We start from the raw sequence: 102,189 nt of genomic DNA, 5'->3' as shown, positions 1-102,189 counted from the left end.
TCACTGACTGATGGATCATGTTTCATTTTCTCATTTCAGGGCTGCTTTTTTTAACATTGTGTTCATTTGTGACTGTGTTAATCAAGAAGCAAAGCATCAATGATTATCACCACAAAAGGTGTTTCATCGCAGATTACAGAGATTATTATTAGGAGAAGATTGATATCAGATTAATCTCTGTGTGTCCAATACAGACAAGCCTATCTCTATCAGAACTTGCCTGAGAATTAAAGGTCCAGCGTGTAGAATTTAGTGGCATCTAGTGGTGAGGTTGCAGATTGCAACCAACTGAATGCCCCTTGACTCTCTCCTACCTTACAGTGCCCTCTAGAGCCAGTGTTTGGTTTGTCCAATACACGCATTTGAAAACCCCCTGTGGTGGGCTAACTGTCTGCACCTGTAGTTTTTAGCTAAGCTAGGCTAAACCCATACCCACGTACATTTATGGCTTGTGTTGTTTTCTCAGATTTGATTGCTGGACTGCTTTTGTTTATTTGCCCCAAACAGCCTATGTACTGTCTGTAAAGATTACGTTAGCTGTACGTGATACCTTTTTCTTGCTGTTATTTACCTCTACTTCTTCTTTCTTCTTATCTCTGTACAAAAATTGTGCAAAATCAAAAAATAGGTTGAACTAGCAAACTCGTCTGAACATGTCTTCATCTCAGTTTGTGTTGCCTTAAGGGGATGCTGGTTGCAATAATTGTTGTCTTTATATGGACTGTACTGTAGTGGTGTCTCTAAATTTATAATATGTATAATATACTCCACTTCCTTGAGGGAAACAATGTCCCTTTTGCCACGCACGTTCGTCGTGGATGGCATCTATTCTACTAAGTCTGTGTGCCTGACCAATATCTGTACTAGGCACACAGGGACTGAATTGATCTTCTCATCTGACCACTTTTCACTGTGCTAGGTGTTTTTGATGACTCGGTAAAGACAAATCTATTTCACAAGGTGCTAATTGAGCTCTTAAGTGCTTAAGTTTTATACTGAACAGCCATTGCCTTTGTACTTTGTACTAATGGCAGTGAACCATTAGTACAAAGGGCAGCTAGATGGAGCTAATGGGCTGAGAACAACATTGACAGATTTCTGGATGAGTACATGAAACAACATTGTGATGTACTGTAGGATCTTCCAGTCATCACAGTGAATTATGTACTGTTGAAAAATGATGACTATAATAGTAGATACTATTACATTCTGCACATCTCCACAGTCAAGCTCTAAAACTTCGGCCTGATCGTTTTAACAATATAAGCTTTTGGTATGTTTTTAATCGTAGTGTTTTTAGTGCTGTAGTGCTTGTAGTGCTTCAGCAAGCATGCTTCTTTGTCGTGATGACTGCATTACAGGTCTGGTTACTGATTACGATTGCACTGTTATGTACTGTTTATCTTTATATGATACTTCAGTTCTCAAAGAGACAAAGGAAAGACACGCAATAAAAGAAGTTAAAGATGCCATTATTAAAGGTAATATTTTTGAAACTGTATGCATCCTCTTCACTTTTACTCTCAAAATCTCTTTTAAATTTCATATTGTCCTCATTAAATGCATTGATTTGGTATAGATTAATTCAGTGAAAACAAGAATGTACTCACTGCACACGAGAACCTTATAGTGTTGCTTATGAAGATATATTGTTGTTTACAGACCTCAAAGCTGTAGAAACTGTAAAGGAGGAGAAAAAAGAGAAAGAAGCCAAACTTGAGGAAACCAGAGAGATAAAACTAAAAGAAAAGCCAAGGAAGGAGCCCAAACCCCTTGAGAAGAAACCAAAGCCCAAAGGTAATTACACTTCATGATAAAAGTACAAAATATTTACATGTATATGTGTCAAAAATAAAAATACAGCTGTTACTTTTTGTAGAGTTGATGTGCAAAAGATGAAATATGTCCACAATGGGATGCTGCTGGATCCTTTGTTTGTTTAACTGTACAGTATATGTATATTTTATCACTATTAGTGCGTATCCTTAGCAGTATTTAACATGAAAAACAGATGTATATCACATGTTTCTCTAAACAAATTGTGGTACATATGAGTGATGTTCTGATATCTACACAAAGAACACGGGATACTTTGTTCACTGCTCCACCTTTAAGTCATCTTATGGCACACAAAAACTGATACTTTGATGATTTGATGAACTTTTAGAAGAAGAAGCAAAACCTTCTAAAGACAAAAAAGAAGCAAAGAAACCACCTAAAGAAGAGAAAGTGACGAAACCTCCTAAAGAAGAAAAAGAAGTGAAGAAACCTCTCAAAGAAAAGAAAGAGGTCAAGAAACTTCCCAAGGATAAGAAAGCAAAGAAAATTCTCAAAGAAGAGACAGAGGTGAAGAAACTTCACAAGGAAAAGATAGAAATAAAGAAACCTCTCAAAGAAGAGAAAGAAGTCAAGAGACCACCTAAAGAAGAAAGGGGAGTCAAGAAACCTGTCAAGGAAGAGAAAGAAGTCAAGAAACCACCTAAAAAAGAGAGAGAAGTCGAGAAACTTCTCAAAGTAGAAAAAGAAGTCAAGAAACCACAAAAAGAAGAGAAAGAAGTCAAGAAACCACCCAAAGAAGAGAAAGAAGTAAAGAAACTTCTCAAAGTAGAAAAAGAAGTCAAGAAACCACAAAAAGAAGAGAAAGAAGTCAAAAAACCACCCAAAGAAGAGAAAGAAGTAAAGAAACCACCTAAAGATGAGAAAGAAATCAAGAAACTTCTCAAAGTAGAAAAAGAAGTCAAGAAACCACAAAAAGAAGAGAAAGAAGTCAAGAAACCACGTAAAGAAGAGAAAGAAGTCAAGAAACTTCTCAAAGTAGACAAAGAAGTCAAGAAACCACAAAAAGAAGAGAAAGAAGTCAAGAAACCACCCAAAGAAAAAGAAGTAAAGAAACATCTCAAAGAAGAGAAAGAAGTCAAAAAACCACCCAAAGAAGAAAAAGAAGTAAAGAAACCCCCCAAAGAAGAGAAAGAAATCAAGAGACCACCTAAAGAAGAGAAAGAAGTCAAGAAACCATCCAAAGAAGAGGCAGAAATAAAGAAACCACCCAAAGAAGAGAAGGAAGTCAAGAAACCCCCCAAAGATGAGAGAGAAGTCAAGAGACCACCTAAAGAAGAGAAGGAAGTCAAGAAACTTGTCAAATTAGAAAAAGAAATCAAGAAACCCCCCAAAGAAGAGAAAGAAGTCAAAAAACCACCTAAAGAAGAGAAAGAAGTCAAGAAACCATCGAAAGGAGAGGCAGAAGTAAAGAAACCACCTAAAGAAGAGAAAGAAGTCAAGAAACCATCGAAAGAAGAGGCAGAAGTAAAGAAACCACCTAAAGAAAAGAGGGAAGTCAAGAAACCTGTCAAATTAGAAAAAGAGGTCAAGAAACCTCTCAAAGTAGAAAAAGAAGTCAAGAAACCACCCAAAGAAGAGAAAGAAGCCAAGAAACCACCTAAAGATGAGAGGGAAGTCAAGAGACCACCTAAAGATGAGAAAGAAGTAAAGAAACCACTCAAAGAAGAAAAAGAAGTCACAAAACCACCTAAAGAAAAGACAGAAGTCAAGAAAACACATAAAGAAGAAAAAGAAGTCAAGAAACCATCCAAAGAAGAGGCAGAAGTTAAGAAACCTCATAAAGAAGAAAAAGAAGCCAAGAAACCATCTAAAGAGGAGACAGAACTGAAGAAACCTCCTAAAGAAGACAAAGAAGTCAAGAAACCACATAAAGAAGAGAAAGAAATCAAGAAGCCATCCAAAGAAGAGGTAGAAATCAAGAAACCTCCTAAAGAAGACAAAGAAGTAAAGAAACCACCCAAAGAAGAGAAAGAAATCAGGAAACCTCCTAAAGAAGAAAAAGAAGTCAAGAAACCACCTACAGAAGAGAAAGACCACAGACAAGAGAAGAAATCTCCCAAAGAGGACAAAGATGTAAAGACACCTGCTAAAGAAGAGAGAGAAGTCAAGAAACCACCCAAAGAAGAAAAGGAGAAGAAACCTATCAAAGGTGAAACAGAAGTCAAGAAACCACCAAAAGAAGAGAAAGTCAAGAAAGCATCCAAAGAACAAAAAGTCAAGAAATCCCCTACAGAAGACATAGACTTGAAACCATCTAAGGAGAAGAAACCTAAAGAACTGAAAGAAGTAAAGAAGCCTTCGGAGGAAAGGAAAGAAGTGAGGAGACCCATTAAAGAGGAGAGGGATGAAAGGGAGACACCTACGGGGGAGAAACAAATTAAGAAACCTACCAAAGAAAAAGACGAAAAAGAGGTTAAGAGGCCCTCTAAAGATAAGAAAGAAGTGAAGCCTTCCACTGAAGAGAAAGACGAGAGGGTGGAGAAGCCTACCAAGGTAGAGAAAGAAGTCAAGAAGCCCTCTAAAGAAAAGAAGGAAGTCATGAAAGACAAGAAGCCTTCGAAGGAAGAGAAAGAAGAGAAAACGCCTTCCGTAAAAGAAGTAAGGAAGCCTTCTAAAGAAGAGACAGAAATGAAGAAGCCTGTGGAGGAAAAACCTCCCAAAAAAGAGAAAGAAGTTACAAAAGAAGAGAAAGAACCAACAAAGCCTACGAAGGCAAAAAGGCACCTAAAAGAAGAAAAGGTAGAAGTACTGCCTCCAAAAGAAGAACGAGAACCAAGGAAGCCCTCAAAAGAAGAGAAGGAGCCAGAAAAAACACCTAAAGAGGCCAAAGAAGTCAAAAAGCCTCCCAAAGAGGAGAAAGCAGTAACAAAACCAGCAAAAGAAGAACCAGAAAAGATCTCAAAAGAGAAGAAACAACCAGAGGTGAAAGAGGACGAAAAGCAAAAGAGGCCTTCCAAAGAAATGGCAGTACCAAAGAAGCCCTCCAAAGAAGAAGAGAAACCTTCCAAGGTGAAGGTCGAGGTCAAGAAGATTCCCAAAGAAGAAAGGGAACCAAAGAAGATCTCAAAGGAAGAAAAGGAGCCAACAAAGTCTTCCAAAGAAGAGAAAGAAATCAAGACGACTCTCAAAGACAAGGAATCTGTCAGGAAGAAGGACACTAAGACAGGTAATGCATGGCCCAGCCATGTAAAAAAGCATTGGCATCCACTGAGCCATACCTTGACCACCTTCATAACAATACAGTATTTGTAAGCATTAGTTGTACTTTCTGATGTGCTTACACATAGAGAGTCCCAAAGAAATACCCAACTGGCATCTAAAGTAGGCTAAATAAATTGATATGTTTTCTTTGTTCACTGACGGGTATATTTCTTCTCTACTTTTTATGTGGAACTGTTCAATGACATTTGACTTTTTATTTCAGACACTAAACCCAAAAAGGCCGTAAGGAAGATTAAAGTAGTCAAGAAGGAGGTTGTGTCTGTCCTGAAGAAGGAACATCTTAATGTTACAAAAGCAGGTCAGACAATACAGTAAAAGAGCAGGTCACAGTGATGTTTTATCTTTATGGTTAGTATTTGAACAATGAAATGAAAAAAATCATGATACTGAAATTGTAGAATAAACTTTCTGCTTTTAATTTCAGCTGAGGAACCAAAGAAGGCAGTAAAGGTGCTAAAAACTGTGAAAAAGCAAATAGTTCCTGTCCTGAAAAAGGAACATCTTAATGTCACAAAAACAGGTAAGTAGAAATCACACTTTAAGACACCAGTGTGTCAAGAGGAATCTGCCTGTATTCAAAACTACTGTTCTAGTAACACATTTGCATAAATTAGGTGAATTAAGGCGGATGCTATCCCCTTCGTTAGCAAAATGACCTTGTTAACCTTCCATCCCCTCTCTCCATGCCCCAGTAACAGAGAGAGTGAATATGTTATTCTAGTCTGCCTGACTTATTGATTCGTTATCTGACTGAGGTTTGTGCAAGTTAGAATCTATGGAAATATCAGTAGTCTAACTGCGCTGTGTATTGATCAATCCTGTCTGTGGGGCTGAACAAGCAAATGGGTTTGTAATTGGACCTTTTTTCTCGGTCCCACCTTTGTGTCAGTTTTGTCTTGAATTTATAATTTTCTCTAAAATACATATTACATGTTCTCAATCCTGTATTGTAGTTTATGTGCAGTATATACACTGTTGTTTGCAGAGTAGTGTCACTTTTATGAGCAAAGTAACAAGTAGCAACATATAGTCACAGAAGAGCAAGAGGATCATAGAGACACACTGTTGCCTGTAGTATTCCTATAATATTCCTAGTTTGCACAGAGTGCTGCTGTTACATGCTACCTAATGCCTGCAGTGATGCAGTTTTGTAAGTAGATAGATTTAATGTGAAGCTCAGATGAGCTAATGAATTCTATTTTTAATATCTTCCAATGATAGCGGTTCCTGAAGTTCCTAAAGTGAAAGCCAAACCAGAACCTGCAAAGAAAGGTATGATGTTATTCAGCTGTTTAGATGCTCCAAAACCTTAAAGCTTATTAATCTTTAATCAGCCCTTTCAATAATCACAAATGATTAAATAATTAATTACATTTAACTATATTTTAGGCAGATTTGCATATTTTTTGTTTGCTGACACTGACCTTTTATGTGTAGCACACATAAAAAGATATATATCCAGTGTCACATAATAAACATTTTATTTTTACGACTAAGGCTTTTTGATGTCATAATTTTCCACCAGTGGCAGCTCCCAAAGAGCCCAAGAAGGAACCAAAGCAAAAAATCAAACGTAAACCTGTAAAACCAGGTAATGCAAAGACTCACTGATGCTGCAGTCTGACCCATTTGGGGAATATCTCACTCAGAGAGAAATATTTTTCAGTATCTTCCAGGGACAATAGCTTAAATCAGCAATGTTGCAGTGTGCCAACATAAGAACATCATGTTAAAAGTAACTCGTCAAAAGGCAAAGCTACGCTAACTTTGTGCCTTATTTTGTGACACAGAAGTTCCAAAGGAAAAGGCCAAAGCAGCTCCTGCTAAGAAAAGTAACACACACACACACACACACACACACACACACACATACACACATTATCATATTGTTACTGTATAAGTCACATCTTTGTGAAAATGTTTTCATCACCAAAATGATTCATCGTCTCAATGAAATAAAACTATCCTGCTGTAAGAAACATTTTGCTCTGACACACAGAAGCTGTTCCTAAAGAAAAGGTCAAACCAGCCATCTTGAAAAAAGGTAAGAGTGTTGCATGTTAAAATACAAATATAAAGATCAAACTAACCACATACTGTTCACTTACTGACTGTATGTGTTTGTTATTTTCTAATGTCTGCTGACAGAACCAGAGGCCCCTCCCAGAAATGCCTCTCTGGTGAAAGAGAGAGTCAAAATAGTGCCTATGAAAAAAGGTAATTCTCTTTGGTTTGTAGTTTCATTGGTTTCAGTTTGTTCCATGTTTTAGCGAGTTGGGTCAATGATCTTAAATATACATCTGTTTTTTGTTCTTTTTCAGAAGTCAAGGCGCCAAAGGAGAAAGTCAAAGCAGTCTCTGCAAAGACAGGTACGACACACTTTAGATACTGTGTTTCAAAGATTTTACAGAAATGTTTCTGATGTAAATAATAACACTAACTTTGTGCTCTGTTTTGTGACACAGAAGTTCCAAAGGAAAAGGCCAAAGCAGCTCCTGCTAAGAAAGGTAACAAATACATTATTGTTGTATAAGTCACATCTTCGTGATAATGTTTTCATCACTAAAATGATTCATCATCATCAAGTATTTCAAAGATTTTGGTTTTGCTCATTAAACATCATGTTATTCTTTCTTCAACAGCCAAGGTTTCAAAACAGAAGCCAAAGCCAGTTCTTACAAAGAGAGGTAAGACCTAACCCTTTATTTAGCCTTATTGTTCCAGTGTGTCACCTCATGTCCTGGAATGACAAACCTAAAATCTCTTTACATAGAAGCTGCTCCACTCAAGACAAAACCAGCCCCGCTGGTCAAAGGTAAGAGGACACTAATCAACATGTGTGCTGGTGTTTGAAAATGGAGCCTCCTGCTCATTCACTCTGTCTTACAGAGGCACAAGCACCACACAAGAATGTCTCGCTAACAAGGGAGAAGGTCAAGGTTGTGCCGCTGAAGAAAGGTTTGTCTGTTTGTTTACAGCTAGCTTTCATATTTTGGATTTACTCACCTCTTTTAATCAACTCAAATCATTTCGCTGTAATATTTTGTCTTTCATAGCACCTGTCACTCCAAAAGAGAAAGTCAAACCAGCACCAACGAAGAAAGGTACTTAAACTAGTTTCACCAGTCAGATGTCATCCATGTTCATATCATTGCTTTAGGCTGGATGCTTGAATTATGTGTCGTCAGAATTTATTGTAGACTTACGTATTATACTGCAGTAGTTTCTGCTGACTGAAATCAGCGATGTGGCTGTACCAAATGTTTCTGAGGTAAACACTAACTTTGTGCCTTATTTTGTGACACAGACGTTCCAAAGGAAAAGGCCAAAGCAGCTCCTGCTAAGAAAGGTAACAAACACATTATTACTGTATAAGTCACATTTTTGTGATAATGTTTTCATCACCAACATGATTCATCGTCTCAATGAAATAAAACTATCCTGCTGTAAGAAACGTTTTGCTTTGACACACAGAAGCTGTTCCTAAAGAAAAGGTCAAACCAGCCATCTTGAAAAAAGGTAAGAGTGTTGCATGTTATAATACAAATATAAATATCAAACTAACCACATACTGTACACTTACTGACTGTATGTGTTTGTTATTTTCTAATGTCTGCTGACAGAACCAGAGGCCCCTCCCAGAAATGCCTCTCTGGTGAAAGAGAGAGTCAAAATAGTGCCTATGAAAAAAGGTAATTCTCTTTGGTTTGTAGTTTCATTGGTTTCAGATTGTTCCATGTTTTAGTGAGTTGGGTCAATGATCTTAAACATACATCTGTTTTTTGTTCTTTTTCAGAAGTCAAGACGCCAAAGGAGAAAGTCAAAGCAGTCTCTGTAAAGACAGGTACGACACACTTTAGATATTTCAAACAACACGTTCATCACATCAGGGGGTTTTGGTTTTACACACTGAACATCATTTAATGTGTTTTCTGTAGCAGCTCAGGTTCATCACGTCAACAACCTGCTAAAATACACAGTATATTGTCAACTCCATTTATATCATTGAGGATGGCCTAAATAATAGAAACACCTCTCTGTGTAATGCAACACAGTTCAACAGCAGCACAAACTACGATCTTACAGCTCAATCAAAACCTCTTAAAACAGTTTAAGCAAACACTTATGACCTTCATGAAGTCAGGATTTATTGCAGGACTTCTGTATTATACTGCATTAGTTTTAGTGAGGTGTACCTAATAAACTGGCAACTGAGAGTATATAAACACTGTTTATAGTTGACACAAATAATGTTCTTCAACACTGTACTAAAACTCCTAAAAACTACTCACATGAAGAAAACTTTTGATTTCTCTAGAATGTGATTGTTGTGTTTTCGTGCAGGGATACGAACTGACATCAGCGCTGTGGTGCTGTTCCAAATGTTTCTGATGTAAACAATAACACACATTTTGTGCTTTGTTTTGTGACACAGAAGTACCAAAGGAAAAGGCCAAAGCAGCTCCTGCTAAGAAAAGTAACACACACACACACACACACACATTATCATATTGTTACTGTATAAGTCACATTTTTGTGATAATGTTTTAATCACCAAAATGATTCATCGTCTCAATGAAATAAAACTATCCTGCTGTAAGAAACGTTTTGCTTTGACACACAGAAGCTGTTCCTAAAGAAAAGGTCAAACCAGCCATCTTGAAAAAAGGTAAGAGTGTTGCATGTTGTAATATACATAGAAATATCAAACTAACCACATACTGTACACTTACTGACTGTATGTGTTTGTTATTTTCTAATGTCTGCTGACAGAACCAGAGGCCCCTCCCAGAAATGCCTCTCTGGTGAAAGAGAGAGTCAAAATAGTGCCTATGAAAAAAGGTAATTCTCTTTGGTTTGTAGTTTCATTGGTTTCAGTTTGTTCCATGTTTTAGTGAGTTGGGTCAATGATGTTAAACATACATCTGTTTTTTGTTCTTTTTCAGAAGTCAAGGCGCCAAAGGAGAAAGTCAAAGCAGTCTCTGCAAAGACAGGTACGACACACTTTAGATTCTGTGTTTCAAAGATTTTACAGAAATGTTTCTGATGTAAATAATAACACTAACTTTGTGCTCTGTTTTGTGACACAGAAGTTCCAAAGGAAAAGGCCAAAGCAGCTCCTGCTAAGAAAGGTAACAAACACATTATTGTTGTATAAGTGACATCTTTGTGATAATGTTTTAATCACCAAAATGATTCATCATCACAATGAAATAAAACTATCCTGCTGTAAGAAACGTTTTGCTCTGACACACAGAAGCTGTTCCTAAAGAAAAGGTCAAACCAGCCATCTTGAAAAAAGGTAAGAGTGTTGCATGTTAAAATGTACATAGAAATATCAAACTAACCACATATTCTCTGGTAAAAGAGAGGGTCAAAATAGCGTCTATGAAAAATGGTAAAATAAAATAAAAACCTGCTAAAATATACAATATATTGTCCACTCTATAATAGAAACACCTCTCTGTATAATGCACACAGTTCAACAGCAGCACAAACTACGATCTTACAGCTCAATCAACACCTCTTAAAACAGCTTAAGCAAAAACTTATGACCCTCATGAAGTCAGGATTTATTGCACTTTCGTTTTATACTGCAGTAGTTTCTGCTGACTGAAATCAGCGATGTGGCGCTGTACCAAATGTTTCTGATGTAAACACTAACTTTGTGCCTTATTTTGTGACACAGACGTTCCAAAGGAAAAGGCCAAAGCAGCTCCTGCTAAGAAAGGTAACAAACACATTATTACTGTATAGTGACATCTTTGTGATAATGTTTTCATCACCAAAATAAGGACTTTTGTACTGCGTTAGATTTAAACACTGTTTACAGTTTAGACAAATAATGTTCTTCAGTTCCTTCCAGGAACAATAACTTAAATCAGTAATGTGGCACTCTGCTAACATCACTACATTATCAGTGTACAGTGCAAATATTTTTTCTGTAAACCTTAATAGTAACTCGCCAAAAGGCAAAGCTACGCTAACTTTGTGCCTTATTTTGTGACACAGACGTTCCAAAGGAAAAGGCCAAAGCAGCTCCTGCTAAGAAAAGTAACACACACATTATTATTGTATAAGTCACTTCTTTGTGATAATGTTTTCATCACCAACATGATTCATCGTCTCAATGAAATAAAACTGTCCTGCTGTAAGAAACGTTTTGCTTTGACACACAGAAGCTGTTCCTAAAGAAAAGGTCAAACCAGCCATCTTGAAAAAAGGTAAGAGTGTTGCATGTTATAATACAAATATAAATATCAAACTAACCACATACTGTTCACTTACTGACTGTATGTGTTTGTTATTTTCTAATGTCTGCTGACAGAACCAGAGGCCCCTCCCAGAAATGCCTCTCTGGTAAAAGAGAGAGTCAAAATAGTGCCTATGAAAAAAGGTAATTCTCTTTGGTTTGTAGTTTCATTGGTTTCAGTTTGTTCCTTGTTTTAGTGAGTTGAGTCAATGATCTTAAACATACATCTGTTTTTTGTTCTTTTTCAGAAGTCAAGGCGCCAAAGGAGAAAGTCAAAGCAGTCTCTGCAAAGACAGGTACGACACACTTTAGATACTGTATTTCAAAGATTTTACAGAAATGTTTCTGATGTAAATAATAACACTAACTTTGTGCTCTGTTTTGTGACACAGAAGTTCCAAAGGAAAAGGCCAAAGCAGCTCCTGCTAAGAAAGGTAACAAAGACATTATTGTTGTATAAGTGACATCTTCGTGATAATGTTTTAATCACCAAAATGATTCATCATCATCAAGTATTTCAAAGATTTTGGTTTTGCTCATTGAACATCATGTTATTCTTTCTTCAACAGCCGAGGTTTCAAAACAGAAGCCAAAGCCAGTTCTTACAAAGAGAGGTAAGACCTAACCCTTTATTTAGCCTTATTGTCCCAATGTGTCACCTCATGTCCTGGAATGACAAACCTAAAATCTCTTTACATAGAAGCTGCTCCACTCAAGACAAAACCAGCCCCGCTGGTCAAAGGTAAGAGGACACTAATCAACATGTGTGCTGGTGTTTGAAAATGGAGCCTCCTGCTCATTCACTCTGTCTTACAGAGGCACAAGCACCACACAAGAATGTCTCGCTAACAAAGGAGAAGGTCAAGGTTGTGCCGCTGAAGAAAGGTTCGTCTGTTTGTTTACAGCTAGCTTTCATATTTTGGATTTGCTCACCTCTTTTAATCAACTCAAATCATTTCGCTGTAATATTTTGTCTTTCATAGCACCTGTCACTCCAAAAGAGAAAGTCAAACCAGCACCAACGAAGAAAGGTACTTAAACTAGTTTCACCAGTCAGATGTCATCCATGTTCATATCATGCTTTAGGCTGGATGCTTGAATTATGTGTCATCGGGAATATTAGTGTGCACGCAAGCTGCATCAGTTGTGAATGAGCTTCAGTAACATGCACACAAAGTGCTGAAATTGGCCAACAGACGGATATTTTTGTTGTTATTTGTTTCAGACGCTGAGGCTCTCAAGGAGAAGAAGGCCGAGCCAGTGACTCCAACGAAAGGTTTATTTGTCATTTATCTCACACTCTTTCATCTTTAAATGAGGTTGTAGTTTTGCAACAGTGGCTTCTTTCTCATTTCTCACTTTACTGTGTACATCAGAATTAATAGAGCCGTGTGTTTTTCTAGCCCCTGTTATCAAAGCAAAACCTAGATCTGCTGAGAAGAGGAAAGGTACGCGGCAGACGTGTGCTTCTGTAGAGCTGAAGTCGCTAATATTAGCATGTGGCCGCTGATACAGACAATGTGCTTTACTGCCACATGAACATGATGCAAAATGTGTCATTTTCAGTTTGGTCTTTTTCATCTTTAAACGTGACTTGAACATTTGCATTCTTTGCTATAAGCAGGCAAATTTGTTTTAATGAATTCTGAAAAGACGAAGAGACCAAGAGCTTGATATTCATAGAGACTAGATGCTTTATTTAAGCTAAAGCTGCTTCATGTAGGTGTGAAAAGTTTCATTGGATAAGTCATCTGTCACTCATCAAAAAGCAAGAATCATCACTTCTTTTCTCCTCTCCCCCTTCAGAACCAGAGGCCAAGCCAGCTCTTGCCAAAAAAGGTAATGAAGCCATGATCCATCATTACGTAGCACAAAGCTAACTATGCTTCATAACTGAACTCATTTTCATCCTGCACTGCTCAGCACCTGAGGTTAAAAAGGAGAAGCCAAAGCCAGCTCCTGAAAAGAAAGGTATATATTTCATTAATTGGACATCATCTTTGAGATCTATTTTTAAGATGTGACAGTTCACAAGTTAAAAAAATGTTGAAAAGTGTTTTTCATTTGAATCAGCTCCGTCTAAAACAGAGGCTGAGAAAAAGAAGGAAAAGGTCAAATCCCCCCTGAAAAAGAAAGGTAGCCTGTCAAAATCATCTGCCTGCAGATGATTTTCTGACGTTGTAGCTTCGAAGAAATATTGTTATCACCTACACTCAGCTGCCGGTTTATTCGGTACACCTGGCTAAAGCGAATGCACTTTAATACAACACAATGAATTCTGCCTGTATGAAGGTTACAACGTTCAGGTATTCAGGTATCATGCTGTTGAACTGTATTGAGTTATGCAGTTACTGCATTAGTTTTAGCCTGCTGTACCTATCATAATACTGTAGTATTACAAAGCTATTAACTGAGAATCAGTAAATGCTCGTATTCTTATTCACTCAGAGCCCAAAGTACCAGGAGACAAAGTCAAACCAGCCGTTAAAAAAGGTACAAAAACAATAACAGACATCTCATAAAGTCATGTTTGCAAATGCAACTAAACCTAAACATGATAATCCAATCTTTGGGTCACTGAGGCTTTTTCCTTTAATGTGCTGTAAATTTATGGGAAGCACAATTAAATATTTATTGCATTTTCTCCCTGATGGCCCTACACCGATGAGAAAAAGGCCAGTGGACATTAACAATATGTTGTAAATGTTGACATGTGTGAAGCATAACCAGACGCTTTGCAGCCTCTGATTAGGCCAAATAAAAGCTCCTATGGTCGACATAACATGTAGAGAATATGAAATATGGATTATATAGAGCCAAAGGCTTCAACAGGGAATAAACTAAATAATCTAGCTGAGTGGTTTTCTCAGATAACTGTTAATTTTCTTCATATATTATGAGGAAATAGCATCAGACTGTATGTCAGATTTATATTTGAGGAGATGATGTAAAGCCTGAAAGAGAGATAAAACAGCACCAAGAAATAAAGATGCATGAAGACTTTTTCCTCACAGTCATCTGATGAAAAGCACAAAGCTTTCTAACGCTTATTGCAGCTTTCTAGGCGCAGACTCTTCATGTTGTGCAAGCTGCTTTAAGCTCTTAGACGTTCACTTTTGTTGTGCTGATGCTTTGGCTCAAGCTGCAATATGCATTTTTGGACAATGAGCTTCTGCTGTCGAGTTCCTGCGTGTCCCACGTGTGACCTCAATTTTCCTTTTGCAGAGCCAGAGACTCCTAAAGAGAAGGAGAAACCTGCTGCAGTGAAGAAAGGTACCATTACTTTACATATCACCATTATTTAGATTATTGTGCAACAGGCTTCACACTCAGTTTGATGATGCATTTCTTACTCATATACTTACTTTTATACATCCAGAAAATAAAGAAATGTATGTTTTATCGGTTGCGTTTTCTTCCTGATGATGCAGCCATGATTAGGGAAAAGACCAAACCAGTCCATGTGAAGAAAGGTACATTTGTGGTGGTTCAGTAGAGGCAGCCCTTCATGTAACCCGCAGTGGTACTCTGAGTGTAACATGTAATCTGATTACAACATGAAGGCCTGTAGATGCAGTTATTGGGTTATTCAGAGGGAAAACCTGCTGCTGCTGAAGCCTGAGAACATTTTCCTGCTGAATGTGAAAGTGTATTTGAATCCTTTATATAGAAAACATCTGAAATTAAGATCTATAAACCTGTTTTTATTCAGCAAGAAAATATTCTGTTAGAAATGTCAGATTTATAGACAATAACAATATTGATTTTTTTTTGTCTATAAATCTTAAGGCTCGTAGACCATAAGTGCAGAGAGAGTTGAACCATGTTTTCCAGTATCTTACTGAACATGCATGCTGGTAGTGTTAACAGAAGAAGTCTCTTGGTGGTGATGTTTTCAGTCTTTGGCATGTCTGCTCATAACCACTTGTATATCATTTTGAAGAGATGCTGCAGTAAATCAGCCACAGCCAACATCAATGTCATTGTGAAACTACTGTAGTAAAACATGCACATGCTACTCTGGCTTACACAAGGCAAACAGAAACCCCCTTTTGCTTTCCCTGCGGGAGTAAACAACTTTGTAATTGCTCTTGCTTACTTGGGTTTCTTCTGTATTTGTGAAACAGAACCAGAGATTTTAAAAGAAAAGGTCAAACCCAGTGCAGCAAAGAAAGGTACTGCATGCAATCAGCTCTGAGTACATCAGTGAATCTACGAAAGGGAGCAAATTTATGTAAAACACTAAGACTGCAGCTGCTGATCATGGGGACTAATCATGGCTTGTAACCATTTGTAATTTATTGCAGAGGACAGAGTTCTTAAAGAAAAACCAGAGCGTGTAAAGAAAGGTATCTTGATCGTTAAGACATATTACGACCAGAGAAACAGTTTGCTGTGTTACTTCACACTGGAGATCTGAATTATGTATGAACCTTTATTTATCCCAGAAAAACCAATTGAGAAGAAGACAGCCAAAGAGGAGAAAGCTAAAGGTAGGGTGTGAAATCACCAGCAGTTGTAGGCTGCCCTGCAGGAAGCTAACAGTCACTGATGTTGTGTTGCTGTTTACAGAGGACAGAGTTCTTAAAGAGATACAGGAGCCTGCAAAGAAAGGTAGAACTGTTTGTTAAGCAACTCAATTTTGTATGTGTGAAATAATCCACTGGAGCTTCACTTTACTTATGCACAAAAATTCCTTTTTGTTGCAGAAAAATCTGCTGAGAAGAAAGTTGCCAAGGAGGAGAAAGTAAAAGGTATTACACCGTGGAGCTGTAATTTGGCTGATGTAACACTGCACTGTTTCATGGTTAACATCATGTTCTCTCTCCGGCAGCAGAGCCTTCTGTGTCAGACAGCTTTCTTATGGAAGGTAAGTCCAAATTCCCTCCTCATAAGCAAAATGCAACACAAGTGTGCAAACCGTGCCCTCAGTTTCCTCCCGGGATGCCAGAGAGAGGCGAGGAACGTGATGTACTGCCTGTTCCTCCCTCCTCAGATGAGCTGCCCTACTTCCAGTGTTTCTTTGTGGACGAGGACGAGGCCCAGTTCCCGTTCTACGCCTTCTCACCACTGCAGATTTGAGGCTTCAGTCTGATCCGGTCTGAGGTTTACAATTTAATCAATTTACTGATAATGACAAGGTCACGTCACGCCCTGCGCTGCGCTGCTGAGACCGTCTCCAGGAGAAAACCCCGGGTAGCAGAGGATGATGGGTGATTTCATGCGATGGACCGGTTTTATTTTTATTTCCAGATTTGGTTGAGCTCTCGTACCAAATACGTGCAGCCAGGGTCATTCCTTTCCATTTTTTTTATTTATTTATTTAGTGTGAGTGTGAGCGGTGGATATCATGAGGGTATTTAAATGGAACAATATTAACCTTATGTGGGGCATTCATTGAGATCCTCACAGCAACACACGCAAATATGAATATGATGGTGCATTTTTTATGGAATATGTTCAACTATGCTGTAAACAGGGTACAAAAAATGCCCACTGTTGCTGATTCAAGCCGGGCAGGTGTTCAGTTCCTCAAAGGCCACATTTACTTGAGAAGTGGTTTGTACAGTAATCTGCATTTTTACGCTGAGTCATCTGTGTAACTTGAGCTTTTTCATTCATTGCATTGTAGATGGCAACGTTTTTAATGCTCAGCTCATCCTGCTCTTGAATCAACAATTGGGCATTTGTAGTGTTTCTGCTTAATTCCATAATTTCAGTCAATTTAAGGAAACGTCTCACACATATTCCTCTATTTCTTCCCTCATGGGTACAAACAAGGAATGAAAGCATTAACGAAAGGAAAGGATTATTTTGTCTGTTTCTGTCTACTTGTTATGTGTCAGAAGGAATGACCATGCACTGTATATGAGAGCTCCCAACACTACCTGAAACACCACCTTTAAAGTCTTATTAAACTGTAGACATGCGCACCAGCGTTGGTGCTAAAAGCAAGCATTGCATTGTCTGCACTGTCAGAATGAGGTTTGAGTTCATGTGAACTTTTTCTACCATCAAGGATCAGATTCATTCTCTGGTTGGACGACACTTTGTTTTCCAGCTGCTCGCTCATTTGAATTTGATGCCGCGTGTTTGAGTCGATGACGAGAGGGCGAGTTGAAGTCTATTCCTGCACTGTTGTCAAAGATGTTCCACAAGCTGGAACATTAAAAGTAAAGTAGGGCACATGTGATTACTTTTTTGTCAGTCAAAAGGGATGACCGCTGCGGTTAACAGCAGTTCCTTGATAGACCAAAAACACACTGTCACTGACCTGAGTGAGTGGCTGTTTGTCTGTGTGCACAACGTAGAAACACGATACACTTTAGCAACCTTTTGAACATGTTCTTTGAAACCAGAACGGGTCAGAAAATGTTTAAAAGTCTTTGAAAGTATCATCTATTGTATGTTTTTAACACATATAACATGATATTAATGCATACATCATTGTATTATATCATATATTATTAACACAAAGGGTCACAGGAGTCACATCACAGTTCCTGAGTATCCTGTGTGTGTGATGTACAGAGTGGCTTACATGATTTCAGATTTTAAATACTGTAATTGGTGAAAAGAGGAAATCCAATCAGGTGTTTGAAATCTCTGAAGTGATGAAGAGAGCTGCAAGAATCAGCTCCTCAGCAGGTTTATTTATGAACCTTAATGTTGCTAACGCGGTGATGTTGAGTGTAGCATTTCCATCTTTGATTGAACCCGCACACGGTGTGATTGCACAGGGCGTCACGTGTTCGGCCAGATGACCTCAGATGTGAAATGGTGCATTATTTCTCAGCGTGTACCAGCTGCTGTTTACATATGGCTCTTTACATTTTTGCTCCATATGCTGCATAGAAGAAATAGATTACAGCTTGTGGCACTAATCCCAAATCTACTCAGAAGCAAATCCACTTATCTTTTTTATTGAAATAACAGAAGCACACTCTTTGTCAGTCTATAGATGGCGCATAAGGTCCTCTCCAGTAACTGTACTGTAACAGATGGAGTTTTATGGAGATGCTTCACCATCACTGATGAAGCTGTGTTGTCCCCAAACTGACAGCGTCTTGAATATTTATATGAGCTATTGGATTTCAGTAAGGATGTTGTTGCTCAAATCATTTTATTGCATTATATTTTAGACTCACTTTAACAAGATAAGAATGTGCAATACATACATTTTTAAATATCTGAGTGATCAAAGCACTGTATGTTTGTCTACTAGCCCTTAAATGAAATGTGCATGGTGTGTGTGTTTTATGCTCTCGAATTAATTTGTGGCACTTTTAGAACAGCAACACTAAATACTTGAACTTATTCGACAGCAATAACTGACATTTGTTGCTCAGTTGTGTTGCTGACATGATTTAAGTGCCCTAGCCGTTCATATTTAAAATGATCTCATTGTAAATAGTCAAATAAATGTAAAAACAGACAGTTTAACTGCCCTGTAACTGCAGTTCGAGTCACATGATGTATCATTTGTCCGTTACATCGTCCTTATGCTTGTGAATAGAGGCAATTTGGCATTAAAACAGCAGTGCAAGTGTTTCTTTTGTAAGCTTTGTCTTTCCCTGAACGTGTCAAAAACAACATTTCTAACAGTCCAGCTTCTTTCCCAGGTCATGGCCATATTTCTCACTACTGATACGTTGATTATCTACATCATCATCTTCATCATTTATGATGAGGTTATGGTCATTTCTCCAAAATGTGAGTGTTGTTCGCCTGATAATCACAGATTTGTAGAAAAAAGGGAACTTAAAAATCTGCCAATCTGCCATTTTCTTGTTGTTTTTGATTACACATTTTAACATACGGTTGTGTCAGGGCTTTACACAGGATAAAGAAATACTGAGGTCATGAGTCCAAATGACCCCAACAGAACCCCAATCATCTAAGAAATTTATGTATTAGACACCAATCATACGAACTATTTTTCTAATGATTTTATGTATTAATTTAACTTGTTTCAAAGCCATCTCTACACTTCCCGGTAAATCCCCTTTATTTTATTACACGTCTAAAAACAGCCAGATTTTAAGGATAAGCCTAAAAAAGACCAGAATCAGCCTTAAGAAACCTAACATGTCATATGAGTGTTATCAGAATGTAAACTCCCCTTCATCTCCTCATGACATGAGTCTACTCAGTTCCCTCAATGGCAGCTACAGCTTTGATGAGTGTTTGAAATAAAAAGAGTGGGACAAACTGAAGGGGATCTACTGTAGATGGTCTTCAGGTCTTCACTGTATTTCACTAATGAGGCCAGAGGGGTTACTACAGGCCGGTTTACACCACTGACACACATTCACACAAAGAGGAAACTCCTCCTGCTCTCCTGGGAAGTGTACTGAGGACAGAAGAAGCTAAACTATTATCTCTCACTGTTTCTGCGACACGGAAAGTGATAGCTCCTTTTTCAGTGTGATCGCGCTGCTGAGAATATTGTGACATAAACTTGCCCAAACTTATCTTTTCACTGTTTTCACCCCCAAATACTTATGCAAATATCTTGGGCAGGGTATTGTGAGAGCAGAGGCGATTTTGGCCATACTATAACTGGAGCATAAAGATAGATTTTAATTGAAATTAATTCAGTGGGCAATGGCCAAATGAGTTCCACTCCAGTTACCATGGTTTCTTTGTGTTGCGTGCTATTCAGAGGTGGCCAAAATCTTGGCAGCCTGTGTGTTGGGATGAGAAGAATGGCCGCTTGTAGTCCCAGTGCTCAGTAGGCTAGACACAGCTCACAGGGGAGGACAGGGAGGCTTCAGCTTGGCTGCTTAAAATGTGGGAAAGACGGAGGATAGAAGAGGGAACTCGAAAATGAATGCAAGCTTTCCTCGTTTCGAACAGTTGGAGCTCACAAAGGCTTTATTTTTAGACTCTGAACTACAAACTGTAGGATACTGGATTGATGCAAACTGTCCACACCCTGCACGCAGTGTCCCTGTTATCTGTCATGCCAGCGGCAGCATTCAATCACAGTTGGTCCACACACCATCGAATGATGCCTCTACGTAATGACACCACGACTAACACCGGATTATCCCGAGGCCGGTGACATCACCGCCCCCTCCACCCCCCTCCTGCTCTTCTCTGACCATCTGCGGGTTACTACAGGACACTCATTCCCATGAGTTCAATGGTCACACTGGCTGCTGCTGCTGCACGGCCGGCTCTGGCCTGCACCGTCACCCTGCAGCTGTCACCTGGAACCGACCCATCACAGGGAGAGCACTGTTCCCACGACTTAGGTTGATGTATTTGAAAAGAAATGCGGGGCTTCATTCAAAATTGCATGAAAAAAAAGCTGAGATGAAGTGGTATTGACGGAGCTCTTGAGACTTTCAAATACCGACTGAAAAGTCTGAGACGTTGAGAAAGTTTAGTCCAGCACTTTATTTTTCCCTTTTTGAACAGTTTTGGCCCTTCACAGTCTGAATTTCTTACAAAAGATCTTACAAAAAGATTTCCCAAAATATTTATCTCATGTTACAACAACAAATCAAGTGCAAATCACTGGATATTGTAAAAACATTTTGTTAAAAAAAAAAAAAAAATAGGAGAACACCTTGTTGCAGTGCAAGGGTGATTTGCTCATTCAAGTGGATGGTAAAGCAGGTTAGGCTTTCTCATATGTGCGGACTGCCTGGACTCCCTCAAAAGTCAAAGTCTGTGAGAAGAGAGGAAGCAAAAGACAGGCTGTGTTACATGAGGGCAGTCAACACTGAGCTGGGATTTTAATGCAGCGTCTAGAAATCATGCACACTGGATGTAAAGCAAGTTTTCTTCAATCCATTTGGATGATATGATATCAGTTATTGCATCATTGCAAAAGCATGAGGCAAGTTAATTTGTATGCCACAACAAAGCAGTTCAAAGAGCATTACATAACAGGTAACTTTGTTTATGGATGAAATGGCTCCATAAACCCATAAATGTAACCACAATGATGGCACAGAAAGATTTCACTTGTCACTGAAGGGGTTCACGTCAAGCTATGTGTTACTTAATCTTACCATCACCATCTTCCCATCCTTGATTTCTCTGACTAATTTGGTCTCCTTCCCGTCCCACTTCTGCACATGCACCAGTTTGTCTCCCTCCATGGATAAGGTGGACTGCAAGTACAAGCACAGTATGATATCAACCAGGTCAGGTCATCCTCCACCCAGAGCACATGTCAACATGTCAGATTATACGCTGACTTTTACTCAGCTTACTTTGACATGCCGGTCATCAGCTGTGGTCTCATCAAACTCCTCTCCCAGCTTGGAGGAGATCTCAGTGTTCTTGAAGGTGCTCAGGGTTTTCACCACCACTTTGTCCCCATCCCGGCTGATCACTATTGTTGGTTTGGTCACGTTGCCCACTTGTCTTGTGGCAAAACCAACACCTGTCCAAAAGATGGTGCATTTAGTCATGCATTATGATATCCACAAGCTATTTATTTTACTTCTTCTCTGCACAGAAGTGAAAACACAACTGCAGAGTAAGTGCAGCCCACAGCACACAACCATGCTCACACTACAATTAACAAGCAGAAAAACTACACAAAAACTAATTAAACTTGCTCACCAAGTGCCTTCATGTAGTCATCAAAGTTCTGGCTGTCCACCAGTTTCCATGTAGCACAGAAAGCATCAACCATTTTTGCAAGTGTTACTGGTCCAGGTCAGTATGAGACTGTCAGAGTACCGCCGCTCTCCCTGCAGTAAATCTTCAGCTTGTCTGCCAGCCAAATTAATACTGTAACAGAGGGCGGGGGCTCAAGCTGCAGCATGAAAGCTGATTGGAGGTGCCTGAACCTTCGTAGGCTGTGATTGGTCGCTGCAAAATGGGCTGTTAATTGTGTATAAAGGTGAACATCAACCTTCCTGCATTACACCCGTGATTACCATAAAAATAAGAAAATTATACTAATTACTTACGACAAATCTGCATACTATAAATATTTTCCCTATTTATGTATCAAATTATTGCAAAAAATATATATTTTTTTTTACAGCCATGCTGGCAGCTTTGTAAGGCTAGCATGCTAGCATGTTAGCAGGCGTAATATTCCTCATACTAGCATGTTAGCTTGCAAACATATGCTAGTTAGTGCTTTAACACCAAGAAGTAAATAAGGCTGAGGCTGGTAAGAACGTCGTTATTCATGTGTGTACTGATTTTCAGCCGTTAGCCAAAACCACAAATATCAACTTCTTGGTGGTGCTAAAGCTGAAAGATGGACCAATCAACCAACACTGCCATCCAGGATGCTAGCATGGCTAACACACTCTTACAACCAGCATCAAAGCAGTTATTCAGCCTGAGCCTAATAAACATGAAATGACTGACAGTGACTACTGTATACCTTTATTGTTGATAAAATACTTCCCGCAGATACAATCTGACACAGTTACAAACAGATGTCCACTGTCTGAATAAAGTAAATCAATCTTAATCAATAACACCAAAGAAGTAATCAGTAATACTAGTAAATTATACAAAATTAAATTTCACTATTGCTGGATATATTGTCAGCTTTTCTGCATGTTTAAAAAAAAAAGGGAAAAAATTCTACTTGGCACTGATCAAGGCCAGATTAATACATGAAACAAAACCTGCAAGCAGCATAGAAAACATACCACATTTCATACAGTAAAAACATTTCTTTGTCTTCTTTAACCAAATGAATTATCTACAAGAATAATTTCTTACTTCCCTGAAGTTCACATATAGTGCATGCAAATGAAACATTACATGTTCCACAATGATAATTCGTATAGCAAATCAGGGATCTTTGCTTTCACATAATGAAGGAGAAAAGTAACGAAGAATTTGAGTGTGTTGTTTTACAGCATATTTCTGGAGCAGCAAATCCATCTGGCGTCATGGATGGTTACATAACATGTAATGATGTCTGCCTCCATGCAATTTGAATGTGAAATAATAGGTGAAAGGGCCTTGTCCAATAAAAGACAATAAGCCATTTAATTATTTATAGAATATGACTCGAAGCAAGCAAAGGCAGATGTGTGCCAAATTAGCAAACTGTGTGTCACTGAAATACTTTTTAAACCATAATTGACTCTAATAAAGCAGGGGCTTGAACAGTTTGAGGTTTGAGGAAAATAAAACGATTAATTACAGCAAAAAGTTGGGGAGTAACAGAGGGCAGCAGAGGTAGAACGAGAGAGGTAGAGAGCGAGGTAGGGAGGGCAGAGCAGCACTGAGGCCGCTCTATATTAAGGCCTATCTCTCCTCTCTCTTATCAACCTAAAACAAGCCCATGATAAGGATAAACATCTCAGCTCTTGGCACACAGTGACAAGTTTATCATAAAAATGAGCCACACGAGAGAGAAGTTACCTCACGAGCAACAGCGAGACCTAATGGTGGTTGATTTCCTATGATAGCGGCTTGTTGTGCTGCACATGTCAGAAGCTAAAAGCCACTAGTTGATGGCTACCAGTATGCTTTTTTTTTTACCCTGACTGCTACAGTTTATACAAAACCGTATAAGAGATAGAAACTCCTGTTAGCACAAGTGTCAGTATATAACTACCAGCCTGTAATAGCGTAAAAAAAACACTCCACAGAGAAACTGTTTCCTCAGGGCTGATACTTTCAGTATAAGGTACAAATTATGTTTCCTGAATGTCACACGGTCTACAAATATGCCCAAGAAAATTAAAAAACAGCAATTCAATTAAATAAAGGGCATATGTGGTGGTTTATAGAGTACCTGTAGTGAGAGGAAGCAAGATAATAAATCCCATAATTTTGCATAGACATCATGCAAATTATAGTCAATTGTTACTTAACAGCAAAACAAAAAGTAAAAATAAAATTCCTTCGACTCCAAAGCAGGAATTTGTTCGCAGTTTTACTTAATCTTAGCCTGGTTTCAAAGATTTGTGGAGAAATGCACTTAAAAAAAAGAAAAAAAAATGGCACAACACTGACGTCAAAGATTGTCCTGCAACGTGGCATCTGTATGTGTGTGAGTGGTTTTACAGGTAGTTCTGATTTGTCCTTTCACCAATGGGAGCTATCTGAATACCCCAACATTGATTGACAGCGCCACCTCTGGTTTCCTGGATTTGGTCGGTCCAGTCTTCTGTGGGCCAGCACCACCAGAGTCTGCAGCCTGCCCTCTGAAAAGATGCAAGGGTAGATCATTTTACCAAAGGACCCGTGATTAAAAGTCACAGTGCAGTGTTACAGCTACAGTACCAAACACTGCGGCCATAAAGACGGTCGGCAAATAATGGAAAGCCATAAAAGGTTTGAAGTCCCACCCTTTCCTGCGTTGCTCTGCCTGCTCTCGGAGCCTCTGCTGGCCCTGCTCGTCCTCCAGGGTAACAAAGTCCCTGTTGTTATCAATCAGAAGATTCTGGGAAAAATATTAACAATCGATTCAGTGTTTCTCGAATGAATCAAAACCAAAATGGATTCATTTTTAAACAGTGGTCATCCCTCAAGCTGGCTCTTTAGCCTTCTGGCTCAGTAGCTAGTCCTGATTTATAATACTTGGTCACCATAACAGAAGAAATAGCTGCTATTAAAATATCTAGATAAATTACTGTATTTACCCAGATATAAAGTGGGAGATTACTGAGCTACAGAACCTGATTTAGCGAGGTCAAATTGCTGAAAAAAGGACACAAATACTCCCCAATTTAACTGTGTAATTTGTGACTTGCTTAGCACTCCTGACCGGATGTCATCAGTACCTTGATGCCGATTGTGTCGCCATCTTTGAGGTGAAATGGTGCTCCCAGTAGTGATTCAGTCTTCTTCTTCTTCTTCTTTTTGGAAACCTGCTGGCTCTGGAGGTGAAAGGCATGTGACACATAATTCACTCACAGTGTGACAATCAAGTAGCAAAATTTCCATGAATATTGAAATTTTGGAAAAAGTTATGAACTGAATGATCACGACTGACTCTCCTGTTGTTAGTCACCATCAACACTTCTTTACCACTTCTTCTACCAACCTTTCTATTGAGCAAGAGAGTGCAAGTATACATATGGATCTCCTCCAAACACACAAACAGGAAAAGCTCAGGGAATCTTACCCAGTTTGAGATTTCTTCCCAGGTGTGTTTGTCTGGCTGGTGTTTGGCCAATAGTATAGAGTCGGGGGAGAGGCCGTACATTGCAGCCACACATGTGCGTAGAGAGCGAGGAGACGAGTCACGGGATGCATCCCAAACCAGCTCCTCTGGAGGGTAGTAACACTTCTCCCCTGGTACTCCCATTTTAACATTCAACAGCACCTCCTTGGGACTTAGAAACAGAAGGACATACAGCATTTCAGTGAGAAATAAAAGGAGGACCCTCTCACTCACACCATGGACAGATGCTGCATAACATTATGTATGAATCAGAAAATTTGTGACATCCCAAAACTCACCCAAGATCTTCCTCGTTAAGCAGCTGTTGCACACAAAGGTTTGTACCACTGGTCAGCTTCAATTTCCTAATCAGGAGGAAACAAGCAATGACTCAAACCTTCTGCATCTTCTGGTGGCTGTCAAATACACCCTGAAACAGGAGAAGAGCTCGTACCTGAGTGTCAGTTGTTGTCCTCTGAGGATTCGTGTCAGCCTCCGTCCCTCGAGCTGCCACACACGCATGAACGCAGTGGTTGGCACACACACATCCTGAAGGGCAGGCAGTGTCAGCACCTGATACAGAAAGACACAATAGAGCAAGAGGAGCATCTTTAAACATTTGGTGAGAAAACAAAAATGACATATACCTACATAAAACGTAAGTGTATCTCATTTCATTCTCACTTCATTGTTCAACCAATGCAAAAGAAATTATGAATATAAATGAGAACCATTCTTAGACTGCAATACCTACTGGAAAAAAACTGTGAAAGAAGCCACAATCAGATTGAATCCTATCCCACATGCAGGGCTGTGTGACGATACACAAACGTCTCATTTCACATTATACGTGTTTATCTTATTTTGTCGTGGGTCTTGGGGTCTTTGATGATGACCTAACTAGTGCGAATGACTTTCGATTCCTGCTTTCGACAGACTCATAAATTAACCTTCACATTCTACCTGAGTCTTGAGATCCTCCAGCGTGGCCTCGTCAGATATCTCCACCTGTCCGACACTTCTCGGCTCCGCCGCGTTGCCGGCGCACAGAGGCGGTGACTGACTGTGCGTTTCACCTGCAGCCTCCTGCATGTGCTCCTCAGTGTGGCCGTTGTCAGTGTGATTAAAACAAGCTTCCATGGAGCTGCTTCTGGGATCCAGGTAGAGCCACACAGACAGCTTGAGGAAACCCTGACAGAAACAAAAGACAACAAAGGCTAAAGAGAGATGTGAAGCTATCACATGTAATGAGTCTCCAGCCAAAACAAACACGCAAGTACCTTCGGGGGAAGCTGTCCTTCAGTGACGATTAATGTTTCCCCATTGTTTATCTTCAGCTCTGACAGAGAGGCATCCTGAGAATCAAAGAAAAACTATTTCAAACACTTCAAACACATATTTGCTCTATGAATTTTGCCTGGTGTTGAATATCGTTAGAAAGTGAGAAAGTACCGATACCCAATAAGCAGGGTACACGAAGCAAAATGAAAAAAGATACCTGCAAACATCCTTTGATATAGGAATGACATTTTGCTACAGTCAGTCACTCACCTCATCCATAAGTGGCTCTCCAACCTCCTCACACCAATCAAGCCTCCTCAAGTGCCAACAGGTGCCTGCAAACACACATTTGAATGACACTAACAGCCAGATATTTTCCATCAATATACTGCATTTTTAGATTTATTTTTCTATGAACAGCAACACTCAATGCACAAAAGTTGAGTTTACAGAACATGCCAGTTACACACAGGACATTCGGAAAAGAGAAAAAACTAGTTTTACCATCAAGTCCAACAGCATCCAGCATTGCCTTTAGACACTGCAAATAACAATCAGAGAGTAGGAATTTTAAAAACTATGCATACATGCGTCATAACCAATGTTTCACAAAGTGCATGAACACTTCTCCCCCTCACCTCTTTGACACTGCAAGTATTCTCCACAATGATGTCCATCTCCATGCCAGCAGAGGGCGCTGTTCCCACAGAGAAGTGCAAAAAAAGCTGCACGGTGGAGAGAAAATCTCACATCAATCAAGCAGTTTAAAAGCTCATAACTCCTTGTCTCGATTTGTAGGTTGTGGAAGGTTTACTGGTACTTAAAGGTAACATTCACCTGTGCAGCTGCAACAACAAAGGATTTATTGAAGATTCCAAATAAAAGACACACCTGTGATGCCTTGGGGGCATTTCCCGGACAGAGAGTCAGTGTGGTCATGAGTCGCACCCCGGCGTCCCGAACACTCAACTCCTCACACACTGTCAGGCAAACCAGGGTAAGACAACACGAGTGCACTGAGTAAATACACCGTAAAACTTCAAAGACAGATGATGAGACGAAACATTGCAAGCAGGGGGAGTACCTTTTAAACATTTTATGAGGGGCAGTGTACAGGAACGCGTATCTAAATATTTTTGTAAAAATGAGGGGGATTTCCAGCTCTTAACTTATCGGCACCATTAAAATCACCCTCAGGTAACAAATGATACGGTACCTGGAGGAAGGAGTTTCCCTGAGCAGTCCACCTGTCTCAGACAGTACTGTGCACCTGGTCAGCGGGAAGAAAAACAAGTGCTGATTTCAGAATGCATACAAACACACAATTTAAGCTTGACCAAACAGTAAAGATAAAGATTACATTACGAGGGAGGTCCTGAGACAATCTTCATGGTCTGTCATTAGCATTTAAGAATTAATCAAGATCTTCTACAGTAGCCCTGCTAAATTCTGATCCTTTGATCCAGGATTAAGAAAATATGTGCATCATAAATAGACAATATCCAAAATTTAAAGCTGTGTGGCTTCAACTTTACATTGTTTCAATTTGACTGACTCCGATTTAATATTTTGGAAGAGACATTTACGATGTGGGACTCTGCTTCTGCACATATAACTGACTCTTACTAATAATGGTGGTGCTGACCAGGATACCCTTTGCAGACAGCTATATTTAAGACCAAGCAGCTTGCCTGGGGGTTGCTCCTGTAGCTGCAGCTCCTCTATGGCCCTCTGTTTCACCTCACACAACAGCTGGAAGAGAGACACATTTAACATTAGACATGATTTTCTTTGGAAACAATGATGTGATGCTTAAATAGAGAGATGAAGAGGAGGAAGAGACAACCAGACAGTAAAAACAACGGCAGGGAAATTACTGACCATATTTCCTGTAGCTGGAACCTTGATCTTCCTCCTCTCCCCATCTCCTCCTCCTCCTCCTCCATGTGGTTGAAACTCCACCTGGAGCCAGCGGCAGTCAGACGGTGTAGTCACAGTGACGATGTCTCCGTTCAGAGTGAACATGCTGCACAAAGTGAAGAAGACTACGGTAAAACACACACCTGGAGAAAACCACACGCACCCACAGCGCAGATGATCTTACCTGCTGTCGAACGATTGCGGCTCCAGCACCAACAGCGCGTCTCCGTCTTTCAGCGACAGCTGCCTTAGCGTCCGGTGCATGTCATCGGGGGGGAACAGCTTCCACCCACTGGCCCCTCCTCCCTCCCCTGCCCCCGCCTCTCCCCTCTTTCCTCCTTTATGCTCCTGGCACAGCAGGCTCTCCTTAGGCTCCCCAAGTGCATCCCTCACCTCCCCAAGAGTCACAGCACCTGCAAAACCTCTCGCCTCCCTTTTAAGCCCCTGCCCTCCATTTTCAAAGCCTCCTCTACCATCCTCACACTCCACCCCATCCTTCACCTCTGGATCCTCATCCTCCCCGAAAAGGGGACGGACTACGGTCAGCAGCACCGGCTCCCACTCGGCTCCGCTTGGGACAGTCACGCCACACACCTGAAGAGATAAAAACCAGCACACAAGATTTAGGATATGAAAAATGTTCTTGCGTGGGGCTGAATGTGTGGGACTATGGCCTTGCTCACCTCTCTGCCGTTCCACACAAACAGGTCAGAGTTTGTATGAATGCCTGCACTGTACAGGGAGGCACTGTCATCTGCAAAGAGCATCACAGCCAGAGCATAGTTACAACATTTGTAGAACTTCTTCTGTCCTCTTCAGGTATTTTGCATGCACGGGTCTCACCTGTCACAGTATTGTAGAGGTGCAAACCTGCAGGAAAACTCTTGGCCACAGTCAGAGCCATATCTCCTTCCCACAGCTCCTGCATCTATAGAAACAAATAACAGCTCATTTCTAACACTCTTTTCAGCATTATAAAAAGGAACAGCTAGTGTTTGTGGGAATGACGTTACTTGATAAATAGCCAATCGAAGCTCTCCCACGGTCTTTCTACAGTCGAAACTCAGAGGGGTGCTCTCGTTCTGCTCCTTGCTGATTGGTTGCAGGGCTCCATTTTCTAGCCTGTAATTGGGTGCCAGGTGGAGGTGCAGCTCTACGGTGTTATTCGTGGCTTCAAACTTCTCACTGTAACAGAAACAATGTGGACTCATGTTAATATAACTTTCCAAAAAATGAATGCAAGTTTCTTCTTTTTTCTGGGTATTTATGTGTTGATCTTCACTGATTTTGAAATGTAAAATATCACACTCATATGTCAGTCAGAAGCTACTAAACAGCTAAAAGTGTCATGTGACAAAAGTGTAATCTGTGAATGTGTTTCCGTACCGCATTTGCTGCAGTTTGATGTTCTCCTCCTGAGCCATCTGGATGAGGTGAAGAGGAACTTTATATTGTGGATTGTTCAGAGCTGCAAATGTCAAACACAGAACACATTTTTAAGATATATTAGTCATCTAACTCCTTCACCTTCTGTGTGCTTGATTGAATTCAATTTAAAATGACCCCGCTGAACTTCCTCCTCTGTTATTCACCTCTTCCCCATTTCTTTCTCTGATCCGACACATTTTTTCAAATACAAATGCAACACATGGTGTCCATTACCTTCACTGGGCCTGTGCAGCTGTGTTTTTCTGTAAAACAGCATGTATGCGCTCTCTTTGCCCTGGAACTGCTTCTCTATGTCAGACTCCCTGATGGAGGTCACCGTGGAGTCGTTCAGGTCAAACCAGTGGCTACCCTGCTGACAGACAGAGGAAACGCCGTGAGAAACCGGCATCAAAGTAATCACAACATGTCCGACGGGGACTCAGATGGATTCTTCTAAATTCCAATACCTCTTTTTCAGGCTCTGGCGGTTGTTCAGCAGCTCCGGGGTCTGAAGGTGTTGGAGGATCAGAGTTAGTGGTCTGCTCTGCTGGGCCGGGGGCCTCAGTCACAGGGCTTGGCGGGTTTGCTTTCAATGCCACTCGAGTACCATTGGACACCAACATGAAAACATCACTGTGGGACTGCAGGAACTACATCAGAGGAAGAACAGTGAAGAAAGGACAATTATTTGTTTAAGCAATAAAGTGGAATAAGCACCAAAGGAGGTCAGCTTTAAAAAAAAAAAATACATAACATGAACACAAAGAAACCAACCAGACCTTTCCTATAGGACCGTAGTGTTTTCTGAACTTTTTGCTCCAGGATGAACCAATCTTATCCATGAGTTTCTGTCCCAGCTGGTCCAACAGGACACTCTTTGATGGCTCCTAGTGGACAGGAAATCACCTAATTAATCAACTATGACTGTACAACTGCCTCAACAAATAAAAATACATGTACGACCGAGACAAAATTCAGACTAAGGACGCCTTCAGATTCGCTGTACCTGAGCAATAATAGCAGTGAGGACAGACAAAGGGTCGTCTTCTTGCAGGTTTGGCTCAGACACTTCCTTCTTGACCACCTCCTCCTTGACTTTCTTCTGGGTCTTGGGTTTGCATTCCTCCTCCTGACAATGAAACAAAGAGGTCTTTCCTGCTTCACATGTTCAAACGTTTGCAGGTTTAGCTGATAGTAATACAAGTGATTATATCTGCCAATCTGAGTGTTAGCTGTTTATAGGGAATGAGCAATCAGTCACTACTCATCTCATGACATGTCTTCCATCTTGTTTTCTTTTTCTTACCGGCGGCTCCCATTGGCCCAGCTGGTCAATGTCCCTGATGTAAACATGGTAATGGCCACCATAGCAGCCGCCCTTATGGATGATAACAGAGAACAGCTCGTAGGAGTAATCAGAGTCCTCTCCATCAATCTGTAACGGAGGAACACATGTCAAGACATCTTAGCATAAGTGTAAGTCTGGAAAAAACAACAGTGAAGAAAAGTCATGTTAGATGTGCCTGATTGTAAAAAGAAGTAAGGTGTAGTACCTGTTCACAAAATGGCTGTAGGTTGATGCTGAAGGGGAAACTGTAACGTCCCGTCTCCTTGTATCGCTCACATTTGGCAAAGTCAAAGCTGAATCTCAGCAAAGACATGGTCATGAATGGAGGAAGCTTCCTAAGCTTGGCTGACTGAATGAGAGCAAAATAAATAATGGAAGGTGAGAAAAAACTGTATTTTTTTTGTTTATGTAAAAATGTTGATACACAGTTGCCGTTTTTTTTTTCTCTTCTCTAGTTTTAATCTTCTTTTCTATTCAATTGTTCAATGTAAGGCTTGTTCAAAAAGGGAAAAAGGAGACTTTTAACATGTCTTAGCGGTCACTGTAAAATTACTGTGCTGATTCAGTCTGAAAGCTGGCACTGACCTTGGCAGCAGTGACCAGCCTGTCACACTGTGCACAGCGGTAAAGGTTATTGCCCTCAAACAACTCTTCCTCCACAAACATGCTCCACAAAGCATCCTCCAGGCTAGACATGCCACAAACGCACACAGTCAGGTCCAGGAAGTCCTCCTATGGGAGAAAACAAAGAAGACAGAAGTGGGTTAATGAGTAATCTTTGTCTTTGCATTTAGTAGTGAAATTTATTCCACGTGGATAACTCCTTTAGTGTCCATCTTAGTATATCTTACTGAGGCAAAGAAAAATATATTTCCAACTGTATTTAAAGGCCAGAATATAAAGGAGCCAAGACAGAAACCCTGCAAACATTTACACACCTGTCTCTGACTGACGTTGCCACACTCCTTGCAGACAATGCTGTTGACAATGGTCCCGTGGTACAGCCGCTGGATAAACGTACTACCAGTGGTGTCCACAAGAGAGTGCTCCAACGCACTGAACAGAATCCTGTTCAGCTCCTGTACATCATGCTGGTTTGTTCCCTTCAGAGGACAAGAGAAAAAGGATCAAATTATAGAACGAAAGATGCCGTTTCCCAGTCACATACTATGTTCTAGTAGTGTACAGTTTATGGTTTCTTAGACTTTTTGTAGCATACTGTTTTTGTAGTTGATATAGAAGAAATCAATGTAGGCTGCTTCACCGTTTTTACAGACAGGACATTATACAGGACTGAGTATCAATCAAACTTTACTCATACACACTTTACTTAATTTTGTCACTTTATCAATATTAAAACACCAAATATTTGTTTAAAGCCTAAAGGGATTGGGACATATGACCTCATTCTTTACTTTAAACCCATCACTTACACACAGCAACTTTGCAATATTTTTGTCTCTTATGTGCATAGTCATTCTCGCCTCCCCCAGCTGGAGCTCAAGTTACACTTTCCATTCCGATGGATTTAAAGCTCTGCTTCGAGTTTAACCACATCACTGTATGTACATTCTTGACCTGCAAAGGGTGCTTATGCATGTCCTGAGGCAAATTCTGTTAATGTTTCTGTCTGTTCTCCCTCTTGGTGTATTTATTTTGTGTGACTGCAGCTGGGATGCCTCCAGACAGACAAAATGCAGTTTGAAATCAAGTTTTGTGAATTTCTGCATGCATCTCCTGAAGGTAAATCAATTTCTGAAACATGAAGTGCAACCTGAGCCTCTCTTTCTCCTTCTCACCGACCAAGATAATGGGCACAGACCTCGCTGCTGTTCCAGCCGAAACTGTCAGTGAGGTTGGCGGTGGAGGCGCTCTGTTGGTCCACCAGCAACAGAGAGGCAAACAGCCTCTGCAGCTCCAGTGGGATCACTCTGACCTGCAGAGAAGAAGGAAAAAAATCTCAGTACATGTCACACACACACTTCCATCTATGGTCACACCTACAGTGCAGGCACTTACTTTGGCCCCTGGTTTCTCTTTGTCTTCTAGACATCCTAATTCCTCTGACCCCAAACTGAACAGCTCCTCTGCAAAGACAAACAATGAATAAGGAAACAGAATCAGTACATAGCTGCCTTCTACTTGTCCATTGCAATGGTGAGCCTGAATCTCACCCCACAATGAGGATCTGAACCTTGGCCTTACCTCTGAACTCTGGGGTGAACAGCAGGGTCTGGAGCAAAGAGTTGAGGTAGCAGGTACCCCCCTGGTTCTTGATGCCGCACAGATTGCTTCTTCCTCGGGGTGGAGGAGGCTCGTCTCCCCCCTTTATAACTCTCCCTCTGGAGGGAGTCGAAACGAAATCTTCCTCCTCGTCTTGCTCGAAAAGATTCCCAAACATGCTGTGTGAGTTATTTACTCCGTTTTCTCTCTGTTATGCCGGGACTCGCGGTAAATCGTGTGTTAGCACGCCGATGTGCCCTCTTGCTATCTCATCTTGGTCTTGCCGAGCTCTCTGTTGACAATGGCCGGACTGACTCTGAAATAAGACGACTTCACGGGGCTAAACATAGTGACTATTACCGGATATATATGCGTTTGACGCGCAGTTACGCTGTTTAGCTAGCTTACCAGGCTAACAAAGGCAATTCAGCCGCAGTCCGACACTGACGAGAAGCTTGACAGCTCAGCGAAAACGGAAAAAAAAAAATCAGGCTGTCGGTATCGTTGGCGGTCAGAATCACTACGGCTGGAAAATGGCGTCTTCTAAACGAAACTCTAACGAATGATTTAGTCTTTCCACAGTGTCACTACAGTTTCTGACACTGGCTCTTTCTTCCTCTCTCTGTCTTAAACCAGATAACAAACGTAAATAAAAATACCGTTGGTGAACAGTAGGCAGCCATGTTTGTTCCTAGCGGGGGATTGAATGGTGCATTGTGGTACTTGTAGGCACATCCGTACCGCTTACATTAAAAATCAAAATAACTGAAGATACTTTCATTACCGGGCCGATGCATAAAAACATCTTAAATCTGGTTTATCATAATTCCAGTACTTTACTGTCAACTCATGATACAGCCATAAAAAATGTGTTTTACAGCTATAATTATTCTCTCAGCAACAATTATTGTATCGATGAAAACTACATTTCCGCATAGTCTAGTCTTGTCTTGAGGTCATGGGGTTTGTAGTCCACTGGAACAAACACGTTTTACAGCTGTTGGAATTTAATGAGACTGGCAGCTCTGTGCCCAGGGCCATGCGAGGAGGTTTGCATACCAAAGATAGACCTCACCAGGTATTTCATTAGCCACAAAATTACTTGAAAACCGTGTGTACTGTCATTGGACCCTGCAGGGTATGTTTACAACCCTGATTGCCACCCTGCATGCTCTAAATGAACCAAGCTGAAGGTTACCCAATCAATGCACAAACAACTCTTGTTTTGCATGTAAACTTATTAAGTCTGGTTTATTGTAATGTCAATAATTTACTGTCACTTTTTATATATATTTCATGCAGTCAGAGGCAAACAAACAACAATCAGTCGAATTTTCCGCAAGAACACACTTTCTGGTTAACAGACAAAATGTTAAATATCATTAACATGAAATGAATATGAGTATGGAAATCCTACAGACTGTCTTTAGCTGTATTCAGACAATCCAGACAAACAGATAAATATATTCTCATAAAAATCTCGCACATGATATTTGTGTTAAGTTGAGGTATCAGTTGTTAACCAAGCCCAAGTCATCTATGTTGTAAGGTAACTGTGTTCAGAGCTGGTCATTATACCAAATTTCCCCAGCCCAAACCTTTCTCTCACATTTTATTCAATTGTTTCATTATTAAATTATATTTTCAGTAAGTTTTTATGTCCCTATATGATGAGTTAAACCTTAGATAACCTAGGATTTTTATCATATGTCAATTTAATTTAATATTTCTTGCCCCAAACTGTCAAATTTAAGATATTTACTCAAAGAAATATCAAAATCATTCTTCAAAACCCACCATATCCAGTTTCTGTGAAATTGGACAACATAAAATCCTCCGTCCCAAAATTCTTGAAACAATACTAAGGTCATGACCTTATTATGACCTTAATGGTTGCTGTGGTCCTGACTATACGTAAACTGTGAACAGACACAGTATTTCAAACATTATTACAAACATTTTCAATTTACAAAGAAAAACAGAATGTGCAACACAAATAAATATAGTACACAAAACCACATGTACACTCTTTTTTTTTTTTTTTTTTTCTAATAGGTTTTCAGCTTGAACACTTTGGAGAGAGGTGCTTTGGCACTGGAGTAGATGAGATATGATTCCCCTTTAGAGCTGAAAAACTCCCAGTCACTGCACCCGATCGTTGGGAGCCAATGAACCGGAACAAAGCCTTCATATCCCTGCCACCTAAAAACAAACAGAAAGGAGGAATCAAATCAAAGGTGTATTTGCATCTGCTTAACAAAGGCGCTGGACCCAAAATTAGCCATCAGCCAGTTCCTATTTCCTAGTGATTCCTCACATGTCAAAAGTGCTGGTATGCTTTCACTCGACCAGCTCAGAGGAGGAAAATACATCTGCATTACAACAGTTCAGCTGTATGTCTCAGCACTAAGTTAGAAAACCATCAGAATGTATGAATTATTTCACACTGGGAGGGGTGATGTTGACAAGTTGAGTACCTGTACAGAATGCTGTTGAGAGAGTAGGATTCTCCGTTAAAGGAGTTCGCGACAACCAGAAAATATTCCTCCCCGAGGCTGAAGAACTCCCAGTCCACTGCACTGGTGAGACAGAAAAGGAATGCGGTGATGACGAGAGGCTGACATGGCAGCAAACGGGTTATTATACAGGAAGCACTCTCATAATCTGTCTGTGTGTACATGCACCTGGCATACTATAGAGTTTGCATATCTATACCTGTAGGTGACAATATCCTGGAAGCGGACAAACAGCTGTCCGTTCATGTCCAGTTCGTAGATAGTGGAGTTGATGGTATACCGACTTGGTCCGTTAGCATGGAGCCTGTGCCCATTGGCAACGACTAAGAAGACTCTGCTGCCAATCTGAAACATCTCCCAGTCTGTGGCACAGAAGGTCTAGATTGACAGTGAGAGAGAGAGAATTGTGCTTAACGTGTTTGCAGTGGTAGGACGTCACTCAGTATACTTAATCAAGCACAGTGCCTAAGTACAATGTTGAGGTACTCTTACTTTAGTATATTCAAGGAAAGAATATACATTTTACACCACTGCATATATTTGACATCTGGAGTTACTTGTCAGACTAAGATTTGACCAAAAAAAAAAAACATTGTTTCAGCATGTTTGGCTCGGGGGCCTCTTACAAAAAAGCAGTGTCTAGTCGGGGCCCCTTGTCATGGTTCAGATTTCTATGAGCTGTTCGCAGTTTCACCAAGGAGATATTTACCCTCCAAACTTCTCAGATGGTTTTATTTAAATATCTATGTGAGGCACAAAGATTCAATATTTCACAAAAGAGTAAAGATTAACCTTTGGGCAGGGGGGTTAAGGCAGCGAACATGTCCCCTTTTCACATCCAAAGATTAGAGAAAAGTCCAAAAAATGAATATATATTTGTGCAGTAGGACTCATTAATCATCTTATGACCCTTTCGAGGGGCCTTCACTTCTAGCCTGGGAACCACTAGTCAGATTTCCTAATTGTATTTAAAGTAGTTAATACGTCATCTACACATTGTTGCATCAGTACCAACGATCTGATCACTCAAAGGGTCATTTTTCAGTGTAGTAGATATTTTTACTTTTGATACTTGAGTATTTTTTACTGATAATACTCAAGTAGGATTTTAGATGCAGGATTTTCACTTATAATGCAGAATTTTTACATTATTGTCACTTTTACTTTAATAAAGTATCTGAGTACTTCTTTGACTATTATACTACTTGGAAAACCTGAAAGAGAAACAGCTAAGAGAGTAATACATATTTTAAAAAAAAAAAAATCACTTATTTCTGGATGATTTTACATGATTAATTTCCACCTGCCCCAAGGTGTTCTTCAGACTCCTCACATCCAGCTGTGGAGTTCCCCTAAATCATCTCCTTATGGTTTCTTATGTGACTATCAACATGTCAACACGCTTTTCAAATGTGGCTGGATTCAAATATATGATTCACTATCAGTTACATGTCAAAGCGCTGCTATTGCTCAAGCAAATCATGGCAAACCACACGTTCTATTTTTGGCCCTGTCTTAAATGTTCCTTGCTTTCCATCTCTCTTTCATTACCCTGTTATCTCTCCCCATTTGTGTTCCCTTCCCTCTGTGTGTACAGACGAGATGGTTTTTCATACTCACAGATACAGATCTCATCAGAGGAAATCAAAGCCCAGCCGGTGACAAGATGAATGGTATGGAAATCAAGGAGAAAAATGCTACATTTAAGTGCTATTAAGCCTAATTTCCACCCGTGCTCAAAACACCATCCTGTATTGTGGCCGGGCACCAAACCAATGCTTTTGATAATCAAGAAAGTGAGAGTTTTTCAAAGTCAGTTACGCACTTCCTTTGCTCTTTTATGTTTACCACATACTTTAATTGTCTGGAACACCTGGAAGCTTCCATTGACCCAAATGTAGATGACTGAGTCCACAGAGGTGGTCACTCCATCAAAGGCGTTTGCCACCACCAGGAAATGGTACGGTCCGACTGTGAAGAACTCCCAGTCGTAGGCTCCTGAGGTGGGCAGCATCTGCTGGACCTCAAAAGCCTTTGTCAGCCTGTTCCACTTGTATATCACACTGTCTATAGTGTGATTATTATTACCTGGAAGACAAAAGCAAAGAGAGAGAATGCAAAAGAGTAATTTAACATTTTGCAGATGTCATGCGGGAATTCTGGACGTTAGCAGGCGGATGTTTAGTTTTTACCTTGCCTATGATTGGCCACAGCGAGATATGTTTGTCGATTGATGGTAAAGGCTTCCCAGTCCCGGGCACAGTGTGTCTGCAGAGTCTGGAACCGGACAAACCGTTTTCTTTTTTTGCTCCACTTGTAAATCACAGAGAAGTCCGTCTCTGATTCTTTGTTAAAATGCTTGTCTGGCCCTCTGCCACAGTTAGACACCACCAGAAATATCTAAATCAAAGGAAGAAAGCACAGGGAATATCAGCTCCCCAAACTGTTTTTACCAGGTGGATTTATGAATGTGCTCAATTCATATTCCGAAACGCATCTCTTGCTTTTTGTCACCTTCTCGCCCATACTGAAGTGTCTCCAAGCCAGAGCTCCATATGTGCTGATGTTCTGGTAGAGCTGGAAACCTGTTTGGCTCCACAGATACACAGCAGAGCCAGAGGCTGTAGACTGATGAGCCATAGCAGCCATCACACCCATGCCAGGTACCTGGAACACCTAAAGATTGGATGAAAAAAGATCTATAAAAAACATAGACTTTTTGGACAGAAGAAGGAAATCAAAGGATGGTGAAAATTTATGCTGCATAAGATTTTGGTTTCCAAGTACAGTGAGGATCTTTTCAACAGTAGAAACACCACAAATGTACATAAATATTCTTTTTTTACAAGGTGTAAGATACCTCTACATCGTGTGTCTCTGAGCTGGTGGTGAGGACCTGGTGTTCCAACACGTAGTCCAGTCGTTTATGATCTGAGCAGATGGAGAGGTGAGATTTCTGTCAGGTTTTCAACCTAAACTGAGTAAAAACTTGCTCATCAGTGGCTGGTTGAAGCTGGACTCTCACCCTCTAACACAGCAATCCACACTGTACCATCGCAGAGGTAGAGGCCTTTCTTCAGCGGGTTGAACCACAGCTGGCCTTCCAGCAGCTCTGAGCACGACCGCTCCAACCCCACAGACACTCGCTGCTCTGTTTTTTGACGGTTCGTGATCGAAACACAAAGACAAGCAGGTGATCAAAGAGGCACGGAGACAGGAAAGCACATATGTCATGCCTTGCTTCATACTGTATCAAATGTCCTGGAAAATCTTGCATGTGCAGGTTACCGGAGGAGGGTACGTGACTGTCATCCTCCCTCCCCGTGACAGGCAGGTCTGAGAGAAGCGGCGGTACTGACAGAACCGCTAGCTGGGGCTCGGACGAGGGGCAGATGTGATGGGTGGCATCCGAACCTGGCACCAAAACCAGCTGTCGCAACAGACCCTGCACGCAGATAAGAAGGAGAAGATTTAAGCAGTGGTTTAGCAGCTTACGTTTAAGGAAAGTTAATGATAAAGAAATGTAAGTCTTACTGAATACAAGCCTTTCCATCTCCCCCGACTGCCAATGTGGAATCTTGATCCCTGAATGTTGAGGTCTGAGGGGAAAGGCCTGGAGAGAACGCTGTTTGCCATAAAAAGACATAATTATTTCTAATAGCTGAGGCTGAGGTGTTTTTCTTCTGTAAATGAACTAAAAGTCTGTAATTAAAGTAGTCTCTGTTCTGCTCCTATTTTTAGGCCCGAGACAGGAATTGTATTATATTGCTGCTGATATTCTTCCCTTCTGTGCGCCAGAGGGAGTTTCCACTAAAAACCATCTATCACATACTGTCAGGCTACTGTGATATGGCTGCAGGGTGTGAGCAGATTTGGAGCGGTGCCATTGTATTGTGGTGACGGATCTACTATCCCTCAAGGGAATTCAGAGGGAGCAGGAAGAGAGCGTGGTGGGAGACAGACAGCGTGCCCACCCAGGGAACGGTAGCTCTCAAGAGGAGCAAAACAAAAACTTACATTTCCAGGGGTGAGCTGCAGTCCACAGTGAGCCTGGCGTGATGACTGCCAACGACTAAAATCAGTGTGTGCCACTGGTTGTCAGCCAGCCGGGTGCCTCGCAACCCCCAGCGCTCCACGAGCCCTCCGTCACCTCTGAAGAGGAAGTGCAGACGTTTTCTGGAGAACCTCAGTCCCAGGATGATCCGTCCCTCATTACTCCTCACCCGCCTCTCCTTCTCCCTCTCTCCATGTTGCTCCATCTCTTTATTCTTTTCCAAAATGTTCCTTTTGCCGTTCTCCTCCTCCGTCTCCTCCACCCCTCTTTTCTCTACCTTTTTTGACTCCATCAGGGAAAAGATGTATTCATTTCTCTGAAAAGCAAACAGGAAAAACACTCAGAAAGTATATTCACTCCAGTACTGAAGTACAGTTTTTTTAATTTCAGAGGAAATTATTGCACTTTTTACTTCACTACATTTATCTCACAGCTATAATTAATTGTTACTTTTCACACCATGAGTTTAAAAAAGCTTATAAACTTTGGTGCATTGTTATAAAGTATATAAAATAACCCTAAACTGCTGCATTCTGCTGCACAATGAGCACGTTTACTTTATTTAAGTACATTTAGTTGGTTTAGTTTAGTTATTTCTGGATTTTTTTACCTTAAGAGTCATTTTGAATGCAGGGCTTTTATTCGTAACAGAGTATTTTCTGAATGTAGTATTGGTACTTTACCTGAAATAAAGAATCTAAGTGCTGACTTTCAGTGATGCTCACCTTGGCTGCACTGCGACTGACTTTTAGTGTCACAACAATGGAGAACTCTTTGGGGAAGAGGTCGCAGTTCGCCAGCAGCTGTGAGGAGGGGAAGCTCATGGAGGTATGGGGGCTTGAGAAGTGGACACCCCTCACCCCTTCAGCCTGCTTCAAGTGTACCCCTGGTACAAGTCTGGAGGTGTCCCTCTCGAGGACAAAGGACAGGAGATCCAGAGGGAGAAAATCTGCAGACAATGAGCAGATAAAGTTACTGCTTTGGCTTTTTTATGCAGAATTTGTTATAGTTTAAACCACTTATTCATAATCTTGGGGTTGGGAGGTGTCACAAAATAAATCTGAGGGGCCCTGAGATGACTAATCTATTAATCTGCCACACAAACTGTGTCTACTGGAAAAGGGAAAATCATTCATAGGCACTAGTGGAATTTAAGTAAGTGTATTTACTTAAGCACTGTACTTAAGTAAAGTTCATCCTACTTTACTCCACTGCATTTATTTGACAGTTTTAATTGTTATTTATTTTACAAATTAAGATTTCTGCAGACAAAATATCAACAAAAGTATGATGCTTTGTTATAAATCAAACTACCCAACAGTACATCAAAGTACATCTGAAACAATTAAGATTCATTGGAAACTCTTTTCATAATTTTTCATACAAAGTTGTTAAAGATTTTATGGGACAGTTTATCCTTTTTCTTGTAATTACCTTCCTGATTTTAATCATTTTTTTTTAAATAGTTTAGTCAAAATAAACATTGTGGATGTGTCACTTTGAACTCTGAGTAACTGTGGCAGCATTTCTCACAATATTCAGAATTTTTACAAAGTGAACAACTAATCGATTAACCAAAAAATACACAGCAGATTAATCCATAACAGGAGATAATCATAAGCTGGAGCTTTATATAAAATAGTTAGAAAAGTAGCCTCACTTCAACCAACAACTAGAGTAGAATATTGCTTACAAATGAATGAATCAGTACTAACAGTCTGATGATATGATATATAAAGCACAGCAGTCACAGGTGGCATTTTTCTGCATTGAGTGCTTTTACTTTTAGTTCTGCAAGTACATTTTCATGATTGCGCAAGTAACATTATCACTGCAGGACTGAAGTACTTTTACGGGACAGTAATAGTAGTTTTACTTGGACCTGCAACCAACGCTAACAGGTTAAAATATGAAACCAAGAGGTCACAAGAAGACATGGTGCTGTTTTAAGGGGACACACGTGAAAAAGGTTGGGAACAACTGCTATAAACTAATAAAGCGCTTAATGTCATAGCATGCTTGACTCCCCCGGTGTGTGAGAAATAGCCTTGGGTGGTGCTGGAGCTATAGGAGGTTTTAGGAGGGGTAGTTATTAAGAAAGACAGTCACAAAGAAGCCAGAATAATGGAAGAGAATGACTCCGAACCCGATGAGACATCATATAAACATGCACACCGTTAACCCTGATTTTCTGATGTGTATAGAATTGTTGTGGAATCTTAACCACATCTAATGTCTGTACTTGTTTGTGGATGTTAATTTAAGTTAATGTTGCACGCCACAGTGCACACACAAACACTCCCACTGTACTGTAAGCAGATGCAGACAGTTGGAATTATCCAAAAGAATTTTAGCCGGAGGGGTTTCTCAAGTTTTTAAATGAAACCATAAAACTCATTGACTGAATAATCATTAACTCAAACATCAGATGTGCTGAAGAGAGCTGAGGCAATAGGCAGTAAAGCTGAGGCTGGGAGAGGTGAAATAGAATAAAATGGAACAATACCTGCACAGTGTCTCCATGAGTCTGTGGTGCTGTCAATGACCCTTAACCCCAAGAGAAGGAACGGCACAAATATCAGCGATGACATTACAAAAAGCATGTTTGGTTCAGTTGCCAGCTGGTGCGAATGTCTCCATACTGAAGGTATTTCTCTGTGTCCTGCTCCCCTTTTGTCTCTATCTTAAGTGACAGTACACACCAGACGCCTGTCTGCTCTTCATATTGATACAAGTGAGCATTTTCAGATCTTCCAACTCCAAAGAAAAACGTCCAGTCAACAGACTAGAAGCTGAAAATCATCAAAGCTCCGCCGGCTCCCATGTAACAGTAGAAGCAGACAGTCCCAAAGCATCTGAGCTTCAAGAGGAATCCATTCATCTGTGTGGAGAGTCCTGCACCTGCAGCTCCTTTTAAACACCAGAGCCATGCAAATCACGACCCAGCCTGTCACTCACCCCCCCCACCCAACGCCTCTGATGACACAGACCTGCCAGAGGGGTGAGCTGCTCCAATGTGTGTCTGTGTGTGTGTGTGTGTGTGTGTGTGTGTGTGTGTGTGTGTGTGTGTGTGTTCACTTTCGATACAGAGTCTAACAGACAGACAAGCAGATAGACAGAATGCTTTAATGTAACGATATAGAAAATTTCTGTTTAAGACAAACACGTTCGCTACATTAAAAGAGGCTTTGGGAGACAGTGTGTATTCTTTTAATTAAAAAGCAACCTAAAAACAACAGCAGAACATATGTGACCTTTGCTCCACTGATGGATGGATGGAAATGAGCTGAGCTGTGATCATATTAGCTGTTATCCTGCAGTTTATTACCTGAGAAGCCAAGGCATGTGCATGAACCCAGCTCTGATTCTAAAGTCTCAAACAGGATTATAACTTGTTGAACATGTAATGAAGTCTCAGGACAGTGAAATTAGGAAAACGCTGCAATGGCAAAGTACACAGTTGGCCAGGGCCAAACGATACTTTATTCCATTTGTTTTAAACAGCTTGCATTGGGTAAATCACAGGAATTTGACTTTCAAATACAAGGGAAGTTTTGATTTTCCGTGGTCACCCAACAATTCGATACCTCCTCAAATAACTTGATAAAATCATGTTTCAAAGTCCGGTTGAGTCCGGTTTTTGTTGGGTACCAGGCAAATATCTCAGACTGCCTTTTGAGAGATGTCGGCATCGCTGCCGGTGTCAGATCTCTCTGAACGCTCTCATCCGCTGGCCGACACATTTACAAGGCAAATACACTTTGTCTCTCCTCCTCTCGCCCACATTAAGATCATAGACTGCACAAAGATCAGGATACGAGATAACAACTCCTTTCCTCTATCCATTCATTAATCTTTCTTCCTTCCAGGCATGGCATGGAGTGGGTGTTGCTCCCTCCTGTGTGGTTTCAGAGGGATGTTTAGATGCAGAAAAAGTTGATGTAGATTGCCCTCTCATGCGCATGCTTTTCCTTATTCCTGGTTTGACTCATCACCTGCTGCTATTAGCCTTATCACTGTTCCACTTGTGCTGGATGCAAGGTTCGTTCAGTGTATCAGATGAGATGTCTAAATCTTTCTAAATCAGGTATCAGGTGATAACACACCCCACGGAAGCCGATAGCCTTTGTGTAACCTGCATCATTCACTTCAGTGATCTTTGTCTCTATGTGAAGTCTAATGCACATTTGTGTTTCACGACCACAATGGAAACGATAACTTTCAGTGTCACGCTTCAATTTTATGCAGAACCTTTGTTTTTATTGCTTTTTTAGAGTTTATTTTGGCTTGTATTGCTTTCTGCATGTCCGTGTTGCCTTGGATTGAATCTGTGGTGTTTTGTTTTGTTTGTTTTTTGAACATAGTGTGCTCTAACTTACTCATACATATTTACATATACTGCTGTCCATATTGTGTATTTCTGACCTATAGTGTATACATCACATTCATATCATATATCCAGCTGTTGATTCTGTACATGTCTTACTATTAGCATTAAAGTACACATGAACTATATATTTTAAGCTTACACTTCCTACTGTGACTGCTGCACATGTTCACACTGTACAGCCTATATAACATATGCATACACCTACTACCTATCCTTACTGTTTATTCTGTATATTAGCACCATGTGTGATATGCTATGTACATTATTCTGCACTTCAAATCAGATCCACAGCTGCATTTCCTTGTCTCAGTATTCAGTGACGGTAAAGTTAAAGCTAATCTAATTGTGTTTAATGTGTAGGTTGTTTTAGGAGAGAAAGTAAACCAGGCAGAGACAGGAGATTGAGAATAGTTCACTGGCACCACCTAGCTGGCTGTTTTCTTCAAGCCACATGTGGTGTTTCCTCCCATACTGTAGTGCTTGTGCACACATTTTCAGCAGGCAGTGCCCCTGCGGGAACCGAAAACCCGTCTTACATAATGAACCACACAACAACTATATTTAATTCAATGTCAGCCACGTTCTGACCAGTGACAGGATTTACAACATGCCAGGCTGCTGTGAGGTTAAATGTTTAAGAACCATATGTCACAAGACTAAATGTCACAGATTGAGCTTCATGTAAGACATGCACTGGATCTCAACATGCAAAATGTGGAAATGCTGTGCAGAAATTCAGCACTTGTTTCTGAATAGACAAAAAATGACACACATGACAGCAAACCTGAGTACCAAACTATATTTATTGTATACAGTAGTAAAAGACCACAAATAATGTACAAATCAGTAGAGAAACAAATAACATGACAAGACCTGGGCCCCCTTCTTCGTACATTACATAGTTTAGCTTGTGTGTTAGCCAGCTCAGCAGCTCTTTGTCCAGCCAACTCAGTCATTCAGATGCAAATGGGGATGTCTTGATAGTTGTGCTCTTGTTTTTTGAGACCACAAAGATAAAACAGTATTGTTGCTTATGACTCACTCACAACACAAAGACTTAACATGTCTCTGTACAACATCATTTTACCAGATTCTTGCTGTTGATGACTGGGAAGGATGATATTTAGTTACTCCTCAGATAAAATGCCATTTTTCACTGGGGCCAGTGTGGACAGTAGTGAGTATCTCCAACAGCAGGTGGCAGTGTAGTGAAGCTTTTGTCATTTCAAAATGAAAATAGACATCAATTAATTTCCATTGGATAAAATGATACAAAATACAACTGAAAAACATGATTTATTTCAAAGATAGCATTGGTTTTATTTTGTTGTACTTTTAATATAACTAATTAAGCTTTAGTTATGCCTTATATGACAATTAAAATTGGTAAACTTAAAAATGGATATCATGAACAGATTCACTCTAACCTTGCATTTCTGCAGGCTGAGCAAAAGGACTACTTTCTTCGACAACAGATACATCTGAATCCTGATTGAACTATACAATCTGAGCTTGCCTCAGGCCCTCAACAACCAAATCAACTCAGTTACCCGTGTACGAAGAATGAGGCCCTGTGGGTACAGAACAATTATCTCCCAAACTCCATTTGTCAGCCTCCCTGCCCTCCCGATATGCAACAAACTGCATGCATCCTTCTTAGAAATGGTAAATTGGAGACACTCATCACCACTGTTAGCAATGCTGCAGTCAGGTTTTTAAACAAATGGCCTGCAACTTTTGCCTTTTCCACAGAAGCAAACAGCTCGAGAGCTGACACAGCAGTGAAAGGTGTCTTCAAAATGTGTTAAAGATACTGATTTTTGTTGGATATCCTCTCTAAAACTGGAAGCTGCACCTCTTTAAAACACATCTAGAGTCAGGTGTCCCATCAGTCTACATTCGCAAGGACGATACAGAGATGAGACAGCTGACCCCAATAACAGTGCGGAGGAACAACCTTCCAGTTACTCCCGCCCACAGCCCACCCTCAACCCCCCTCCCCCACCCCCAAAACTGTAAAACCCACAAGCAGAGCCGCTTGCAAGAATATCATTGAGACTGGCCACTGGCCAAATCGTTGAAAAATGGGGAAAGAAAACAAAAAATTATGTATTCGATGTCATAAGACTATTTTCACACAGCCAGACTCAAACCAACACCAACAAATGATGAATTCAATTTCCCACCCCTAAACGGGCATGTCTGGATGTGTGAATAATAGTCTGTACCGGACACCCACAAAGAACTTATCTCAATTAGTAGAAGTCATAGAGGAAGCAAATAACATTAATGAAATACAAACTGTTGAACTGTGACAGTTTGGACCTCGCAAGTTTGCTTTTAGAGTAATCCAAGTACATCAAATATGAAATAGAAGTTCAGTCTTGGGAGTATTGGTCCAAGCCCCACAACATTTATCTAACATCCACTCTGATACTTCTGTACAGAAAAAAAAGAAAAAAAAAACAATCAACAAGCCCCCTGGGTGTTAATTCTTAAAAGAAAAAGAAAAAAAAATCAAAAATACAAAAAAACATTGCAGAACTCTTTAGCAAAAGCACCTAAAATGCAGAGAGAATTAAAACCTTTTTGACAGAAGAGCAGGAGTCACCGTTCAGACAAAAAACACACAAGAAAGCGAAGTGAAATGGAAGGCGGGTGTGTATTAAGTTCAGATCGTGCTTCCACTTCAAAACATTTTCATGCCCACTGACCGTGACCCCTGGAGAAAATCTTGCAGAGCCTCACAATCGACCCAGATGGATGAAAACCGTGACAAACTACTGGATACTAAGCTTTCGCTGGAGAGTGAATAAGAAGCACTGACGAACCAGGAACAGCTGTGGCGTGCTGTTGGTCCAATCACAGCCTGCAGTGCCGGAAGGAAATGTTGTCCTGATTGGCCAGCAGAGACTGTCGACGCGCACAAAAGTTCAGTCCTGGCTGAGACAGTATATAAACAGCTGAGGAGCTCCCCCCCAACACCTGATGAAAAACCATGACAGATATCTTTAAACTGAAGAAATAATAATAATAATAATAATAATAATAATAATAATAATAATAATAATAATAGTAGTAGACTGAGGCGCGATGGGGAGGGGAGGGACAGTGAAGGTGGCTGAGGGCGTGGTCTGAGGGTGGCTGTCAATGAGGTGGGGATGGCTTAGCAGCGCCCGCCTGTCTGCTGCTGGAATACATCTATGGTGTCCTCATCTTCCATCTCCAGCTGAGAGGAGCACAGAGAAGGAGGTACAAGTTAGTAGATGTAAACATTCACTGAACAGGTAAACATTTCTAAGACTCCTCAGAGACGCTGAATGCCTGAATTGTGGAGTCAGCGCTGAATAAACTGAAAACATCTCTGAAGAACTCTCTCCATTAGAGACAGGCTTCTGTAATGTGCTAACATCATAAAGAAAGATCATTTCAATGACGTTTAATGAGAATATTATGATGCATAGGGCATAATGTTACCTGTGCAGGTGTGTCCGTCTCATTGATAGGCTGGCCATCAAACCTGAATCTGATCTGCCTTATTGCGAGGCCCTGCAGGAGCAACACAACAGACACGAAGATGAACCTATGTGTGACCAACTTTTGGTACAGAAAAACCAAAACAAAGTGTGCAACTAACTGGGAGACTGAATGAGGTTTCGTAGTAAATGCAAAATCATCTGAACGTTGATGTTGAGAAGAGGAAATTAGAAAGCAGTCATCTGGGTGTTGAGCTCACCTGTCGTTCACAGTACGCCTTCATTAGTTTGCTGAGGGGTGTGTGTCTTTTGATTTTGAACTGGACCACCGACCCATCTTGCCCTGCAACCTTGAGATTGATGTGATCGTTCTCAGTTTTTACTCCCTCCTGCAAAGAAAGACGTGTTGATCACAGTGACCAGCCAGTTAAGGTTTTAGTTAACACAGACACCAGAAACATTGCACTCGGAGCTTACATACAGAGAAACAATTCAAAAAAAAAAAGAGCAGCGCTATCAGAGACGTCTGCCAACCAAGTAACGTTAAGTTGACTGCAAGCTACGTAACGTTACAGCCTGCAGCTTTAAAAGAAATGTCACAACAACGGCGTGCGACCCCGATGCGTGGTGAAGGAATACGGTTACACAATTTTGTACATATATCAACCAAAACAAACTCACATTAGTCAGAATATTTGAGTCAGGATACAATGTGTTGCTAGACGATCAGCCACAGAGGCTAACGTTAGCAAGGTTAGCTTCAGGCTAAGCGGTTAGCTCGCCGGCCCTTTAAGACCGATGCTGAGTTTAGCTGCCGGCTAACGCTGCTAGCAGTTTTTTTGTTGTACTGTGGCAAAATAAACACAGACACGCCAAAATAAGCAAAAACAGCACGGCTACGGTAGTTTTTATACGAGTGCGTCATCTCCATTTGCGCTCTTTTGTCGCTGCGGCAGTTGCGGCGTTGCGGACATAACGTGGTCCCGTTTCGACAAAGAAAAAAAATCCGCAAATGACAATCATGGTGTAATTGGCATTTGTGCTCACAATCTTCGAGACCCTCGTTAGTAGGGCATCATCTGTCCTAATTCAGTCCACAGAGTGTCGTTTAAACGCGTTTGAATGCAAATATAGATGTGCGGGTACTCATTCATTTGCGAAACAAACATTGCGCCGCTTTACACAAACGTGCAAACCAGGCCATTTCAGATTGCACATCTCAGGAATGGTTTGGCAGGAGCTCGACTGAGCCATCACTACGAATCTACAGCTCTTTAACCCTCCATGTCTTACCTTTGGCTTTTCCTCTGACATCCTGGCTGTATTTCGTGTGCGGGTTTTCAGAATAAGCGGTTAATTGGGCTTTATTTGTCTTTCTGCCGCCTTCTGTCCTCCCTTCTCCTCTGCTGACGGGTGCGCGCTTTGGACCGCTGTTATAAATAAACGATTGGATCTGACAGGACCATGTGACGATTCAACCGCGGGAGCGCGGACGCGGGAGCGCGCACCGATGTAAAGATACTCGAACACGCGAACTGAAGAACTTCTGAAGGTAACGACACTGTGTCAAACCCTCGCGATACTCCCACAACAGAAACTGCACAGTAAACAATCCGTGCATGTGTTTGATGTAATATTCACACATTAAGAAGATTTGGGAACTCATTATAAATCGTTCTTAAAGTGCTAGCTTGTGCTATATGGTATATAACTATCGTATTATGCTTTAATACACCAAAGAAAATGTAATGTCTTGCATTAAAAAATGTATTCAACCAAATTGAAATTTGTTGACCCTTCACACACCCTGACTGTAAAGAAATATATGAAGGTATTTCTGTAGGAAATGCAAATATTAATGCTAACGATATAGTCCATATAACATGTTCATTTCCTTTGTAATATTAACTGTGTCTTAGCAAAATTACAAATTCAACAATGACAAAATTCACTAACTCAGTATTATAATTTAGTTCTACTATCAGATTTAATTCATGTTAACAATAAATCACTGAGTTTCTGTCATATTTGGCATTTTGAGAATTTTAACTGTGGTTTTAATCAATTAACTTTTACTTATTAATAACTCAGATACAAAATATAAGCCAAACATTTTTAATAAAAGCACAATGCAGGGAGACGCAAACAATGAAAATCCAGAGCCATTAAAGGAATCAATTATCAATCCAGCCTTTTATTAGGTTTATGTGCCTTTACAGGAGGTAAATGTAAAACAAGGTAGACTTCAATCTGCCTATACAACAATCAACCCATTCACCTGAAGTTAACGATTATTTCATAAATTCAGATTATACGACTGAAGATTTTATTTTGACTTCATAGTATGAACTCATTTTCCAACCTAAAATCCAGCAACAACACAATAAAAATTGCCTTCGACGAGTATCAGAATAGCAATGAGTCCATTTGAAACAAGAGAAGAAAATCACAGAAACTAAAAAAACAGATTTAAGTATATAGCAGCAACACAGAGGAACTGAAATCTGAACATTTGCAGATGCAACACATTTTCTTAAGCAAAAGGAAAGTATTGTTCAGTAATCAAACTGGATTCTTTCCATTCTGTACAACTTAAGACTTACACATATAAATAGTACAAGTACAGTGATGCAGTAGCAACCACAGGATTAACGACTCTAGTCTTGAAGAACACTGCTGCTACATGTGTCTATTCTAGCATTTGCTTACAGCCTCATAGATCATCACATTAAACACAACATTCCTATTTATAGGCTGGATGAAGCCAGAGATTGCCTGTACAAAACTGTCACTTTTTCGCAACTGTCTTAGTGGTAGTTTCCATCAATTCTCAGGTCAACTATGCTTTCACAACCACAGGACAGCTTATTGATGTCTGTCAGAGTTCAGGGGAAACCGAAGGGCTGTGACATAAATCTCACTTCACACATCCTCTCATGCAAATTTGGAGTATGGATTTGGCCCACTTAGACCTGGAGAAACATAAAAAACATAAAACAATCAGTAAAGCCATGCATTGATTTAAAAGAATAGCTTCAGATTTTTGGGAACATCTATTTATGTTCACGCTGAGAGTTAGATGAGAGGATCAACACCACTCTCATATCTGTCAGTTAAATATGAAGCCACATAGCTCAGCTTAGCAGAAATACTGTAAACAAGGGGACACGGCTAGCATGGGTCTGTAACAAAATACCCCTCATTTTCACAATTTGCTTTTTGAATGGCTTAAACAAAGATATAACATCTTACTCATGTGCTTTACAGGTGCTGGTGCCTGCACTTTGTTACCTGTGGACTGAGCCAGGCTAGCTGTTTCCCCTCGTTTCCACTCACTGTGCTAAGCTATGCTAAATGGCTGCTGGCTGTAGCTTTGTATCGCCTCTACGAACATGAGAGCTAAGATTCTTCTCATTTAACTCTTGGCAAGAAAGCAGATTTCTTTCAAAATATCTGTCAAGTATAAACCAGAAAAAGACATAAGAAGCCCACAGTTAGCTTTTCTTTCAAAGACAAAGAAACACATATCTGCACAGTGAAGTTCCGCATATGCACATGCATATGAGAAATACAGATAAAATTATTAAAAATGTCAGTAAGTGAGAGAACTCACCATATTTCCTCCTGATGTCATCATGTCTCTGTTTCATCTCTGCCTTCCTGTAAGGACAAAACATTTTCTTCTGAGTCACACAATGACTGATAATATTTTTCAGTCTTGCAAACACTCCCAGGAGTCACATGGCCGCAAACCAGTTTGGGCCGGTAACAGTCTGACGTGTGCATTTTTCCCTCATCTGCGTTGCTTTTGTGTTGTGCTATGAAGGAAACTGATACGGATCATGACTAACAATGCAACAGGGGCAACTGGTGCGTCAGGTGTCCTGCAGATTGTAAACCATGCGATAAACCTGCAGATTGGGACTAGTAAATGACTGTTAAATAGGTAAGACAGCGGAAATGTTAAAATGCCCCCTGAGATGTGCACAAAGCAAATTGTGAATTTCTATTCATAGGTATTCAGTTATTGTACTAAAGTGTCTTTACTGTATATATGTCTACATAAATACATCCACTGTATGTGTGTATTTGTACTGTAAGGGCAAACAAAAACAAATGCTATAAATTACTGTTGAATCAAGAGGTCTGCACATATTCAGGTTGTTAAGGAGCAATTTCTTTGATCAGCCGAGTGACCTAAATCCATGAAATGTAATTATTAACTTGTTCGCTATCCTGCTAATGCTAGCTAACTAACACATCAAGTAAAATATGCTGTAGGTAGCTAAAGTTTGATGGTTTCAACTGTATGTGAATACCTTCAGCTAAACGCTTTGAAGTGCACTCTACCATCTTGCTTTTACAATGCTGTGTAAATGTGGAGAGGGGCAACGTTTTCACAGGGACCCACATGTACCAACATTAACGTGAGGCCAGACTGGCAACTAAAGCAAAGAACACAGAGGCTCGGATTACAAGACACACAGAGGGAGTGTGACCTCAAAACCGCTTAACTTCAATACCACCTTGGACAGATGGATACTGTCTCGTGAAATGTCTTTTTGTACACGACAGCTGCTTCATATACACTTCCAGAAGAACAAACCAGGTCACGCTTGAAACTGTGCACCAATTCAATGAACATTACTCCTCACCTTTCGTCCTGCTTGGTTTTCATCTTATTGGCTTGTCTCTGCATCTTGGCCTCGAACCTCTGGGATCTGACACACAAGAACAAGACCAAAGTGAGGCTGTGATGGGTCATGGGTAAGTACAAAGTGAATGCTTGTGCGTGTCTCTTAGATGCAGAAACCTCCTTAAGGTAACTGAACCAAACCTGACAGAAATGTACAATATGTGGCCACACGACATGAAAAACTCACATGACAAAGTGACATAGGTAGTCATCCTACAGTGAGTTAACCACACCAAGCCCATACTGTAACCATCTGTGACAGTAAGCATGTACCTGAACCTAACCATTTCTAACCGAATACATGATGATAGCAATTTTTACACTTGCACCTAAACATAACTCTCAGTAACATAAAGCCTAAATCTAACTTTTTCTATATAACAGTAAACTTGGAAACAGGATCACTGACAATCCACACACCCTCTCATCAAACAAACCTCTTTGCCTCTTTTCAACTATAAACCACCCTGGAGGCACCGTTGTCAACATCTCCCGGGCTAAAGTTAGCTGTATGCTAATTAACTAATTTGGATATTTGTTGTTGTAGTTTCATTCTGTCAGGAGACAACTTAACAAACCACTAAGAGCAATAAACCCAGGAAGCAGATTAAGCACACACACACAAAAAAAAAACATAGTTCAAATATTTACTGAATAAACGTTTCTACTTCTCATGAGATGTATGATTTTGGAATAATTCACATTCAAATATACTTTCGAGAAAAGCCTTTATAATAAGTTATTGTAAGTGTGTGTATAATTATTTTGTTCATGTCTCATGTCACACAAAAGAATAGAAAATTGCATCCAGTAACAGACAGCAAATAGACCTTCTGGCATTGTAAGTAATTATAAGTACTCTATCAATACAGCTGTCATAAACAGCAGTGGTTGTGGTTTCTGTGTATCAGAGGATCTTAAAAGATGAGATTAATCTAAAAAAGAAGATAACAATGGTACAATTGTTCGACAGAACCTCACTTAAATGAACCACAAGTAAAGCTTGATGCCTCAGCCTCGTGTTGAGGAAGATGAGAGCGTGTCTTCAGTTACTATTCAGTCACAGGGTCAACCACAGCTCACTGCACACTTACCCAATGTTCTCACACTTGCAGCAGCAGAACAGGCACACCAGGAGGGCGATGATGAGAATCCCACCAATCACTGCCAAGGTGATTATCAATGCCTGGAAGTTCACTACAGATGGACAGAGAGAAATGACAAATTTAGACTGGAGTCCACAGTCACAGATCTACCTTCAGGAAAGCAGATAAAAATCTAGTCGAACTTCTTGATTTTTCTGTGATATTAAAGATATGAGAAATAAGGGTCAGACCAGTATTTATTGTGAGCAGTCACAGACAAGTTTAAGGGCTAGATTCCGCATTTAAAGAAGCAAAATGAATCACAAGCTAACGTATTAATGTCAGAAAGTTTAATCATCTATATTAATGTGCGCTTGCTAAGTCTAAGCCCACAATTTATCTATTAATTTTGACTACTTTTTTAAAGCAATCCTCCAAGTCACACTCATTTTTCCTTATTTATTCATATCACAGTCTGGAAACCTTCATGTGCATGTTCAGACATGCTGAGAGTTTCTCTTGCCTTTGACATTTCCCTGCATACTTGTGCTTAGTGAATGACTTCAGAAAGATACCACTAAATAGGTGTGTGTTCTGTCATATCATAAAAAAAGGCATTTAAAATTTGCCATCTACAGACAATCAGTAGATACAAAAACTGGCAAGCATCCAAAAATGCATGTATGTCTCAGATAACTGTCTGCGTGAAATGTGGAGCTGACAAGGCCAAGTTTAAAATAGTTTACCCAGATAGATAAATCCAAGGTCGACACAGTTGCCGTACATACAGTAAACCTGTAAGTCCTCACAACTCACTATAATTAATGCATTCTACACCAATCTGTCTTTGTCTTTTTTCCTCACTGTCTTTGTCCTCCCCCAGTACCCGGCTGCTCCGATGAACCTCGGTGCCTTCCTCCATCTGAATGGGAAACTTCAAAGCATTATGCTCGCAATAATACATGCTAGGTTGTCCAAAACCTGAAGTGTTGTACTCTGGTCACTTCCTATTGGCAGAATGCTGTGTTCACGTCACCATCCACTGTTTTTAATGTTTGTTTTCCATTTAACCAATGATAAGCTCTGTTGCACCAGTGAAAGTCAACTTGTAACATGGCACAAAGAAGAAGTGCTGTTACTACGATTACCTGGTGCAGTTCATTTTATCAGCTTATCACCTTTTTTTGTACGAACTACATGGGGGGTGGGGGTGATGTAATTCTGTTTATCTTACCTTGAGTCTTAGGAGAGGTCTTTGTCAGGTTTTAAACCTTTGACTTCTGGCCTTTCAGGCAAAAGGCTTTTGTGTACTTTTAATGACTGTATATGGATTTTCCTGTGAAATAGGTGCCTTTTCAATATTGAAAAGATGATATGTAAAAGAAACTTTGAATCATCACTTCTTGCTTTGGACAAAAGACAGTTTAAAGTGACAGAAACTGTCTTCTTGGGGACACAAATGGTGCAGATTTCATGGAATGACCCAGTAAGGCAAAAGTGTGGTTGTACTTTAAGATGTATGTGTATATATCATATCTCTTACAATAACTGTATAAAATAAGCTGTGTGTGTGTGTGTGTGTGTGTGTGTGTGTGTGTGTGTGTGCGCTCTCTTACTCCAGCAGAGCCCCCAGCGTGCATCATTCAAAGGGCAGAGTGCATGCGGTGGAAGGATGGTCTTCACTGGATATGTTATACATGACTGGGTTTTGATACACCACAAGCACTGCAAAAATACCACAACACATAATGACCTCTCTATTATTTGAACAAACATTGAATCAACAAGTATCCGGGGCAAATGCAGGACACACTGTTGAATACAACACAAACACAAAAATGAGAAAATGGAGGAGGAGGGTGTGGATGAGATCAGTTACTCCTCAAACCAGTCTAACAGGTGTGTAGGTAGAGGAGGAGCCAGTGGCTGTGGTTCCTCCACCTAACACACTTCTTGTTCCGCACACACACAAACACCCAAAATGAAATCAACTCCGGAGAAACTAAATGTTTTCTCTGAGGACTTACTGTCACGTTTTTCAGGCATTCCTCGCAGTTGGTCCCATTCTTCGCCTCACAAGCTGTGGGGGAAAAAGCCAGTTTAGTTAAAACACATAAAATACTCCAACATGGTGTCTTTGAGAGGTACAAACATTCTGCCTCGCAAGAGAAATCACAAGTGACTCATATTGGAGAGATTAGCTGAAAACATTATGATATGCAGATTAAATGAGGCCTGTAGGTTTTTGCTCACTGTGGCTTTCGTAATTACTGCTAATCCTCCTGGGACATTTTCCATGGAGACACAGCACAATAAACAACCAGACTTCAAACCAGTCATATTATTATCAGCAGACTACGCAGAACAACAACAGGGTTTGTGTCAGTGTGGCCACAAATCTGTAAAGTTCATGTGGAAACGAACAGGCCCTCATTCATGTGTGGTCAGTTTGTTTGTAGCTTCTCCTTTTTTTATTTACTCTGAAACACTTCAGGACCTGAGGGGGGCTGAGGACTGAAAAGACGCTCGTTGTTCATGCTGAGAGGTTTCAACAATACTGTGAAACTAACAGAGAAACATTGATAGCAACAATCAGTGTTTATCTGACTAATATGTGTAGCTACACAGGATGAAACGCACCCTTTATCAAAAATGTTCTGAATTATTTAATGATAAATAATCTTTGAACAGAAAATACAAACAATGGAAGTGTGATTCAGGACCAACACAACTCAAATAACATGTTTTAGTTGATCTATGTCCTGTTCTATTCCTGTTAATCTTTGTGATGTTAAGACAGGAGAGAGCAAAAACAACACTGTCCTAAATTGAGAAAATCCATAGTAATCCAGGGCCAAAGAGAAGTCCCAATAAATCAGGTGAGGATTTTGTACCATTTAGAGCCATTTAGCCTACATTTTTACTCGGAACCTCACTAAAAAAAAAAAAAAAAAAACAATGACGCAGGTAAAAGCAATTAAATGAAAGGCAGAGATTACTTCAGCAGCCATTAATTCCTGTCACCACAGAGCTGCTGATTTCCACTCCTACCTTGTGTTGGAGGTGCGGGAGTCTGAGCAAAAACTGTCGCCAAACCGAGCACAAGCAGGAGAGCAGGGACAAATATCCGTGAATCCATCATCCAGCCACTTCGATTATTCCAGGTGCTATTTCTCGGACTTCTCGTCTGAAACCTGTAAGCGCAAGAAGAGGAAATGTTTCGGGTGCTCCAGTCGGCAGTTGAGACTCAGTGAGAAGTGCGCTGGCCTCGAAGGAACCAAACGCTGGATCCTGACGCAAGATCATTACGCACTGAGGACAAAGGAGAGGGAGGCGTGTGTGTTTGCGCGTTTCTCCTCAAGGCTGTGGTGCAAGAAGTGTATCCACATACTTTACACAAGCAAAAGTACAAATACAGAAATGGAAAAATACTTCTGGGTTGTCAATAAGGAATGAAACTGTAAGCGACATCTAACTTAACTTCCTTAATTTTAAAACTATATATGGAGTTGGTACCAGCTTCACATTGGTCACAGTGGTTGTGTGCTGGTAACATTTTCGCTTATTTTTATTTTTTTTTTTTTACTTCTCTCGCTTCTCTTTGTTTTGTGAAATATTGGATGATATGAACTTTAACAGCAACTGAAATGATATCATGCGTGAAGTTTAGAGGGGACAACACTACGTTAGTGAAACTGCTAACTCAAACGTTAAGGGGCCTCAACCAGTCACTGTTATTTTGAGATAAGCCGAAAACAATCAGGAAATGTGTGTTTTTAAAGCCAGTTTTCATATTAAATGTTACTGAAAGTCATTCATCATTTTGGGAAGTACTCACTTTCTGGTGGAGAGTTAGCTAGATGAGAAGAACGATACTGCTCTCAGTTTCGTCCATTGAATATGAAGCTAACGTTACAGCAACCAGCCAGTTAGCTTAGCTTAGCACAAAGACCGGAAACGGGAGGAAACAGCAATCCTGGCTAATAAAAAATTCACCTACCAGCTCCAATAAAGATGATGAATTGCGACGAATTAATGAATTAAGTTTTAATTTTGTTTAATCCATACAAAATGAAGCGTGAACACGACACCTTGTGGCGTTATGGGGAGTGACGTGCCAGACTTTCTTAAACAGGTGCAGTAACTTCCTGGAGTTTCTGCTGGTTGCTAGCAACCTCGTGTTTACTCTTTGGTTTTTGGATATGTACAAACATTGAACACAGAGACTGTCCACAGTAGACAAAATCCACCTACCTCACCTCAAAAAGGCACTAATTTGCATGTTGTCTTGATTGTTTAAGCTGTATAAAGTGTAAAAATGACAAACTGCAAAGCTAACTGGCTGCTAGCTTGTTAGCATACATTGTGAGAGTGATATCAATCTCTGTATAAACTACATAGCAAATAAGCAATCTGTAAAGTAAGTACTGTTAAAGTACAAAATTGTCTATAATACTGAATACTGAATAAATGTCTTTCTATCTGTGTTAAAATAAATTCACAAAGATGGCATTAAGTAGAGGACAATAATTCCAATAATTTATTAAAGCATAATTTTGTAAAGCCAGTTACAAATAAAAAAGAACAACACACATATCTCTCTCTTTCTCTTTTTTTTTAACAAGCACAATATGTTTTACTATGTAATGATGATAATAAGCATAACATAAGATAAGAACGGGCCCCACTCTGGCCGCCTGCGGCTGATAACAGGACCCTTAGTGATGAAGTTGCCCTCTGAAACAGATTTGCGATCAGACGCTGCAAAATCTAACTTCAATGCGTCGTTCTCGTTAGCAAACACGCTGATCACATTTCAGCAACGATGGGGCAACTTCTTCCTACTCAGTGTAATATCAGTGACAGACAGAACCACAGATATAGAATAACTGGAACAGACAGCTCCAGGTTCCTTGTTAAATATGGCTTGTGGCTCTGGTTTTCCTCTCATTTCAGCCAAAACTAAAACAACCAAAAGTTCAAAGTGGAACCTGTGTGTGAGTTCTGCTTATTCTAACTCTATAGGCAGGATCCCAGTGGGCTGTGTGTATGCAGACAGGGCCGTAGCTACCATTGAAGACACTGAGGTCAGGAACACAGTTTAGCAAAGGTAGTCAAGGGGAAAGGTACACCTGAATACTTGAACTGGTTGACTAAATACATATTTTAAATTTGAATACTTTCAGGCCCAAATTAACTTTTTCTCACCAGAATTGAATTCCTGGTCATGTGGGGAGGCTTTGAAACAGCATTTAGACCATGTTGGCAAAAATAAAATCTTCAGACAACATAACTGAACATCATTTTTGTCATCACTGACCTCAGTTTTTCTAAAATCCTGGCTTCAGCCCTGAATGTGGCACTCCAGATAAACAGCAGACAATTTAACCTTAAGAAATTCAACTTCACTGACACATCTGACGAGCAGCAAACCATAACTGTTATATTGAAGTTATAATTAACACAGAATCTAGTTTAGAAACTTTAGCCAAACCAAATTAAGTCAAGTGCACCTTGTTTTGAGATTAGACAGTTTTTCCATGTTATTTAAGCGCTCTCCTTGGATATTTGATGTGGGGAAACACTGTCCTCTAGAGGTATTATCCATGAGTGATGCTGCCATCTACCTGCAGTGCCACAGAGTCAGGTGATATTCACTTTCAGTCCATAAACACACTCACACACACACAGTGCAGTGATGACTATCAGCATTCCCAGTGCACAATTCATACTCATCTCTGAGCCCATATCGTCACAGTGTCTTATCTGCTCCTCTTACACCAAGACTGAATAATTATATTTTTAATACATTACCCTCCCAAACACACCTTGCAATACATAGAGTTCAGTAAGAAATAAATACGCCCAAACCCTCCCTTCAAATCCCATGCTTTTCCCTTTAACTCACAACCACGACACCATTCTCTGCACAGGTTAGTCATGTAAATACGTCTTATTTCCAGTGAATGATCTCAATGAAATCACTTCTTTGTTCCTTTTCCAACTTTTTCGGATTACACCATAAATACGCTCACACACACACACACGCACACACACATCAGCATTCCAGACACAGCACTTCAGGGTGGTTAAAATAGCAGGGGGCAAACAGTAATAAGAGTAGTATCAGTAATAAAAGTCACACGTTCAGAAACAGGCCGGAAACACAGACAAACTGGAGCTCTTACGTATTATTGTTCAAGTCACTGATCTTCGTGAAGAAAAAAAAGTGAGAATAGCATGAGCAGACAGGGATATACAGTATTTTATGGCTCCAACTTATGCTGCAGTGCGAGTCCCACAGATAACAACAATGATAAATTCATCAAAACACTGTGAAAACATGACCACCACAGCAGCCAGTCTCATTCTGGTCTGTGTTTCTACTATTAATTCTTGTTTCTCTGTGAGTCACATTAATGGCACAGCCAGTGAATGATGTACAATATTGGCATCATATTCAGACATACAGTGGTCATTGTCAACACCATTCACTTGCATGTATTATTATACACAAGAGGTGTCACATTGCATTTAGTATGGTATCTACTGTATACACTGTACAGTGCAGTCAGTGGCCACCGAAAATTCAATAATAACTCTTATAATGTGTGATATACAGTACAAAACAATACATGTTGGTTCAGTTTACGTGTATGTGAATATACAGTAGATAGTGTGTGTTATATGTCGACATAGATAGGGACATGTTTTGTTTCATATTATTCTGTTTGATAATGTTCTCCTTGTAGAGGCAAGTGAGGCCATGCACAGACTCTCCACGTCAAGCTAAACATGACCAGAGAGCCTCCAAAGCAGAACCTTGACTCTTTCTTCTCAAGAAAATCTATTTGATATTGTTCAGAAATATTTAAAGCCGCTTCCTTTGGCTGTGTCGTCTTCTTGTGGCCACACGGTGGCGCTGACGAGCGAGCGAGTGAACACGGTGTCGGGCAGGGAGCTTGTGTTCCCCTTTAGCAGCCCTGAAGAAGAACCATCATTGAGTCCTTTTTCTCAGACACAAACAGATGCAATAACAGCTGATGTTACAGATAAACGACAGAGAGAGAACAGCAGAGAGAAAGCAAGCAAGAACAAGAATTCAGCATTATAACTTAATACCAAACAAAGATGCAACAGGAGTGAGGACACGTGAAGAGAAAGAGAGAGACTCTGAAACTGGAGGAGTGAGAAAGAAACAGATTTAACTGAGAAAGTGTGGCTTTCTTCTGTCTGGCAGTGCACTGGCGGAGACCCCGCCTGGGACAGACTGGGACTGGGCGGCTGAGTTGTGCTTGTTATTACTGAGTTTTGTCCGGAGAGGAAAACGGAGGGAAGTTTGGAGTGTGCTTGAACATCTACATGCAGGACTACAACTGGGAGGTTATGTATTTGAGAGGACCGTCCCAAAAGGGTTGTTTTTCTTTGTCATGCTCATTTCTAAATAGATCCCTTATCCCAAGTGAAACCCAGGCCAGAGGAGTGTGCGTTTGGCTTCTGTGGCCACTTCTTGCTTTTCCCCGTTCGATCATAGACGCTCATCCACCGCCCTCTGATTCAACCTTCAGGATTTGCTGTTTGGTGCGACTGCCTCCATCAAAACCGACCACCGATGCAGGGAGGGGCTGAGGCATCTGTTGCCACTGGATGAACCGAGGGCTCTGACTGGTTGGTGGCGATCACCTGACCCAGGAGCTGGAGACGCTGGTCACTGACATGATGCTGCAGCGTTTCTTCACCATCATATTAATGTAGGCCCTCATGATCTTGGTGATCTCCCCAACCTAAAGACAGAGAAAAAGGGATGGATTAATATGTGTCCTCATCTGGCAACACAGATAGACAGTTTCATATATATATATAGCCAATCCTACATATACATAACATACAAATAATAAATAAAGGGTAAATAATGAACACTGAGGTCTCACCAGCGGCGTCTCAAAGAACATCTCCCTCTCGTCCACGATGATCTTGTAGGTGCAGGGCTGTGAAGCCCCGAAGAAGGTGATGTGTTCGTACTGGAAGGTCTCCAGTGGCTTCGGTTCACCTCGTTTATACACTGACACGTTATCAGCGCTCACACTCAGCCACAGATCATGAGGGAAACCACCTTCTTTACACTACAGAGAACAGAAGAGGTTAGTTGTCACAGGTATTGGCACAAATCTCACAAATCCATCATTTCCTCTGTTATTTACTCACCTCCACATCGAACAGGGTAGATCCATATCCAGGCCACTCCTTGATGATGCTCATATATTTAAGCATGGCCTGATGCTGAGGCATGCCCTGCAGCCGGGTCCACTTCTCCAGAACACTGGTCCGTGTGGCGGACGTCTCCTCCTTCACCCACATCTCCAGCATCTGCTCCTCTTCCACCTGTGACAACAAGGGTCAACCACTGAGCGAGGAATACTCTGAACTATCAATGAAATCAAATACACATAGTTTGCAGTAAGTGGGCAAAGACCTCCACACTGACCTTCTGCTTCTTCAGTGAACCCGTCTTGAAGCTTCTCCTCAGGGTGCCATCCAAGAAGCTCGGGGTCTTTCGTTTCTCTGTTCCGACCGGGACACCTCCCTGTCCTCCTACCGTGCCCTTCCCATCTCCTGGTCCTCCTCCGCCAGCTCCTCCAGCTCCACCCGCCGCTCCCACGCCCGGCTTGGTGGAGTGGAGGATGCGATTGCGGAGACGTCCGATTGGATAAACGGTTCCCAGGCTCCAGCCGGCCCGACCTGCTCCGTCACCGTGCAGATACTGGAGACGTAAAGCGGCCAAGTGCTGCAAAGTCTCCTCTGATGCCGGAAAGTGACCGCTTATCAGAGACTCATGGGCCTGAGAGCGAGAGGAAACACAGAAGCAGTAAAACATTTTACTTGTGCTGCGTAGTCCATTAATTCAACATGATATTCCCTGATGTGTTTAAAATCTTATAAGAGTAAAAAATGGAAAATACTTAAGACATAAGCTCATTTAAGAATGGGTGGGTGCTGCTGGGTAATTACTTTAACAAAGAAAATGAGTAATCTCATTTAATTTTCAAGAAAGTCATTCATGATAATTTTCCAAAGAACCATCCCACAGCTATCAAGCAGTTATATTTATTGCTGTCTGGAAAAAGTTTTCAAGCGTTAGTCCTGCCTAAACAAACACTTCACACCTACACCGTACAGCAAGGCTCACCTGCTCAAACATGAAAGCAAACTCCACTCCCTCCTTTGGCATGCTCTCCACATCCAAGAAGCAGTACAGCTTAAAGTAGAGTTTCCATTCTCCTTCCTCCTCCTCCTCTTCACTGCCTGCCAGTCTGGAAAAGTAGATAAAGCAGAGCCAGGATGAGTTACCACACACAGATCAGAACAACCACAACATACTTAACAGTGTAATTAGACAGATGGACACCTACCTAAACCAGCATTTAGAGAATTAGTACAGATTAATCCTTCAGGAAAACATTTTATATATGGTAGAAAAGGAGATACCTTTCAAACTTGGCCAGAACATCTGCCACAATCACCCTGCTCTCCAAAGCTCGGTCTGTGCAGGCGTTGTGTTCGAACAAAGAAAACAGGTTCTTGCTCTCCTCCATGGCCAAACCCCTGATCAGCTTCTCCACAACCTGCAGCGGCGACACAAAAACACAGACCAGCGCACTGTAGTTAGAAAACATTCTGACCAGTTACAAATGTCGGTCTATAGGTTCACCTGCATACAGACACACAGTGATGCATTCTGGTCACCCATCACCCGGACAGTGTGCCGTATGATGGAGACCCACTGCTGCCAATCAGCGTGACGGAGGGTGAATGATTCAAAGAGCTAGTTCGGTACCTTGAGCCTGAGTATGTTGTGCGATAGAGAGCTACAAGGATGGAGCTAAAAGTCGTGATAACCAGGGCAGACAGGTTAGTTCATAGTCGGTTATCCAGTAAACACCACATTTTTACCAGGAAAAATCTATTGAAGTCTGACCAGTCATGATGTTCGGTAAAAATGACTGCAGAGTTAGATGTGAAAATAGGTAGTTGCAGGTGAACGGGTGTCAGGCTATCCAAAGCAAAATGAACCGAAACTCATACCCCTGACTGGGTCTTAAAATTCGATCTGACTGAGAGGATGATGTACCTCTCCAGCTGTGGTGTGTGAATTGATGGAGATCTTGCAGGAGCCTCCTCCGTGGCAGTAGACAGTGGTGCTCATCTCCTGTCTCACCAGCAGGGCGGCGATCTCCTCCTGGGAGGGAACAAACTCACGAGTCTTGGTCTTCTTCAGGGATTCCCCGATAAAACTGGCATAGCGCTCGATATCCGTGCCGGGAAAGCGCTCACGAACCCTGAATCAGATCACATTCAACAGTTATTCCACATTTATTCCATGAGCGATACATCAAAGTGTAATCACCAATGCAGACACACACATGCGCGCGCACACACACACACCTCTTGAGGTGGAAGCGGAGGTATCTGAGGATGGCTCGACTGGGTAGGAAGGTGCAGCTCATGCAGGTGAGCAGATGCCAGTGTGCCCGATTGGCTGGGCTGTTAGGCTGAGGCACATGATTGGTCTGCTTGATCACCTGACAGTAGACCTGAAAAACAGAGGCATGGAGGGCATTTGAAAAACCTGCAGAAACATAATGTTCTCATATATTACGGTGGGAAAGGCACTGAGACCACAGAGCCTGATGCTGGCAGGTAATACTATGACAGAGAAGAATTCCAGGAAAACTATCATTAATGTCATTTTCAGTACATGTCCTTTTCTTTCTAGTGTTGCTGGAACTTAAGCTCAAAGTAAAAGAGACTTTTCTTGACTAAAGTACCTCATCCCTGAGAGGGCGCAGGTCCTGGCAGGTCTGCAGGATGCCCTGGATGATGGGCACCGTGTCTGCCAGAGTCTCCATCTCCTGCAGTGAGTTGAAAACTCGCACGGCCTCATCCTGCAGACTAGCATAGCCCTGCTGCCTTTGTACTGCGCACACAAACATAAGAAGATGAGCGAAGACAGAGGAATGATTCATGTCAGAGTGGAAGTCTGTGAGTTAGTGTGCGATTTGCCCGGTTTAAGCTTTACTCACAGCTGGTGACCTCTCCATAAGGGAGCGGCAGTAGAGGGGAGTGCAGGGGATGCTGGGTGTATCTGAGGATGGGGTTTCTCCGGTACATCTGCTCCACGATGTCTGGGTTCACGCTGTTCTCCTGCGAGGGGACACGAAGAGGTCAACTTAGTGAGTGAGTTCACGTTAATGGCTTTGAAGATCTGACCCTGAGTCTCTGATTGTGTTTGACCTTGATGTCTCTGATGAGCTGCAGAGTTGGGGTTTCTATGGGAGTCTTGCTGTCTATGACTCCCTGTATGGCAGCTGTCCACCTCATCGCCTCGTTCAGCATCTTTGTGTAGAGGCGGTAGGAATGCTTCCTACCGTACACGATGATGTTCCAGTAACCTGAGGAAACATTCATTACAACATCTATTAGATACAACCAGTAAGGGGATACTTATTTAAAGAAATCCAGTTGACAGCATATTTTTCACGTATATAATCTTGAATCCTCTCTTTACATCTAGTTCTTGACCTCCGTCGTCTAATCCCTAATTAAATCCGCCCTCTCTGCCTTCCCCCTTCGTTACTCTTTTCTCACCTGTCTCCCTGTGCACGCGTTCATCCGGCTGAATGACGGAGCAGAGGGAGTTGAGGACCAGAGTTCCCATCTTGGAGGAGTTTCGCTCTGAGCTCTTGTAGTAATCCAGGGAGTTGTGGGTCAGAACAAACCAGCGCTTCTTCAGCTTCAGAGAGGTGCTCTTAGCGTTCGTCTTCATCTCCTTTTGGAGCCAGCCTGAGAGATGACAAGGCAAGGAATATATGAATACATGAATTCAACAGATTACGTCGTCTAAGCTTTATAGAGTAATCAAATCTTGTGATTGTGTCTGTGAAGGTTTTATGTCCAATAAAATCCGTTCTCACCTCGGACAAGGAACTCCTGCCCGTCTATCCTGGCGTCTCCTTTGGGTTTCTGCAGCAGACTGATCCAGTGATGCATCTCCTCCGGTGTGTCGCTGTTGCAATGGATCACACGGTTGGCCGTGATGATGACGAAGGAGTTGGGCCTGCAAAGATCAAATGATTTTTGAAGAACATCCACCATAAGATGCTTAAGGCCTGTATAGGATAGATAGCTTTGAGTTGCATTGCATCCTGGTCTCCTTACACTACACTCAGAGGATGGACTGCATCGTTTACAAAAGATTGGAAGAGTAAGTGACACCAAAACCAAAAGCGTAATATTTTTTCTATTATCCTTACAATAACCATCAATTTAAATAAAATAGAAAAACACAAACAAAGACCAAAATGCTTGTCCTTTCTTTTTGATGATTCGTCGGACTCACCGATCAGGGTTGTCTGAAGCACAAACGGAGTCAATCAGCCCCACGTCAAGAGTTCCCTGAAGGAGCAAAAAGAGCAGGAGTACGATTTAAAATGTGAATTAATGGTACGCTACTGCTTCTGCACTTAAAGACATAAAGTTATGGCTATCTTGCATTTAGAGACTGACCACAGCGTTCTTCGGGTTGGCCTGTTCATGAGACATCTCCAGCAGCTGCTCAGGAGTGCACACTCGCACCTTGCTGAGCACATTAAACCACCCACTGCACAGAAAGACAGACGTCAGAAGAACGTCTACGCAGATACAAACATCACCTTGTTGCTGTTTTCCGTCCACCTCACCTTGCATCCTCTGGTGACTCAGCGAACACCTGATAGGTCCTCTCGTCTGTCACAATGTTCAGAGCGTTCTCCTTCTCGTGGTTGTCCACGATCTCCCTGTAAAGACACGAACAGTTCAAGTGTCTGAGACGCAGCTGCGGTCTAGAAAACAGAGAAACAGTGAAGAAGGGAAGAAAGAAATCGCACTTGGCAGCTCGGATGTCGATGGTTCCCTTCAGCTTCTCCTCGCTGTCGTTGTCGTAGTACATCAGCTTGCTGTCCCTCAGTACAAACCAGCGCATCTTCCAGTTTCTGAGGGAGAACGAGACACAATGAAACCAAAGGCCAACACAGTCCACTCCGGACATTAAAAAGCTTTATGTGACTCTACAAACAAGGCATATTGAACTGAGATACAAAGTAAAGTATCGGCTTTATATAGAATACCTCAGGCATACTGTACATACATGTGTACACAAATAGAAAGAACTGTATTCAAAACCTTTTAGAACTTTAAAGGTAATTTTTTTTTTTTTAGTGGACTTTAGGTTTCTGATCTTTTTTTTTTGAGTGTATCGTGACATTAATCCATCTACACTGCCTCTTCAATTCATAAAGATCGCACACTCATCAAGACAGCTTCCAACTTTTCGGGTTTTAACTTGTTTCCTTCATTTAAAATGTTTTCTTTCTGCATGTCCAAGTCATATGTTGGACTGAATTTGTGTCTTCTTCCTTTTTTGTTTTGGGAATATTTGGGACAGTGTATTATGTGTATTATGACAGTGTATTAGCTTGGTGACTTCTACTCTACTAATTTATTATTTTTTAATTAACTATGACTTGAAAAGAAACATGTCAGTAAATTCATCAGCAGTACATCAGCTTGAGTAGAAGTCTTCCAGCACTGCAGAGGGTTCAAAGCACTGAGTTAGACAAACATGAACACCTCAACAGGACACAGGGGCTCATCATCAGAGACAAAAGACATTCACATACAGTCCTAAAAATCAAGCCACCATGCATCCAGCAGGCAGACTGCTTTCATGCACCATGCCATCAGTTTTCACTGAGTTAAGACGAAAAGCAGTGCTTTTAGTTAATTGAATGTGTGTTTTGAACTGATTTTGAAGGTTTGCAGGATTAAATGATTAACTCTTTTATGATCTTTTCACATTAAAATTCTACTGGACGGCACTTCAGACAGAGATCAGGTACAGAGTTTCCTTCAGGTAGCATGCAGCTACACTCAGTAATAACTACAACAACCTCCGTGAGAGGGTGGAGAGGCCTCCTCCCTTCTTGTAGAGCCAGCCGGACTTGAGAGACTCTTGTTTGGACCGGAACCACATGAAGGTTTCATCCTTCAGCACACACCAGCGCCTCCTCCATGGGATCATCAGACCAGCTGAAGGAGCAGGGGATAAAATTACTGTCATGAAAATACGTGACACGTAAAATTGGGATATTTTGAAGATGGAAATACAATATGCCCACCCTTCATGTAGAGGTAGCCGTGGAAATATGGCGGTCCGTTTCCATTAAGCAAGGTCACTCTGCCATTAGTCACTTCTTCATCGGTGTCCATCATGCCATCGTGTTCATCGTCACTGTCTGCGTACTGCAACATCATCCAATAACATGTATTAGTTTTTGGATTGTAACAAATGAACAAGAAAACTTATTAACTTCACTGATTTTTTTAACAATACTGAGTGAAATTTTTGGAAAGAGTTTCACTGTATTGCCGCTCATACATGTCTGCGTGCACGCGTGTGAGGATGCGTGTGAGTGTGTGTCCTCACAGAGTCAGAGCTGCCTCTGTAGGACTCGATGCTGGCGTTGGTGCAGGTCGACTTCCGCGGGTGCTCCTCATCCGCCACGGCGGCACTCCCGCGGTTGCTCCCCGATACAGAGCTGTCGTCTCCGGCGGTGACGGACCCCTCCTCCTCCTCCTGGTCGTAATCTGACTCGGTGTCGGCCGGCATGCTGTAGATTGGCTCCTCTCCGTCCCCCAGGCTCTCCACCATGCTCACCTTCCTCTCCGGCTCCACCTTGGCTCCCTTCTCGCCCTCTCCTGGGGGAGGCGGAGGTGGTACAACGGCGGAGCCATCTCCAGGTGGAGGAAGAGGAGGAGGGGGAGGTATTCCAGCGAGAGGCACACCATCTATGGGCAGAGGAGGTGCGGGAGGTGGTGCAGGAGGCACTGTCCCCTCTGCAAAAGCAGGTGGGGGAGGAGGGAGGTGAGCAAATATTTCCTGATCCAAAACAGCGTCTGTCTCAGCAGGAGGAGGGAAGTCAGGGAGAGGGATGCACTCCTCCTCAGCATGAAACCCCTCGTCCACCTCCTCCTCTTTGGAGGTACCCCTGGTGGCACTTGCAGCTTTCGCCTCTACAGCAGGTTTAGCTGCTACTGCTCCCAGAGAAGGATCCACGCCACCAAAGTTGAGGAGGTCGATGAGCTCTGTGGCCTTGCGGGACGCCTCCTTCTTCATCCGTTTGAGCTCCGCGTCCCGGCGCAGCTGCAGCTCCTGTTTGGAGGACTCACACAGCTGGGACACCCCGTCCTCTCTCTTCTTCTGCAAGCGCTCAATCTCTCGCTCCAACTTCAGGATCTCCTCCATCTGGTCGGCCTCATTCTAGACGGGAGGAGAGGAAGCATCAAATAAGCTAAGAGTGTCATTTTTTTTTTTACAAACATTTGTTTTATTCTGTAAATCAAAGAGCGTGTTTGTGTTTCACTGTATTTAAGAAGGAAACGCACCGAAGAAGACGGCTTCTCCTCTGACGATTTAGGCCTTTTCGCTTCTCCTTCATTCACTTCCTTCTGCTCCCCGTCACCCATCGCCTTCCTCTCCTCTTCGTCTTTCTTCTTCTGCTCTTCCTCCTTTTTCTTCTTCTCCTCTCTGAGTTTTCGAACTCGAGAACGCGCCACCTGACCTCGCCTGTGTCTCTGCAGCACCAGCGCCGCCTTGCGTTGCTTCACGAACCGTCTGCGTTGGATGTGCTTTCTGAAGTGTTTCTGGAGGGTGACGACGCTGGAGCGTACTCGTTTGAAGTGCTTCCTGTGCACAAAACGGAAAAACAGTGAATATATTACCATTACAGAGGTACAACCTTGTACATGAATGCCTGAAAATCAGTTTCTTCCTTCCTTAGTTTCTTACTTGGCGGAGAAAGTGAGTAAGTGGGCTCGAATTATCATGGCAGCTTGGCGTCGGACTTCATCCCTGTCTTTCTCTAAACGCTGCTCCAGTGACTCTTTCATAAACACCTGCAGAACAAAAGTGAAGGTTATTTATGTTATTTATAGGAAACATAATAAATGTACCTTCTATCGTGTACAAAAACAACTAAACGTTACCTTGGTCTTGCCAAGCTGCCACTCTTTCTTGGTCTTGTCATACTTGGTCAGGAGGTCTGTGCTCCTCTTCTTATCATCAGCGGCTGGTACTTTCTCTTTCAGAATGATCTTATACCTGACAGGCACAAGAGAAAGACAACAAAGCGTGAGAGACAACAAAAGAGCGATCTGAGCACTAACATCTCAAAGGGTAAAAATCAGAGATATTTACCGAGAGGAGAAGTCTTTGAAAGTTCTGCGGACGGGGAACCCTGCCCGACGGATCTTCACCGTCTCCAACATCCCGGAATACCTCAGCTGGTTGAGGACGACCTCCGGGTCAAACACATTTGGATTCTGCAAGTGAAATAAGATTTTTTAACATGAAAACTGACACTTATGTCAATCAGGCTCTGAGATAGTATGAGTTTGAGGTGCTCGTATAGAGGTGTGCGACAGAAGCAGACCTTTTCCATGTTGGGCTTGATGCAGCGAATGAAGAACGGGTTGGATACACTCAGAGTGGCCATGAGAGCATGGAGGGAATCCTGAGGAGACGGAGAGAGAAAATAAAAATAATTCTTCTTTGGGTTTGTGTCAGACAAGTCAGAACATTTGAAGGTGTCACCTTTGGCTGTGTGAAAATATCTATAAGATGAAGCTCTTCCTCGTATCCGTATCTCAGCTCCCTGTTAAGAGGTGTTTGTTTTTTTCGGTATCTAATAATCTCAAACTGCTCGTTTCGCTCACCCTGAACTGGGAGCTGACGGTAGGTTTGCGTCTGGCCGTTCCCATCTTCTCCTCATTGTTCCTGCTGCCGACCTTCTCAAACAAGTCATAGATGAAGTCCAGTCTGAGAGGCAACAGAGACACAATGGATTACAGATATATATATATACACATTTTCAGGAAATCAGAGGCAGAGTAGGGCGGTTTATCCATTCCTGAAAGTACAGAGTCCGCCATGTTTCTACAGTAGCCCAAAATGGACAAAACAAACACTGGCTATAGAAAGTACCTTTCACCTTTTTAGCATTTTCGCGCCCACCGCAGGGCGATTTTCAGCCGTTTGCAGCCTCACCACTGGATGTCACAAAATCCTACACACTGTTCCTTTAAGATGGGTTTTCAAAGCATTTCCTCTTTCAATGACTGAAATGAGCCTATAACTTTACATAATCTCAAGACTTCTTAAGTAACTATTCATTTAGTGCATCTGAATGTCCTGCCTGCTGTCCTTGAGCATGTTCAGGATGTCGTCTCTGAAGGTGTCTCTGTTCTTCTCCAGGATCCCTCTCACATCATACAGGACCTGACCAAGACAGACAGCTTCATCATGAATCTCTGACATGATAACATACACATTACCATACGATATACAATATAACTCACCTCCCCGGCGTAATGTTTGATGCCGAACTGATGGTCAGCAAGTCTGGGTTTGACATAGTAAGGGTTTGTCTGCAGAAAAGAGGAAAAAAAGCCCCCAAAATATAACATGATGTGACGTTTTCATGTCAGCAGACTACATTTTTATAATAGTTTACGTAGTTCGTGTGTGTAAATAACTCACAGAGTGTCTGCTGTGCAACTTCTCCAGCAGAGTAAAGTCGGTTCCTTTGGGAAATCGACTCTCTTCGTTCACTAATGCCAACAAGCCCAGTTTCTAAAAGAGAGAGAGTAAAAAAAAAAACATCATGTTATTGCATCAGCTTTATGAAATCAGCACCACTTGCTAAGAATCGGTCCAATATTATTAGATCAGTTTTGCAGAGAGCATCTGAGGCAGACGTCCAGCACAGCTCTTAACTGATAGAGAAGTATTTTTCATTTGAAGTCTCACAGACATCACTATAACTTTATTATATATTACGAGCAGTGTCGGGGAGTAACTAGTTACATGTAACAGAGTTACATAATTAAATTACAAAAAATTTTTAAAAAAAATTTTGAGTGCTGTTTTTGAGCCTCTTGTCTGCCAATCAAATCAATGCACACTGCTCTAGGCAACCTGAGTCCACCATGGCTCCAACTAAGCAACCACATCAAGGCATGTGGTCATGTCGTCGGACAAGAACGCCTTTTAGTGCTGGAAATTCAGCAATATTTTCCCCATGAAATCAGAAAAGTGCTCTAACATTACTGTCCAGTGTGAAGTCAACATTCAGCTTCCCACCTTCTCTATGAGGTCAAGACACTCTGCGTTGTCCATCCAGTCTATGGCGTCCCACTGAACACCTTCCCTGCAGAGAGTAAACCCAAACAATGACACATGTAACTTCATATCACTGCACAACCTACAGCACTACATTTAAAATGAACAAAACACTTGCTTAAAGCGATAAAAAGGGATTAAAATAGCAAAAGAAACTAAATAATAAATTATATTACATCAATACTCCATTGAAGGCTCGTAACCTGTACGTCCAGCAGTAAGTTTTCACAGTTTTTTTATAGATATACTACATTTAGAAGTGCACCTGTTGTACTCGAGCTGCTCCAGGGAGAAGATGTGCTTGTTGAAGTACTCCTGAAGTTTCTCGTTGGCGTAGTTGATGTTAAACTGCTCAAATCGATTCACCTGGAAGCAAAGACACATACCTCACAAACAGATCTGCCTGGTGCTTAGAAAACAGCTTCCGGCAAAACAGCTCAAAGCTCTGACCTCAAAGTTCTCAAAGCCGAAGATGTCGAGGATGCCGATGGATTTAAAGTTTTCCTTCCCTTTGATCTTCTGATTGATCTTGAGGATGATCCAGGAGAAACACTGGGAGTATAACGCCATTGCAACAGAGTCTCGGGAATCCACGGCCTGTAACGGTGAGGAGGGAGTGTTAGGGTGGGAGTGTGTCGGAGATCGATCAAGAGAAGGAGAATAAATGCGTGTTTATGTGCGTGCTGGCCTGTTCTATAGTGAGTGGCGAGCAGATTTCCTCTCCTCTGAGGATTATGGAGCGCTGAGTCAGGACTTCAGACAGCTGGAAGGCGTCCAGGCCCAGCAGCTCGCTGGCATCAGTGACCACTGGAAGATGGACAAAGATGCATTACACTTCTGCAAAACATCTATCCAGGTTTTCCGAACTCGCTTTCCATGTGAACTGACCTTGCTTGGTGGTGATCTGGGCTCCTCCGGCGGTCATGAACTCGATGTTTCCCAGCTGTAAGACTCCTGACAGCAGCTTAAACATGTCTCTGATCTCCTCCTCTGTGAACTCTAACACCTTCAGCGCCTCCTACGCAGAGACAAAAGCAAGGAAAGGGATTAGATGCTACCAACAGAAGAGGTGCTTTTAAGGCTGTCTTAAATTATTTGCCAAAATGCCAAAATATCACAATTAAAACATTTGTCCTTTACATTAAAAAAACAGGTAAAGCGGCTGTTGTTTAGCGATCACTTATACTGATATGAACGCATTTTGATCATTTCTGCCTCCATCCACTTGACAAAGATGTGGGCATGGAAAAAAAACAGAGTAAACACAATCACACTGACCATAACACTGTTAAACAGTAGTTTGTCATTCAGGCTCTTGTCCTTCAGACATCCTGATTGGCTGAGGTAGTGGAAAGATTCGGGAGGGTCTTCCAGGAAGTAGAGGCCTAGAAATATAGAGGAAATGATGTGATGTGTCAGGAGACATTGAGATCCTTCACTGTATGTGCACTATTAGATGTAGTCTGGAAAGCTTGTTCTGCCTGTCTGTTGTATTATGAAAACACTTTTTTCTAAAGATCCTATTGATATCTCTACATTTTTATGCTTTTCCTCACTTTTATGCTCCTTGTTAGCTCCCGCCAGCAGAGCGTAGAAGATGTGGTAGTTTCGTTCTCCAGGGTTTTGTCGTACCACTCGGTTCTACAGAAAAATCAATGCAGCAAAGCCACAATTAACATTTCATTATGATTCACAAGGCAAAACTGACAAATCACCCCTAATGAATTTGAATTTGATACGACCAGGCTGCAGATGTGGACTTGGTTACCTTCTCCAGTAAATCTGAACAGTAGAGAGTCAAGGAAACAAACCTGAGATCTTTACAAATATATAATTTTTCATGAAGACATAAACAATAATATAATAATAGTAATAGCTCATATAAATTCTGGTACATTTGATAAAATATAAATATAAGGATACAGTCGATGACGCAGCCTCCCTGGATGTTGCCGCCCTCAGAGAAGTGAAGTTGGATGAATTTCCCAAAGCGACTGGAGTTGTTGTTGTAAACAGTCTTAGCATTACCAAACGCTTCCATGATCGGACTGCAAAGAGAGCAAAAACCTGCAGGTAGTGTATTTTCTGCATTTACATGTGCATGCAGTACAGAGTATAGTACACCAACCATATGCTGCAGAGGTCAGTCATCATAAAGTCCGTTCCTCCAAAGCTGTTTTACTGACCTTTATTTATCTATTAGTGAGGAAGAAGTCTTTTTCAGCTGTGCTCTGCTTCAGATTACACACATGCATTAGTGTCCAATACCAGCTCTCCCACAGTATCTGGGTTTGCTCACTGGCAGAGCTGCAGACTTGAGACTTGAGATTTGGGCCTAAGTGCTGTGACTCCCTCAAGGCTTCACTTGACTTAAGAGTTGAAAAGAAAATGCTTCAGGTCTGAAGGCTTGACCTGCTAAAATCCTGGAACAATAATAGACTTGAATGGACTCTCAGTAATGTAAAAACATTCAGATTAAATTCAAAAACTCCAAGTCATTTTAATGGCGGCGTTAGAGCTGCAAAGATTAGTCCGTTAATTAATCATCTGCAAATGAATCTGCAACTATTTTGACTGGTGATTAAGTGTTTCTTTTTTTTCCTCAGTTACAGGCTTTCAAAGGTGAGGATTTGCTTTAGTCTGTCTGATCTTACTGTAAACTTTAAGGTTTTGGACCATTAATTGAGCATAATGTGCTATTTTATGGGCCAACCAAATGAACTGCATGGGAAAAGAATCAGCAGGTTAACTGGTTATGAGAGCAATGGTTAGCTGCAGCCCCAGTCAGCATTCAGAGACCTTAAAAACTTTCCTTTGGAGACCCAAGACTTTACTGAGGCTGGTCCTTGAAGACTTGAGATGTGTTAAAACTTAAAATTTGACCTGGACATCTTCCAAAACACTTTAGACTTGACTCGAACTTGGACCCATAGACTTAGAAAACAGCTCTGGCGGTAAAAGTAGTAATAATAAAAGAACAGGAGAGTGTTTCTTCTTCATTCTGCTCGTCTGTACCTGCTCTGAACGATGGCCTGCTCCACTCGTGTACTTTTCTCTGACGGGGGAGTCCCGGCCGACTTCTGGCTCATCATCGACAGGAACTGAAGCAACAGTTTAGTGCTCTCAGTCTTCCCTGCCCCTGATTCGCCACTGGAGTACACACACACATACACACACACACACACACACACACACACACGCAACCCAATTTAATTAAATACTCTGTGACCTTCTGCGACATTCTCTTATCTCAAACTGGTCCGGTCGTTTAATTGATATTGAGGTTTGATAGCTTCCGAGATATTGCATTAGCTCACAGTCTGTCTTGTTCAGGATGCTAAATGGGACAAAGCCTGAGTGTAATTGAAAGCATGATGAGATGTCTGACCCGACAACCAGAGGATGGATGATGCTGTGCCTTTATTTGCACCATCAACCTCTATTTCATCTTGCTCTGCATGAGCTAAAACAGCACAAACACACCTCTTAGGATAACTAATCAGCACATTATGTCTTCTGTGCTTAAAAAGCACAAAACCAAAGTGTGAAAATGACATTGTGGTCATACAGGCTTATGTGCAGGACTATTTCTTGGCCTTGCAATCCCTCAAACAGACTCTATTCTTATATTTAATTCTATTGTACGGATTAAACAAAGAAAATATAACAACCCAGATTAGCAGTCTCCCCTTGGTTCCAGTCTTTATGCTAAGCTAGCTAACTGACTCCTGGCTGCAGCTTCTTATTTACATGCGTACATCGTAGATCGATGTACAGAAAGTGAATAAGCAAGACCACAGAAAGATAAAAAAAAAAAAATACATTTGTATTTCCAGGTAAGTAGGACAGTAAAAACTGTTTCTAAAAACAGATAAACCCTCTCGTCTAATGCATGCTGGGACTGGCTGCAGCCCCCCTGTGGTACAGGGCTTAAGAAGTGGATGAATGCACGGATGGCTTGGGAGATCAAAACAAGCTCCTCCGTGGTTTAAACTCACCTGATGAGGACACACTGACTGTCATGGCGCTTCCAGATGCAACGGTAGCATTCATTAGCCACGGCAAAGATGTGTGGAGGGAGCTCCCCGAGATGGTGCTTGGAGTACAGGTCCACCCTCTCCGCGTCGTACATACCCGGGATCTGCTTGTAGGGGTTGACGGCTGCCAGGATGCTGCCGATATTAGTCTGAAAACATTGAAGGAGTGACATGTCAGATTCTGTCTCAAGCACACAAGCACTAGATGTATGTCAAATTTTAAAGCAGCCTTGTGTTGGTATGGACTGGAGGATAAGGGAGCACAGCAGACAGTGGGAGTGATAAATGACCAGATTTTTATTAGAGCTGAGGTCAAATCAGTGCGATGATGGAGGAGGGAGGCCAGATTTCCATTTTGAACTGTTTCCACTGAAACAGTCACCTTGCTTTCTATCCTTCTGCGTTAGAAACTTCAGGTCAGCACGCCTCCCATCGTGTCATATTACCCTGTCTGTGCATTCTGTGCACTACACACATTCAGGACTGTGCTGAAGGACACATATAGTACGCATTAATACACAGTGACACAGTGAGCTGACCCACACAGGGTAAATTTTTATGATCAGCTTAAGGGAAATCCGTGTATGGACAATATTTCATCATCTAGATTAGGTCACACTCAGGGAGGCTGTTATTGGTCTGTTGTCTGATAATCTTTCAGGTTTTCAGGATTTCCAAATGTCTGAGTTTCAACCATAAACGTGATCATAATGCACTAGTTTTTGGCCGTGATGACAAGGAATGAATTAAACGTAATGTATTACAATCCATTTTGTAAGCACAAAGAGAGATTTTTGTCTTTTCAACAGTCATGGGTGTGGTGAAACCCCCAAGGTGAGGTGAGTGATTGGGTTTCATGGACACCAGCCAATGCGTCTATTGATTTCAGACAGATACACACAAACAAATTAGTTCAGTAATTAATTTTTCTCATGATTATTGAGTCAGTTATGCATGAGGTTTACTGTATGTGCATTCATGCCTGCAGACAAAACAAGAATCATGCCTGTGTTTGTTGCTGTCTCTTGTTTTTTCAGTGTGTTGTCATTCAGTTTCTGTCCACACGGCGAATCTGTGCATTGAAAGTCTAATTGTTTGTCATCAAAAGAGTTTTCAGAATGGTCTCAGCTGCATTATCAGACCAGGAAACCAACCAACTGTCCATTGTATTGACTGCTTATTTTGAATACGGTATATGCTGTGGTCAGCTTTAATGTATAGTGTATAGGGTTAATGGGCTTAAACATCAACAGCTTATACAAAGCCAGTGAAATCTTCTTTTCCTAAAGAAGAAAAGAAAGACACAAAACAAAGCGTGACAATGTGGTGAAATAATTCAAGTTGATCCGGATGTTGTTGTTTCAGTAGTTTGTATTAAAATAACTGTACTAGTATTAAAAAATACACTTGAGTTGTAGATCAGTGTATTTGTTGGTGAACTACAGAAATGATCAAACTCCACTGACAGTTTGACTCACTATAATAAGAAAATTAGGATTTTACCTTTACCTTAACCCCATCTTTTATGCCATTAATCTTCTGTCAGCAGCAGCCATTGTTAGCCATTGTTGTTGTTAGTGGCGGAGTCCGCCATGCATACACTGGATTAAATTTGCTTTTGCACGCACGAGGGATTCCAAGGAAATAATGCTTACATGAAATACAGCATATGCAATCAACTAGAAGGAGCAGCCACAGTTTGACGACGAGGAGATTCATTTGTTTGTTGTATTTCATTGATTTGATTTACTACAATATTCTCACTTTATACGACTCTCGCCATCTCTTCCACTTAGAGCTGACTGGACTGATGAGATGATTTGTGCTTCCCACTAAAAGCTTCACACATGCAAAGACGGCTGAAAGCGGAGACGGTGGTCAAACACACAGAATGCACTTACATAGATGTTATCCTTCTGGTAGCGCTGGTACAGGTTGTGCATGATGGCGGCCTCGTGCAGCTCAGCCAGAGCTGACATGTCCTCCACCCCGTCGATGCTGGACTGGTGCATAGCGTACACCCGCTCCCGGGTAACCTCGGCCTGCTGCAAGTACAACACCTGGAAGACAACAAGACATACAGATTGTTACCTATTATTTCTTTTTAAGTTTATATAAATATACTAAGCTAAGCTAACTGCATGCTAGCTGTAGCCTCATATTTATCTTGTCATCCAATTCTCGGCAAGAAAGCTAATGAGCACATTCATTAATTTCTTATTGTTTTAAAGTAATGTTCCCTGTATTATCTCACACATACTGGAACTGAGTGATGTGCTGTGTTGTATTGCATCAAAACGGACTGTATTGCATCGTGTGTTACGCTGTTGATACTTGACATTGTGTGTGATGAAGGGCGAAATTAAAAAAAAAGGAAAATATGTCTCATTATTCTGCTTCATTCTGAGATAGTCATAATGATCGAGCTTCAGATGTCAAGTGGGTGATGATGCCTCCTGGATAATCTGGTATCTGGTGGAGACTGAGGAGGAAGCTGATGTGCTCACACACAAATAAAAAAACGACACCGACATTGGAAGGTCTTTCCTTTTTTAGCATGAACGGGCTAATTGTGATGCAACATGCCGAAAATCCACATGATGAGAACACAGAGCTTCGTGGCTCATCGTCTAAACAGACCCCGATCTCATCTATGTCATCCATCGCCATGGAAACTGGAGAGTAGGGGGACAATATGGGTGGGGAACCTGGCTGTGGGAGTGGGAAGAAGAAGAAGATGAAGAAGAAAAGGTAGAGAAGCAGAGAAGAAGAGCCAGAGTAACAGATCTGATCTGGCAGGACCTGACAGGTGAAATCAGCTCGGTGTGTATTCATGTCAGGCACACACACACACACACACACACACACACACACACACACACACACACACACGCTGTTTCGACCATCTTTCTCCATTGCATACATCCCACACACACCAGGGTGTTTCAGCATAAAGGTCGTTCATTCATTCCAGCAAAATCAACTCGTCTAAGAATAGAAAGCGAGGCCTTTACAGAGCTGGTTTGTGAATATGTCAGCTTAGTCTCACAGCCAGCCTCCACCCCGTGTGTGTGTGTGTGTATGTGTGTGTGCTGCTGTAACAGATGTGTTGGACGTCTGTTGAGGGTGGCAGAGGGGCGCGCCGTAGGCGTTCAGACATCTTGTTCTTAAATAAATCTGTTTCACTCCAGTCTTCTACTGCACAAAGCTGTTGAGTGCAGACAAACAACGAACAAACTCACGGCAGCATCATCGGTTCCAGTAAAACGCTGTGTGTGGCCAATTACAGCACAGGTTGTTCACTCCTCTTCTTCTCTTGTGTTTTGTGGAAGGAAACGCTGTTGATGAGGGTCTCGCCTATGGAAGTCACTAACCTTTCCCCACTCACTCAGCTGTGATGAAATGACCTAATTACCCCGCATCCTCCATTAGAGAGAGCGGAGCTCATGCAGGGTTCACTGGCTAACAGCTCGCCGCCTTCTCTGTGACCCCGTCCACTTGGCTGTCTGTCTTCACCTTTCTACAACTGTGCTACCCAATCAGGACGCCGACATACGCACTGTATATAAAAGAGTACTGCAGCCAGGGTCTACATCAGCGGCCATCCTCCAGAAATGGCAGTGGAGTCAGTCTCAAAATGTGCGAGGCATCACAGCTCTTTTCAGGTCACTGTGTCACCTTTACACAATGAAACTTTACTGCTCTGCTGTACTCTCACTGCTCTCATTAACCTTGTTTCCAGCCACATCAGGCAGCTGTTTTCAGTGAAAATACCTCTGAAACCACACCACACACCACCAGCTCAGCACCAGACAGCAGACAGACACAGTTACAGAAGAGCTGGTGAACATAAATGAGCATTTAGCAGCCACAGAGCCACATGTCTGAGTTGGTGGAGACCAAAACAGAGCTAAAAATAGATTGAATATTGGCCTTACTATTGTCTGGGGGACACAGACATGACTCCAAATACTGTTTCTATTGCCTACAAGTAGCCAAAAATCCCTAATGCAGGTTTAGCCTGCTGCTCTCAGCCTTCAATGTTGAGTCGAGATCAATGTCAACTTTTACATCTGTGTATGTGGTCATGTGTGATGTGCACAGGGGACACGCTTGTCCGAGTGATGAGACGCATTAACGTGCCTGTTAGTCATGGCTTGAACAGCTGTACACATGCTTTCATACTGACTGTACCACAAGACTGGGGTGTACTTCTGTGTCTGTGAGAACAGAGAAGAGACAGAAAGTCTCTCAAATTATATCCACGTCAATTAGTTTTATATCAGGCTTTTCTCTCTCCCTCCTATCTATCTGGCTTCTCATCCTATTAAATCTCTTTTCCACTCTCTCACTTTCTGCATGCCTTCAAACATCACTTCTCTGTCTCTCTCGTCTCTCTTTCTCTTTGTGCGTCACTCCTTTTTTATCCCTTCCCCCTCTTCTCTGTCTGTCGATTCTGTCTCTGTTCTCTTGATCTCTTCCTCCCTCACATCATCCCACTCTTCATTAATCTACCCCTCTCCCTTTTGCCTGCCCCACACAGCTTTGCCCATATTTCAACCTCCCTTTTTCTTCCTCCATCTTTCCTCTTTTACTCTTTATTGCTGGCTCCTGAAACCTCCATACTTCGATGCATCCCCTCAGCTTGTTTTTTTTCACCGATCGAGCTCTCTCTGTTCACTCCTCTGTGCTCACTCACACAGACTTACTTAATGCCTAAATGGCTCAATCTGAGACCCCTGCCTGTAATTGAGGGCTTACTGAGAGCCATTTCAATGACAGTCGAGCATGCCTTTGCAGGGTAAATTATAGAGGAAAAAGAAAAGACTTCACACACATACACACACCACATCAGAACACGTTGAGGGGAGGAAGGACTCTACGACGGCTGGGTTTTGGTTGTCAAAATTTTCTTTGTTTACAGTCAGACTTGTTCTAATTCTTGGTGGCAGATGATGATCAATGGCTGTGACATAGTTTGTTATTATGTAGGCTGCGTGTTATAACCATAACAGTAAAATTCTTGTTTTATTGAGAGGGGGATCTCTTCACGTCACTTACAGCCAGCTATAATGGTTCTGATGTACAAATAGCACAGTGGCACGCAAAATGTGGGTCAAAATTTCTGTTCCTGTGAAGAGCTAAAGTTAAAGTTAAAGATGACACATTTCTTTAGTATTTCAAGTGAGATTACTGCTTTATTTCCATCTTTTACAGTTTTAAAATAACAAAATAGTGGGCACCCTGCATGTTCAGTAACACCTGCTTTGGCCACTATCACAGCTTGCAAAGGCTTTTTGTCGCCAACTAAGAGCGTTTCAGTTCTTGTTTGGTGGATTTTCGCCCATTCTTCCTGCAAAAGGCTTCGAATTCTGTGAGATTCTTGGGCCGTCTGGCATGTTCTGTTCTTCTGAGGTCTGTCCACAGATTTTCTTCATGTTTAGGTCAGGGGACTGTGAGGGCCATGGCAAAACCCTCAGCTTCTGCCTGTCGAGGTAGTCCATTGTGGACTTTAAGGTGTATTTCAGACCATTATCCTGCTGTAGAGGGCCTCCTTCCAGAATTTGCTGGAATTTCTTCTGCAGTCAAAGAGGAGTTCTGATTCATCTTTCGAGCAATCCTAGGAGCAGTTCTCCAGACCTCAGCTTGACCTCCATCATTCCTGTTAACTGCCATTTCTTAATGACACTATGAACTGAGCTGCCTGAAAGTTTGAGGAGTCAGTATTTATAAAAATTTGCATCACTTAGCCTTCCCTGACAGTGACTGTGAACAAGCCATAGCATTAGTTATCTAAGAGCTTAAATCTCTTGGGGTGGCCAAACTTTTACATGGTGGTCCTTTCTTCTTTTCCACTCTAAATTGATCATTTCCCATAATTCAATTCAATAGCATCTCTTCATCAGAACCTTCCATTCTGTCCACAGTTTGTAACACAGGCTTTCTGTTATCAGTGTATAACATCACCAGGGTTTTTCTCTCATACTAGAAAACTCCCTCCAGAGTCACAGACGACACTGAACAAGTGTTCAGAGTCGAACTCCTTATGACGAGTTAATTGAATTTGATCTCTGGAGAAAGATCCATCACCAATAGCGGTCTGTCTGAAAAAAAAAAAAAAACAACCCTGGACATAAGATTAAAACAAACAAATGCCTGGGCTACAGTTTTGGGATTTATAATATGCTTCAAATGCCAAAGCCGCTTTCACATATAAAGGCCTTAAACAACAGATAAAGCAGAGATGTTTAGGGAAAACCCAGACTCTGAGGGAGGAGATGCTGTGAAGTGAGAAAGTGTGTCAGTGACTGAAATAAAAAGCAGCTGAAGTGGAAAAAAAAAAAAAAAAAACATTTTTGCAAACATCTCCATCTTCTTCTTCCATTGCCCTCTGGTGGGTTTTTAACACATATACACACACAAACTTTACTATATGTGAAGCACACACACAATAACTATGACTACCCGCAGAGTCAAAAATGGGATAACTCACGTTCAATAATTCATCATTGAACAGACGAACAGAAGACAGAAATGGAATTAGTGAGTGAAAAACAGAGAGAGAGGCTGACATAGAGTGAAAGGGAGAGAGAGACAGAATGAGAGTAATGTGGAAGTGTAATGTAGAAGTAGAGCACGGTAAACCAACTCTGATCTGTCTTCAGTCCATGAAAATACCAAAACCAACAAAGCGTTCGTCCGTCTAGCAATACTTTTTGATTTCCCTGCCACGTCTGTGCCACTCAACCCCAAACTCATTCACAACTGAGGACGTCAACGTCTGGAAACGGCTCACAGATATTGTTTCATTTCATTTAATAAAACCTAAATAATTTCCTCAAATGGCTGGACGTTGCAGTTTAAAGTGTCACTCTAACGGGAGTAAATATAGCATTTGTACAGGACTATTTTCTGTAAAGGGTCTCTATTGGATGAACTGTTTTGAAATTTGGCATAAACATTCATCTTCCCCTCAGAACGAATTGCAATAACTTTGGTAACACTTTAACTTTTCATCTTGCACCATCATCAGGTTAAATTCTCAATTTATCCATTTTTTTTTGTTGTTGTTGTTAGCAAATGTTAGCATGCTAACACTCTGAAGTCAGATGGCGAACATGGTAAACATCTAATATCAGTATGTTGTTATTGTGAACATGTTAGCATCCTGATGTTAGCATTTAGCTTCACAAACTACTGCTTGTAAGTCCCACAGAGCAGCTAGCATGGCTGTAGACTCTTCTTTGTATTGCAGAACAATGGAGGCACAGAAGAATAAGCTGTATAGCAATACTTGTTGGTAGGATTTGGTCCTTTCATGGAATCTGTTGACAATATTTACTCTCTCAAATACCCATTCTGCATCTTCCCTTTTATCCTATTCTGTGGCTTCTCTTTTTCAGGAAAATTGCTGCATTCGTAACCTGCTTCGCTCATGTGAACACACTTTCACACACACATACAGTGCATGCCGCGCGGCCTTCCTGTAAAGCCCTCTCAAGTCTGAAGCTGCTTTGCATGATTCAGGAGGAGAGCCAGGGGAGACAAGCCTCTTCATCTGACTTCACAAATTAGCAGCAGCCAGAGTGAGGAGAGGGGGCGAGAGAGATGAAGACAGAGCATGGAGGGAGAGAGAGAGAGAGCTGTGGGCACAGTGACCTATATATTTTACAGACCTTTTATTCAGTGAAAGATACAGTATCACACAGGACTGTACGCACCTGCAGCTCCCTCCACTGACCTTGGATCAGAACTGGCAGACCTCCACAGGTCAGATTAGGACTGGGGAATGCTGAGGGGGTATTTAGTATGATCTGACCCTTCAGATTAGAGGCAAAAGGAGCAGCTGCGGCCAGGAAGTCACTTTATCTTAAAACCAAAGTGTTACAGTGAGCTTTTTTGGACTTGCTACGAGAGCCGGGTTATTGATTTGTTAGTGTGCAGATGTCTACAGCAGTGATGAAAGAGAAAATAATAATAACGCAACTTTCTTTGTCATAAAGTGATGTGAAAGTCATTTATGTATCGATTCACATGTGTCAACATTTTCAGGCCTGGCATCAATGAAAAAAACTTTTGAGTCGATGGGGGAATGCTAAAAATGCTAACATAAGGAAGACAAATGCTAAAGTGAAGGTAAATTGTCCGTGAATACAGATTGCTTCCTCTCATTTCCCTCATTGTTGCATGTGTGCAGTGCAAAAGTAACTCCAAACCTGTGTTGTCCGCATCTAAAAGTGCCCCCTACCCCTTGCCTTCCTGTTTCTTTTGCCAAGGATCTTGGTAAATTGGATTAAGAAAAGAAGGCTAACAAGCTTTAACTTTAACTTTATGTCTTCTCTGCCTCACAGCACCCATTCAGCACTGGGGTGTTTAACACCTTTCACATGTCATCATCCTTTAAGATTTGGCAACGCACACTCATCCCACCCCAAGGGGCATTTCTGCTTCATTTTCCACAGATAAGGGACACTGCAGAGAGACAGGGAAGGTGAGAGACAGACGGAAAGCAAGAGACAGACAGGTAGACGAGTGTGTCCGTGTGTTTGTGTGTGTGTTTGCATATCAGTGTTCTTGTGCACCAGTTTGGCAGAGTCACGTCAATCTGATCTGAAACTGTGAAGAGGAATGTGGGTCAGGAGATCACACAGCAACATCAGCTTGTCTCTGTGCCAAATCAGACAAAAAAAAGTCATTTCTGCACTTTTCATTTGGCGCATTTCAGCATATTGGTCTTTCTGTGTGTGTGTGTGTGTGTGTGTGTGTGTGTGTGTGTGTGTGTGTAATCATTTTGTGTGTGCACAAGGAGTGAGGCATCCCTGCAGCATGTTCTGTGCTCGCGTGAGCTCTCGCCGCGGCTTTCACGCTAGCTACTGAAATCCAGGTCATGTAACACACATTGTGCCTAACTCATCGCTAACGTAACCTGTGTGTGTGTGTGTATACATGCATGTTTGTGTGTCTGAGGAGGGATACAGGTGTGTGTATGTGCGTGTGTTTGTGTAGCCTTCTGTCTGTGTTTACATATTTTCCCGTGTGCAGTACATTCCTGTGGGGGTGTAAATATGTGTCCAGTGGGGGTGTACTTCAGGATGTGACAATTACAGCAAATGTAAGGAGGAGCCTGATGCTAACTGTCAATTTACAGTAACGATCATATATAATGAACACACAGCGAGTGACATTCTTCAAGCACGGTACAGCTAGCTTCCTGCTTGAAGCTAACGGCACTGACATACAACACATCAGTAAATTATCAATGACTCAAAAACATTTTATACGGCAGCAGGAGCTCTGTTTCTTCAGGACTACAAAGGGCTACCTCTGGTTTTTATGCTACCATCAGTATGCTCATTCATTGTATTATCTTCATACATCTATTTGTTCTATATTTATCTATATCCAGTTCTGACCCAGTTTCACCACAGCTTCATTAAAGTTTCATCTAATCTGATTTAATCTAATCGTATTCTCTACACAGCAAGCTATACAGACTTAAAAGACAGAGGTAAAACCTTGGATCGTGGATGAGACAGTATGTGTGCATGATCCAATCCAGTCAGAAAATAGAGTAAAGAATTGGCAAAAATATGTTTTTAAGTTTGAAATGTCGATCTTAGAAAGTTTGTCAATGGAAAGCATATTACTATACAGTCCAGGTTAAGGAAAATGGATGAAAAGCTGAAAACAACGATCAGACAGATCAGTCAGCATGTAGGATAAGCCTGCCAATATTAACTTAAACTGGAAAAGTGCTCTTAGTAGAGTGTAGATCTCCACCAGACTTACAGTCAAGAGGGCAGTGAAGACCCGTGGATCCATTCATTTCCTATTGTGCCTCACTTTTGTGGATCATAACATGTTGGTTAGAGAATTAATCTGTAGATGATCCTGTTCAAGATGAGACCAGACTATCCTGTTTCTGTCGATTTTTGAGCCATGACGAAGGCTAGAACATGGCCCACAACAGCCTTTTGTCCCGAGAGAGGATTTCAGACTGAAGCAGTGGTTGATCACTTGTGGTCCTAACCAGCCAATTAAGAGTGAGGAGTCATCAGTCAGTGGCAATATACTGAAAAACAATAACTACAACCACGAGGGTTCCTCTGGCACGCAGTCATAAATGGACACCAAAAATACACACAGACACACATGACCAAACGCATTATCTCCACCAGGTATAATGAATGGTGTCGTGACACAGGTGAGCAGCAAGCCAGAATATTTCCTGATTCATGAGTTAAACAGACTATGACTGATATAAAGGCTTGCTCATATACCCCTGATAGCTGTGAGTGGTGCTGAACGCTTGTAGATTTACAGCCACGGCATTTGTAACCCAGAATTGGTAATGTGGTGAACTGGGTCAGGGTCTGTAGATTACAGAATCAGAGTGACATGGCAGCTGGGGAGAGACTGTGAAAAAGGAAAGTAAAAGTAAAACAAAACAACCAAACGCTGTTAAATCTTGCATGTTTCTTGTTCTGCCGGCCATGGCATGAATATTGGCTTAATTGTTTCAGCTCGTTCGCCCTTTAGGCTATTTAAAAGCTTACAGGGTTTCACCAGCTTCTGTGGACACCGGAATAAAAAATGTATTTATGACCAAGATCACGAGAACCATGGGCAGAGCAACAGGGAGTGATGGGGACCCTGGGACTGTTTGCATGGGTCAGATCCTGCTGTAACAGGGTAAAGCCCCCCATCATGCTGATTCTCCATCAAATATTCACCACCTCCTGCAGAGCTAACATTTAAACACCAACAGCTAGGAGAGAGGGAGGGCAGAGGGAGGCAGGGAGAGCTGGATGGGGGCTGGGGAGGTTAAGGACATTCATAATCCAGAGCAAAGAGAATGCCTGCTCCTATAACCAATCCTCTATTTTGGGAAATGCCTGTCTGTCCCTGCTGTGTCCTCCAACAAGAACAGCGAAGCAGCTACATGAAAAGACGATGCTTTTAGAGCAGCACTGGGCCATTCTTAAATGCCACGAAACGTGAGTTCATTGCACATGTGAGAAAGAAAGTAGATGTGGATGGTCTTTGGGGGTATAAAGGGAGGACTGAGACTCTTGAATTCAGGCTAAAGAACCAAGTCTATTATTAGCTCCATCTAAATGCTGCCAACTGGAGCGCATATGTGTGTTTGTGCGCGTGCCAAACACATCAGCCCTCAAAAAAACATTAAATCCAATGAGCAATGTGTGCATGTCTTTGCTCTGATACAGATTAGATGAGCACACGCATACTCATAATGAGATTTAAACATTCAATTCCATTATTTTGGCAGGGGGTGTGGTGTTAAAGGGCTGGGGATCGGGCCGCCGCCTGGCTTGGCCATTTAGAACAGCTACAGGCAACGCTGTCCTGACATCTGACATCCTGAAACGAGCATTTGTGCTCCCATAATGCTCTCCATCTATTCTAGCTCTCCTCTGGAGGCTGAATGTGTGTCAGAGATGAATTTTGCATATGCATGAGGAGGATGAGGAGGAGGAAGGAAGGAACTGGGGCAGGAAAGTGGAGCATCATGACCAGGAATTGCTATTGATCCACACAGGAGAGGATGAACCTGCACAGCTGCTCGACCTTCGCGCTGACCTTTATCCCAAAGCTAATGCACAGTTCAGGTGACACATTACAAGCGACGACTGCAGCTTTCGCTCAGCAGTAACGTAACGCTAACACTGCTTTCTGTTTAAAACTAATTAAATGTCTTTTCAATCAGTGCAACGTTTACAATTTTCTTCCATTTTTACATTCACATAAAAAATGTCAGATTTTTTTTTTTAGTTTTCAGTTTTAGTGAAAAACCTGAGTGATTCAGTTGCTGTTGATGATTCTACTGACGAATGTGAGTGAAATCAGCTATTTTTGAACCACACGCTGGTACGACCTCTGCTGTTCAGTGTGATTGACTCCTCAGCCTCACAGGAGAGGCACTCTGCGGTGCGCTATGATTGTCTAATTCAGCGAGGATGCACACTTTTTTAACTCTTTGACTGTGTGGAAATCTACAGTTTTCACATCACATTATACTAAATTATACTAAATGTACAGAAGGCCCCAAAAACGTGTTCCTGCAAACCTGAGAGCTTATTTTATTTGACCAGGCAAAAACAGGTTTTTGTCTTTCAGGGAACATGAAGTAAATGCAAGTTCACATTTCTTACCTCTCCATAGTCGGTCGTGATGACAAGGGTTCCATCTCCGCAGGAGTTGACTGTGGCGGGAACCAGCTGCTCCTTCTCTCTGACCCAAACACGGGCCCCCTGGATCAGACAACACAAAGACTGAAGTTAAGTAGTGCAACCAGTGCAGAAGAATGATAATGAAACCCCTGGAGACCAGAGTGGAGGTCTTGGAGTCAGAGTTGGCAATGTAGCGTGCTCTTATTTGGAAAGGAAATGTGTTTGGGGTAAACACTTTTGATTTCCCCCTGTGACCCATCAGTTTGTGGTCTTCCATTTTGAAACCTTGAATGGCCAACGGCGTTCTTGGTTTTCAGGAGACAGAAGTGACCTTGTTTGATGAGAGGGTGGAGCTGAGGAGGATATGCATTGCTATGCCTCTACCTGAGGACACACCATGGTAACGCCTTGTCAATCACAAGGAGGCCATACCCTAAAGCATACCCTGCTTTATTGTCTATTTTACTTTGAATAGGACCATAGTTTGCATGCTGTAGCACAGAAGACTTGAAACCAGATACTGAGACCATAAACTAATGAGGAAACTGTTCATTGAGGTAATAAATCAAGTGAGAAGCAAAGACATTTTCTCATATGCTTGCATAAAACCTGACTTCTTTTTGCAACCAGTGCAACCCCCTGCTGGCCATTTGAAAGAATGCAAGTTCAAGGTAATAAGCATTGGCTTCACTTTTCAGATCTGGAAGGTCCATCCACTCCTTATACAGTCTATGTTTGCAACATGATTGTACAATACACCGTACAAGCTAGTCTTACGTAAGCATAGCCGAGACACTTTCTACAACATGTAACACAGTCTGCATGTATGATGAGTGTGCATGGCTGCACAGACAGATGTGTTTAATGAGAGATGAAGACTTAAACATCTGGAGTGGCAACAATGCTTGACATCTGTGTGTAAGTGTGTGTGTGTGTGTGTGTGTGTGTGGTTGACTCAGGGGCAGAGGAAGTGTGCTCTTTCCACACAGACAAAGCCCTCTTTCACACAGTCGCTGACCTCTGATCTCCAACCCTTAAAAAGGGGCTCAGCATAACAGAGGAGGAAGAGAGGAGAGGACAGAAAGGGACACAAGAGAGGAGGAAGAGGAGGAAGAGGGGGCAGCTGACAGGGCTACTGAAGTACTGTAGAGACAGGAAGTAGACCACATGCTAAGCTTGGAAGACATAGAAGATGTGAGCAAATGAAATAAATGACATCACAGTGAAAATCAACTCCTTACTCAGAGCTGGAATTTATCAAACCAAAGGTAAACACTAACCTTGAATAGGTTCATGAATCCAGGTTTGATTGTGAATCCAGGTGTTACATTGAACCAAAAAGTAAAAGAAAGTTGCTAGAGGAAGAATTACTATTTAATTTTTAGAAAAATGACTCCTAAATATAATATGTGATGGGTTACAGATACTCAGCAAGTGTCATTTCAATGATGTGGAGCATTAAAATCACACTAATATACTAGATATTATTTGCAGGAAGAGTGTGATTTGAATTATTTGTGATTTTCTGACATTTTATAGTCCAAATAAGTAATTGATTAAAGAATAATGAAAGCAGCTCCAGCTTTAAAACTGTATTTCTTGTCCTGTTGATCTTGTTGCAGGAAAAAAAACTTTCAAGATTATTCTGTCTAAAGCATGAAAGGGTGTTTGAACCCTGGAAAGACTCCGCAGGACAGATGATGTTGCATCTGAATGAGGCGAGCAGCAGAGGACGAGTGGAAACTAATTGTTTTAGCAACAGATGGTCCCAAACTCTCCCTGAAAACTTCCATCCCTTTCATTTTCCTCTCCTTCTCCCTCTTTTTTTGGTCTCTTTCTTGCACTCTATATCAATCTGACACACACACACACACACACACACATGCACACTGATGATAATAGAAAACCAGTCGTGCCCCAGGCTATGGCGTTAACCATGCAGAAATCATTCACACACACACATACTGTATACTATATATGCACACACTGTTTGGTAGCTCAAGGTGAGGCTCAGGGGGAAGAACGTCTGAATGCTTTTGGATACAGACTTTAACACCGCTGGCCTAACATTTGCATCAGCGGCAAAGGCAGAAACAAACACAAAAACAACCTTATGAGGGCAACATCCCACCCTTACCCTTCATTTTCACGGCCACATGCCTAAACCACAACACTAAAACTCACTGTATTATTTAACATTTCTCATTGGGTGACTTGAATTAGAGCGAGTGAATTAGGACAATGTCTCCTAGCGAGACGTTTTGTTCTCACTTTTGTAATAAGACGATCTTCCCAGAATCCTCAAAGACTGTCCATGAAAAAATAATCTGTCTACTGCCTGATAGAAAAGACTCAACCTATTTCCCAAGGTGTGCCTCTTGCTTATTCTGTGCAGACATTAATGGACCCTTAAGGATGAATTAAAGTAACTTTGGTGATCACTGACTTCTCCTCCTGACTTCTCCGCCATCATTAAATCAAATTAAACACGACCAAACACCTGCGAAACTAACGACACTCAAATCAGCCTCTGCTCTACTTCATGTTTAGTTCCAATGAGCAAATGTCAGACTAAACTAGGATGGTGAACATGGTAAACATAGCGCCTGTAGACTCATTACCAAATCAGTGCATATCTGTGTTGTGATGGTGGTGTGTTTGTGTTTTCAATATTTCATAAGCTTCACCCAAACTTGCCTCACTGAAATGTGCTCTGAACGTCACATTTAATGCTAATTCAGTCCAATCTTTGCGTGAACACGCCTCGTACATCTAGAATCACTCCGACAGCTGAAAAATTCAAGAGCCTGCGCTGCTCTTTCTCTCTCTGTTGTTCTCTCCTCAGCAACTCCCTATATATAGCCCCCTCATCGCTCCTCTAGATCCTCTCTCTCCCTGCGGTCAGTCGGCCTGTCTCGGCCCTAACTCCAGCTCGTCTGCCTGTCGGATTCCAGCACACGAAGCCACTGCGATGAAGGGGGTGCCGTGACTTGACCTGATGGCTGCCCTGGCCTCAGGCTCTATGCTCACAGTTCACCAGTACATCACTACATCCTGTTTCACCTGATAAGATGACCTCTGACACCACTTAAACCTCCTATACTGGACCTTTAGCACTCGCCCTGAAGCACACTAAAACACATTCTACTTCTTTTTCCTTACGCCCTCCATGAACCAGACTATAATGCACGTCTTTGCTTTCTGTCTGGCGCTCTGTCTGTCTCCTCTTTAAGTAAATTGGTCTCCAGTAGCAGATCGATGTACTTTGCCTGAGCCATGCGTTACCTCTGAGGCAAATGCAGCGACGGGGAGACAGAGGGTTATAAATGACCTGCCAGCATCACTACCTACACCCACCAACACCCTTGGACTTCTCCTCCTCCTCTTTGTGTCCTCCTCCCCTCCCCCGTCTATTAGTGGCCCAGACAGACAGGAATGGCCATGCATAACAACCAACTCCAGTGCTTTGTGTGTGCTGAAAACTACATGTACTGTACGCTGAAAACACAGGTTTAGCACAAATGCTTACATCTCTCTCACTCTCCTTTTCTCACTATTCTGCTCTGTGAAATTCAAACCGAACCGCAGTCAAAACCGGGCCTCCGGCTTCCTCCATCACCTTTTCGTCGAGCTCCATTAAACCTGAACCAACCTCACTTGTCACTTTACCCTCAAACGTGACCCCTGACCTCAAATCTCACACCATGCTTTCTAACCAACAGGAGATGAAAGAGTACCAAAACATCTCGCCCAAGGAATGCTATCTGATTCACTGCTTTGTGCAAGTTAAGGAAACAAAGGTTAGTGGTTCTGTAACAGTAGTTTCACTTCAAGCACGTCGTGTCAAATGAGCTACATGTTAGCTGATTGCTTTTTGCTTCTCTCAAACATGATTCTAGTCTGCAGCTGACTGGATGAACGCCCCTGTTGTTAGTTTCTGGATAGATTTGAGGCATGAAGCAAGTCACACAGTTGCAGAATCATGCCTCATATAAGTCTAACCTATAATGAAATAACGTTTATGGATGAGTGGATGAATATCAAATTAATATCTCATTAGAATAAATAACCAAATTCACATTGTGTTAGCTGTTAGCTGACACAAAGACAGACCTTGTCTGAAGCTCCTGACAAAAGCAAGACTTCTACAAAGCTGAAAAGAAAAGGACATATTGGGTGTGAAGGACTGTCTATCTACAGCAATTCCAATCTTGGTAATTTGATTTTACAAGCATTAACAGAACACATGGGAAGGTAGGACACCCTTAACCACAGTCAAAAGCAATTTAAAGAGTATACCATTTGTAAAAAATGGGTTAGAACATGCAAAACCTCCAATGTCGGCCCTTACATGAAATATAATCCACGGGATCAAATCCTGTGGTTCAATTATATATTTCTGTTTCCTCCATGTATCAAGGCCTCAATGCGGATGAAAGGTTGGCAGGGTTGATTATACCGAGAAGAAAAATGGGAGAACTATTCAGAAAATCCCGATCATCTAATAATCTTTCATTACTGAACATACAAAAGAGAGGATCCCCAGAGCATTAGAGCCCAGACGCCTGAAAAGCTGTATGTGTGTGTGTGTGTGTGTGTGTGTGTGTGTGTGTGTGTGTGTCTGATACAGGCCTCGTTTCTGCTCAGGCGATCACACGGGCGCCTGTGCCATTTGATTATGGCGTCGCCCTGGAGACAGGGCTCTGATGAGCGACGCTCACGCCCCGACGAACACGACCGCCGACCCAAACATACAATTAATATCTGCAGGCATGCCCACATTTTCAAGTGCAAACTGCACATTCGACAGCCGCTCATGACACCTCGTGTGATGAAACACACACCAACACAAACAGTAAATACAGATGATTACAAGTCAGTCTGATTAATACTATTTCAAAAATTCAATGTGTTCACCTCAGTGGGACAAGAAAAGACAAAGTAAAGTTGGAAGGACAGTTAAGAACCAGACTAAAGACCCCCTCACACTGGGTGATTTTGGGCTGCTCAAGACGTTTACAGTCTTAAGAGAAACACCTTGTTTGACAGAAAGTCCAAAATGGCGGTCATACATTCAACGACAGATTTAAGACCAAATTCTGAGAGAAATATCCAACCAAATGAGGCCAACCAATCAGAATACACCATGAAATGCCTCTGCTCTCATATACTCAGTTACCCATTAACATTGTAGTTTATATTTACTGCACAATTTATGCTAATTAATATTGTATAGTCTGACACAGATCAGCACATCTTGCACAGTGGGACATGCAATATAATTACATGACTTCTGCTTTCACACCATTTAAACAAAAAAAAAAATGTGCATGTGAATTAATTTGATAAGTGTCAACACTTTTCATTCAAAACCACAAATGGGAATTTCATGGTGGTGCCATAGGAAAAGTCAGGGATCACCAAAGTCAGTAGGATTCATTCCCTGGGGGCCATCATTCCATGGACCAAAATAATGGACTGAAGTTGCAGTTTCTAAAGTCAAAAAAAAGGAAAAGAAGGGGAAATAAATGGGTGACGGACACAGTAAGAGAGAAAAAGAGTAACTCCCTGGAGCAGAAGGACATCTGACAACCTGGCTGTCAACGACTGACAGGAGGACAGACGAGAAGAGACGGACACGACGGAGAAACGGGGCAAGAAAGGGACAATGGTGATGATAGTGGGAGATACACCGAAACCAGAAAAAGGGAGCAAAGGTTAAAAGTAGAGGAGGTTGAGGAAGACACAGAATGACAGAAACGAGACACAGATGAATAAATGATGAGAGAAACAGCTGACCAGTCAGCAGCTAATGGAAGACAACTAAAGACCGGCATGGAGGCGGGAGGACGCAGCGGGAATCTCTGGAGACTAAAGGTCAGGGGTGTGTTTAGAGATGACTTTGAATGTGTGTGTGTTTGTCTCTCTCTCTGTCTAGCTGCTTCAGCAAACTCATTAACTACACATACGTCAACCACAGTGTTAAAATAGCACCAAACATGCACAAACAAGACTCACAAAACACAAGCAGCCATCAATAATTCAGCACCATATTATCTTCAGTCAAGTCCAGCTTCCTTTCTGTTGTTAATTCTCTCTTTTCTCCTCTGTGTTTTGGCACTTTTTGACACCTCGGTGCCCAGACCTGGCAAAAAAACAGAGGCTTGTATCGTTTTTAAACACACAAAATACTAAATCAGCCATCAAGCTCCACCAAGCCTCAATCCTCCACCTGCACAGCCGCCTCTCTCCCTGCACTGATGGATGTCTTATCGGAGAGTGGATGTGGGTGTGGTTGCAAGTGCTTACATGAGTTAATCGGGTGAGTAGGGGAGGGTCGGCTGGACAATATGGCTCTTGTCAGTCCTGGACGGAGGGCTAGTTTCTCTAATTGATGTAATATGGTGCCTTCAAGTGCAGTTGTGCTTCCTTTGTTCACAGGTCACATTTCACTGATGTGAAAGCTTCATGTTAATGCATGTTAGTGCTCTCAAAACGTAAACCAGTTGAATGTCAAATGTTTCATACTAAATATATAAAATCTAACAAGTTGCATTTGAAGGCAGCATTACGGTACCCGGACACACCATCTGCTCTGTTACACAGAGCCATCTGGGGAGTCGTCCATGAAAACTTTCAAAGAATACTTGGCAGGTGATTGGATGAGCCATCTGTCTATCACCATCTATCATGGACTAACTTCAACCAATCACATCAACCAAACATGTGACGAAGCCAGCCAGGAAAAAAAAGAAAACATCTAATCCATTGAGAAACGCCTTCAGCAGAAATACTCTCCAGTTCTGATCACCGAGCATCTGATCACTGAGCATCTTCTCAGACCATAAACACACCAAATGAAGATGAGCACATGATCCTAAAACCACGATGCTACAGGCTGCATCGAAATGTACGTCATCACATATTAATAATCTAAGCTTGTTTCCCAATTCTTTCTAAGATTTTCTGAGTCCAGTAGGATTGGAGAGTAGTTACATAACTTCAGAAACTCAGAGATGCACAAAATTCACTTTCCCATCATTTCTCTCGTCACTGAAACTGCTCTCAGAAACTTCCACTTCAAGTCTGGCAGCAGGTGTCGTGGAACGGCCCCTCTCTCGGTTGGAAATAACCGCCTGTCTGTGCACAGCTTGCCTGGTAAGAAGCACTGGCTGTCACAGAAGCCATCGTGAAGCACGTGGATTCATGTGTGTGTGTGTGTGTGTGTGTGTGTGTGTTTAAGGCACTCGCTGCTTTCACCGTTTTAAATAACTGTGATAAAGCTGTCTGATCCATCTCCTCTGGTGCGAGCCGGCGTGTGTCTGCGACCTAAACTGTGTCAGTAATATTCCATTAAAGGTGATAACACAATCAGGACAGCGAGGCTTTCAGCAGATTACGGCAGCTGGAAGGAGAACAACAACATGTGTTTATGTGTGTGTGTGGGTGGGTGTGTGTGGGCGTCACCTGTCCTATATGAGTCACATCTGTCAGAGAAAGAGATTACAGCTCAAATTCAACTGTAGGTATAAAAAACATCTGGGGGCGAAAAGCAGATAATTGTATCCTCAAACTTATAATTATCTTGTAAGCAAAGGTCTCATAGGACGGCTAACTATGATTTTGAGGAGTGTTTTATTTTGAAATTCTCATCTCAGCACACATTCCACTGACATATTCGTTTATTGACTCTTAACCAAGAAAAATCTGCTCTTAGATGCTGTTAGATCCTTGCATACCATCAATCTCTATTGTTTAATGTATGCTAAGATCTTGCAATTAAGTTCTGTGACAAAAAGTTACAAAAAGCAAGATGCACCCGTTACTCAAAGTGTGTCTTGTGGTAGCCTTAAGGTCAACAGTGGATTTCTTCCTGAGCATCTCACTGTGAGACTGTCAAACTTCACTGCAGACCCATTTGAAACCTCAGCACACGGCACATTACTCCACTCCGCGTGGCTCGTAGCGTTCCCAATGCAAACCTTCAGGGAAAAGTTAAAGTTATTTTCTCTATAGCACCGGTTTGTATCCTCAAAGATATTTATGTGACGTTCAGCCTGGAATGATAAAATGTTTGCCTGGAGCGAATCCAATGTTTAAATCCAACATTTACAGGGTAAAACTGCTGCTGGGTAAGAGGTAAAAAAAGTCATGTTTTCCACATCTCCCTTAAGGTTTGTGCAGAGATGTGACTGAAACATGGAGTAAAGACGGCTGAGGTTACTTCACTGCACTTTGGACTCTGATGGAATGAAAGCATCACATCATGAGATGATTTTGATCACTGATCCAGAAATTGTCTTATCATGTCACAACATCTACAAGAAGAAGAAAACACCCTTCAAACATGGACAGACACGCAGAAATGCAAAGTAAGTCACTAAATATATGGAATTTGGACTGTCTGTCAGACAAAACAAGGCATTTGAAAACTTGGACATCATAATTGACCTTTTTTCCTATTTCCTGACATTTTACAGACTAAACAATTTGTCAGTAAAATGCCACATAATCATTAGTTGCAGCCGTTTCAAAAGCACCGAAATGCTCATGAAAACATTTAACTACCGTGGCGCACACGCACACACGCACACACACACACACACACACACACACACACACACACACACACACACACAAAGAAAGCAGCAGGTCAAAGCTCCCTCACACCGAGCGACTGCAGTCACAGAAGTGCCAGGAGTTTTAAGAGCAGCGTGTTCCCTGTTTGGCTGTTTCACTGTGATTCTGGAATATCTGAAGCTTTAGACTGATAACCTTTTAACCAGCATCCAATTCCAAAACAAACACATGAATGATTTATCCAAAGTAAACCAGATCAGAGCAAACTGCTAAACTACAAACAGGGATAAAGGCAGCAGAGAAGCAGCTGTTAATGGTATTTTGTGTGTGTGTGTGTGTGTGTGTGTGTGTGTGTGTGTGTGTGTGTGCGCGCAAGCATGCATGTGTGTTTGTACGGTGCAAATCCTCTTTTAGGGGCCAGTTTTGAGCAGTCTGCTAATTATCACGTTCTCTCTCATCTTGGATTAAACTACAGTCGCACACCCCCACCCCCACCGACACCCTGGCAACAAGACGACACGGCAACAGTGTGGAAACAGGGCACCATGGAAACAGCCTCTCTCCTCTAAGTATTGGTGGATGCTGGGAGGTGGTGTTGAAATGGAGACGATTGTGGAATAAAATGCACTTTTTTTATTATTTCGATCTATTTGTATGTATTTATTTAATGTGTGTTTCACTTCAATTTAAATTGGTGATTTGTGAATAAACAGAAAATGTTTGTTTGTTGGTGGATGTGTGATGGATGTTTTGAAAAGCAGCCTGTAAAACTGAAGCAACTGGGGATAAAATATTAATGGTCCAGTGTGGTAATGCCAATTCATAAGATTATGAGATCAAAGTTCACTCTACTGCAATTTAATCTGAGAAAACCTATAACAATATGCCAAGAGCTGAACTAATCAATCTACTAATTTAGAAAATTTATTAGCAACAACCTCTTTAAATTAAATGTACTAAAAAAGAAATACCCGTATTTACTGTTACTGAACTAATTGTGCCAATAAGTCATATTTCCCAGCTCCATCACTGCCTTTTAAGAGAAGAGTAGGATTCTGGGAGGCGTTGTTTTATTCACACACTGTAAAACAGCTTCAATGCAGTTTGACTGAAGCGGAGCTGTAGTCTCACACCTACACATGCAGAACAAGCAGGAGAGTGGGACAGTGAATAAAAGGCAGAGCGAAGGAGAAGGAGAGGGAAGACAGAGCTGGAAAAAAGCCAGGAGGAGGAGGGAGAGCGGCACCCAGAGCGGTTGGTTGACTGAGATGGAGAAGCACCAAGTGAGTGGCCGCAGGGAGCGAGAGAGCATCAGAGGGAAGGGAAAAAAAGGAGAGAGAGGGAGGGAGAAGCAAAGCTGATGCAGCTCCTGAGCAGAACAAATGCGTTTGGAGCTGCTGAATATAGGTCACACATCTCCAGTGACTGTTCCCTTCCCTCCACTGAACCAGCTTCCTGCAGCATGCACTTCATTCGAAATCCGTAATTCGTAATTTGGGTCACAATCTATGGACTCCGCTTCATGTACCTAAATTTAGCATTTTATGTCAAAATGCATTGCACAAAAGACACTTCTCATGAGTCAAGTTCAAAGATGGATGCTGCTTTGAGATTTGATATTTGGTTTCAATGAATGTTTCACAGTTATAGCCAACATATAGGATGCATTTAAATGATTAATGTTTTACTGCAGAGCAAGTTCTTTGCATGAAAAGTCAACCTCAGCGTGAGAAAGCTTTCATTGCTCTATAACGGCCACTCAACAAATTGCAGAGTAGTAAATGATTATTTACAGCCCGTTCGGTTATATAGACCGAGGAAAAACGACAGAGCAAAGAGGAGAAAGACAGGAAGGGGAGAGGACAGGTGACCGGGCGAAGACGGGACAGAGAGTGAGGCTGAACAGGCAGATGTGACACAGCCACAGTGACAGCAGGCTCCAGATAAAGTGTCAAAGCTGTTCTTTCCATATTCACACATGTCTGTCTCCCGGTTATCGGTTCATGGTGGCTGTGCACCTGTAATCCAGTCCAGATCTATCACACACACACACACACCATCACAAACACAAAATGTCACCCCTGAGACCACGTGTCATCCGTCCCACTCAGACACACATACATTCATAGTAGAGATCACAGCCTTGATACACAAATCCTGTAGTTGTTGTGACATACATGCACATACTAAGCACAGGGTCAGGGAGGTTAGACTGAGTGTAGTTTTTTATTGCTGTGTTTTTCTTCAATAGTAGGCATTGTTGCCTTTTTTAGCCACAAGTAATATCTTACCCAAACTTGGTACTGCACTCACTTACAGTAGGCACATGATGATTACTCCTTTGCCACGTCCAGGAAATGTATGTCAGGATCACAATACACAAAAAATGTTCTTCAAAAAATCACATCTAATGTATCCCCAGTAACTTTTCACGTGTAGCCTACGTTGTTTTTCAGGCACCCCGACCAGAAAAATGATTGATTTTTGTTGGTATTTAGGGCACATAATGTCTCTACAACTACCATATTCCACCACTAACCAATCCAGTTTGAATATGAGGGGATTATACAGTAGTCTACTGCCACCTGACATTTCATGCTCGGCTGGTCGGCCAGCTATCATGTTTTCTGCCTGGGTTGAGAGAGAGCCAGAGAGAGGGGTCAGCTGTTCACTTTTTCTGTTTTAATATGTGGAGGAAGGCAGGGGTATAAGACTGTGGCACGGAGCGATGAAGACCGCGGAGGAATGAATCCAAGTGGATGCTGGACAGACACCTCCCGTGAGGCCTGTTTACTCAGCAGCCCCCACTGCATGAAGTCATGTTTCTGGGTATCAGATATGCCAGCAGGCCTGAACATCATAACTCAATAAGTCACTCATTTTCAGGTCTCACATAGGCTTTCAGAATCTGTGCTGTGTGGGGCTGCAGGGTTGGTGATGTGGTGGTCTGTTAATCGATGGCATGATCAATATATATATTACAGACTGATGGGAAATGGAGCAGCGGAGGCGGTTGTTACTCTCTGCTGTTGCTGTTTTATCAACTGAGCAGTTTTCATAATTATGTCATGTGGTCAATACCGTTAATTTTACTCACTAGTGCCAGGATTCAAGGGATCACACCTCTGTGCTCCCTTGGACACCATGCAGTGTTCACCGTGGTCCTGGTAAAGACATACCCACACAACCACTCACACACACTAATAAATGGCATGACATCACTGCCAATGTGAGAGGCATTTAAACCCATATCAGATTAACTCAAGAGGGGGGAGGATAAGTAGCTTGGAGAGGGCGGATATTGGCATCAAAGTCAGCGGACAAGACGGCGTTTCAGGAGTCTGTGTGGGTGTGTGTGTGTGTGTGTGCATGAAGCCGTGTGGACTAAAACACATATGAAATGAAGGAAGGGGGAAGAGGGAAGAGGTCTGCATCTCCTGAGGAGGGGGTGACAGTCCACAATGAATTAATGGGAGGGAGATGGAAAAATAGACTGAAGGGAGAGCTGGGCCACCACTCTGGATCTGACTGGGAAAACCTTGGGGCTTGGTTTTAGAAGCATGAGGACGGTTTGTCAAATAAAGCCCAGGATGCAGGAGGTGAAAGCCCACGATGACGTTTCACCCAGCAGGCAGTGGAGGAATGAGCAGAGCACTGACTGAATAATACTGATTTACCTCATATTCAATTAGATGCCAGTTGTTAACCATTTGTCTCCCTCCTATCTCACCTTTTCCATCCACACAAGCAAATAGCCCTCATCCTTCCCCTCCTCCTCCTCCTTCCACTTTCCAGATAGCCACCATCCTCCTCCTCCTCCTCCTGCACCCCCTCCGCAATTCCCGCAGCCATGTACCGACCCATACCCACCCATGGATCCACCCCATTCACAGTGCACTAAAAGGCCAAAAGAAAGGGGTCTCTTAACAGCAGCATGGTGTGGGAGGGCTGTTGCTGGAGGCCAACACGGTCTACCCTCCGTTAACAGATTGCCTTTAATCCGAGAGCCAGCCTTATGGATGCACAAGCCCGTGTCAGCTCTCGTTTGGCCAATTTATCTGCGGCTCTGCTCTGAATTAATTCACCAAGCCGGCAGCCAGGCCTTGATGCTCCGCAGTGACAATAAAATAAACGGTGTGTTTAGTTTAGTTTTAATCGATGAAGACATGCAGTCAAAGCGCAGGCCTGTTCCCAGTGGGTTTTGGTGGGAACGGCGAGGAATGGTTTCGGTCGACAGAAGCTGGGCAACACCTGCCGTAACAACCCCCGACGTGAATCAAAGGAAAACCGTAAAAGCGTCTTGCACCATGCATCGGTGCAAATGCAGGCTCTATCACGTCGTGAACGCTTAATCTGTCATTCATGTTTGGCTCGATGAGATGACACATTCTCCGCGGCTTACCTCTGCAAAAAACGCCTCCATCCTCCCTACTCCTCCCTGACGACGCGCGCCCGGCCCCGCAGAGCGCAGACACCGGCTCCGGTCTCCGGTGCGCAAAGCTCGCCAACTGAAGGGTGAGCGTATTTGTCAGGATCGGGGAAAGGTAGCGGTGCCTCCGTGCTGCTGTTTCCCATTCACCGAGCGTTAATCTTCATCTCCGAAATGGCTCTATTGCTCAAACACACCTCAGCAGCGTCCGGGCGCTATGCGCAAAAAAAGCCACATGAGGAAAAATCCAAGGTGGCTGTGATGAAAAATTAAAAATGTCCACGCCAGGGATCCGTCGGAGGAGCGTTAATTGAAGCGCACCGAGTTTCCAGGCCTGCCTCGTTTCAGTGTCCCAGGGTATGTGTGTCTATATGTGTGAATATGTGGATGTGTGTGTGTGTGTGGATGTGTGTGCGTGTGTGTGTGTGGATGTGTGTGTGTATAGGGTTGTGAGTAGAGTGAGTGGGGTTGACGGAGAGGACCAGTCCGGGGGCAGAATGAGCTTGACGATGTACACCGCACACACCGACGGGGCGGTGCAGAGTCAGACACAGCCTCCTCCACACACACACACACACACACACACACACACACACACGCACACACACACAGGACAGATATAGGGTGGCACAGGTATGAAGTTTAGCTCCAACAACTGGATTTTTTCTGCACCAATCAGAGAGAGGAGCCAGTTTTCGTGCTGTCTAGATCACCGTGATGGGGAAAAAAGAAGCTGCTGTGTTCGGTGATCAGGACAGATGGGAGACCCTCTGTCCCACTTGGTCCAATTACAGGTGTTGATCCAAAAGTGAACCAGATTGTCCAGCCGCAGCA

At 41.9% G+C, this 102,189-nt stretch overlaps 8 protein-coding genes across 10 annotated transcripts in view; 2 read left to right on the top strand and 6 right to left on the bottom strand.

Annotated features, from left to right (window-relative positions):
- The window catches only part of LOC143331839 (uncharacterized), a 3,021-nt gene extending 2,549 nt beyond the window's left edge, over positions 1–472 (top strand). The window contains exon 5 of the mRNA XM_076749023.1: positions 467–472. Coding sequence (XP_076605138.1) covers positions 467–472 — 6 coding nt within the window. The remainder of the gene's footprint in view (positions 1–466) is intronic.
- Positions 1–18,863, top strand: part of LOC143332141 (uncharacterized) — a 27,929-nt gene extending 9,066 nt beyond the window's left edge. Inside the window, exons 14-55 of the mRNA XM_076749427.1 lie at positions 1,422–1,481; positions 1,663–1,797; positions 2,168–5,005; positions 5,264–5,359; positions 5,486–5,581; positions 6,283–6,333; positions 6,587–6,652; positions 6,852–6,893; positions 7,061–7,105; positions 7,210–7,278; positions 7,383–7,430; positions 7,527–7,568; positions 7,704–7,748; positions 7,835–7,876; positions 7,951–8,019; positions 8,118–8,165; positions 8,369–8,410; positions 10,152–10,193; positions 10,319–10,363; positions 10,751–10,792; positions 11,074–11,115; positions 11,241–11,285; positions 11,390–11,458; positions 11,563–11,610; positions 11,707–11,748; positions 11,884–11,928; positions 12,015–12,056; positions 12,131–12,199; positions 12,298–12,345; positions 12,540–12,590; positions 12,718–12,762; positions 13,121–13,153; positions 13,238–13,285; positions 13,763–13,807; positions 14,540–14,587; positions 15,442–15,489; positions 15,622–15,663; positions 15,763–15,807; positions 15,887–15,928; positions 16,024–16,068; positions 16,149–16,184; positions 16,311–18,863. Coding sequence (XP_076605542.1) covers positions 1,422–1,481; positions 1,663–1,797; positions 2,168–5,005; positions 5,264–5,359; positions 5,486–5,581; positions 6,283–6,333; positions 6,587–6,652; positions 6,852–6,893; positions 7,061–7,105; positions 7,210–7,278; positions 7,383–7,430; positions 7,527–7,568; positions 7,704–7,748; positions 7,835–7,876; positions 7,951–8,019; positions 8,118–8,165; positions 8,369–8,410; positions 10,152–10,193; positions 10,319–10,363; positions 10,751–10,792; positions 11,074–11,115; positions 11,241–11,285; positions 11,390–11,458; positions 11,563–11,610; positions 11,707–11,748; positions 11,884–11,928; positions 12,015–12,056; positions 12,131–12,199; positions 12,298–12,345; positions 12,540–12,590; positions 12,718–12,762; positions 13,121–13,153; positions 13,238–13,285; positions 13,763–13,807; positions 14,540–14,587; positions 15,442–15,489; positions 15,622–15,663; positions 15,763–15,807; positions 15,887–15,928; positions 16,024–16,068; positions 16,149–16,184; positions 16,311–16,396 — 5,027 coding nt within the window. The 3' untranslated portion in view covers positions 16,397–18,863. The remainder of the gene's footprint in view (positions 1–1,421; positions 1,482–1,662; positions 1,798–2,167; positions 5,006–5,263; positions 5,360–5,485; positions 5,582–6,282; positions 6,334–6,586; positions 6,653–6,851; positions 6,894–7,060; positions 7,106–7,209; positions 7,279–7,382; positions 7,431–7,526; positions 7,569–7,703; positions 7,749–7,834; positions 7,877–7,950; positions 8,020–8,117; positions 8,166–8,368; positions 8,411–10,151; positions 10,194–10,318; positions 10,364–10,750; positions 10,793–11,073; positions 11,116–11,240; positions 11,286–11,389; positions 11,459–11,562; positions 11,611–11,706; positions 11,749–11,883; positions 11,929–12,014; positions 12,057–12,130; positions 12,200–12,297; positions 12,346–12,539; positions 12,591–12,717; positions 12,763–13,120; positions 13,154–13,237; positions 13,286–13,762; positions 13,808–14,539; positions 14,588–15,441; positions 15,490–15,621; positions 15,664–15,762; positions 15,808–15,886; positions 15,929–16,023; positions 16,069–16,148; positions 16,185–16,310) is intronic.
- Positions 18,864–20,700: 1,837 nt separating this feature from the next.
- fabp7a (fatty acid binding protein 7, brain, a) lies at positions 20,701–22,039 on the bottom strand. The gene is made up of 4 exons (XM_076748451.1): positions 21,899–22,039; positions 21,544–21,716; positions 21,340–21,441; positions 20,701–20,993 (listed from the first exon to the last, which is right to left on the bottom strand). The coding sequence occupies exons 1-4, from the start codon at positions 21,969–21,971 to the stop codon at positions 20,943–20,945; spliced, it is 399 nt and encodes a 132-aa protein (XP_076604566.1). The 5' UTR covers positions 21,972–22,039; the 3' UTR covers positions 20,701–20,942.
- Positions 22,040–22,659: 620 nt separating this feature from the next.
- usp40 (ubiquitin specific peptidase 40) lies at positions 22,660–34,335 on the bottom strand. Of its 2 annotated transcripts, none has more exons than XM_076748449.1 (31): positions 33,610–34,335; positions 33,424–33,491; positions 33,227–33,340; positions 32,343–32,507; positions 31,990–32,136; positions 31,610–31,753; positions 31,363–31,491; positions 31,063–31,185; positions 30,836–30,943; positions 30,524–30,706; positions 30,291–30,429; positions 30,015–30,096; positions 29,642–29,813; positions 29,472–29,556; positions 29,312–29,382; positions 28,813–29,222; positions 28,590–28,734; positions 28,400–28,460; positions 27,925–27,978; positions 27,600–27,688; positions 27,347–27,433; positions 27,213–27,249; positions 26,979–27,043; positions 26,708–26,782; positions 26,391–26,618; positions 25,882–26,000; positions 25,727–25,792; positions 25,389–25,599; positions 25,045–25,140; positions 24,610–24,704; positions 22,660–24,465 (listed from the first exon to the last, which is right to left on the bottom strand). In XM_076748449.1, exons 1-31 carry the CDS (start codon positions 33,803–33,805, stop codon positions 24,360–24,362), a joined length of 3,870 nt encoding a protein of 1,289 aa, XP_076604564.1. In that variant the 5' UTR covers positions 33,806–34,335; the 3' UTR covers positions 22,660–24,359. The 2 variants fall into 2 exon arrangements, with proteins under 2 accessions (XP_076604564.1, XP_076604565.1); XM_076748450.1 differs by having other exon boundaries at positions 30,291–30,426; positions 33,610–33,919.
- A 1,340-nt stretch (positions 34,336–35,675) lies between these two features.
- Positions 35,676–42,788, bottom strand: LOC143332083 (thrombospondin-type laminin G domain and EAR repeat-containing protein-like). The gene is made up of 13 exons (XM_076749343.1): positions 42,704–42,788; positions 40,923–41,146; positions 40,161–40,513; positions 39,678–39,768; positions 39,432–39,588; positions 39,169–39,294; positions 39,004–39,074; positions 38,658–38,819; positions 38,336–38,543; positions 37,999–38,231; positions 36,343–36,521; positions 36,105–36,206; positions 35,676–35,829 (listed from the first exon to the last, which is right to left on the bottom strand). The coding sequence occupies exons 1-13, from the start codon at positions 42,786–42,788 to the stop codon at positions 35,676–35,678; spliced, it is 2,145 nt and encodes a 714-aa protein (XP_076605458.1).
- Positions 42,789–45,371: 2,583 nt separating this feature from the next.
- sumo3a (small ubiquitin like modifier 3a) lies at positions 45,372–49,496 on the bottom strand. Of its 2 annotated transcripts, XM_076748867.1 has the most exons (6): positions 49,357–49,496; positions 48,307–48,452; positions 48,186–48,240; positions 48,065–48,136; positions 47,764–47,816; positions 45,372–46,338 (listed from the first exon to the last, which is right to left on the bottom strand). In XM_076748867.1, the coding sequence occupies exons 1-6, from the start codon at positions 49,375–49,377 to the stop codon at positions 46,197–46,199; spliced, it is 489 nt and encodes a 162-aa protein (XP_076604982.1). In that variant the 5' UTR covers positions 49,378–49,496; the 3' UTR covers positions 45,372–46,196. The 2 variants fall into 2 exon arrangements, with proteins under 2 accessions (XP_076604982.1, XP_076604983.1); XM_076748868.1 differs by lacking the exon at positions 48,186–48,240 and having other exon boundaries at positions 45,372–47,816; positions 48,324–48,452.
- Positions 49,497–50,237: 741 nt separating this feature from the next.
- pttg1ipa (PTTG1 interacting protein a) lies at positions 50,238–57,137 on the bottom strand. Its single transcript, XM_076749634.1, has 7 exons — positions 56,896–57,137; positions 55,872–55,924; positions 55,461–55,569; positions 53,854–53,956; positions 52,719–52,784; positions 51,677–51,723; positions 50,238–51,035 (listed from the first exon to the last, which is right to left on the bottom strand). Exons 1-7 carry the CDS (start codon positions 56,984–56,986, stop codon positions 50,998–51,000), a joined length of 507 nt encoding a protein of 168 aa, XP_076605749.1. The 5' UTR covers positions 56,987–57,137; the 3' UTR covers positions 50,238–50,997.
- Positions 57,138–58,361: 1,224 nt separating this feature from the next.
- Positions 58,362–101,815, bottom strand: myo10l1 (myosin X, like 1). The gene is made up of 43 exons (XM_076748570.1): positions 101,329–101,815; positions 88,329–88,427; positions 78,057–78,215; positions 76,117–76,304; positions 75,134–75,268; positions 74,042–74,166; positions 73,887–73,900; positions 73,675–73,759; positions 73,397–73,503; positions 73,007–73,136; positions 72,807–72,925; positions 72,569–72,715; positions 72,384–72,484; positions 72,080–72,146; positions 71,477–71,569; positions 71,296–71,364; positions 71,133–71,215; positions 70,654–70,756; positions 70,371–70,451; positions 70,136–70,260; positions 69,925–70,039; positions 69,728–69,834; positions 69,325–69,625; positions 68,366–69,199; positions 68,058–68,181; positions 67,830–67,968; positions 66,768–66,872; positions 66,582–66,677; positions 66,409–66,502; positions 66,242–66,297; positions 65,817–65,959; positions 65,491–65,685; positions 65,137–65,294; positions 64,926–65,046; positions 64,671–64,819; positions 64,288–64,436; positions 63,974–64,181; positions 63,331–63,467; positions 63,032–63,155; positions 62,330–62,683; positions 62,050–62,226; positions 61,776–61,967; positions 58,362–61,628 (listed from the first exon to the last, which is right to left on the bottom strand). Exons 1-43 carry the CDS (start codon positions 101,347–101,349, stop codon positions 61,524–61,526), a joined length of 6,234 nt encoding a protein of 2,077 aa, XP_076604685.1. The 5' UTR covers positions 101,350–101,815; the 3' UTR covers positions 58,362–61,523.
- Between the last annotated feature and the right edge of the window lie 374 nt (positions 101,816–102,189).

This window comes from Chaetodon auriga, chromosome 14 (assembly GCF_051107435.1).
Source record: "Chaetodon auriga isolate fChaAug3 chromosome 14, fChaAug3.hap1, whole genome shotgun sequence".
Lineage (NCBI taxonomy): Eukaryota > Metazoa > Chordata > Actinopteri > Chaetodontiformes > Chaetodontidae > Chaetodon > Chaetodon auriga.
The sequence above is the reverse complement of the archived record's forward strand: the minus strand, read 5'-3'. Positions and strand labels throughout refer to the sequence as shown.

Coding starts and splice junctions, on each gene's coding strand:
- pttg1ipa (XM_076749634.1), bottom strand. CDS start 56,986: ATGATGGATTCACGGATATTTGTCCCTGCTCTCCTGCTTGTGCTCGGT. Junction 52,785..53,853: donor TGCAAGTGTGAGAACATTGG/GTAAGTGTGCAG, acceptor CTTGTGTGTCAG/ATCCCAGAGGTTCGAGGCCA. Junction 51,036..51,676: donor TGACATCAGGAGGAAATATG/GTGAGTTCTCTC, acceptor ATGTTTCTCCAG/GTCTAAGTGGGCCAAATCCA.
- sumo3a (XM_076748867.1), bottom strand. CDS start 49,377: ATGTCAGAGGAAAAGCCAAAG. Junction 48,137..48,185: donor TTGGTTTTTCTGTACCAAAA/GTTGGTCACACA, acceptor TTGCTCCTGCAG/GGCCTCGCAATAAGGCAGAT. Junction 47,817..48,064: donor AGACGGACACACCTGCACAG/GTAACATTATGC, acceptor TGCTCCTCTCAG/CTGGAGATGGAAGATGAGGA.
- usp40 (XM_076748449.1), bottom strand. CDS start 33,805: ATGTTTGGGAATCTTTTCGAGCAAGACGAGGAGGAAGATTTCGTTTCG. Junction 27,044..27,212: donor GGATGCTGTTGGACTTGATG/GTAAAACTAGTT, acceptor GTGTGTTTGCAG/GCACCTGTTGGCACTTGAGG. Junction 26,001..26,390: donor TGGAGGATCTCAAGACTCAG/GTAGAATGTGAA, acceptor TTTCTGTATCAG/GTGCTGACACTGCCTGCCCT.
- LOC143332083 (XM_076749343.1), bottom strand. CDS start 42,788: ATGTCATCGCTGATATTTGTGCCGTTCCTTCTCTTGGGGTTAAGGGTC. Junction 38,820..39,003: donor CAGAGACACACGATGTAGAG/GTATCTTACACC, acceptor TCCAATCTTTAG/GTGTTCCAGGTACCTGGCAT. Junction 38,232..38,335: donor TGTGGCCAATCATAGGCAAG/GTAAAAACTAAA, acceptor TTTGTCTTCCAG/GTAATAATAATCACACTATA.
- myo10l1 (XM_076748570.1), bottom strand. CDS start 101,349: ATGGAGGCGTTTTTTGCAGAG. Junction 72,716..72,806: donor CGCCACTCACTATAGAACAG/GCCAGCACGCAC, acceptor TCACCGTTACAG/GCCGTGGATTCCCGAGACTC. Junction 72,147..72,383: donor GAGCAGCTCGAGTACAACAG/GTGCACTTCTAA, acceptor TACTCTCTGCAG/GGAAGGTGTTCAGTGGGACG.
- fabp7a (XM_076748451.1), bottom strand. CDS start 21,971: ATGGTTGATGCTTTCTGTGCTACATGGAAACTGGTGGACAGCCAGAAC. Junction 21,442..21,543: donor CTGATGACCGGCATGTCAAA/GTAAGCTGAGTA, acceptor TTGTACTTGCAG/TCCACCTTATCCATGGAGGG. Junction 20,994..21,339: donor AGGATGGGAAGATGGTGATG/GTAAGATTAAGT, acceptor CTCTTCTCACAG/ACTTTGACTTTTGAGGGAGT.